Source organism: Heptranchias perlo, chromosome 1 (genome assembly GCF_035084215.1).
Source record: "Heptranchias perlo isolate sHepPer1 chromosome 1, sHepPer1.hap1, whole genome shotgun sequence".
NCBI classification, from domain to species: Eukaryota; Metazoa; Chordata; class Chondrichthyes; order Hexanchiformes; family Hexanchidae; genus Heptranchias; species Heptranchias perlo.
Window position 1 is genome coordinate 16,389,746 of NC_090325.1, and position 144,179 is coordinate 16,533,924.

Here is a 144,179-nt window from a genome sequence, read left to right on the forward strand (position 1 = left end):
TGTTGGACGATCCTTGACTGCTTTCTCACTCATTTGCTGTGGTGAGCCACAAATCGGTGTAGTCCCATCTGCAGATCCTCTTGCTGGAAAGCAAGCTTTATCTCTGCATTGCTGTGCGCTTTGGGACAGCCTGAGGTTGTGAAAGGTGATGTGCAATGCAAGTTCTTTCTACGTATTGAATCCTTTTAAAGAAGGAAGGAAGAAGTTGCATTTATATGGTACCTTTCACAACCTGAGGATATCCTAAAGTGCTTTATAATCAATGAAATACTTTGGAAGTGCAGGTCACTGTGTAAGGAAACAAGGCAGCCAATTTGCACGCAGCACAATCCCACAAACAGTAATGTGATAACCAGATTATCTGTTTTAGTGATGTCGGTTGAGGGGTAAATATTGTCCTGAACTCTGGGAGAACTTCTTTGTTCCTTTTATGGAATCTTTTACTTCTACCGGAAAGGGCCTCGTTTTAATGTCTCATCTGCGGCACCTCCGACAGTGCAGCACTCCGTCGGTACTGCAGTGGGAGTTTCAGCGGAGATTATGTGCTGAAGTCTCTACAGTGGGCATTGAATCCCCAACCTTCTGACTGGGAGATGAGAGTGCTACCACTGAGCCTCAGCCAACACCCTAGTTTACAATTATTGGTGTTTCAGTAATGTATTTAAGCTTGTACTTACTTGCACAGTAACATGAGAAGGTTGACTGGGGGCATAAAGAAGGAAATGTGCAGTGCAATGAAAAAGCTTTTTAAATATTTGACCTGCGAATTTGGTGCTTGTCTGACAGAAGTATGAAGAACGTTGCAGTTACACCCTGCACCCTCCCCAATGCATTTTGAAGATTACTCCGGAATTATTAGTAACATTAGCTAATACTAGCGTTGCAAAATGATAAGACCATATGGAGCAGTAGGCCATTCGGCCCCTCGAGCCTGCTCCGCCATTCAATGAGATCATGGCTGATCTGATTTTTACCTCAACTCCACTTTCCCGCTCTTTCCCCATATCCTTTGACTCCCTTGCTGATCAAAAATTTGTCTAACTCAGCCTTGAATGTATTCAATGACTCAGCCTCCACAGCTTTTTGGGGTAAAGAATTCCAAAGATTCACAACCCTCTGGGAGAAAAAATTCCTCCTCATTTCCGTCTTAAACGGGTGACCCCTTATTCTGAGACTATGCCCCCTAGTTTTAGATTCACCCATGATGGGTAACATCCTCTCAGCATCTACCCTATCGAGTCCCCTCAGAATCTTGTATGTTTCAATAAGATCTCCTCTCATTCTTCTAAACTCCAATGAGTATAGACCCAACCTGTTCAATCTTTCCTCATAAGACAACCCTTCCATACCCGGAATCAACCTAGTGAACCTTCTTGAGAACATTAAAAGTTGGTGGTGGTAGTACCATTAACTATCTGCTGGTGGAACTGTCGAGAGCATTAACTTCTGCCAGCTCAATAGCACCACCAGCAGATATGTTTTGATATTGCATGTTTTTGTAAAAATTTAAATATCCACTTTATATCACGGTTAATGTAGCGATTTCTAATTTATTTATGAAATGTATTACCTTTCCCTGTCAATTACATTGTTAGTCTTTGCCATAGTCCTCAACAACAACACAGCTGTAGCCTACGGCCTTCCCTCTAGGCCCTAAGCTCTGGAATTCCCTAAACCTCTCGGCCACTACCTCCCTCTCCACCTTTAAAACACTCCTTAAAACCTACCTCTTTGACCAAGCTTTTGGTCACTGTCCTAATATCTCTTTATGTGGCTCGGTGTTAAATTTTGTTTGATAACGCTCCTGTGAAATGCCTTGGCACATTTTACTTGGTTAAAGGCGCTATATAAATGCAAGTTGTTGTTGAAGAAGTTTCCCTTCTCGGTCCATTTTGCACGGGTCTAACCCACTCCGAGTTTCCTGTTGTCATCGGTCATAATGAGGTTGATCTGATGCTCAGCGCAGACTGCCTGTACCAACGTGACATGCTGTGCCTCATCGCAGCAGCCTACAAGTGGGTTTGTCCTACAGTACAACAGTGACTACACTTCAAAAGTACTTCATTGGCTGAAAAGCGTCTTGGGACATCCTGAGGTTGTGAAAGGTGCTATATAAATGCAAGATCCTTCGAGCACAGCATCAGAGAGACAGCAACAGAAGCCATTGTGGATGTACGAAGTTTTCAGCGATGCCCCCTCCCCCCTCCTCCTCATTCACTAATTGGGCGCTCAGCTGCAGTGCTGTTTAAGGGTGGGGTGGAATGACACCAGAGTTCGTAGAATTTACAGCACAGAAACAGGCCATTCAGCACAACTGCGAGCCTCCTCCCACCCTACTTCATCTAACCCTATCAGCATATCCTCTGTTCTTTCTCCCTCATGTACTTATCTAGCTTCCCCATAAATGTATTTATGTCCATCACTTCAACTACTCCATGTGGTAGCGAGTGCTACGTTCTCACCATTCTCTGAGTAAAGACATTTTTCCTGAATTCCTCATTGGATTCATTAATGACTATCTTATATCTATGACCCCTAGTTTTGGGCTCCCCTACAAGTTCTGAGTCACTGCTAATATTTTATTGCATTTTCACCTTTTAAAACTATATTTTCAAATTTTGCTCACTGTACATGATTAAACTATTCATAAAGTTCAAGGAATAAATTGAATATGGGAGGAGCTAGCAGTGAAAGAGGGAAATCAAATTGTATGTCCTTTATTTTAACCGACAGGAAGGATTTGCTCTTTTTCTGAGTCCATTCTTTTGACAATGTACAAGGTTACTTACCGTGTGGTCAACAGAATTGTGTTTTCTTCAAATAAACTTCTATTGTATCAAAAGAGAAATAAAAACCTCATTGGAGTATATGTGTGTCCTGTGTTGATCTTATATTGTAAATGTTTTAGGGAGTTCTGGGGCTGGTTCAGTTTGAGGAACAGATAGGAGCACCCGCCCCTGAAACCTCGTTATCACACAGGCCATTAGTGACATGTTTATGAACATACAAAATTGACAGGCTGGAAAAGATTATCAGGACCATCAAGCCTGCCCCACACTAATGGTGGCTGGAGCATCAATGACTAAACACTTCCTCCCTTCCACCCCACAGAGTAAAAACCAAGGGCCAAAAAAACAGAGAAAAAACCCAGGGCCAATAAGGGAAAAAATACTCTGGAAAATTCCTCTCTGCCCCCCCACACTGTGCGATCGAAACCAGTCCAGGGGATCGCATGGACCAAGTGTTATCTGTAAAACCACTTCTATATGATGCAATATCTGCCTCTGTCAGGAATCGGTCCAGCTCCCTCAGAGGACTGGCGGACAGCTAATGTGATTCCTATATTTAAAAAGGGAGATAGAACAAGTCCAGGGAACTGTAGACCAGTTAGCTTAACGTCGGTGGTAGGAAAGATAATGGCATCTTTACTCAAAGGTGTAACAGAAAGACATATAGAAAACGAAAATGTAATAAAGAATAGTCAGCACGGATTTCAAAAGGGGAACTCATGCTTGACCAACCTTATCGAATTCTTTGAAGAAGTAACAGAAAGGGTAGACAAGGGTGATGCAGCAGATGTAATATAGTTGGATTTTCAAAAGGCCTTCGATAAGGTACCGCATTATAGACTCACTGCAGCAGGTGATCAAGAAGGCCAACGGAATGTTGGCTTTTATTGCTAGGGGGATAGAATATAAAAACAGGGAGGTATTGCTGCAGTTATATAAGGTATTGGTGAGACCGCACCTGGAATACTGCATACAGTTTTGGTCTCCATACTTAAGAAAAGACATACTTGCTCTCGAGGCAGTACAAAGAAGGTTCACTCGGCTAATCCCAGGGATGAGGGGTTTGACATATGAGGAGAGGTTGAGTACATTGGGACTCTACTCATTGGAGTTCAGAAGAATGAGAGGCGATCTTATTGAAACATATAAGATTGTGAAGGGGCTTGATCGGGTGGATGTGGTAAGGATGTTCCCAAGGATGGGTGAAACTAGAACTAGGGGGCATAATCTTAGAATAAGGGGCTGCTCTTTCAAAACTGAGATGAGGAGAAACTTCTTCACTCAGAGAGTAGTAGGTCTGTGGAATTTGCTGCCCCAGGAAGCTGTGGAAGCTACATCATTAAATAAATTTAAAACAGAAATAGACAGTTTCCTAGAAGTAAAGGGAATTAGGGGTTACGGGGAGCGGGCAGGAAATTGGACATGAAGCTGAGTTCGGATCGGCCAAGGCCCTGTGGGTGGCGGAGCGGGCCCAGGGGCTGAGTGGCCGGGTCCTGTTCCTACTTCTTGTGTTCTTTAGGTTTGAGGTTAGGATCAGATCAGCCATGATCTTATTGAATGGCGGAGCAAGCTCAAGGGGCCGATTGGCCTACTCCTGCTCCTATTTCTTATGTTCTTATGTTCTAAGATCAGAGCTTGTGGAGTCAGGGGACAGGTAGCAGAATAGATAGCAAGTTGGCTACAAAACAGAAAACAGAGAGTAGGGGATAAGGGTAGCTACTCAGACTGGCAAAGGGTGGGAAGTGATATTCCACAGGGATCGGCGCTGGGACCACTGTTGTTCACAATTTACATCAATGATCAAGATTCAGAAATCAGAAGTACAATTTCAAAATTTGGGGCCTACACCAAATTGGGGGGTGTAGTTAATACAAAGGAAGGATGGTTCAAAATGCAAGAGGACGTTAATAAACTTGCAGAATGAACATTTAATGGCAAATAAATTTTGATGTAGATAAGTGTGAGGTGGTGCATTTTAGTAGGAAGAATAAAGAGGCCACATACTGCTTGGATAATAAGAATCTAAACATATTGAAGAGCAAAGGGATCTGGGGGTACAGGTACACAAATTTCTAAAAGTAGTGACGCAGGTTAATAAGGCCATAAAAAAGGCAAATCAAGCACTCGGGTTCATTTCCAGAGAGATAGAATTGAAAAGCAAAGATGTTATGTTAAACTTGTATAGAATCTTGGTTAGACCACACTTGGAGTATTGTGCACAGTTCTGGTCTCCATATTATAGAAAGGATATAGAGGCATTGTAGAGGGTGCAAAGAAGATTCATAAGGATGATACCAGGACTGAGAGAATATCTTTATCAGGAAAGGCTGAACAGGTTGGGACTGTTTTCTCTAGAAAAGAGAAGGCTGAGGGGTGATCTGAAAGAGGACTTTAAGATAATGGAAGAGTTTGATAGGGTAGACGTAGAGAAAATATTTCCACGTGTGGGGGAGTCTAAAACTAGAGGTCGAAATATAAAATAGTCGCTAATAAATCCAAAAAGAGTTCAGGAGAAACTTCTTTACTCAAAGAGTGGTTAGAATGTGGAGCACGCTTCCAGAAGGAATAGTTGATGCAAATAGCATGGATGCATTTAAGGTGATGCTAGATAAGCACACAAGGGAGAAAGGAATAGAAGGATATGCAGATAGAGTTAGATGAAGTAGGGAGGGAGGAGGCTCGAATGGAGCATAAATGCCGGCATAGACCAGTTGGGCCGAATGCCCTGTTTCTGTGCTGTAGTTTCGAAGTAACTCGTTATAACTCGAAGGCTTGCGGATTCAGCACAGAGCACACCAGCTGGAAACACATTCCAGAGGCTCACTACTCTCTGGGAAAAGAAGAACTGGCTAGCATCCCGTCCATTCCCACTTTAACATAGTTTAAACTGTTGCTTAATATCAATGCCAGGGAGAAACCTACTTGACCTCGTCCTCACCAATCTACCTGTCGCAGATGCATCTGTCCATGACAGTATTGGTAGGAGTGACCACTGCACAGTCCTTGTGGAGACGATGTCCTGTCTTCACACTGAGGACACCATCCAATATGTTGTGTGGCACTACCACCGTGATAAATGGGATAGATTCAGAATGGATCTAGCAGCTCAAAACTGGGCATCCATGAGGCGCTGTGGGCCATCAGCAGCAGCAGAATTATATTCCAGCACAATCTGTAACCTCATGGCCCGGCATATTCCTCACTCTACCATTACCAACAAGCCAGGGGATCAACCCTGGTTCAATGAGAAGTGTAGAAGAGCATGCCAGGAGCAGCACCAGGCGTACCTAAAAATGAGGTGCCAACCTGGTGAAGCTACAACTCAGGACTACATGCATGCTAAACAGCGGAAGCAACATGCTATAGACAGAGCTAAGCGATTCCACAACCAATGGATCAAATTGAAGCTCTGCAGTCCTGCCACATCCAGTCGTGAATGATGGTGGACAATTAAACAACTAACGGGAGGAGGAGGCTCTGTGAACATCCCCATTCTCAATGATGGCAGAGTCCAGCACGTGAGTGCAAAAGACAAGGCTGAAGCGTTTGCAACCATCTTCAGCCAGAAGTGCCGAGTGGATGATTCATCTCGACCTCCTCCCGAGATCCCCACCATCACAGAAGCCAGTCTTTAGCCAATTCGATTTGCTCCACTTGATCTCAAGAAATGGCTGAGTGCCCGGATACAACAAAGACTAAGGGCCCCGACAACATCCCGGCTGTAGTGCTGAAGACTTGTGCTCCAGAACAAGCCATAACTCTAGCCAAACTGTTCCAGTACAGCTACAACACAGGCATCTACCCAACAATGTGGAAAATTGCCCAGGTATGTCTTGTCCACAAAAAGCAGGACAAATCCAATCCGGCCAATTACCGCCCCATCAGTCTACTCCCAATCATCAGCAAAGTGATGGAAGGTGTTGTCGACAGTGCTATCAAGCGGCACTTACTCACCAATAACCTTCTCACTGATGCTTACTTTGGGTTCAGCCAGGACCACTCGGCTCCAGACCTCATTACAGCCTTGGTCCAAACATGGACAAAAGAGCTGAATTCCAGAGGCAAGTGAGAGTGACTGCCCTTGACATCAAGGCAGCATTTGACCGAGTGTGGCACCAAGGAGCCCTTGTAAAATTGAAGTCAATGGGAATCAGGGGGAAAACTCTCCAGTGGCTGGAAGCATACCTAGCACAAAGGAAGATGGTAGTGGTTGTTGGAGGCCAATCATCTCAGCCGTAGGACATTGGTGCAGGAGTTCCTCAAGGCAGTGTCCTAGGCCCAACCATCTTCAGCTGCTTCATCAATGACATTCTCTCCATCATAAAATCAGAAATGGGGATGTTCGCTGATGATTGCACAGTGTTCAGTTCCATTCGCAATCCCTCAGATAATGAAACAGTTGGTGCCCGCATGCAGCAAGATCTGGACAACATCCAGGCTTGGGCTGATAATTGGCAAGTAACATTTGCACCAGACAAGTGCCAGGCAATGACCATCTCCAACAAGAGAGAGTCTAACCACCTCCCCATGACATTCAACCGCATTACTATTGCTGAATCCCCCACATCAACATCCTGGGGGGTCACCATTGACCAGAAACTTAACTGGACCAGCCATATAAATACTGCAGCTACAAGAGCAGGTCAGAGGCTGGGTATTCTGCAGCGAGTGACTCACCTCCTGACTCCCCAAAGCCTTTCCACCATCTACAAGGCATAAGTCAGGAGTGTGATAGAATTCTCTCCACTTGCCTGGATGAGTGTAGCTCCAACAACACTCAAGAAGCTCAACACCATCCAGGACAAAGCAGCTCGCTTGATTGGCACCCCATCCACCACCCTAAACATTCACTCCCTTCACCACTGGCACACCATAGCTGCTGTGTGTACCATCTACAGGATGTACTGCAGCAACTCGCCATGGCTTCTTCGACAGCCAAACCTGTGACCTCTGCCACCTAGAAGGACAAAGGCAGCAGGCACATGGGAGCAACACCACCTGCACGTTCCCCTCCAAGTAACACACCATCCCGACTTGGAAATATATCGCCGTTCCTTCGTCATCGCTGGGTCAAAATGCTGGAATTCCCTATCTAACAGAACTGTGGGAGAACCTTCACCACACTGACTGCAGCGGTTCAAGAAGGCGGCTCACCACCACCTTCTCAAGGGCAATTAGGGATGGGCAATAAATGCTGGCCTTGCCAGTGACGCATACATCCCATGAATGAATTTTAAAAAAATACACTCTAAAAGTATAAATATACAATAAAAATTGTTTGCATCTGCCGTGACCTTTTTTGTCACACTTCAGATGACAGACTTTAGCGACACACATCAAGTGATGCACTTTGATATCATACTTAGCTGATTGGATCAAATTATGCATTCATTAAACAGGGACAATTCAGAATTCCAACTCTGAGCTGTGAGGAAAATCAAACAACACAAGCTGAACAAATCAAAACTCTCAAATTCATTTTTCAATATCCTTTCAGCTGCCATTTCTTCTTCAGCAACTGAAATTTCTAATGTAAGATTTTTTTTGCAAAATAAAGACATAAAAGAAATTACATATTTAGTGGTAACATGAACAAATTTGCCCATAAAATTGTCTGTTGTGTTTTCGAGTACCTTCATCAAGGCTTTTATTCTAAGGCCTGGGCTTCTCTGAAAAGACTGGGATTGGAGTAGATATTCTTCCCAAACTTAGCACTCTTGTCAGTTGAAGAGAGGCAACAAGCTGTGCCTGCATTTCCCAAGATGACACAGTCTGAACAGGTACAATGTGCAGAAACTCCCAGCATTCGTAAGCATAATCGTTCAGTGCAGCATCTTCCTCAGGCTACAAGAAAGTAGAAAGAAAGAACTTGCATTTATATAGCGCCTTTCATGACCTCAGAATGTCCCAAAGTGCTTTACAGCCAATGAAGTACTTTTGAAGTGTTGTCACTGTTGTAATGTTGGAAACGCGGCGGCCAATTTGTGCACAGCAAGATCCCACAAACAACAATGAGATAATGACCAGATAATCTGTTTTAATTGGTTGAGGGATAAATATTGGCCAAGACACCTGGAGAACTTGGCTGCTCTTCTTTGAATAGTGCCCTGGAATCTTTTACGTCCACCTGAAAGGGCAGAAGGAGCCTTGGTTTAACATCTAAGGTGCAGCAAGCAGTTAGGAAGGCAAATGGTATGTTGGCCTTCATTGCAAGAGGATTTGAGTACAGGAGCAGGGATGTCTTACTGCAGTTATACAGGGCTTTGGTGAGACCACATCTGGAGTATTGTGTACAGTTTTGGTCTCCTTATCTGAGGAAGGATGTTCTTACCATGGAGGGAATGCAACAAAGGTTTACCAGACTGATCCCTGGGATGGCAGGACTGACGTATGAGGAGAGATTGGGTCGACTAGGCCTATATTCACTAGAGTTTTGAAGAATGAGAGGTGATCTCATCGAAACATATAAAATTCTAACAGGACTAGACAGACTAGATGCAGGGAAGATGTTCCCGATGGCTGGGGAGTCCAGAACCAGGGGTCACAGTCTCAGGATATGGGGTATGCCATTTAGAACCGAGATGAGGAGAAATTTCTTCAATCAGAGGGTCGTGAACCTGTGAAATTCTCGACCACAGAAGGCAGTGGAAGCCAAGTCATTAGATGTATTCAAGAAGGAGATAGATATATTTCTTAATGCTAAAGGGATCAAGGGATATGGGGAAAAAGCAGGAACAGGGTACTGAGTTAGACAATCAGCCATGATCATTTCGAATGGCGGAGCAGGCCCGAAGGGCCGAATGGCCTACCCTTGCTCCTATTTTCCATGTTTCTATCTCATCCAAAAGACGGCACTTCTGACAGTGCAGCACTCCCTCAGAACTGTAGTGAAGTGTCAGCCTGGATTTTGCAGAGAGTCTCTTGACACCACTGTGCCAGCCAATGAGTTGCACTGTGTCGGCCAATGAGTTGGCAGGACTCAAACAAAATCTGTTTACTCAGCAAACTACAAATCAAAAATGTCTATTTACTCAACAACAAAGCCTATTTAAACAGCACACTACAGCAAACAGTCTACAGAGTCTATTTAAAAAGCGTTTCTACGAAATAAAGCAAACAGAACTTATGACCGAAACTACAGCAACTTCTCCCGATAAAAGCAGGATAATTTCTCCAGCAAAATGCAGTGAGTGGAGGATAGTTACATAAAATCAATCCCAGTCACTCATAGCAGTGCAGTCTCCAGGTTTAATTACCCAATTATCTCCATTCTGGTTGGCAATAGTAGTGTCACTATATACAGCCTAGATTTTGTATTCAAGTCCCTCGAGTGGGGCTTGAACCTACAACCTTCTGACTCAGAAGTGAGAGTGTTACCAACTGAGCCATAACTGACACTTAATTACAACCCTAATTGAGTTTGTTTTTGCAAATGATTTCAAAACAAATTGGAGCGTAAACCTTAGAACCTCATTGAGGTAAAATTTCCACATGTGTCAGATACAAAATAAAATTCCCTGATATCTCCCCCTCCAAGAAACAATATTTATTTTTGTCCTCGCCAAAGCTAAGTTTGAAATATTTTTGTGCCATTTTGAAATGTTTTGTTTCTTACAACCTGAACATTTGGTATTTTTGTGAAGTCACTGCATTGTCCTGTCACCGATTATGTCATTACTCGTTAGTTTAAAACATCGGGTAAAGTACTACCCCCAACATCTTTCTAGGACAACAGTGGGCCTGCACAATCCCAATTTTAATTCTTTGTAGCAATTATGGAATATTAAGTGCAGGAGCATAGCGGGAAAGAATGATAAACATTTTAAACGGAGGGAAGTTTTAATTTTATTGTGGAACACAGAAGGCCGAGAGTGCAGAAAACAACTTAGGCTGAAAGGAGTAGATGAGGTAAATGAAGAAGTTATGTGGTTTAAGGGGAGAAGAACAAGGAGCCAGCGTTACAATTTTTAGCCCATAAGTCCAACAAGCCCTTTTTGAGAGTTCCATAGTTTTGAGGTTAGAAACATGAAGAAGTAAGCCGTTCAGCCCTTCGAGCATGTTCCACCACTCAATTAGATCTGTACCTCAACTCCACTTATCCGTCTTTGATCCATACCCCTTGATACCCTTACCTAGGAAAAATCTATCATTCTCAATCTTGAAGGCTCCAATTGTCCCAGCATCCACAGCCTTTTGGGGGAGAGAATTCCAAAAGTCTACTACGCTTTGTGTAAAAAAAGTTCTTCCTGGCTTCGCTCCTGAATGGATTGGCTCTAATTTCGTTCTTGATTTCACCACCAGTAGGGTTGCCAACACTAGCTGAAGGTTTCATCACATGACCTCCTGCCCCCACCCAGTCAAACAGCCTTTTTTTCCCCATCTCCACTATTTTTATAGCTAATATACAGGGCGGAGGCACTGGCCACAATCTTCCAATTCTCCTTAGATATAGGAATGGTGCCAGAGGACTGGAGAATTGCAAATGTTACACCCTTGTTAAAAAAAGGGAAGAGGGATAAACCGGGTAACAATAGGCCAGTCAACCTAACATCGGTGGTGGGGAAACTTTTAGAGATAATAATCCAGGTGAAAATTAATTGTCACTTGGAAAAAATGGGTTAATCAGTGACAGCCAGGACGGATTTGTTAAAGGCAAATTGTGATTGACTAATTTGATTGAGTTCTTTGATGAAGTAACAGAGAGGGTTGATGGGGGTAGTGAGGTTGATGTTGTGTATATGGACTTTCAAAAGGCATTTGAAAAAGTACCGCATAATAGATTTGTTAGCAAAATCGAAGCCCATGGGATTAAAGGGGCAGTGGCAGCGTGGATACGAAATTGGCTAAGGGACAGAAAGCAGAGAGTAGTGGTGAACAGTTATTTTTCATACTGGAGGGAAGTATACAGGGCTCGGTATTAGGACCACTACTCTTTTTGATATATATTAGTGACCTAGATTTGGATATACAGGGCATAATTGCAAAGTTTGCAGATGACACGAAACTCGGAAATGTAGTAAACAGTGAGGAGGATAATAACAGACTTCAGGAGGACATAGACAGACTGGTGAAATGGGCAGACACATGGCAGATGAAATTTAATGCAGAGAAATGTGAAGTGATGCATTTTGGTAGGAAGAATGAGGAGAGGCAATATAAACTAAATGGTACAATTTTAAAGGTGGTGCAGGAACATAGAAACCTGGGGCATTACATACAGAAATCTTTGAAGGTGGCAGGACAAATTGAGAAGGCTGTTAAAAAAGCATCCTGGGCTTTATAAATAGAGGCATAGAGTACAAAAGCAAGGGAGTTATGCTAAATCTATATAAATCGCTGGTTAGGCCTCAGCTGAAGTATTGTGTCCAATTCTGGACACCACACTTTAGGAAGGATATGAAGGCCTTAGATTAGGTGCAGAGGAGATTTACTAGAATGGTACTAGGGATGAGGGACTTCAGCTATGTGGAGAGACTGGATAAGCTGAGATTGTTCTCCTTACAGCAGAGAAGGTTAAGGGGAGATTTAATGGAAGCGTTCAAAATTATGAAGGATATTGATAGAGTAAATAAGGAGAAACTGTTTCCACTGGCAGAAGGGTCGGTAATTAAAGGATGCAGATTTAAGATAATTGGCAAAAGAACTAGAGGGGAGATGAGGAGAAATTTTTTTACTCAGCGAGTTGTTGTGATCTGGAATGCACTGCCTGAAAGGGTGATGGTAGCAGATTCAATAAGAGCTTTCAAAAGGTGATTGGATAAATACTTGAAGGGGAGAAAATTGCAGGGCTATTGGTAAAAAGCGGGGTAGTAGGACTAATTGAATACCTTTTTCACAGAGTCGGCACAGGCACGATGGGTCGAATGGTCTCCTTCTGTGCTGTACGATTCTACAATAACTGAAAGTGTTCAAAGAAAATGAAAAAAAATAACACATTTGTTTTAATGCCCCTATGATTTTTCTCCTGGGTGTTGCTCACTGCAGTGTCCGGGGGATTGATCTTTAATTCCTCGAGACTCCAGGACAATCCTAGAGGGTTGACAACCCTACCCATCAGAGGAAATAGTTTCTCTATATCTACCCTATCGAATCCTTTAATCGTTTTAAACACCTCAATCAGATCACCCTTTAATCTTCTGTACTCAAGGAAATACAAACCAAATTTATGTAACCCTTCCTCATAATTTAGTCTCCTACTTAGGTTAGAGAAGGAGATGGTGCAATGATTGATTACTGCACATTACAATCTTTTGAGACCGTGGCCAGTTTATGGCAGGACCACGTTGTGTTCATTTGGAAAAACACAAGATATCAGTCCAATGCTACTGTAAAACAGATTTAGTCTCCACATTACACAGATTTCCTGAGTACTTCAGACAAGGCACCACTGAGTCAAATGTCAAATGTCAAGACAGTTAAGTTACTGCTGACCTGACTGAAGTCACCTGAACATTTTACTTGAAATCATTAACAGCTGCCAGAGGGAGGTGACCTTGATCCCTGTCCTTTGAAGAAAGGCTGGATTCAAATTCCTTGTGTTGTAATAGACCCATTGCACCAACCCACCATAGAGCTGTTAAGCCCTCCAGGATCGTCCTGGAGTCTCCAAGAATTAAAGATTAATCTCTAGGATTCTGCTGCGAGCAAACCGGGGGAGAAAAAAATCATAGGCGCATTACAAAAAAAGTGTTCTAAAAACTTTTCTTTGAACACTTTCGTTTATTAGTTATAAAAATACTGGGAGATGAGAAAAAGGCTGTTTGACCGAGTGGGGCGGTTTAAGGTGGGAGGTCATGTGATGAAAACTCCAGGAATCTGTCCAACCAGAGTTGGCAAACCCTAACATACGTGCACGTACAATGTATTTTAGAAAGAATCGTAGAAAAATAGTTAGACATGTCTCATTTTTTTTCTATCGCAGTTTGTTTATATTTTTAGTTATATTTTCAAATGGCCTTTTAAACATTATATGTTGTAATTACAGCTGCCACTTTTATCCAGAGGTGAGGGGGGGTTGCATTTAAAACAACTGTTGTTTGTGCATATGCACAAGATTTAACCTGCCTTTTTGTTTTTTCCCTTTAAAGATGCTGTGCAATTGCAGCATTTTATCTCTGATTTTCATCATCTGCAGTTGCTTTTGCTGCTGGTCACCCAGCTCAATGAAAACTACATCTCCCAGAATCCCACCCCAAACGCGAAGCCCGCCCAGGTACCCAATCAGCTGCCTGTAAATAAAATAACTTTAAAAAAAAATTTTTTTTAAAAAAGAAACGAATTTAAAAAAAAAAACAGCGAAGGTTCCAATTTAATCACCGAAGCTTTGTATGACTGGGTTGTAGCCCTCGCCTGCGGTTATCAGTGAGCCGGGCTCAGGCGGGGTGCTGGGACGGCTGTAAGAGCGGGTCCTGGTGGGTTGTCATTGGTGAGTGACCCCGGTGCGGGAGGAGAGGAGATGGCGCATCGCGGGCTTCTGAGGCGGCTGCTCCGTGAGTATTTACCGCACCGCACAGCACAGCACATCGCATCGCCCGAAATGGGCTCCCCTTCTCTCTCATGAACACATTCACTTTGGACTTTGTTGCCGTTTAACCGACGACCTCAGCTACAGGCCGTCGCAGGCTGACCTTTGACCCCCATGGGGGGGGGAGGGGGGAAGACAGCAAGCTGAGCTCACAAAATGAGCTTGTGTTTTACATTCAGTGTTTGACATTAGCTCTGCACGTTGGCAGAGTCAAATGCACCCCGATTTCTTCTCCCCTACTATCAGCCATTAACTCTCTTCCCCCCACCCCCCTCCCATACGTCTTAGATTTTATTTTTGCAAAGTTTTAGCTTTATGTAGGGTTTCTAATGAGTCACTTTAAACAAAAGTACAGAGAGATGGATGTTATGCACGGGTGAGCAGCATTAAGTGCAGGAAAATGTTTGGATTGAGGGTACTTGAGTCAAAGTGTCTGCAAGCGCTACACTATATGGGTCATTTTCACAAAGTGTGGCTTCCCAGAGTTAGGTAATCGGCAATTATATCGTGGCAAATTCTTTCATACATTTTTGTTTGTGGTGAATTTCTGTTAAGTGGATTTACACCTCAGTTTTAGCATTGCTGCGATGTTCCAGCTTTGCAGTGATGCTAAAGATAGAGTGTAACCAGGATCAATGGAAGATCCAGTTGTTTTCCAAGCTCAACTGTGGGAACTCCCCCGTAATAATACCTGAGACCCAAACTGCACTCCGGGAAGGGCGAAGTAGAGCATAGCAAGAGAGAAAAAATACTAAGACGATCACTCCCCAATTGCTTGTTTTTCCTGAATACAGTGTTAAACACATTTTACAAAGCTAGCTGAACTATTTTATGCACATATATTGTGATATCTTGTTATAAAACAGAAAATGCTGGAGAAGCACAGTAAGTCAGGCAGCACCTGTGGAGAAAGAAACAGAGTCGATGACCTTTTGTCAGATATCTTGTCAGATATCAACACTAACGAATCACTACCAATTCAGCTTGGGTTTTGGAGGTGCTGGGATGAATGCCCGCCACACCCAAAGCAAGCTCTTGAGCGATTCAGTTCAAGTGCGATGGATGGAGTATGAATGCACTGATCCTCGCTGTAGCTCCTGTAGTGTCTGACTTCAGGTCTGGAAGAAGAAAAGTAATTTTGCTCTATAATTTACATTGAAACTGCTCTTGTTCAAATAATTGAGAAGTTAATGTGGTCACACCTGTTTTTTAAACTGAATTGAGTAACAACAGTTTGCAACCATAAAAGTGTAACTAATCCTCCAGAAGGCACACCCATTGCTGAAATATTTTTAAAATTTGTTTTAAATAAAAAGAGTTGAAATGTTCCCTGAAGCAAGTGATTGGCAAGCCATTAAGTGAGAGGGCACAAATTTAAGATAATCACAAAGAATTGAAGAGGAGATTTGAAAAATACCCTTTACATACGTGGTGGTTAGAATGTGGAATTTTCTGCCAGAAATTTGTTGTTAAAACAGACTCCATAAGTACTTTCAAAAGGAATTAGATTGTTCTTTGAAAAAGAGGAATATTAAAGGATATGTGTATCTCCATCTCATTTCTGTCTGAGCTGCAACTCTCCCCACTTCTCTCTCCCACACCTCTATTTGCTCCATTACCCCTCTCTACATCTTATTTTCTCATTGCTTATTCCCCATTATTTCTCTGTCCCATTTTTCTTCCCAATTACATTTTATCCTTTTTCTCTCCATCTTCTTAATTTTCCCTCTCCATCTATGCTCATTTCTTCCATTTTATTTTCCTTTCCCCACCCACGACTGACTCTTCCCCATGCTGACTCTCCTGCTCTATTTTGCGTTCTTTCTGTTCCTTCTTTGTTGATTTGAACCTCTTGTATCGCAGGTGTGAGCCATGTATCACCAGTTTCAGGAAGTGAATGGTACTGGTGCTACTGCTAGCGAAGTTCGCACTTTCAGGAGTGAGATTAGAAAACATTTCTACGCACAAAGGGTGGTAGAAGTTTGGAACTCTCTTCCGCAAAGCTCAATTGCTAAATTTAAATCTGAGATAGATAGCTTTTTGGCAACCAAAGGTATTAAGGGATATCGGCCAAAGGCAGGTATATGGAGTTAGATCACAGATCAGCCATGATCTTATCAAATGGCGGAGCAGGCACGAGGGGCTGAATGGCCTACTCCTGTTCCTATGATTGACCGCTTCAGGCTGTCTACGCTGGGACTGTAGCAGGGTGTAACCAAGATCAGCTTTACAGGAATTGCAATCTGGCAAAGAAATATCTATCTAGGTGCTGAGTCTTGCCAGGGTAGTGTTCAAAAGCCTCCAGTTACCCTCTGATATTTCACCTAAGTTGTAAGCCTAGACAGTGAATGTCAAAAGGCTGTTCCGCTGGGACTGAGTTGGGGGCAAGTGTATCATAGCTGAGCCTGATTCTGCCCATACACATACACTTTCCAGCAGGAATCATTGGGTAGTGACCAGGAGGGGAACACTTTCCCATTTAAACCCTCCTCTTGAGTGTCCCTGATCTTGGGAACAATTGTAATTCCTCCAGTTACCCCCAGCTGAGATTGGCTAGCTCATCGTAGACTGGGGGTGGAGAGAAGGGACAGAGAGGTGGCAGTTACTGAAGTGGGTTCTTCCTGCTTGATATAATTTTGATCTCTATGGCTAGGTTTCACCCTGGCCAGTATCTTTGCAAACTGATGCATTGGGAAGGCTTCTTGATGAATGAAAGGTATTGTGTTTGAGTCATCGAGTCATAGAAGTTTACAACATGGAAACAGGCCCTTCGGCCCAACATGTCCATGTCGCCCAGTTTATACCACTAAGCTAGTCCCAATTGCCTGCACTTGGCCCATATCCCTCTATACCCATCTTACCCATGTAACTGTCCAAATGCTTTTTAAAAGACAAAACTGTACCCGCCTCCACTACTGCCTCTGGCAACTCGTTCCAGACACTCACCACCCTTTGAGTGAAAAAATTGCCCCTCTGGACCCTTTTGTATCTCTCCCCTCTCACCTTAAATCTATGTCCCCTCGTTATAGACTCCCCTACCTTTGGGAAAAGATTTTGACTATCTACCTTATCTATGCCCCTCATTTGGACGTGCATTTTTAAAACAAAACCAAAAAATTTGGAATTAAAATTCGTTTTAAATACTCGAGGGAAGAGCTAGCCCAGACACATTGGCCAAATGTGCTGTAAGCCTCTATGGATTACTCTCTCAAGTACTTTTCCCCCCCTATCTTAACTTGTTTCTCCCCCAATCTTAACATGTTTTTTTGTTTGCATTTTTCTTTGCTTCTCTTTATTAGATTGATGCTTGTTAACTTTAGTCTCAGATTATTTTTTTTAAAAAGTAGGAAGCTGATGATTTCTCCTCAGAAATCCAAAGTCCAGTGCTTACGCTCCCATGAGCTTGTTAGGCTTCTGTGGATTAATCTTTACTGTATTTAACATTGCCTTGTCCATGGACCTTAGACCGGTGGAATTTTTAACTCCTGACCAGTACACCTGCACAGTCTTTTACTGCTGTTCTATTAGATTTTTTTCCCCAGAGTGTATAATTCTGTTTGCATTTGACATGGGCTGAGGAGTGAGAGCCATGTATAAAAGTAAAGCTTTTAGCTGATAGAGTGCCCTGCATCTTTATTTAGGTCTGATTATGTTTTCACTGGAGATGAAGATAAAAGCACAAAATAATTACAGATGAGGGAGGCCATTCATCCATCCAGAATAACTCTAAAATTCCTCCATTGCAGCATCATCCAATTGCTTCTTGATTTCAAAGGTTTTACCTCTGCTACTCTCTAGACAGCTAATTCTATGTATGATCACTCTGTGAGTGAAGAATTTCCTGATATCAGTTTGAATTTTCCCTTTTACTAGTTTAAACCAATGATCCTTTTTCTTACCCTCAATTTAATTTGAAGTTGTTTGCTAGAATTACCTTTTTCATTCCTTAACTATTTTATATACTTCTATAAGATAACCTTTTAGCCTTTCTTCCTAACTCAGACCTCTAACCTTGCGGCTCTTTTCTGCTGCTCCTCCAGCTGCTTTGATTGTAATATGATGAACTTCTTGACCTGTTAGTCAAATTGATTGGAATAAGTGGAGAATGGAGCCTGTGATGTTTACTGTTTTTTGAGGTTTCTGATGTGACATTTGCTGGCCTTCATGGGATTGAAATTCCTTCTGTCGATAATTTTATCGATATCCTGACAATCCCGTTTGGTACTTGAAAAATTATTGACAGGATAAATTTCAACCCCTTCCCTGTGTGACTTCAGTAATTGTAAACTGCAGATAGATTTACCAAACCAAAATGAGTACGAAACAAATGTTTTGGAAACTCCAGCACAGACTTTGGAAGGATTTGATAAAGATTTTAAAAAAGCATTATTTGTTGAAGTTACAGTAAGACCTGTACAAACGGTTACTCCCCAAAAACGGCACTTATTGACAATCCCAAATAACTTACATTGTAATAGATAAAAGCTGCACCTTGAAACCAAGGACGCTTGCAAATTACAAACTACGGACAGCCTTCAATGCACCAAGTCCATTTACAACTTAAAACGTGGGATACGCAGGCCAGTGTGAGGCAGCAGTCGGTGATAGAAACGGCTTTTGTGGAATGGAGATCTCTTTACCCAGCATCCATACCGGCAGAGAAACCGCTCTATCACTAGGATTGAATGCTTGCACAGCTCAATAGAGCGGTTTCTCTGCCGCTATGGAAGAAGAAACAACTCCCCATTCCATAAAAGCCGGGGATCTGCCGTTCGCAAGGGGATGGGCTCTGAGACCGGTTTTGAAATCGGGGGGGGGGGGGGGATTGCTTGAGTTGGAAGAGGGAGGCTGGGGGGAGAGGGAGACTGGAGAATGGGTGCTGGGGGGAGAGGGAGACTGGGGAATGGGTGCTTCGGGGAAATGGGGGCTCGAGGGAGAGATGGAGACCAGGGCCTCAGTTGGGGGGGGGGGAATGGAGAGAATGGTTTTCCCCTCTTCCCCTGCACACTGGTGACCTCCTGGTTCTTGGAACTTCTCACACAACTGCGCTGGCACGCAAACACAAAGATAGGGTAAATCTAATAACATTTGAAGAAGTCCTGTGGTCCGGACACCATGAGGGTTTTCTAAAGCTTTGTTGGCGTGTTGTAGATATAGAGTAAGTACAGACGAAGGAGGCTATTCAGCCCATCCTTCCATTCAAACCTATGGCTTAGCATCAGTACACCTCAATCACTGGAATTCATGATGCTTTTCTATTGCAGAAATGGTTCTAGGAACAGGAGTAGGCCATTTAGCCCCTTGAGCCTGTTCTGCCATTCAATAAGATCATGGCTGATCTGTAACTCCATATGCCTACCGTAGCCTCATATCCCTTAATACCTTTGGTTAACAAAAATCTATCAATCTCAGATTTAAAATGAACAATTGAGCTAGTATCAACTGCCATTTGCAGAAGAGTGTTCCAAACTTCTACCATCCTTTGCGTGTAAAAATGTTTCCCAACTTCACTCCTGAAAGTCCTGGCTCTAATTTCTGGGCTATGTCCCTTAGTCCTAGGCTCCTCAACCAGCGGAAATAGTTTCTCTCTATCGACCCTATCAGTTCCCCTTAATATCTTGAAAACTTCGATCAAATCATCCCATAATCTTCTAAATTCCTGGGAGTACAATCCTAGTTTGTGTAATTTCTCCTCGTAAATTAACCCTTGGAGTCCAGGTATCATTCTATACCATTATACGCTGCACTCCCTCCAAGGCCAGTAGATCCTTTCTAAGGTACGGTGCCCAGAACTGCACACAGTACTCCAGGTGTGGTCTAACCAGGGCTTTGTCTGGATGTAGTGTTGGCTCCTGGTTCCACTGTTTACTACAACAACAACTTGCATTTATATCGCGCCTTTAAAGTAGTAAAACATTCCAAGGCGCTTCACCGGAGCGTTATCAGACAAAATTTGACACCAAGCTGCATAAGGAGATATAAGGACAGATGACCAAAAGCTCGTTCAAAGAAGTAGGTATTAAGGAGTGTCTTAAAGGAGGAGAGAGAGGCGGAGAGATTTAGGGAGGGAATTCCAGAACTTGGGGCCTAGGCAGCTGAAGGCTCGGCTGCCAATGGTAGTTTGCATAGCAACAATGACATAGTCCACCTCCTTGCTAATGGGAGAAAAACACAAACTATGTGTTGCCAATTATTGTGTGGTTGGCAAATGGAAAAAAAATTGTTACAGTAGTGCCCTTTTGATAAGCCTTTGGTCAACAACATGGTCCTTTATGGTGTACACAAAACAGTTTAGTTATATATATATAAATTTGAAATTGGGACCAGCTATTTCCACATCTTTTGCCTCTTATTTTAGCTCCCTCGCACTATTGAGCTCAGCAGCTCCTCCAAGCCAATTCTCTGGTGATGGTGTTAGAACCTGCGATATCATCCCCCTCGCCAATAATCTGTGCTCCTCTCCTACAGACACTGATCTGTGCTAGGGTATTGTTCCACAGGCACCAAGTGGCCTCTGACGGTGCACTCAATCCACGTTTGAGCCTTGATCATGAGTATTGGCAGGTTATTTGACAATTTAGGGGCGTAACAGTTGAGCCTGATCCTGTGCTTGCCTACTGTTCATACATACATGGTTCAGCTAACTCAGCACAGATTGTGACTTTAACCCGGGACTCTTTGATGCGTGGCTGAGTAGCACAGTAAGTAGTGTATTTATTCACTAAGCCATCAGCTGAACTGTAAGGCAATGTATGACTTGGTGCTCCTTTTAATAACCTTCTTGAGGTGCTCATGAAACATTTTTAACAATCGTGTGACTTCACTGCATAATGTATATAAAATTCTGACAAAAAGAAAACCACTCCATATCTGAGCCATTTTTGTTTTGCTTGTAATTTTCCTCCATCGATTTGGCCCCTTCTCTCCTGTCTTGAGGAAACCAACTCCTTGCTAGGGTACTTCTCAAACAATGGCCACCTTGACAGTATGTGTCGGCAGACTATTGGACTGTGGAGAGTAATGCAGCCAAGCCCTGAGTTGTCCTTGTCCTACATCCACTCACACGCAACACCCCTCCACTGGAGACCCTGGGTATCGTTCCAGAGTGGGAACCCTGAATGATTTTTCGCCTCCCTAACCCTTTAGGTTGAGGTGAACTCTAATAGTCCCACTGCCAAGGATGAGATTAACAAACTCAGTACAGGTTGGGAATTGAACCGGGGACCTTCCCGATCTCTGTGGCTCTGCTATTCATTGGGAAAACTATACCCCAGTTCATGTGTGTTTGGTTCTCTCTCTCTCTCGCTCCGCAACTTCTCCAAGCCGATTCCTTGGTGCTGAATATATATTTTATATTCTGTTTCTGAAGAGGTATTGATACTCTGACTCCTGATACATGTTGTACATTCAGTGTTTAAGAACTGTTCTGATCCAGGCTCACTAAAAGTTTGACCTTAATACACGGCGCTTTCCTCTGATACCAATTGTAGTCCACAGCGCCAACTCTTTTAAAAAAAATTTCTTGTGCACAATATCTGAAAATTGTTTTTTTTCTGATTGAACAGTTCTGCTTACCCAACACCAGCTGCTAGTGGCATGGAAAACTCATTGACAGCCTTTTGACATTAGACAATAATTCTGTGCAGGTGAAATGGTATGAAATGAATTTGCTGCTGCAAACTAGATATTGAAGAAGAATTGTAATTTTGTATTTGGACCTCAATATGAAAACCAATACTACTTCCATAACCTATTTTGATCCCTTACCTCTCGGTCAGTAAACGGGAATTAAATGAGATTTAGGTTCAAGAAACACAGTGACTGGTGCTTTATTACTGTAGGATTTTTAAAATTTGGTATTTCATGTTTGCAAATATTGCTGTGATAACCCGTACAATTCTTAAGATGTCTTTTCCTGGATAATAATGAAAGTTCTGTCAATTCATCCAGTACTATCAGGTTTATCAATATAGCAAAAATCACTTTTTGGCCCAGTAAGCTTTAATATTGGACTTATGTTTAAGAAAGAGAAGGATAAGCCATGTAACTATACACCAGTTAGTCTAACTCTTTCCCTATCAAAACCCCATATAATTTTAAAAAAACCTCTATTAAATCTCCTCTTAGCCATCTCTACTCCAGTGGAAATAATCCCAGTATCTCCAGGTCTCTCATAACTACAGATTGTCATCCCTGGTAACAACCTAGTAAATCTACGCTGCACGCTTTCCATGGCTTAAATGCCCTTTCCAATAGGGCATGCTCAAAACTGTTGAGTGTGTCCCCACAATTGACGATAATAGGGGAATGTTTCCTCAGTTGCAAGTGGTCATCAATTTAAAATTGTCAGAGAGTGAGGAGAAAGGTTAGAAGAATCTTTTTTATGCAAGAGAGTTGTTAGAATGCTTTGCTACAGGGATTGGTTAAGGCAGAGATCATTGCATCTTTTTAAGGGAAAATTGGAAAAATATTTGAAGCAGAAGATGATGCAGTCCCATGGGTGGAGGGCAGGACAGTGGGATCAGTTTTGGATTGGTGTAGCAAGAGCTGGCCTCCTTCTGTGCTGTAAACATCTATGAAAAGAAAGAAATTGCATTTATATAGCGCCTTTCTCGACCCAAAGTGCTTCAAAGCCAATGAAGTACTCTTGAAGTGTAGTCACTGTTGTAATATAGGAAACGCGGCAGCCAATTTGTACACAGAAAGGTCCCACGAACAGCATTGTGATAATGACCAGATAATCTGTTTTTTTTAGTGATGTTGGTTTAGGGATAAATATTGGTCAGGACACCAGGGAGAACTCCCCTGCTCTACTTAGAATAGTTTTACATCCACCTGAGAGGGCAGTCGGGACCTCGGTGTAATGTCTCATCTGAAAGATGGCACCTCTGACAGTGCAGCACTCCCTCTGAGTGTTAGCCTGGATTTTGTGCTCGAGTCTCTAGAGTGGGATTTGAACCCACGACCTTCTGACTCGGAGGCGAGAGTGGTTCCAACTGAGTCATGGCTGACACGGCCTCTTCCTGTCATGGTGCAAAGTAGCATCATGCTCCAAATGCATGGAACAAGCTCAATGTCAAATTTCCAGACAAAGCTACCTTTCACACGTGCAATACTCAAAAGCTTGCCACTGTAGCAAAAGGCACCCATGCTTGCACAGAACAGCAGATTTTCATTTTGGGACCTTTAATAGTACAATCACGGGAGTGATCTGTAGTTTAAAACGGGCTGTTCAGGTTTGAAACGGCAAAATGTGAAGTTGTGAGTCGACCATAGCCTGCAAATTTCAAGTACCTAATATTATCCTTTACTAAAATCATAGTAACAACACTGTACATACTCCATTTTCTTTGACTTCACCTTTGGTAGCTTTACCCCAGCTTCTGTGTTTTCAACAAAAAAAAAGCTGTGAATGCTATAAATAAAACAGAGAATGCTGGAAATGCACCAGCAGGCTGGTCAGGTCTTCAGCAACAGAAGCCGAGTTAATATTTTGGGTTAATGTGTACACCCTTCATTGGGTCCAAGAACTAAAAGATAAGTATTTTAGTAAGGTTGGAGAAATAGAGAACAGAACACCCCCTCTCTTTTCCCCCCCCCCCCCCCCACTTCCCCCTTTTCCAACCTGACTAAAGTGCCTCCTTTTAATTTTTAGTTCAGTACACACTCAAAAATGTTAACCTCTTCTCTTCGCAGGTGTGTATTTCCAGCATTTTTCTGTTTTTATTCCTGCATTTTCAGTGATTTTCTTTGGATGGGGGGAATAATTAAAGGTTTTCCTTGGGCAGCCTCCTTGTTTCTGTTCTCAACCATCTCTTCCAGGCTTGTTAGTCCACCCAGTAACTGCTTCCCTCGCTCCCTGGGTTTACTTGGATCTGTTCCCCAGTTACTCGAGTTTCTCAGCTCAAAAATGTATTAACAAGTGAATCCAATATCTATAAACCTAATGGACTCCTGCAGTACTTTTCGTGCTGTGCTGGTTCCAAACTACCCATTTTATAGTGTATAGTCCATGATCTGTCTTACTTTTATTTTGACCCTCATCTGGTCTCCCTGCAGCTTCATGTTCACTCCATCAGCAGTGCAGCGCCAGCAGTGACAACCAGCACAATGACCGTAGACCCTAGTCCGTGGTGTTTGACATGACTGCATACTCTGTGACCAGGTGAATAGACAGTTTAGAGTTAACTGTTTCACGTAGAAGGATTGTGGATGCAGATAGTGCCAGCATATTACACAAAATGTTTTTTTTTCTTTGGCAGAAAGAAGTAATTGAGGGACGTAAGAGAGAGAGTATAGTTGGTATTTTTTGAACTTTGTGACCAGTTAGTTGGACTGCAATGGTCTCTTCTGCTCCTGTACATTCCTATGTTCCTAGTCCCCTGTCTTGCTGTTTTATTGGTTTACTTTCCTCACCCCCTATTTTACCAATAAAAGACTTTCCCCTTTTCTTCTTGAGGCACTGACTCCTGCTGGGATATTTCGCATGAATGTCCAATTAGCTTTTTGTTTACAAGCTGTACAGTGGTAGTTAATAGAATCATCGAATATTACAGCATAGAAGCAATCCATTGGACCATCAAGACTGCATGTGTTATTCTCCATATGAGCTACCAAGTCTAATCCCACTTTGCTATTCACTCCCTAAATCCTTTAATAGTCTTTTTCAAGCAGTTATCTAATTCCCTTTCAAAAGAATTGATAGACTCTGCTTCAACAGCATCTTGTGCAGAGAATTCCACATCCTAAGCTCTCTGTTTCAAACATCCCTTTTAGTTATTTTTGTGACTCTTAAGTTTGTGCCCTCTCATTAACATCTCATTGACCAATGGAAACAATCTTTCAATATTTACCTCATAGCCCTTCATAATATTGACAATCATTTTCAGTCACTCCTTAGTCTTTTCCACTCTAGTGGGGAAAAAAAACCCCTAACTTATGAAGTCTCCCTTCATAAATGTTAACCACTCACTTCCAGTAACATCCTAGCGAATCTATGCTGTACCTTTTCCTTTGTTTTTATATCCTTTCTATAGTGGAGTGGCCAAAACTGCACACAATCCTCCAACTATGGCCTTGAGCTCTTGCATAACTTCAGCAATATGTCATTGCTTTTGTATTCTATTGTACAGATATAAAAGCAAGAATTCTGTTTGCCTTTTGTATGGCTTTATCTGCTTGTGATGCCATATTTAATGACCTGTGCTCCTCTGGGATATTTAAAATCTTGAGTCTAAGCACATCTGCATATATGCATTTTGCTGGAGGGGGTCATTGGCCTATTATAGCGCCCCAACTGCTGCCCTGGTAGAGATGAGTTAACTCAGCACAGACTCGTGATCAACCTTGTACTTTCCTGGTCTGCATGGATCAGTTGCACATGAGGCAGTGCATTTACTATCTGAGCTATTGGGAGAGTTTCAGCAGAGACTGTATTGACCTTGGGACCCTTTGGTCTAACTTAGTGCTATATTTCCTATTGCATTTACTTATAAAGCTACCGCGGGAGTATTTGGTAAATGTATTTTAATGCAAATGAATCCAAAATCCATCCAAATTAGTTTAAAGTATTGGTGCTCATAATGGCCCAGAATTTACTGGCAAAATAACAGTGAGTTTAATGCGCACACTGTGATTAGCGTGCAAATAACCCAGCAATTTGTGGCAAAGAAGAGATACCCCTTGAGTTGCGAATTGCCACAAATTGCTGGACGATTTGCGGTGCTCTGGCGTTACCCTCGCGAAAAGGGGCGCTCGCCATCAACCACCCCGTGAGTTTCAAGAAATTGCTGCGTTGTGCTGTTAAAACTAAGGAAAATTCTATGCGTGAGCTCCGCATTAGGAAGCTATGTCTTAATATCTGTGTAGGTGAAAGTGGTAATAGACTTACCACAGCTGCTAAAATGCTGGAGCATCTCACTCGCCAGACTCCAGTGTTTTTTAAAGCTCACTATACTTTACGGTATGAGAAGTGAAATGAGAGTTGCCGCAGAAAGTTAGGGCCGGTACTTATCAATGAAAAAACCCTTTTAATGACGAGATTTATATTCCTGCAATGCCACTCAACCTCACCGGCCAAGAAATGGAACAATTGAAATCGTGGAGTCTCATTCCTGCAGGTAGTAAATTGTTCCTAGATGTTTCTAAAATTTAATTTTTTTTTACTTTTCCTATCTGTCTCTTTTTTCTTTCTCTCTCTTAATTCAGCCTTTCTTTCCCTCTCTTTATTTCTCCTTCTGTATCTAATTTGATTCTAATTCACCCAATTTCCTTCCCCGTCGCTCCTCTGTTCCGTTCTCTATCCTTAAATCTCATTGGTCAAGGAGCTAAACGGTTAATCCTGTCGTTCACCAAGGACCCAGATGCCCTGTTGACCCCTTGGTGCTGTTATCAGCTCGCATTTCCAGCAATTTGTGGTGCAAAAATTTCTCGATGAAGGGTGAGGAAAAAAAATCTTACAAGCGGGGCACACTCCAGCAAATTCTGGACCAATATCACTTGGTAGTTGTATGTGGCTCATTTCCCCTGTAACCCTCAGCAGACTTGAGCATGTACTTCTGGGCCGCCATTCACTCTGTCCAGCTGTGAGATGTTGATCAAGCTGGAATTCAGTTCTCTTCCTCTTGATGTCCAGCAAAAGGAGTCTAGGGCATGCTTTTAGAAGGCAGGATGAGGCCACCTTTCAGATAGAAAGTCAAGAGTCTATTAGAACCCAATTGTTAAAAACAATTTTCTCTCTTTGTGATGGAATACATTATTGGCAACTGATTAAAGACGGGAACTCATTGTGTGGGGAATGGTGGGTGCAGATAATGGGCAGCATGTTGCAGTATCCCTAAGCTTGGCCTAACATCAATACATAGTAACTTGAAACAATCAAGAGTAGATTTATGAAGGGTAAAATTCTACTTTGACTGCTTTGAGGATGTTGCTAATAAGGTAGATAGTGGAGCTCCCTATGAAATAGTTTTTTTAGACTTTTGAAGCCTTTGGATAAAGTTCCGCATGAAAAACTTCTAATTAAAATGAAAACCGTGGGAATCCATTGTAAAACTTGGCACTGGATAAAAGTCGATTTTAAAAATAGGAAACGGAGCGTGCTAGTGAGAGAGATAATGCACAGTCAGAGGCGATGTTGGGTGGAGTACCGCAGGGTTCAGTGCTTGTTAAGCCTCTGTTCTTTCTAATCTGCATAAATGACCTTCATGCTGAAACCAATTGTAGGCTTGTCAAATTCGCAACACTAAATGCGGAAATGGAGGCTGCAGGTAATAATTTGCAGAAGGATTTAGCAGTTATGCAACTGACAGACCACTGACAAACATAAAATGTATTGTATAAACTTGAGCTCATCCAAAACTTTGCTGCCCGTATCCTAACTCGCACCAAGTCCCGTTCTCCCATCACCCCTGTGCTCGCTGACCTACATTGGCTCCTGGTCCAGCAACGCCTCAATTTTCAAACCCTCCACAGCCTCGCCCCTCCTATCTATGTCCTCCTCCAGTCCGACAACACTCCGAGATCTCTCTGTTTCTCCAATTCTTGCCTCTTGCGCATCCCCGATTTTAAACGCTCCACCATTGGTGGGCCTGCCTTCAGCTGCCTAGGCCCGAAGCTCTGGAATTTCCGTCCTAAACCTCTCCTCTCTACCTTTTCTTTTAGGACACTCCTTAAAACCTACCTCTTTGACCAAGTTTTGGTCACCTGTCCTAATATTTCCTTATGTGGCTCAGTGTCAAATTTTGTTTGATAATTGCTCCTGTGAAGCACGTTGGGATGTATTACTACGTTAAAGGTGCTATATAAATGCAAGTTGATGCTGTTGTTGATAAAATGTACCCAACCATAAGTATACAATGAATGGAATAGGGTTAGCTAAGGAAGAAAAGGGTCTGGGAATAATAGTAGGCACATTGTTGTTAATGTCTAGACAATGTGACAAAACAATTTTTTAAAAAAAAGCTAGTCGAACAGTGGATACAAGTCTACAGAGGTTATGCTAAGGTTCCACCACCTGTTGTATTATGCCCACTTTTGGCCACTGCTAAAGGGAGAGGGCACAGAGAAGAGCAGCAAGAATGACACCAAGTGGATGAACTATGAGGAAAGACTGAAAAAGCTTAAACTGTACGGTCTAAAGAGAAGGAGGTTGTGGAGAGGAACCACATTAAGGTGCATTAAGTGTTAAATTTGTGTTGATAAAGTGAACCTAGAATGTTATGTCAAGGTAAGTTAAGCCAGTAGGACCAGAAATTTGCATTTAAATAAAGTAAATTTTAAGACTAATATTAGAAAGGTTTTCTTTATTCGAAACGTATGACCTTTTGAGTAATATGGCAGGTAGGAGAACAGTGACAAACGTTAATGATCAAAACGCAGTAAGGTTGTAAACTGAGAGCTGGTGTACTAGAGGGTTAGGCTTCAGTAGGCTGAATTACCTTTTTCTCAAGCTTGGCTACTCTTGGGATTGTGGCTCTTGACAGAAAGTTAGTAACACTAGTTTAAACGTATCACTCTGTAAATTACTAATTCTCCTCAGGATGTAGGAAATGGAGTTAAAAGTAGCTTTTAAAAGCTTAGTGAATGCTTTACCTCCCTACGTTTACATCGACAAATTCATTTACCTTTCACATTTCTTGTGCAAAGTTTATGAAGGTAGGACATTGAAGCATGGCACGTGTTGGTGGCCCATAGCAGTCTTACTCTCTTTGCACCCTGCACGTTACTTCAGTTCAGCTGTTTATTTTATGTTAATAATGGAAATGTGCACTTATGCCTGTGGGAGATTATTTGTTTGGATGATGTCTGCATGGTGTATTAAAATTTTGTAGCTCATTTCTTTGGTATGTTAATTGTTAAATTTCTTTCATCATTCTATCTTGTTAATATGGGCAAAATATATAAAGATATATGTTCCTTCAAGCGAGAGCTGGACCTGTCTCTGGCTGAGGCAGAGATCACCTCATACAAAAGGTAGGTACTGCATAGAATTATCAGGGCCAGAGTGATCACCTGGACTAGTTTTAATCGCCTGGGGCGGGGGGGAGTGACGGGACGTGATGGGATTTGATGGAGAGAAATTTCCCAGATCTTTTTCTCCACAAATTAGCCTGGGTTTTTAAGCTGGTTTTTCGCCTCTCCCAGGAAGTCACATGATTTCATATGGGGTGGGGAGTGTATATATTATGATACACAAGGTATCACATTTGTGTAGGACAGACTGGATGGACCAGAGGATCTTTTCCTGTCCATCATTGTTCCTATGTGAATTATCACTTTGCCTTTGGTCCTCCCTTGAGTCGGTACAGCATGTAACAAATCAGTGCAAATGCGGACTTGTGTTGCTAACTTTGGTCTTTTGTTAGTTGCAGTGGAGCGGAGCGGAGTGAGACACTGCTACGCCAGCTCAAGGCAAAACCTCTACATAGACAAGGCAACAAAGGTCATTTGCCAGGGTTTTACTGGGAAGCAGGTGCGTCTTGTTGGCATTCTGTCTGTCTACGAACAGTGTTTAACTTGTCAAAAATGATTTTTCTTTGTAATTTTAATTTTGACATGTAGCATGCAAACTTGCATCGTCTTTGAACCCTTAGCCCAGAGTATTGGTGTTTTAACAATGACAGGCTCCCATAGGCTCAGTACAAATCAATTCCTTTCATTCCAAATTTACCTCAATTCAGAAAACTTCATGGAAAAGAAAGACTTGCATTTATATAGCGCCTTTCATGACCTTAGTACACTCCAAAGCACTTCACAGCCAATGAAGTATTTTTGAAGTTTAGTCACTTTGTAATATAGGGAAACGTGGCAGCCGTTAATATGGGCAAAGGTTCCATAAACAGCAATGAGATAAATGATCATTCGCTGCTCACGACGCAGCCTCTGCTTCATTGGGGAGACCAAACGCAGATTGGGTGATCGTTTTGCTGAACACCTCCACTCAGTCCGCAAGCGTGACCCTGAGCTTCCGGTTGTTTGCCATTTTAATTCTCCATCCCACTCCCACTCTGACCTCTCTGTCCTTGGACTTCAACACTGTTGCTCAACGGAAGCTCGAGGAACAGGAACTTATCTTTCGATTAAGCACTTTACAACCTTCCGGACTCAATTGATTTCAGTAACTTCAGATCATAACCACTGCTCCCATTTTTTCGGACAGCAGGTGCTGGTAATGGTTACCATTTACAGCTCCTCTGGTCCCATCTTCTATTTCTTTACTTGTCCCATTACCACCCTCCTTGCCTTGCACCATCATCCCTTTTGTCATTTAATCACTCCTCACAGTTACGAGGTACTTGCTACTTGCATGGATGAGAGCAAGGACTGTAGGGAGGATGGGCAAACTGACCATGGCACTGTGGTACAGGAGGCCATTCACGTGGGGGGAGTGAAAAGGAATGCGGTAGTGGTGGGAGACAGTATAGTCAGGGGGATATATACTTTTCTGTGCAGCCGCGACCGAGAGTCCCGAAGGCTGTGCTTCCTTCCCCTTTGCCAGGGTTAAGGACATCTCCTCGTGGCTGTAAAGAATTTGGAGCATGAGGGGGAGGATCCAGTTGTCGTGGTCCAACGACATAGGTAGAACTGGAAATTAAGTTCTGCTACGACAGTTTGAGGAGCTAGGGCATAAATTAATAAGCAGAAGCTCAAAGGTAATAATCTCTGGATTACTACCTGAGCCATGTACAAATTGGCATAGGGACAAACAGATCAGAGAGTTAAATACATGGCTCAAAGGGTGGTGAGGGAGGAAAGGGTTTCGATTCATGGGCCACTAGCATCAGTACTGGGGAAAAAGGGAGCCTTTTGGATGGGACGGGCTCCACTTAAACTGGGCTGGGACCAGGGTCCTGGCGAATCAAAAAACTAGGGCTGAAGATAGGGCTTTAAACTAAAAAGGGGGAGGGAGGGGAAATTTAGAAATATAATGAGAAAAGATAAGACAATAGAACAGTGTAGTGACTTGGGTAAAGATAAGCAGAGTGTGGCAGGAAGGGAGAGATTGTTTACCAATAATAGTGTAACAACAAGAAAGGTCCAAGCAGGAAAAAATGGTAAAAAGTCAAAATTAAAGACTCTTTATCTGAATGCATGGGGCATTCGTAACAAGATAGATGAATTAATTGCACAAATAGGTCAAATCTATTTATCACTAACAGCCATTACAGAGACATGGTTGCAAAATGACCAAGGTTGGGAACTAAATATTCCAGGGTACATGACATTTAGAAAAGACAGGCAGAATGGAAAAGGAGGGGCTGTGGCCCTAATAATAAAGGATGACATAAGTAACAACAAGTGGCAGAAAACACTGGTGGGAGTAGTTTGTAGACCCCCTATTAGTAACTATACCGTTAGACAGAGTATTAATCATGAAATGATAGGAGCTTGTAACAAAGGTAATGCAATAATCATGGGGGACTTTAATCTGCATATAGAGTGGGCAATTCAAATTGGCAAAGGTAGTTTGGAAGACTAGTTCATGGAATGTATTTGAGACGGTTTCCTAGAGCAATGCGTCACGGAACCAACCAGGGAACAGGTTAATTTAGCTCTTGTATTGTGGAATGAGATAGGTTAATTAGTAATCTCACAGTAAAAGAACCTTTGGGGAAGAGCAATCATAACGTGATAGAATTTCACATTGAGTTTGAAAGTAACGTACTTAAGCCAGATACTAGAGTCTTAAATGTAAATAAATCCAATTACATAGGTATGAAGGGCGAGTTGTCAAAGGTAGATTGGGAAATTAAATTAAAGGGTTTGACAGTTGAAAAGCAATGGCAAACATTTAATGAAATATTTCAATATTCTCAACAAATATACATTCCATTGAGAAATAAAAACTCCACGGGAAGCGTGATTCCCCCGTGGCTAACTAAAGAAGTTAGGATAGTATTAGATTGAAAGAAGAGGCCCATAATGTTGCCAAGAAGAATAATAAGCCTGGGGATTGGGAGAGATTTAGAAACCTACAAGGACGACCAAAAAATTGATAAGGGAGAAAATAGAATAACAGAGTAAACTAGCAAGAAATATAAAAACAGATTGTAAGAGCTTCTACAAGTATGTAAAAAGGAAGATTGTAGCAAAAGTAAACTTTGGTCCCTTAGAGGCTGAGACAGGAGAAATTATAATGGGGAATCAAGAATGGGCAGATGCATTAAAGAAATATTTTGTATCTGTCTTCACAGTAGAAGACACTAAAAGCATACCAAAAATAATGGGAAACCAAGGTGTAAATGAGTGAAGAACTTAAAACAATTAATATCACTAGAGAAAAAGCACTACACAAACTAATGAGACTAAAAGCCGACAAATCCCCTGGACCTGATGGCCTACATCCAAGGGTTCTAAAAGAGGTGGCTGCGGAGATGCATTGGTTATGATCTTCCAAAATTCTGTAGATTCTGGAACAGTCCCAGTGGATTGGAAGGTAGCCAATGTTACCCCACTATTCAAGAAGGGAGGGAGAGAGAAAACAGGGAACTACAGGCCAGTTAGCCTGACATCAGTCGTCGGGAAAATGCTGGAATCCATTATTAAAGAAGTGGTAACAGGGCACTTAGAAAATCATAATATGATTAGGCAGAGTCAACATGGTTTTATATAAGGGAAATTGTGTTTGACAAACCTATTAGAATTTTTTGAGGATGTAATAAGCAGGGCAGATAAAGGAGAACCAGTGGATGTAATATATTTGGATTTTCAAAAGGCATTCGATAAGGTGCCACATAAAAGGTGGTTACACAAGATAAGGAGTCATGGGATTGGGGTTAATATATTTGCATGGATAGAGGATCGGTTAAGGGACAGAAAAGAGAGTAGGGATAAATGGGTCATTCTTAGGTTGGCAGGCTGTAACTAGTGGGATGCCGCAAGGATTGGTGCTTGGGCCTCAGCTATTTACAATCTGTATTAATGACTTGGATGAAGGGACTGAGTGTAATGTATCCAAGTTTGCTGACGATAGAAAGCTAGGTGGGAAAGTAAGCTGTGAGGAGGACAAAAAGAGTCTGCAAATCAGTAAGGCAAATGGCATGTTGGCCTTTATTTCAAGGGGGTTGGAGTACAAAGTGGGAGAGGGTCCCGGTGGAGAGAAATCTAAAATGCTAAAGAGAAAAGACAAGGAAGCAGTGCAGGAAAGTGATTGGGGTAAGGATAACCAGATTGTGTCAGGAAGGGACAGAGCGCACTAACAAATAGGATCCGGGTAAGAAAAAATGGTAATAAGACAAATAGGGCCATAGTCCAAAAAAATGTTAAGCTGTCTAAAAATGTTAAAAAGACAAATCTAAAGGCGCTGTATCTGAATGCACGGAGCATTTGTAATAAGGTAGACGAATTAACAGCGCAGATAGATGTAAACGGATACGATATAATTTGCGATCGCGGAGACATGGCTGCAGGGTGATCAAGGCTAGGAGCTGAACATCCAAGGGTATTCGGTATTTAGGAAGGACCGGCAAAAAGGAGAAGGAGGTGCGGTGGCATTGTTAGTAAAGGATGAAATCAGAGCAATAGCGAGAAAGGATATTGGCTCAGAAAATCAAGATGTAGAATCAGCCTGGATGGAGTTAAAAAGCACCAAGGGGCAGAAAACACTGGTGAGAGTTGTCTCTAGGCAATCAAACAGTAGTGGTAATGTAGGGGACGGCATCAAACAGGAAATTAGAGATGCATGTAACAAGGGTGCTACAGTAATCATTAGTGACTTTAATCTACAAAAAGACTGGCCAAATCAAATCAGCAATAATACTGTGGAGGATGAATTCCTGGAGTGCGTATGAGATGGTTTTTTAGACCAGTACGTTGAAGAGCCAACCAGGAAACAGACTATCCTAGATTGGGTATTGTGCAATGGGAAGGGGTTAATTAATAATCTTGTTGTGCGGGGTCCTTTAGGGAAGAGTGACCTTAACGTGATAGAATTCTTCATTCAGATGGAATTTGAAGTCGTCCAATCCGAAACTAGGGTCCTAAATCTAAACAAAGGAAACTACGAAGGTACGAGGAGTGAGTTGGCTATGATAGATTGGAGAGCTTCATTAAAAGACAATGATGGTGGATAGGCAATGGCTAATATTTAAGGAATGAATGCATGAATTGCAACAGTTATACATTCCTTTCTGGCGCAAAAACACAAAAGGAAAAGCGGCCAACCATGGCTAAGAAAAGAAATTAAGGATAGTATTAGATCCAAAGAGGAGTCGCATAAAGTTGCCAGTAAAAGTAGCAAGCCTGAGGATTAGGAGCAGTTTAGAATTCAGCAAAAAAGGACCAAGAGATTGATTAAGAGGGGAAAAATAGAGTATGAGAGTAAACTTGCAAGGAACATAAAAGTGAATTGTAAAAGCTTCTGCAAGTATGTAAAAAGAAAGATTAGTGAAGACAAATATAGGTCCCTTACAGCCAGAAACGGGAGAATTTATAATGGGGAACGAGAAAATGGCAGAGCAATTAAACAAATACTTCAGTTCTGTCTTCACAGAAAAGGACACAAATAACTTCCCAGAAATGCTAGGGAACCAAGGGTCTAGTGAGAAGGAGGAATTAAAGGAAATTAGTATTAGTAAAATAATAGTGCTGGAGAAATTAATGGGACTGAAAGCCGATAAATCCCCAGGGCCTGATAATCTGCATCACAGAGTACTAAAAGAGGTAGCCATGGAAATAGTGGATGTATTAGTTGTCATCTTCCAAAATTCTATAGATTATGGAAGAGTTCCTGCAGATTGGAGGGTGGCAAATGTAACCCCACTATTTTTTTTTAAAAAAGGAGGGAGAGAGAAAACAGGGAACTACAGACCGGTTAGCCTAACATCAGTAGTAGGGAAAATGCTAGAGTCAATTATAAAGGATGTGATAACAGGACACTTAGAAAATATCAACAGGATTAGACAAAGTCAACATGGATTTATGAAAGGGAAATTGTGTTTGACAAACCTACTGGAGTTTTTTGAGGATGTAACTGGTAGAATAGATAAGGGAGAACCAGTGGATGTGGTGTATTTGGATTTTCAGAAGGCCTTTGATAAAGTCTCACATGAGAGGTTAGTGTGAAAAATTGAAGCACATGGGATTGGGGTTAATATACTGGCATGGATTGAAAATTGTTTAACAGACAGGAAATGGAGATTAGGAATAAATGGATCTTTTTCGGGGTGATAGGCGGTGACTAGTGGGGTACCGCAGGGATCGGTGCTTGGGACCCAGCTGTTCACAATATATATCAATGATTTGGATGAGGGAACCAAATGTAATATTTCCAAGTTTGCTGACAACACAAAACTAGGTGGGATTGTGAGTTGTGAGGAGGATGCAAAGAGGTTTCAACGCTATTTAGACAAGTTGAGTGAGTGGGCAAATACATGGCAGATGCAGAATAATGTGGATAAATGTGAAGTTATCCACTTCGGAAGGAAAAGCAGAAGGGCAGAGTATTATTTAAATTGTGATAGATTGGGAAATGTTGATGTACAAAAGGACCTGGGTATCCTTGTACACCAGTCACTGAAAGCAAACATGCAGATGCAGCAAGCAGTTAGGAAGGCAAATGGTATGTTGGCCTTCATTGCAAGAGGATTTGATTACAGGAGCAAGGATGTCTTACTGCAGTTATACAGGGCCTCGATGAGACCACACCTGGAGTATTGTGTGCAGTTTTGGTCTCCTTACCTAGGAAAGGATATACTTGCCACAGAGGAAGTGCAGCGAAGGTTCACCAGACTGATTCCTGGGATGGCAGGACTGTCGTATGAGGAGAGATTGGGTCGACTAGGTCTGTATTCACTTAAGTTTGGAAGAATGAGAGGGGATCTCATTGAAACGTATAAAATTCCGATAGGGCTAGACAGACTGGATGCAGGGAGGATGTTTCCCCTGGCTGGGGGAGTCTAGAACGAGGGGTCACAGTCTCAGGATACGGGGTAGAACATTTAGGACTGAGATGAGGAGAAATTTCTTCACACAGTGGGTGAACCTGTGGAATTCTCTACCACAGAAGGATGTGGAGGCCAAGTCACTGAATATATTTAAGATGGAGCTAGATAGATTTCTAGACACAAAAGGCATCAAGGGGTATGGGCAGAGAGCGGGAATATGGTATTGAGTTAGAGGATCAGCCATGATCATATTAAATGGCGGAGCAGGCTCGAAGGGCCGAATGGCCTACTCCTGCTCCTATTTTCCATGTTTCTATGTCTTTGAGTAAGGAAGTCTTACTACAGTTGTACAGGGCATTGGTGAGACCTTACCTGGAGTACTGTGTACAATTTTGGTCTCCTTATCTAAGGAAGGATATACTTACCTTAGAGGCATTGCAATGAAGGTTCACTAGATTAATTCCTGGGTTGAGAGGGTTGGCCTATGAGGAGATGTTGTTGAGTAGAATAGGCCTATACTCTCTGGAGTTTAGAAGAATGAGAGGTGATCTAATTGAAACATATAAGATTATGAGCGTGCTTCATAGGGCAGATGCTGAGAGATTGCTTCCCTTGGCTAGAGAGTCTAGAACTAGAGGGCCTAGTCGCAGAATAAGGGGTCGGCCATTCAAGGCTGAGAGGAGGAGGAATTTCTTCACGCAGAGGGTTGTGAATCTTTGGAATTCTCTACCCCAGAGGGCTGTGGATGCTGAGTCGTTGAATATATTCAAAGCTGAGATGGATAGATTTTTGGACTCTAGGGGGAATCAAGGGATATGGGGATTTGGCCAGTTGAGGTCGAAGATCAGCCATGATCTGATTTAATAGCGGAGCAGGCTCGAAGGGCCGTATGGCCTACTCCTGCTCCTATTTCTTATGTTCCTATGCCCTCCACCCAATCACAGACCTTCCCTTTTGTTCTTTCCTCCCCTCCCCTCCCCTTCTCTTTTCCACCCCCCCTCCCCCACCATTTCCCTTGCTCTGTACTTGCTTAAAAACTGTTAAATATTCAACTACTTCCAGTTCTGATGAAAGCTCATTGGGCTCAATTTTAAACTTGAATGTTGGGGGCGGGGGGCTGTGAAAATTGCAGAAATGCAGAGCTGGTTCGGAAGCCGGCTCCAACCCACCAACTTCCAAGTTCCCCACGGACGCACCTGTGTGCGCGCGCGGGCGTCCCAAATCCGGAAGTGCCGCCGGTAATTAAAGCCGGTGGGATGATAGTTAAAGGACCAAATGTACCTCATTCAGGTACTTAAGGCACTTTACTTGTGACATATTAGGTAGTTGGAACGATTTTTATCCTACCTGGGCGGCTTTCCCACGGCATGAAGGGCCGGATCAGGCAAAAAGAAACAAAATAAATTAAATAACAAACCATTGCACAAAGTTAAAACACAAAATGCACCTACCTTTCCACCCTGCTCCAATGTCTCCCTCTCCGATCTTCCACCCCCCCCCCCCCCCCCCCGTCTCCCTCTCCGATCTTCCACTCTCCCCCCCCCCCCCCCCCCCCGATCTTCCGTTCCTGCACCGGATGAAGTCTTGCTCTCTCTTTCTCTTTTCCACCCCCCCCCCCACAACTGGCATTGCAGCTCCTGCTGGCTGACTGCCGGGCACAAAACCGGAAAGAACTTCAATCACCGTCAATTACATTGCGATCGTGTTGGAAATGGTAACTTTTTTTTTAATTAGGGTTTGCCACATGCACCTTCACCCCCCCACTGCCAACCCGCCACCATTTCAAAATTGAGCTTGTTAACTCTTTCTTTCTCCACACTTGCTGCCTGACTTGCTGAGTATTTCCAGCATTTTCTGTTTTTATTTCAAATGACCAGACAATCTGTTTTCGTGATGTTGGTTGAGGAATAAATATTGGTCAGGACACGGCGGATCTTCCCTGCTTTTCTGCCAGTAATGTCATGGGATCTTTTACGTGCGCCTGAGAGTGCATATAAGGCACCGGTTTAATGTCTCATCTGAAAGATGACACTTTTGACACTGGCAATTGATTAAAGACAGGAACTCACTGTGTGGGTAATGGTGGGTGCAGATAATATGGTTCGGCTTTTTGCAGAATCCCGAAGCTTGGCACTCGAGCAAGATGTTGATTGGCCTGTCATCAATAACAAGCCTCTACATAGCAATAACTTGAAACAGTCACAGTAGATCTATGAAGGCTAAATCCTACCTGATGAACCTCGACTCAGCACTGCACTGGAGTGTCAGCTTAGATTACGTGCTCAAGTACCTGGAGTGGGGCTTAGAGTCATAGAGTTATACAGCACGGATAGAGGCCCTTCGGCCCATCGTGTCCACGCCGGCCATCAGCCCTGTCTACTCTAATCCCATATTCCAGCATTTGGTCCGTAGCCTTGTATGCTATGGCATTTCAAGTGCTCATCCAAATGCTTCTTGAATGTTGTGAGGGTTCCTGCCTCCACAACCCTTTCAGGCAGTGAGTTCCAGACTCCAACCACCCTCTGGGTGAAAAAGTTTTTTCTCAAATCCCCTCTAAACCTCCCGCCTTTCACCTTGAATCTATGCCCCCTTGTTATAGAACCCTCAACGAAGGGAAAAAGCTCCTTAGTATCCATCCTATCTGTGCCCCTCATAATTTTGTACACCTCAATCATGTCCCCCCTCAGCCTCCTCTGCTCCAAGGAAAACAAACCCAATCTTCCCAGTCTCTCTTCATAGCTGAAGCACTCCAGCCCTGGTAACATCCTGGTGAATCTCCTCTGCACCCTCTCCAAAGCGATCACATCCTTCCTGTAGTGTGGCGACCAGAACTGCACACAGTACTCCAGCTGTGGCCTAACCAGTGTTTTATACAGCTCCATCATAACCTCCTTGCTCTTATATTCTATGCCTCGGCTAATAAAGGCAAGTATCCCATATGCCTTCTTTACCACCTTATCTACCTGTTCCGCCGCCTTCAGGGATCTGTGAACTTGCACACCAAGATCCCTCTGACCCTCTGTCTTGCCTAGGGTCCTCCCATTCATTGTGTATTCCCTTGCCTTGTTCGTCCCTCCAAAGTGCATCACCTCGCACTTTTCCGGGTTAAATTCCATTTGCCACTGTTCCGCCCATCTGACCAACCCATCTATATTGAACCCACGACCTTCTGATTCCAAGGAGAGAGAGCTACCACTGAGCCAAGGCTGACACATTTTTCTGTCTGTCAACCATACAAGTTCTACTGGAAACTTCTAGGATGTTTAGGCTTTTGAATGCTCTTCTCCCTACAGGGAGAGAGAATTTTTTTCAATAAATGTGACACAATACTGTCGAGAAACTGCAGGATTTTGAGTTGTAGTGGAACCAGCCAGATGGGCATAGTGACACCTTTAACCTTTCATTTGCTTTTTTTTTTGTCAGTTATCTGCTTGCTAAGATGAGAGGTGGGGAATGGCACACTTTGCATTTTGAGATTTCAGTGTCCGTATCAAGCTCTCCCAGGTCAGGTTAGATGCAATGCTGTTCTGCACCACTGGTGTGCATCACCCTCAACCTCCTGCACCCGTGTAACGTTTTTCCATTTCCCACTCCAGGCATTCTATGCCTTCTAGGAACATAGGAACAGGAGTAGGCCATTTAGCCCCTCGAGCCTGTTCTGCCATTCATTGAGATCAGGGCTGATCTGTGGCCTAACTCCATATACCCGCCTTAGCCCCACATCCCTAATATCTTTGGTTAACAAAAAATCTATCAATCTCAGATTTAAAATTAACAATTGAGCTAGCATCAACTGCTGTTTGCGGAAGAAAGTTCCAAACTTCTATCACCCTTTGCGTGTAGAAGAGTTTCCTAACTTCATTCTTGAAAGTCCTGGCTCTAATTTTTAGGCTATGTCCCCTTGTCCTCGGCTCCCCAACCAGCGGAAATAGCTTTTCTCCATCTACCCTATCAGTTCCCCTCTAACTTGAAAACTTTGATCAAATCACCCCTTAATCTTCTAAATTCCAGGGAATAGAACCCTAATTTGTGTAATCTCTCCTTGTAAATTAACCCTTGGAGTCCAAGTATCATTGTAGTAAATCTATGCTGCACTCCCTCCAAGGCCAATATATCCTTCCTCAGGTGTGGTTCCCAGAACTGAACACAGTACTCTATGTGTGGTCTAACCAGGGCTTTGTATAGCTGTAACATAACTTCTACCCCCTTGTATTCTAGTCCTCTAGATATAAAGGCCAGCGTTCCATTAGCATTTATGGTTATTTTCTGTACTTGTCCATGACATTTTAATGATCAATGTACATGGACCCCTAAGTCTCTTTGGACCTCCACTGTTTTGAGCTTTTCACCATTTATATTTTTGTTATGCTGTGTTTTTAAAAAAAAAAGTCAATATTTAGATATTGAAACAATTGTCCCTTTTGGTATTAAATCAAAGATTTTCAAGACTTGTATGTCATGGGCAGTTGTATCCCATATATTTTTTCATGTCATCTGTGCCCACTGCCTCTCTGAGTAGAGTTAAGAACATAAGAAATAGGAGCAGGAGTAGGCCATCGGGCCTCTCGCGCCTGCTCCGCCATTCATTAAGATCGTGGCTGATCTTCTACCTCAACTCCACTTTCCTGCCCGATCCCCTAGTTCCAGACTCTCCAGCCAGGGGGAACAGCCTCTCAGCATTTACCCTCTCTAGCTCTCTCAGAATCTTATGTTTCAATGAGATCACCTCTCATTCTTCTAAACTCCAGAGAATATAGGCCCATTCTACTCAATCTCTCCTTATAGGACATGATCCCAGGAATCAATCTAGTGAACCTTCGCTGCACTCCCTCTAAGTCAAGTATCTCCTTCCTTAGGTAAGGAGACCAAAACTGGACACAGTTCTCCAGGTGTGGCCTCACCAGAGCCCTATATAATTGCAGCAAGACCTCCTTACTCTTATACTCCAACTCCCTTGTGATAAAGGCTAACATACTATTTGCCTTCCTAATTGCTTTCTGTACCTGCATGTTAACTTTCTGTGATTCGTGTACAAGGACACCCAAGTCCCTTTTAATTTTTAAAAAATAATTTGCTTTTCTATTCTTCCCACCAAAGTGGATAATTTCACATTTCCCCACATGATATTCCATCTGCCATCACCTCGCCCACTCACTTAACCTGTCTATATCTCTTTGCGACCTCCTCACAGCTTACTTTCCCACCTGGGTTTGTATTGTGAGCAAACTTGGATACATTACACTTGGTCCCCTCGTCTAAGTCATTGATATATATTGTAAACAGCTGAGGCCCAAGCACTGATCCTTGCAGCACTCCACTAGTTGCAACCTGCCAACCTGAAAATGACCCGTTTATTCCACACACTCACCACTCTCTGTATAAAGTAATGAAATGTAAAATGCCCTTGTACCTTCCCTCTTCCCCACTTGAGCCTGTGTCCCCTGATTTTAAGAGTTTGTGGCAAACTCCATTTTTATACAGCAGGCAGTTCCTTCTGTAATAAGCTGTGCAAATACTTTTACTACGGCAAGTTGCTCTTTTGTACCTTGTTGCCGAGTAAGTTGATGGAACGCAGGTGAAGGAAATGGATTTCAGTGTAAAAACCTTTCTTGTAAACCTCTGCAAAAAAGGTTTTAGATCAAAGTATAAAAGAGATTCAATAAAATGGAAAACCATTTCATTTAGACTCTGTGTATGTTAAATCTGCTAGATGATAAATCATTCATGGGATTTCTCTGCTCAGCTTAGTTACTAACTTTGCACAGATTGCCTTTAAGATATTAAGTTCAGTTATATTTTTGTTATACTGAGTTTAAAAAAAGTTATTGGATTAGAACACCTGAACAGAGCTTTTAATAAAATTCAAATAGCGTTCTCACGTAGTTGGATTGTAAATGTTCTCTATAAATGCAATGTGAGCTGTTTATTCCTCAGCCTTTAATGTCAGTCGTTTTTTATGTGTTCCGATGCTGCATTCATACCACCTTAAAAATTGGCTGGTTAACAGGCTTTTTTTCTCGCTATCTGGTTTGAGCAATACTTTGGAATTAAATTGCTTTTGCTGTGCTCATTGGTTGATTTTTTTAAATTTGAAGTTCTGTTGAAACTTTATTTTAGATCCTAGTCGCTGTTATGATACTCTTGCACAAATACTGCGTTCAGCACTCCCTACAGTTAGTACATGTACTTGTATTGGACTGGCAGCTCTGAGAGGTTGTGTGTCCACTGTGAACCAGTATAGCGAGAGCTATAAGCTTTAGCCTGCTTTCATTTATTGGCTTCACGGTACCTTTGAATGGGACTTTATTGCACGTGCTTTTTGTGTATTTTGTTTACAATGTCTCTTTTGTCGCAGTATTTCCTAAGCCTCGCCTATGTTGGAAAGCTCTGAAAAACATGTTTTAAATATTTAAGTAGAAAAGTGCATTCAAGTTCCCAGCTTTGATTGCTTCCCCCTCCCCCAGTCTGTTCTGAATTAGTTGATATCAGCCCAGGGGGCAGTTGGTATCCGAGAATTTACCTCCGCTTGGGTTAGAGGAGGGGTGAAATCGGACAGGATTTCCACACCTGATTGCTCTCCAGTGGCCCATGCTGGGAAATGCATGTGTGTGAATAACAGGTCAGAACAGGATCGAGCTTGGCTGAAATCACTCCCACCCAGCTGGTCGAGTAATGCACAGATACTTAATCTTTGGGCTTACAGATGAATAAAGTCATTTGGAGAGAGTACCAGAGGAAAGAAAATAAGACTTTTTTTAAAAAAAAAGCACAGCTTTGGATTACTGATTGATTATTTGTTTGAAATGTTGAGTTAACAACTTTTTTTCCCCCCCCCTTATTTTTTGTATATTCCAGGGAACGTTCCACAGCCAGCAGGCTTTAGAGTATGGCACTAATTTAGTAGGAGGAGTCTCACCGGGGAAAGGGGGTAAAAGCCACTTGAATTTGCCAGTCTTCAACACAGTTAAAGAGGTAAATGCGCACATCAAGGTGGAAATGCAGTCAGTTTAATGCTTTCAACAGTGACTTCTCGCCGAAGAGAATCATTTCCTGTTTTAATAGACTTAACAAACAAATCATGTATAGATGTAAAAGAGTCAATAGACATTAGTAACGTGTAGCAAATTTCTCCTAGCAACTTGATTTCTGCAATTTAAGCGTGACGAGGCTTGCAAGATATTTTTGGGTGACACACAAAACTTGACAAGTCCTGAGTTTTCTAACAACTTCAGAATCAGTCTTGAACTGCTTTGAAATACATCTGTCATTGTCGCGTTGCCTCATCCAACTCAAAAATGACCATGTAGTGTTTACTGACCAATGACACAGCACTGCAAATTTTTTTTAACTTCAGCCATACCTGCTTTACAGAGTTGCTGATCCCACCATCAAAATGGCTACCACAGTAATTGAAGCCATTTTGCTGTTGACAGCAGCAACTGTTTACATAAGAACATAAGAAATAGGAGCAGGAGTAGGCCAATCGGCCCCTCGAGCCTGCTCCGCCATTCAATAAGATCATGGCTGATCTGATCCTAACCTCAAATCTAAATTCATGTCCAATTTCCTGCCTGCTCCCCGTAACCCCTAATTCCCTTTACTTCTAGGAAACTGTCTATTTCTGTTTTAAATTTATTTAATGATGTAGCTTCCACAGCTTCCCGGGGCAGCAAATTCCACAGACCGACTACCCTCTGAGTGAAGAAGTTTCTCCTCATCTCAGTTTTGAAAGAGCAGCCCCTTATTCTAAGATTATACCCCCTAGTTCTAGTTTCACCCATCCTTGGGAACATCCACCCGATCAAGTCCCTTCACAATCTTATATGTTTCAATAAGATCGCCTCTCATTCTTCTGAACTCCAATGAGTAGAGTCCCAATCTACTCAACCTCTCCTCATATGTCCACCCCCTCATCCCCGGGATTAACCGAGTGAACCTTCTTTGTACTGCCTCGAGAGCAAGTATGTCTTTTCTTAAGTATGGACACCAAAACTGTATGCAGTATTCCAGGTGCGGTCTCACCAATACCTTATATAACTGCAGCAATACCTCCCCTGTTTTTATATTCTATCCCCCTAGCAATAAAAGCTAACATTCCGTTGGCCTTCTTGATCACCTGCATACTAACTTTTTGATTTTCTTGCACTAGGACCCCCAGATCCCTTCGTACTGCAGTACTTTCCAGTTTCTCGCCTTTAAGATAATAACTTGCTCTCTGATTTTTCCTGCCAAAGTGCATAACCTCACATTTTCCAATATTGTATTGCATCTGCCAAATCTCCGCCCACTCACCCAGCCTGTCTATATCCCCCTGTAGGTTTTTTATGTCCTCCTCACTCTCCACTTTCCCTCCCATCTTTGTATCATCTGCAAACTTTGACATGTTACACTCGGTCCCCTCCTCCAAATCGTTAATATAGATTGTAAAGAGTTGGGGACCCAGCACCGACCCCTGCGGAACACCATCGGCTACTGGTTGCCAGTCCGAGAATGAACCATTTATCCTAACTCTCTGCTTCCTGTTAGATAACCAATCCTCCACCCATGCCAGAATATTACCCCCAATCCAGTGATTCTTTATCTTGAGCAATAATCTTTTATGTGGCACCTTGTCGAATGCCTTCTGGAAGTCCAAATACACTACGTCCACTGGTTCCCCTTTATCCACCCTGTACGTTATGTCCTCAAAGAACTCAAGCAAATTTGTCAGACATGACTTCCCCTTCGTAAAGCCATGCTGACTTTGTCCTATTAAATTATGTTTATCCAAATGTTCTGCTACTGTCTCCTTAATAATAGACTCCAAATGTTACCCACCACAGATGTTAGGCTAACTGGTCTATAATTTCCAGCCTTCTGCCTACTATCCTTTTTAAATAAGGGTGTTACATTATTTGCTGGGACCTTTGTCGAGTCCAGAGAATTTTGGAAAATTATTACCAAAGCATCCACAATCCCTACTGCCACTTCCCTCAAGACCCTAGGATGTAAGCCATCAGGTCCAGGGGATTTATCCGCCTTGAGTCCCATTAATTTACTGAGTACTAATTCCTTAGTGATTTTAATCGTATTTAGCTCCTCCCCCCCTAAAGCCCCCTGTTTGTCCAGTGTTGGGATATTCTTAGTGTCCTCTACCGTAAAGACTGAAACAAAATATTTGTTCAGCATTTTTGCCATCTCCATGTTTCCCACCATTAATTTCCCGGTCTCATCCTCTAAGGGTCCTACGTTTGCCTTAGCCACCCTTTTTCTTTTTATATAACTGTAGAAACTCTTGCTATCTGTTTTTATATATGTTTTGCTAATTTATTTTCATAATCTATCTTCCCTTTCTTAATCAATCCTTTGGTTACTTTTTGCTGTCTTTTGAAGACTTCCCAATCTTCTATCCTCCCACTAAGTTTGGCTACCTTATATGTCCTTGTTTTTAGTCGGATACTATCCTTAATTTCTTTACTTAGCCACGGATGGCTGTCGTTTCTTTTACACCCTTTTTTCCTCAGTGGAATATATTTTTTTTGAAAGTTGTAAAATATCTCCTTGAATGAACACCACTGCTCATGTACCGTCTTACCCTTTAATCTATTTTCCCAGTCCACTTTAATCAATTCCGCTCTCATACCATCATAGTCTCCTTTATTCAAGCTCAGTACGCTTGTTTGAGACCCAACCTTCTCACCCTCTAATTGGATATGGAATGTAATCATGTTATGGTCACTCATTCCAAGGGGATCCTTAACTAGGACATTATTAATTAATCCTGGCTCATGACACAGGACCAGGTCCAAGGTTGCTTGCCCCCTTGTAGGATCAGTTATATACTGCTCAAGAAATCCATCCCTAATACGCTCAATAAACTCTTCCTCAAGGCTGCCCTGCCCAATTTGATTTGTCCAGTTAATATGATAGTTAAAATCCCCCATAATTATAGCTGTTCCCTTATTACATGCCCCGACTATTTCCTGATTAATACTTCTTCCAGCAGAGTTGCAACTATTAGGAGGCCTATATACTACGCCCACGAGTGTTTTTTTCCCCTTATTCCTTATCTCTACCCAAACTGTTTCATTATCCTGATCCTTTGTCCCAATATCATTTCTCTGTATTACAGTGATTCCTTCCTTTATTAACATAGCCATCCCACCTCCCCTTCCTTCCTGCCTGTCCTTCCTGATTGTTAAATACCCTGGCATATTTAATTCCCAGTCGTTGTCACTCTGCAGCCATGTTTCTGTAATGGCCACAAGATCATACCTATACATAGTTATTTGTGCCGTTAACTCGTCCATTTTGTTCCGAATGCTACGTGCATTCAGATAAAGAACTTTCAAATATGTTTTGTGACACTTAGTTCCTGCTTTTTCCTTTTTTAACACTTTACCTTTTACTCCATACCTTCTGTCGCTTCCTGACACGCTTTCCTCTGTCTCCCTGCTCAGGTTCCCAACCCCCTGCCACAGCTTTGATGCTGGGTTAATCGCCTTACGCCTTCTAGTTTTTATTTTATCTGTCGTGCCTAAGGTACACTTTCTTTCCGCTGCTCTACACTTTTCCCTCTCACTTGTTCTTGAACAACTGTTTGTACTATTTGTATTGTAGATTTCCCCTGGGTCTTCCCCTCTCTTGCTGCTCTCAATTTTATTCCCTTCTGACTCCCCACTCAGGTTCCCATCCCCCTGCCACTCTAGTTTAAACCTTCCCCAACAGCACTAGCAAACACCCCCGCGAGGACATTGGTCCCGGTCCTGCTCGGGTGTAACCCGTCACGCTTGTACAGGTCCCACCTTCCCCAGAACCGGTCCCAATGTCCCAGGAATCTAAATCCCTCCCTCCTACACCATCCCTGCAGCCACGCATTCATCCTGTCTATTCTCCTGTTCCTATACTCACTAGCACGTGGCACCGGTAGTAATCCTGAGATCACTACCTTTGAAGTCCTGTTTTTTAATTTATCTCCTAACTCCTTAAATTCACCTTGCAGGACCTCATCCCTTTTTTAACCTATGTCGTTGGTACCAATATGGACCATGATTACTGGCTGTTCACCCTCCCCCTCCAGAATGCCCTGCAGCCGCTCCGTGACATCCTTGACCCTCGCACCAGGGAGGCAACATACCATCCTGGAGTCACGTTTGCGGCCACAGAAACGCCTATCTGTTCCCCTTACAATTGAATCCCCTATCACTATAGCCCTGCCACTTTTCTTCCTCCCCTCCTGTGCAGCAGAGCCACCAGTGGTGCCCCGAACCTGGCTCTTGCTGCATTCCCCTGATAAGCCATCTCCCCCAACAGTATCTAAAGCAGAATATCTGTTTGAGAGGGAGATGGCCCCAGGGGACTCCTGCTCTACCTGCCTAGTCCTTTTACTCTGCCTGGCGGTCACCCATTACCTTTTTGCCTGCGGTGTGACCACCTCACTGAACGTGCTATCCACGATAGTCTCAGCATCGCAGATGCTCCATAGTGAATTCCCGCAGCTCCAGCTTCGAAATACGGTTGGCCAGTAGCTGCAGCTGGACACACTTCCTGCACACATGGTCGCCAGGGAAACTGGTAGTGTCCATGACTTCCCACATAGTGCAGGAGGAGCATATCACGGGTGTGAGCTGTGCTGCCATGACTTCCCTTAGACTCTCAGACTCTCCTCCCGCTCTCGGTCTCTCCTTTTATACTGTGCTCACCTCTCGGACTCTCCTGTTGCACAGTAGTTTTTAAAAATTGTGGATCATTTTGTACTGAAATATTATAGAGGCTTTTTTTTTGTTTATGTTCTCCACTATAACCCCATTGCATCCCGTGTATGTTTCCCAATTGAAGGCATTGGCTGCCTAACACTTCTTCAGTCAGTTGAAGTGATACCTACTAGAGCGACTACGACTGGTTTCTACCTTCCATTTTCTCTCGAGGCTCCCTTTATGGAGTCATAGAATGATACAGCACAGCACAGAAGGAGGCCATTTGGCCCATTGTGTCCGTGCCGGCTGAGAAACGAGCCACCCAGCCTAATCCCACTTTCCCGCATTTGGTCCGTTGCCCTGCAGATCACGGCTCTTCAGGTGCACATCCAGGTATTTTTTAAATGAGTTGAGGGTTTCTGCTTCTAGCACCCTGTCAAGCAGTGAGTTCCAGACCCCCACCATCCTTTGGATGAAAAAAATTTCCTCATTTCCGCTCTAATCCTTCTACCAATCACTTTAAATCTATGCCCCCTGGTTATTGACCCCTCCGCTAAGGGAAATAGGTCCTTCCTATCACTCTATCTAGGCCCTCATAATTTTGTATACCTCAATCAAATCACCCCTCAGCCTCCTCTGTTCCAAGGAAAACAACCTCAGCCTATCCAATCTGTCATCATAGCTAAAATTCTCCAGTCCTGGCAACATCCTTGTTAATCTCCTCTGGACCCACTCTAGTCCAATTACATCCTTCCTGTAATGTGGTGACCAGAACTGTGCGCAGTACTCAAGTTGTGGCCGAACTAGTGTTTTATACAGATCCAGCATAACGTCCCTGCTTTCATATTCTATGCCTTGGCTAATGAAGGAAAGCATTCTATATGCCTTCTTAACCACCTTATCTACCTGTCCTGCTACCTTCAGGGATCTGTGGACATGCACTCCAAGGTCCCTCACTTTCTCTACACCTCTCAGTATCCTCCCATTTATTGTGTATTCCCTTGCCTTGTTTGCTCTCCCCATTACCTCACACTTCTCCGGATTGAACTCCATTTGTCACTTTTCTGCCCATCTGACCAGTCCATTGATATTTTCCTGCAGTCTACAGCTTTCCTCCTAACGATCAACCACACGGCCTATCTTTGTGTCATCCGCAAATTTCTTAATCATGCCCCCTACGTTTAAGTCCAAATCATTAATGTATACCACAAAAAGCAAAAGACCTCGTACCGAGCCCTGCGGCACCCCACTGGAAACAGCCTTCCAGTCGCAAAAACACCCGTCGACCATTACCCTTTGCTTCCTGCCACTGAGCCAATTTTGGATCCAATTTGCCACATTCCCTTGGATCCCATGGGCCTTCACTTTTTTGATCAATCTGCCATGTGGGACCTTGTCAAAAGCCTTGCTAAAATCCATGTGGACTACATCAATTGCGCTACCCTCATCGATCCTCCTTGTCGTCACCTCGAAAAATTCAATCAAGTTAGTCAGACACGACCTCCCCTTAACAAATCCGTGCTGACTGTCCTTGATTAGTCCGCGCCTTTCTAAGTGACGGTTTATCCTATCCCTCAGAACTGATTCCAATAATTTGCCCACCACCGAGGTTAGGCTGACTGGCCTGTAATTACTCGGTCTGTCCTTCACTCCCTTTTTAAACAACGGTACGACGTTAGCAGTCCTCCAATCCTCCGGCACTACGCCTGTATCCAGTGAAGTTTGGAAAATGATTGTTAAAGCCTCCGCTGTTTCCTGCCTGGCTTCTTTTAACAGCCTGGGATACATTTCATACGGCCCTGGTGATTTATCCACTTTCAAAGATGCTAATCCCCTTAATACTTCCTCTCTCACTAGGTTTATCCCATCCAATATTTTACACTCCTCCTCTTTAACTTCAAACACTGCATCATCCCTCTCCTTTGTGAAGACCGATGCAAAGTATTCATTAAGAACCATACCCACATCTTCCACCTCCGTACATAGTTTACCTTTTTGGTCTAATCGGCCCAACTCTTTCCTTAGTTATCCTCTTGCTCTTAATGTATTTATAAAACATCTTTGGGTTTTCTTTGATTTTACCTGCTAATAATTTTTCATGCCCTCTCTTTGCTTTCCTAATTTCCTTTTTAACTTCACCTCTGCACTTTGTATACTCCTCTAAGCTTTCCGTAGTATTGAGTTCCCGGTGTGTCTCATAGGCTTTCTTTTTCTGCCTTATCTTACCCTGAATGCTTCTTGACATCCAGGAGGCTCTAGATTTGGCAGCCCCTCCCTTTTTCTTTGTGGGAACATGTTTACCCTGAACCCCTTAAATCAACCCTTTGAATGTCTCCCACTGCTCTGACACTGATTTACCTTCAAGTAGCTGTTTCCAGTTTACTTCTGCTAAATCACTTCTCAGTTTAGTAAAATTGGCCTTTCCTGAATTGAAAACTTTAACTCTTGCTCTGTCTTTGTCCTTTTCCATAACTATGCTAAAACTAACTGTATTATGATCACTACCACCAAAATGCTCTCCCACTGCTGCTTCTTCCACCTGCCCCTCTTCATTTCCTGGAACTAAATCCAGAACTGCCCCCCCCCCCCCCCCCTCCCCGCCCCCCACCTCTTGTTGGGCTTGTTATATACTGGCCAAAAAAGTTCTCCTGTATGCAATTTAAGAATTCTACGCCTCCTGTACCATTCACACTGTTTGTATCCCAGTTAATATTTGGGTAGTTGAAATCCCCTACTATTACTGCCCTATTTATGCATTTCTCAGAAATTTGCCTACATATTTGCTCCTCTATCTCCCTCTGACTGTTTGGGGGTCTATAGTATGCTCCCAGCAGTGTGACTGCCCCTTTTTTGTTCTTTAGCTCAACCCATAAGGCTTCATTTGATGCTCCTTCTAAAATATCATCCCTCCTCACAACTCTAACTGTTTCCTTAACCAGCAGGAGTAGGCCACATGGCCCCTCGAGCCTGGTCTGCCATTCGGTCAGATCATGGTTGATCTTCGACCTCAACTCCACTTACCTGCCCAATCCCCATATCCCTTGATTCCCCTGGAGTCCAGAAATGTGACTATCTCAGCCTTGAATATATTCAATGACTCAGCAACCACAGGGTTAGAGAATTCCAAAGATTCACAACCCTCTGAGTGAAGAAATTCCCCCTCGTTTCAGTCTTAAATGGCCGACCCCTTATCCTGCGACTATGTCCCTTAGTTCTTGACTCTCCAGCCATGGGAAACAACCTCTCAGCATCTACCCTGTCAAGCCCCCTCATAATCTCATATGTTTCAATGAGATCACCTCTCATTCTTCTAAACTCCAGAGAGTATAGGCTCGTTCTACTCAACCTCTCTTCATTGGACAATCCTCTCATCCCACAAATTAATCTAGTGAACCTTCGCTGCACCGTCTCTAAGACAAATATTCGATAAGGAGACCAAAACTGTACACCGTACTCCAGGTGAGGTCTCGCCAAAGCCCTGTACAATTGTAGTAAGAATTCCTTAATTTTGTACTCTAATCCCCTTGCAATAAAGGCCAAAATTTGCTTTCTGAATTGCTTGCTGTACCCGCATGCTAGCTTTTTATGTTTCTTGTATGAGGACACCTAAGGGTCTCTGAAAACCAACATTTAATAGTTTCTCACCATTTAAAAAAAATTCTGTTTTTCTATTCTTCCTACCAAAATGAATAACCTCACATTTCCCCACATTATATTCCATCTGCCACCTTTTTGCCCATTCACTTAACCTGTCTATATCCCTTCGCAGACTCTGTGTGTCCTCCTCACAGCTTACTTTCCCACCTAGCTTTGTATCGTCAGCAAACTTGGATACATTACACTGGGTTCCTTCATCTAAGTCATTGATATAGATCGTAAATAGCTGAGGCTCAAGCACCGATCCTTGCAGCACCCCACTAGTTACAGACTGCAAGCCTGAAAATGACCCGTTTATCCCTACTCTATTTTCTGTCCGTTCACCTATCCTCTATCCATGCTAATATGTTACCCCCAACCCCGTGAGCCTTTATCTTGTGTAACAACCTTTTATGTGGCACCTTATCAAAAGCCTTTTGAAAATTCAAATATACGTTATTCACTGGTTCCCCTTTATCTACACTGCTTGTTACATCCTCAAAAAACTCTAATAGGTTTGTCAAACATGATTTCCCTTATATAAAACCATGTTGACTCTGCCTAATCATATTATGATTTTCTAAGTGCCCTGTTACCACTTTTTTAATAATGGATTCCAGCATTTTCCCCGACGACTGGTGTCAGGCTAACTTGCCTGTAGTTCCTTGTTTTCTCTCTTCCCTCCTTTCTTGAATAGCCAGGTCACATTTGCTACCTTCCAATCTGCTGGGACTGTTCTAGAATGTAGGGAATTTTGGAAGATCACTACCAATGCATCCATTATCTCTGCAGCCACCTCCTTTAAAACCCTTGGATGTAGGCTATCAGGTCCAGGGGATTTATCAGCTTTTAGTCCCATTAGTTTCTCAAGTACTTTTTCTCTACTGATATTAATTACTTTAAGTTCCTCACTCTCATTTAGACCCTTGGTTCCCCACTATTTCCAGTATCTTTTTTGTTTGTTCTACTGTGAAGACAGATACAAAATATTTGATTAACGCATCTGCCATTTCTTGATTTCTCATTATAATTTCTCCTGTCTCAGCCTCTTAGGGACCAGCGTTTACTTTTGCTACTCACTTTTTTACATACTTGTAGAAGCTCTCACAATCTGTTTTTATATTTCTTGCTAGTTTACTTTCATATTCTATTTTCTCTCCATCAATTTTTTGGTTGTCCTTTGCTGGTTTCTAAAACTCTCCCAATCCTGACTTATTCTTCTTCTTGGCAACATTATAGGCCTCTTCTTTTAATCTAATACTATCCTTAACTTCTTTAGTTAGCCATGGATGGATCACTTTTCTCGTGGAGTTTTTATTTCTCAATGGAATGTATATTTGTTGAGAATATTGAAATATTTCTTTAAATGTTTGCCATTGCTTTTCAACCGTCATACCTTGAATTTGTTTTCCGAATCTAGCTTTGCCAACTCACTCCTCATACCTGTGTAATTGGCTTTATTTAAGTTTAAGACCCTAGTTTCTGACTTAAGTACGTCACTCTCAAACTCAATGTGAAATTCTATCATATGATCACTCTTCCCCAGAGGATCTCTTACTGTGAGATTACTAATTAACCCTGTCTCATTACTTAATACAAGATCTAAATTAGCCTGTTTCCTGGTTGCTTCCATGACTTATTGCTCTAGAAACCATCTCAAATGCATGCCATGAACTCTTCCTCCAAACTACCGTTGCCAATTTGATTTGCCCAGTCTATATGAAGAGGCACCCTCTTCTTTTGTGAAGACGGATGCAAAGTACTAATTCAGTTCCTCAGTTATGCCCTTTGCCTTCACAAGATGATTTTCTTCTTTGTCTCTAATTGGCCCCACCATCCCTGTAACTATCCTTTTACATGTTTATTAAAGATTTTTGGGTTCTCTTTTATTTTACCCGCTAATCTTTTCTCATATTCTCTCTGCCGTTATATCCTTTTCAATTTTCCCCTGCTCTCTCTCTCTCTCTCTCTCTCCTGTCTGGTTTTCCACTGTATCCTGTTCCTGATGTGTCATAAACCTCCTTTTTCTGTTTTATTTTCACCTCTTTCTTTTGTCATCGAGGGAACTCTAGCTTTGGATGTACCACATCCACTGCACTACCTTCTTGAACCCTCCCTTGTTGCTTCATCAAAGAACTCAGTTAGTTAGTTTTGATTTGCCTTTAACAGATCCATGCTGGCTGTCCCTTATTAACCTATGCTTCTCCAAGTGAGAATTAATTTTGTCCTTGACAGTGGTCTCAAGCGGTTTTCCCATCACTGACGTCAGACTAACTGGCCTGTAGTTACCAAGTTTATCCCTCTCCCCTTTTTTGAGTAAGGGTGTAACATTTGCAATCCTCCAGTCCTCTGTTGCAGCATATTTAATCAGAACAGAACGGGCTAATGACCCCAACTGTCTGAAGCCCTGCAAAGAATAAACTCCTCCAATGTCTGTACTTTTAGGCCAAAGAAAGCACAGGAGCTGATGCATCTGTTATCTACGTCCCTCCCCCATTTGCTGCTGCTGCCATCCTTGAAGCGATTGACGCTGAGTTGCCGCTGGTGGTCTGCATTACAGAAGGAATTCCTCAACAGGATATGGTACGGGTGAAACATCGACTACTTCGTCAGAACAAGACTCGCCTTATTGGCCCCAACTGTCCGGGAGTAATAAATGTAAGTGTCATTGGATGTGATTTTTGTTGGTTTGCCCTGGTTTTCTCCTCTTAAGACCCTGACTCCTGTTAGGGTATGGTTCCACCGTACTCTGACACCCTGCCAGAGTTGACATTCTACATGTACGAATTGTAGACAGTGACTGTTGGCAGGCTATTAGACCACAAGTGCATCACAGTCAAACTGGACGTTGTCCTCCTCTGACTTACGACACAAAACCTTTCCAGCAGGAATCATTGCATAACAGTCGAGAACAGAAACCTGCTGATTTTACTGTCCATTTTGAGCCACTGCCGAATACTGATATATGAGCTAAATGATTGGGTGGGGATGGTAAGTAGCCAAGCAGTTATGAGTTCATATTCCACTGTGGCAAGTTGTAAAATTGAATTCAATAAATCTGATCGTTTGTGTGCTAGTACTAGAAAAAATGACCATGAATGCTGCTGGATTCTCCTTAAAACACAACAAGCTGACTAACGTCCTTCAGGGATGAAAACTTGGCACCCTTATCCAGTCTAACCTACACATGACTCCAGTCCCACACTAGGTGGTTGATGCTTAATGCCCTGAGAGCAACTAAGGATGGGCAGTAAATGCTGCCTTGGCAACGTTGCCCAGATCCCAAGAAAAAACAAATGTAGCACTGTAACAAGCTGATACAGGCCGAGGAGCCGGTGGTCAAGTAGACATGCAGAACAGATCTTGGAACGAGTGAGCTTTATTCACCCATGTGGGGTCTTCACTTTCAGTGATGGACGAAGCAGTGATAGGTATTACTTCCCAGCCTGTGTCTTATCCCTCTCAGTTCCTTCCTCTCTCAACTGAACCATTTCCCAGCCTTTTATTCTTACAGGCCGGAAGTTGTTCCTGATTAAAGGCAGTTAAGGTCAACAAAGCTACACTGCCTTTTATATAACTTCTTAAAGTGGTGTCCCTATCTCGGATACAGAGCTTTCACCATCCTATGGCTTACATATCGTTACTCTCACCACCAACGCCCGCCAACAAAGACCCAGGAGCTTAAGCGATGACGCAAGGCACGACATTCGAGAGAGAGCATCCGTATTCCTGTGTGCTGACCCGGCTCTTGGCTCAATTGAAATAAAGGCATGTGGTTGGAGGGACAAAAACCAACGTGTAATCCGGCATTCTTTGCCTTATTTGCCCACATCCACTTAAGGGGGCCTGATCCGATACCAGCTAGAAGATTCTCCCTAATAAATAGTACCTTCGTGCCTCCACCACCCCTTCGATGTATCTTGTGGACCTTCCATTTGCATCGGCAGTCTGCACCACTGCTATCTGCAAGTCCACAAATCTGCCTTGGCAAGAAGCTCCTTTAGAAATGTCATAATTAAAGTTGCGATCTTCTCTCCATCCAGAAGGGGGAAGCATCCGGATTTGCTGATATAACAGTTTATGATTCTGTCTGCAGCATCGTCAAATGAGGCGCTGCTTTCAGTTGTCTTCCTGTCTAAACCTCAAGGTAGCTTCTGCTGAATCTTTACAAATACTGCTCCACACAGGTAGTTGAGTTTGCCACTTGTACCCTCATAATGCCTCTTTATCAGCAGCTTCATCTTGAGGTAAGGCTCCAATTTCTGAAGCTTTAGTGCGCCAATACCATTTGCCCCATCCACCTTCATTGCCTCATTTCTTCTGAATGGTAGGGTGTCTGCATAGTCAGGGCAGTAAAAGCCTGAGAAAGTTTCTGATAATGTCCTTCAACTGTTGCAGTCCCATACTGCTCCTTATTCCAACAGCAGGCCATAACATGCAGCTATGGGGTGCTTACAAGGCATTGGTAAGTTCCTCCTACGGCACTCACGCTATCAGTAACAACCGATGCAAGCTTTGTTTCACATTCCTGTCTTTTTGCTTCATGTGGTTTGCGCTTTAGTGGTTTTAAAATTTGCTGCACCTCCCACCACCTCTCCTCTTTGGATAACTCCTTTAAGCCGCTTGCAGGTCTCTGTGCAAGCAATTCTACAGAAATTCCTGCTGCTGAATTTCTTCCTTAATGCTCTGATGTCTCAGGCAAGGCTGGCATTGTTGCCACATTAGACCAACGAAACAGTTTCACTACTGGCTTCAGCTCGATTTCCCCAAACAGCTCTGAGTGAAAAACAAGTACAGTACATGATTACTGATCTGAACAGTAGGGCCAAGAACAATGGAAATATTCTGGATATTTATTTTTGTTTCACTTTTTCAATGACATGGGTCCGTATGGATGATAAGTCAAGAAAAGTGGAGGTAATTGGCTAATAAGAACATAAGAAATAGGAGCAGGAGTAGGCCAATCGGCCCCTCGAGCCTGCTCCGCCATTCAATAAGATCATGGCTGATCTGATCCTAACCTCAAATCTAAACTCATGTCCAATTTCCTGCCCGCTCCCCGTAACCCCTAATTCCCTTTACTTCGAGGAAACTGTCTATTTCCGTTTTAAATTTATTTAATGATGTAGCTTCCACAGCTTCCTGGGGCAGCAAATTCCACAGACCTACTACCCTCTGAGTGAAGAAGTTTCTCCTCATCTCAGTTTTGAAAGATTATGCCCCCTCGTTCTAGTTTCACCCATCCTTGGGAACATCTTTACTGCATCCACCCGATCAAGCCCCTTCACAATCTTATATGTTTCAATAAGATCGCCTCTCGTTCTTTTGAACTCCAATGAGTAGAGTCCCAATCTACTCAACCTCTCCTCATATGTCCGCCCCCTCATCCCCGGGATTAACCGAGTGAACCTTCTTTGTACTGCCTCGAGAGCAAGTATATCTTTTCTTAAGTATGGAGACCAAAACTGTATGCAGTATTCCAGGTGCGGTCTCACCAATACCTTATATAACTGCAGCAATACCTCCCTGTTTTTATATTCTATCCCCCTAGCAATAAAAGCCAACATTCCGTTGGCCTTCTTGATCACCTGCTGCACCTGCATATTAACTTTTTGATTTTCTTGCACTAGGACCCCCAGATCCCTTCGTACTGCAGTACTTTCCAGTTTCTCGCCGTTAAGATAATAACTTGCTCTCTGATTTTTCCTGCCAAAGTTCATAACCTCACATTTTCCAATATTGTATTGCATCTGCCAAATTTCCGCCCACTCACCCAGCCTGTCTATATCCCCTTGTAGGTTTTTTATGTCCTCCTCACTCTCTACTTTCCCTCCCATCTTTGTATCATCTGCAAACTTTGATATGTTACACTCTGTCCCCTCCTCCAAATCGTTATAGATTGTAAAGAGTTGGGGACCCAGCACCGACCCCTGCGGAACACCACTGGCTACAGGTTGCCAGTCCGAGAATGAACCATTTATCCCAACTCTCTGCTTCCTGTTAGATAACTAATCCTCCACCCATGCCAGAATATTACCCCCAATCCAGTGATTCTTTATCTTGAGCAATAATCTTTTATGTGGCACCTTGTCGAATGCCTTCTGGAAGTCTAAATACACTACGTCCACTGGTTCCCCTTTATCCACCCTGCACGTTATGTCCTCAAAGAACTCAAGCAAATTTGTCAGACATGACTTCCCCTTCATAAATCCATGCTGACTTTGTCATATTAAATTATGTTTATCCAAATGTCTCCTTAATAATAGACTCCAAAATGTTACCCACCACAGATGTTAGGCTAACTGGTCTATAATTTCCAGCCTTCTGCCTACTACCCTTTTTAAAAAAGGGTGTTACATTAGCAGTTTTCCAATCTGCCGGGACCTTTGTCGAGTCCAGAGAATTTTGGAAAATTATTACCAAAGCATCCACAATCCCTACTGCCACTTCCCTCAAGACCCTAAGATGTAAGCCATCAGGTCCAGGGGATTTATCTGCCTTGAGTCCCATTAATTTACTGAGCACCAATTCCTTAGTGATTTTAATCGTATTTAGCTCCTCCCCCCCCCCCCCCCCCCCCCCCCCCCCCCCCCAGAGCCCCCTGTTTGTCCAGTGATGGGATATTCTTAGTGTCCTCTACCGTAAAGACTGAAACAAAATATTTGTTCGGCATTTTTGCCATCTCCATGTTTCCCACCATTTCCCACCATTAATTTCCCGGTCTCATCCTCTAAGGGACCTACATTTGCCTTAGCCACCCTCTTTCTTTTCCTTTCGTAGACACTGGCATTCCTGGACCTTTTCAGCCTCTGTGCCTTTTCCACATGCATCCTCAAACTGCACCATGAATTCTTTGGTAAGAACATTTTCAGGCACCTCACAGAGTTATTGTTACAATGGGTTGGCCACCATATTTGCATCATAATCCTCCAGATTGGGAGACCCTTCACGATCATACACAACTTTCAGCTGGTCAACTTTTGATATGGTACCTGACACCCTATAAATGCCAACACACTTCATGCCATAAATTCTCCATGTAGTCAGTGCACTCTCAAAAAAAAACTGCTGGCAGCTGGATCCCATCATATAGCCTAGTCCTCAGCAGCCTCAACCAATGGACCACCAAAGATAGGCCTGAGGGAAGGAGGAGTATCTACCTGGACTGCTTCCTGGTCTGGAGCAGGCTTCTTTTTCTTCTCTTTCCATTGCTTAACAACCTCTGTTGCTGTTATAGCTTTGGACTTTTTCTCCTTGTGTTTTTCCTCTTTGTGCTTTTCTCCCATTGGCTTCTCCTTGCCCTTAAATTCTTTTTTTTCTTTCTTGGAGAAACTAGGATTTTTGAAGACATGGACACCCTTTGGCCTTTTCACTTTTGATGGGCTTCGCTTCATCTTAGATGGCCGCAAACCCCTCAGTTCTTTTTTCTTTTTAAATTTGCCTTTTGTCTCCTGGTTCTCTGTCACTTTCACTGAGTTTGGATATTCTCAATGACCTCCTTAAGCATCTTACTCCACTGGGTTCAGTCTCCGTTTTCTCCTCCGCCTGCTCGACTTCCTGGGGTGCTTCTTCCTCAAGTCTTCTCCGGTGCCTGTTGCCTCGGGGATGCTCTTGTGCCATTGAGGAGAACCTTGACTGTAAATTCCCCAACTACTTCGGTGAAATTTGTCTTTTTTTTTCAAGGCTTTGCCTAGGCGGAGAGCTTGATGTCTATGGAACTATTCGAAGAATCTTCCTCAAATTTTGATGCTGTTCCCTAAGAAGGCTTCTTGGGCTCTAGGAGATCCCGGTCTGCAACTTCCTCCTTTGCCGAGCAATTCTCCATTACCTCAACTTTTTTTCTGCTCACGTGATTTTCCCCATTAATGTTCACTGGTCAACCCGAATCCTTCTTGCTTGATCCGTCGATGCAGTTTTCCTCTTCGATTTTGTGATTGTTCCTCTTGGGCCCTGCAGCTATCTCGCCATTCATCAACTGCGTTTCCTCCACCTTCTCGGGTGCTTGCTTTATCATATCATAGTACGTATGGCACAAGAGGAGTTCATTCAGCCCATCGTGTAGGTTCTTTGAAAGAGCTATCCAATTAGCCCCATTCCCCTGCTCTCTTCCCCATAGCCCTGTAATTTTTTTCCCTTCAAGTACATATCCAATTCCCCTTTGAAAGTTACTATTGAATCTGTTTCCACAACCCTTTCGGGCAGTGCATTCAAAATCATAATTCGCTGTGTAAAAAATGTTTCCTCATCTCGCCCCTGGCTCTTTTGCCGATCACCTTATATCTGTGTTCTGTGGTTACTGACCCTCCTGCTACCGGAAACGGTTTCTCCTTATTTACTCTGTCAAAACCATTGATGATTTTGAACACCTCTGTCAAATCTCCCTTTAACCTTCTCTGTTCGAAGGAGAACAACCCCAAGTGCTAGAACTATATAGAATCATCATAATGGGGGACTTCAACTATCCTAGTGTAGACTGGGAGAGTAATAGTGCAAAGGGCAAAGAGGGGGAGGAATTTCTGTAGTGTGTTCAGGAGAACTTTCTTGATCAGTATGTTTCCGGCCCAGTGAGGAAGGAGGCATTGCTGGATCTAGTTCTGGATAATGAAATGGCTCAAGTGGAGCAAGTGTCAGTGAGGGAACATTTAGGGAACAGTGATCGTAGCATGGTACAGCACAGAGGAGGCCATTCGGCCCATCGTGCCTGCGCTGGCTCTTTGAAAGAGCTATCTAATTAGTCCCACTCCCCTGTACCTTCTCCACAGTCCTGTAATTTTTTTCCCTTCATGTATTTATCCAATTCCCTTTTGAAAGTTGTAAACAATTTTACAACACCAAGTTATAGTCCAGCAATTTTATTTTAAATTCACAAGCTTTCGGAGGCTTCCTCCTTCCTCAGGTGAACGTTGTTGGAAATTAAATCCTCTTTTGAAAGTTGCTATTGAGTCTGTCACCGCCACCGTTTCAGGCAGTGCATTCCAAATCATAACAATTCGCTGCGAAAAAAAATGTTTCCTCATGTCGCCTCTGGTTCTTTTGCCAATCACCTTAAATCTGTATCGTCTAGTTACCTTCTGCCACTGGAAACAGTTTCTCCTTATTTACTCTATCAAAACTGTTCATGATTTTGAACACCTCTATCAGATCCCCTCTTAACTTCTCTGATCTAAGGAGTACAACCCCAGCTTCTGTAGTCTCTCCACATAACTGAAATCCCTCATCCCTGGTACCATCTAGTAAATCTCTTCTGCACCCTCTCTAAGGCCTTAAGAACATAAGAAACATAAGGGGGGTTGAAAGGTCAGCTCGGGGTCAAATAGGATGCTGAAGTTGCGAACAGAATGGTTCAGCCTCAGACAGTGGCCAGGGAGGGGGATGGACTTGGTTGCCAAGGAATGGAGTTTGTGGTAAGGACAGAAGACAGTGGCTTCGGCCTTCCCAATATTTAATTGGAGTAAATTTCTGCCCATCCAATACTGGATGTCGGACAACCCTTTTTCCCACTTCTCCCACAAAGTTTCAATTAATTATGGAAAAGGACAAGGAGCAATCTGGAGTAAAAATGCTTAAATGGAGCAGGGCCAATTTCAGTGGGATGAGAACAGATCTGGCCCGGGGAAATTGGAATCAAAGATTGGCAGGCAAAACTATAATCGAACAATGGGCGGCCTTTAAAGAGGAGATGGAGTCTAGATACGTTCCCACAAGGGGGAAAGGTAGGGGGACCAAAACCAGCGCTCCATGGATGACGAAAGAGATAGAGATAGAGATTAAGATGAAGCAGAAAAGGGGGCATATGACCGATGTCAAGTTGATAATGCAAATGAGAACAAGGCTGAATATAGAACGTACAGAGGAGACATGAAAAAGGAAATAAGAGGGGCAAATAGAGCGTATGAGAGTAGACTGGTGGCTTACATAAAAGGGAATCCAAAAGTCTCCGATAGGCAAATAAGTAGTAAACGGTTAGAAAGTGGAGAGGTGGGGCTGAATAGGTACCAGAAAGGAGTTATCCGCATGGAGGCAGAGGGCATGGCTGAGGCACTAAATGAGTACATTGCATCTGTCTTTACCAAGGAGGAAGATGCTGCCAAAGTCACAGTAAAAGAGGAGGTAATTGAGAAACTGGATGGGCTAAAAATTGATAAAGAGGAGGTACTAGAAAGTACGCCTGGACTTAAAGTAGATAAGTCAACTGGTCCGGATAGGATGAATCCCAGGTTGCTGAGGGAAATAAGGGTAGAAATTGCAGAGGTAAAGAATCGTAGAATGGTTACAGCATGGAAGGGGGCCATTTGGCCAGTCGAGTCCGTGCCGCTCTCTGCAAGAGCAATCCAGCTAGTCCCATTCTCCTGCCCTATCTCCATGGCCCTGCAAATTTTTTTCCCTTCAAGTATTTCAATTCCCTTTTGAAAGCCATGATTGAATCTGCCTCCACCACCCCCTCAGGCAGTGCATTCCAGATCCTAACCACTCGCTGTGTAAAAAAGTTTTTCTTCATTTCGCCTTTGGTTCTTTTGCCAAACACCATAAATCTATGTCCTCTGGTTTTTGACCCTTCTGCCAATGGGAACAGTATCTCTCTATCTACTCTGTCTGGACCCTTCATGATTTTGAATACTTCTATCAAATCTCCTCTCAACCTTCTCTGCTCTAAGGAGAACAACCCCTGCTTCTCCAGTCTATCCACATAACTGAAGTCCCTCAATCCCTGGAACTATTCTAGTAAATCTCTTCTGCACCCTCTAAAAGGCCTTCACATCGTTCCTAAAGTGCGGTACCCAGAATTGGACACAATACTCCAGTTGTGGCGGAACCAGTGTTGTACAACGGTTCGTCAAAACCTCCTTGCTTTTGTACTTGATGCCTCTATTTATAAAGCCCAGGACTCCGTATGCTTTTTTAACCACTTTCTCAACCTGCCCTGCCACTTTCAACAATTTGTGCACATATTCCTCCAGATCTCTCTGTTCCTGCACCCCTTTTAGAATTGTACCCTTTAGTTTATATTGCCTCTCCTCGTTCTTCCTACCAAAATGTATCACTTCACACTTTTCTGCGTTAAATTTAATCTGCCACGTGTCCGCCCATTCCACCAGCCTGTCTATGTCCTCTTGAAGTCTGTCACTATCCTCCTCACTGTTCACTACCCTTCCAAGGTTTGTGTCATCTGCAAATTTTAAAATTGTGCCCTGTACACCCAAGTCCAAGGCATTAACTTATATCAAGAAAAGCAATGGTCCTAGTACCGACCCCTGGGGAACACCACTGTATACCTCCCCCTAGTCCGAAAAACAACCGTTCACCACTACTCTGTTTCCTGTCACTTAGCCAATTTTGTATCCATGCTGCCACTGCCCCTTTTATTCCATGGGCTTCAACTTTGATGACAAGCCTATTATGTGGCACTTTATCAAACGCCTTTTGGAAGTCTCCATACACCACATCAACCACATTTGGGAGTGCAGCTAGAGCCAAGTCTAAAGCACCATGGATGGCTGTACGGGGGGGAGGAGAAGGGTTCAGAGAGGGATAGTGATAAGGGATTCAATAATTAGGGGAATCGACAGGCGTTTCTGCGGCCGCAGACATGATTCCAGGATGGTATATTGCCTCTTTGGAGCCAGGGTCAAGGATGTCACTGAATGGCTGCAGAACATTCTGAGGCGGAGGGTGAACAGCCAGAAGTTGTGGTCCATATCGGTACCAATGACATAGGTAGAAACAGGGATGAGATCCTGCAGGCAGATTTTAAGGGGCTACGAAAGGAATTAATAAGCAGGACCTCAAAGGTAGTAATCTCCAGATTACTCCAGTGCCACGTGCTAGTGAGCATAGAAATAGGAAGATGGAACAGATGAATACATGGCTGGAGAGATGGAGGAGGAGGGAAGGCTTTAGATTCCTGGGCCATTGGGACCGGTTCTGGGGGAGGTGGGACCTGTACAAGCCGGATGGGTTCACCTCAATAGGGCCGGGACCAATATCCTTGCGGGGAGGTTTGCTAGTGCTGTTGCGGGGACGGTTCAAACTAGCTCGGCAGGGGGATGGGAACCTGAATGTAGATTCAGATGGGAGAAAAGCAGAACTGGAAATGGAAGGCAGAAGAAACAAAGGTTAGAAAATAAACTGCAAAGGAGATTGACAGTGCTTAAAGATATATACCTCAATCCAAGGAGTATAGTGAATACGACAGATGAGCTGAGGGCACAGATAGACAGGTGGAAGTATCATATCTTAGCTATTACAGAAACATGGCTTAAAGAGGGGCAGGAATGTCAGCTCAACGTTCCTGGTTACAGGGTTTTCAAACGAGATAAAGAGAGGGATTAAAAAAAGGAGGGATGGGTGGCAGTTTTGGTTAAAGAAACAATTACAGTTGTGAGGAGGGATGATATGTTGGAAGGATTATCAAATGAGGCCATATGGGTTGAGCTAAGGAACAAAAAAGGGGCAGTCACATTACTGGGAGTGTACTGTAGACCCCCAAACAGTCAGAGGGAGATGGAAGAGCAAATATGTAGGCAAATTTCTGAGAAGTGCAAAAACAATAGGGCAGTAATAGTAGGGGATTACAACTACCCCAATACTAACTGGGATACAAACAGTGTAAAGGATATAGAGGGCACAGAATTCTTCAATTGCATTTAGGAGAACTTTTCCAGCCAGTACGTAGCAAGCCCAATAAGAGTGGGAGGGGTGCAGGTCTGGATTTCGTTTTAGGAAGTTAAGCTGGGCAGGTGGAAGGAGTAGCAGTGGGAGAGTATTTTAGTGGTAGTGATCATAATTCAGTTAGATTTAATATAGTTATGGAGAAGGACAAAGCTAGAACAGGAGTTCTCAATTGGGGAAAGGCCAGTTTTATTAAGCTGAGAAGTGATTTAGCAAAAATGGACCGGAAACAGCTACTTGAAGGTAGCTACTTGTCAGAGCAGTGGGAGGCAAGGGTTCAGAGTGAACATGTTCCCACAAAGAAAAAGGGTGGGACTGCCAAATCTAGAGCCTCCTGGATGTCAAAGAGCATACAGGGTAAGATAAGGGAAAAAAGGAAAGCTTATGTCAGACACTGAGAACTCAATACTACAGAAAGCATAGAGGAGTATAGAAATTGCAGGGGTGAAATTAAAAAGGAAATTAGGAAAGCAAAGAGAGGGCATGAAAATATATTGGCAAGTAAAATCAAGGAAAACCCAAAGATGTTTTATAAATACAGAAAGAGCAAGAGGATAACTAAGCAAAGAGTAGGGCCAGTCAAGACCAGAAAGGAATCCTATGTGTGGAGGCAGAAGATGTTGGTTTGGTTCTTAATGAATGCTTTGCGTCTGTCTTCACAAAAGAGAGGGACGATGCAGAGATTGTAGTTGAGGAGGAGGACTGTGAAATATTGGATGGGATAAACATGGTGAGAGAGGAAGTATTAAGGAGATTAGCATCTTTGAAAGTAGATAAATCACCAGGCCCGGATGAAATGTATCCCAGGCTGTTAAAAGAAGCAAGGGAGGAAATTGCACAGGCTCTAACCATCATTTTCTGATCCTCCCTGGCTACAGGCGTGGTGCCGGAGGATTGGAGGACTGCTAATGTTGTATCGTTGTTTAAAAAGGGAGAGAGGGATAGACTGAGTAATTATAGGCCAGTCAGTCTAACCTCGGTGGTGGGCAAATTATTGGAATCAATTCTGAAGGACAGGATAAACTGTCACTTAGAAAGGCACGGATTAATCAAGGACAGTCAGCATGGATTTGTTAAGGGAAGGTTGTGTCTGACTAACTTCATTTGAATTTTTTGACGAGGTAACAAGGAGAGTCGATAAGGGTAGTGTGTTTGATGTAGTCTACGTGGATTTTAGCAAGGCTTTTGACAAGGTCTCATGTGGCAGACTGGTCAAAAAGTACAAGCCCATGGGATCCAAGGGAAAGTGGCAAGTTGGATCCAAAATTGGCTCAGTGGCAGGAAGCAAAGGGTAATGGTTGACAGGTGTTTTTGTGACTGGAAGTCTGTTTCCAGTGGAGTCCCGCAAGGCTCAGTACTAGGTCCCTTGCTTTTTGTGGTATATATTAATGATTTAGACTTGAATGTAGAGGACATGATTAAGAAGTTTGCAGATGATACAAAAATTGGCCGTGTGGTTGATAGTGAGGAGGAAAGCTGTAGACTGCAAGAAGATATCAATGGACTGGTCAGGTGAGCAGAAAAGTGGCAATGAAATTCAATCTGGAGAAGTGTGAGGAAATGCATTTGGGGAGGGCAAACAAGGCAAGGGAATACACAATAATTGGTAGGATACTGCGAGGTGCAGAGGAAGTGAGGGACCTTGGAGTGCATGTTCACAGATCCCAGAAGGTAGCAGGACAGGTAGATAAGGTGGTTAAGAAGGCAAACAGGAGACTTTCCTGTATTAGCCGAGGCATAGAATATAAGAGCAGGGAGATTATGCTCGAACATTTTAAAACACTAGTTTGGCCTCAGCTTGAATACTGTGTGTGGTTCTGATCACCACATTACAGGAAGGATGTAATTGCACTAGAGAGGGTACAGAGGAGATTTATGAGGATGTTGCCAGAACTGGAGAATTTTAGCTATGAGGAAAGATTGGATAGGCTGGGATTGTTTTCTTTGGAACAGAGGAGGCTGAGGAGTGATTCAATTGAGTTTTACAAAATTATGAGGGGCCTGGATAGGGTGGAGCTATTTCCCTCAGCAGAGAGGTCAATAACCAGTGGGCATAGATTTAAAGTGATTGGTAGAAGGATTAGAGTGGAGCTGAGGAAAAATTATTTCACCCAGAGGGTGGTAGGGATCTGGAACTCACTGCTGGAAAGGGTGGTAGAGGCAGAAACCTTCATCACATTTTAAAAAGTACCTGGATAGGCACCAGAAGTGCCGTAACCGACAGGGCGACGGACCAAGTGCTGAAAAGTACGATTAGGCTGGGTGGCTCATTTTCCGGCGGCGCGGACTCGATGGGCCGAATGGACACCTTCTGGGCCGTAAATTTTGAATGATTGCCCTCACCCGACCCTCCCTGTTACCTCATCAAAAAACTCAATCAAGTTAGTTAAACACAATTTGCCTTTAACAAATCCATACTGGGTTTGCTTAATTAATCCACACTTGTCTAAGTGACTGTTAATTTTGTCCCGGATTATCGTTTCTAAAAGGTTCCCCACTACCGAGGTTAAACTGATTGGCCTATAGTTGAGGGGTTTATCCTTGCACCTTTTTGAACAAGGTTGTAACATTTGCAATTCTCCAGTCCTCTGACGCCACCCCCGTATCTAAGGATGATTGGAAGATCATGGCCAGTACCTCCGCAATTTCCACCCTTACTTCCCCCAGCAACCTAGGATGCATCCCATCCGGACCAGTTGACTTATCTACTTTAAGTACATCTAGCCTTTCTACTACCTCCTCTTTATCAATTTTTCGTCCATCCAGTAACTCAACTACCTCTTCTTTTACTGTGACTTTGGCAGCATCTTCTTCCTTGGTAAAGACAGATGCATGCCCTCTGCCTCCAAGCGTAGATCTCCTGTTACTACCCGTTTACTGTTTACATGCCTATGGAAAACTTTCGGATTCCCTTTTATGTTAGCCGCTAGTCTATTCTCGTACTCTCTCTTTTCCCCTCTTATTTCCTTTTTTGCTTCCCTACTGAACTTTCTATATTCAACCTGGTGCTGGCCATAATCTTCCAATCCTTCTCCTTCTTTAGATATTGGGGTAGTGCCAGAGAAATGGAGAATTGCAAATGTTATACCCTTGTTCAAAAAAGGGTGTAAGGATAAACCCAGCAACTATAGGCCAGTCAGTTTAACCTCGGTAGTGGGGAAACTTTTAGAAACGATAATCCGGGACAAAATTAACAGTCACTTGGACAAGCGTGGATTAATAAAGGAAAGCCAGCAAGGATTTGTTAAAGGCAAATTGGGTTTAATTAATTTGATTGAGTTTTTTGATGAGGTAACAGAGAAGGTTGATGAGGGTGATGTGGTGTATATGGACTTTCAAAAGGCATTTGATAAAGTGCCGCATAATAGGCTTGCCATCAAGATTGAAGCCCATGGAATAAAAGAGGGCAGTAGCAGCATCGATACAAAATTGGCTAAGTAACAGGAAGCAGAGAGTAGTGGTGAACAGTTGTTTTTCAGACTAGAGGGAGGTATACAGTCGTGTTCCCCAGGGGTCGGTACTTGGACCACTGTTTTTCTTGATATTTATTAATGACTTGGTCTTGGGTGTACAGGGCACAATTTCCAAATTTGCAGATGATACGAAACTTGGAAGTGTAGTGAACAGTGAGGAGGATAGTGATAGAATTCAAGAGGGTATAGACAGGCTGGTGAAATGGGTGGACACGTGGCAGATGAAATTTAACATAGAAAAATGCGAGGTGATACATTTCGGTAGGAACAACAAGGCGAGGCAATATAAACTAGAGGGCACAATTCTAAAAGGGGTACAGGAACAGAGAGATCTGGAGGTATATTTACACAAATCGTTGAAAGTGGCAGGGCAGGTTGAGAAAGCGGTTAAAAAAGCATACAGGATCCTGGGCTTCATAAATAGAGGCATAGAGTACAAAAGCAAGGAAGTCATGATGAACACTGGTTCGACCACAACTGGAGTATTGTGTCCAGTTCTGGGCACTGCACTCTAGGAAAGATTTGAAGGCCTTAGAGAGGGTGCAGAGGAGATTTACTGGAATGATTCCAGGGATGAGGGACTTTAGTTACTTGGATAGACTGGAGAAGCTGGGGTTATTCTCCTTGGAACAGAGAAGGTTGAGAGCAGATTTGATCGAGGTATTCAAAATCATGAAGGGTCCAGACAGAATAGATAAAGAGAAACTTTTCTCATTGGCCATTGGGTCAAGAACCAGAGGATATTGATTTAAGGTGATTGGCAAAAGAACCAAAGGTGACATGAGGAAAAACTTTTTTATACAGTGAGTGGTTAGGATCTGGAATGCACTGCCCGAGGGGGTGGTGGAGGCAGGTTCAATCATGGCCTTCAAAAGGGAACTGGATAAGTACTTGAAAAAATTTTCAGGGCTACGGGGATAGGGCAAGGAAGTGGGACTAGCTGGATTGCTCTTGCATAGAGATGGCACTGACTCGATGGGTCGAATGGCCTCCTTCTGTGCTATAACCTTTCTATGATTCTATGATTTTCCTTTTTTGGCATGTTAGCCTGAATTAATTTGCTGAAAGTTTTATTTTCGTGCCTCCTCTTTGTATTTTGTTTATTTGATTGTTATATGTAGACTGTGACGTGCCTTATTCCCATGAATTCATTTGTTCTCTTTAAGCCCGGAGAGTGTAAAATTGGAATCATGCCTGGACACATCCATATGAATGGAAGAATTGGTGAGTCCTGGATACAGTTTGACTTCTATATCTTAAGGACTTTTGGCACTGTAATGTATGAAGAACAACATTTTTACAACAACAATTTGTATGTATATTTAATGTAGAAAAATGTCCCATTGCACTTCACAAGAGTTGTGAGAGAAACAGGTGCCAAGCTGAAGGAGAGATTGAAAAGGTATCATGGTATCATAGTAGGTGTAGCACAGGAGGAGGTCATTTGGCCCATCGTGCCGATGCTGGCTCTTTGAAAGTGCTATCCGATTAGTCCCACTCCCCTGCTCTTTGGTCAACGAGGCCTTAAAGGAATAGAGGGAAATGGAGAGGCAGTTAGGATTTGGGATGGAATGCCAACAAGTCAGACACAGGCATGGCTGCCAAACAGTGGGGAGAAGGGAAAGGAGATCCACAAGTGGTTGGAGTCAGAATAACAGAAATTTATTGAGGGCATGTTGTAGGGTTGGAGGAGGTAATGAGGATCGGGAGGGGTGAGGATATGGAGTGTTCTGAAGACCAGTGCAAGAATTCTACATTTGGGGTATGGCAAAACTGGAAGCTGAAATAGGTTAGTGAGGACGGGGTGGGGGGGCGATGTTAAGCAGAACAGGATATGAATGGCGTTTTGGACATTTTCTATTAAGATGTTCTCTCCACATATTCATGTCTCTTGACTGGTTATTCTGTCTGAGTTCTTTTGCCCAGTTTTCTTCTCTGCTCTCCTGAAGGCTCTCGACTCCTGTAGAACATGGTTTCACAGACACTAGCAATCCTCTGATATCTGGGCATTTTTCATCTCTAAGTCTATTATTTGTCAGGAGGCTGTTCAATGCGAAGGGCATGGCAACTGAGTTCTATCCTGCCAACACCTGACATCCACTCATGGGCACTTTCCAGCGGAGGTCACTGGATAGCAGTTAGGAGAAGAATTCCGTGCTAATTTTGGTTTAGCATTCAATCTCTCCATTAAGTCTCAAATGTAAAAAAAAAAGAATCCCTATTGCAGTTTGCCACAGTTCCACCAGTCTATCTAGTGATTGCCAGATGGGTAAGGTACAAAGGTTCGATTCTTAATCCTTGTCGAATTAAAACATTTCAGTCCAGGCAGTAATTGTGGTGCTACAGTTCATCTCCGTGCCCTGGATTGGGGAGGGGGGGAAAAAAGATCAGTCAGGGTTTCTGCTCTGATTGCGATCCAGTGATTCACTTGAAATGCCATAGCATACAAGGCTACGGACCAAATGCTGGAATATGGGATTAGAGTAGACAGGGCTTGATGGCCGGCGCGGACACGATGGGCCGAAGGGCCTCAATCCGTGCTGTATAACTCTATGACTCTATGACTCTATGTCTGTGGACTTCAGCCGAGGGCAGGATTGGGTTCTGCTCGAGATGCCTTCCAGAGTTCATTAGCCTACAACACATTCTGCCTAGGCTCCGTCGTAAAGAAAGAACACTTGGCTGAGGTCCATGGAGCTGTATCCCAACAAGAGCCAGCACATTCAGAAGAGGAAAGGAGAATTTCGGCTTAGAGTTTACCTTTAAATAAAGGCCTTGGCAGTGAACCAGCATAATTCAAAGTATACACTCAGAATTTTTTTTATTCGTTCATGGGATGTGGGTGTCGCTGGCAAGGCCAGCATTTATTGCCCATCCCTAATTGCTCTTGAGAAGGTGGTGGTGAGCCGCCGCCTTGAACCGCTGCAGTCCACGTGGTGAAAGTTCTCCCACAGTGCTGTTCGGAGGGGAGTTCCAGGATTTTTACCCAGCGACGATGAAAGACTGGTGATATATTTCCAATTCGGGATGGTGTGTGACTTGGAGGGGAACATGCAGGTGGTGGTGTTCGCATGTGCCTGCTGCCCTTGTCCTTCTAGGTGGTAGAGGTTGCGGATTTGGGAGGTGCTATCAAAGAAGCCTTGGCGAGTTGCTGCAGTGCATCCTGTGGATGGTATACACTGCAGCCACAGTGCGCAAGTGGTGAAGGGAGTGAATGTTTAGGGTGGTGAATGGAGTGCCAATCAAGCGGCTGCTTTGTCCTGGATGGTGTTGAGCTTCTTGAGCGTTGTTGGAGCTGCATTTATCTAGGCAAGTGGAGAGTATTCCATCACACTCCTGACTTGTGTCTTGTAGATGGTGGAAAGGCTTTGGGGAGTCGGGAGGTGAGTCATTCGCTGCAGAATACCCAGCCTCTGACCTGCTCTTGCAGCCACGGTATTTATGTGGCTAGTCCAGTTAAGTTTCTGGTCAGTGGTGACCCCCAGGATGTTGATGGTGGGGGATTTGGTGATTGTAATGCCATTGAATGTCATGGGGAGGTGGTTAGACTCTCTCTTGTAGATACAACTGAGTGACTTGCGAGGACACTTCAAAGAGCAGCTAAGAGTCAACCACATTGGTGTGGGACTGGAGCCACGTATAGGCCAGACTGTTTATTGAGCCATAGCAAATTGCTTAAGAATTTTGGCTTAGAGTTTATCTTTAAATAAAGGCCTTGGCAGTGAACCAGCATAATTCAAAGTATACACTCAGAATTTTTTTTATTCGTTCATGGGATGTGGGTGTCGCTGGCAAGGCCAGCATTTATTGCCCTTGAGAAGGTGGTGGTGAGCCGCAGCCTTAAGGATCAACAAGGTCATCTATGTGCGGAACCACAAGAGATGGGTGAGATCCTGATGAATATTTCACATCGGTATTTACGGTTGAGAAAGGCATGGATGTTAGGGAACTTGGGGAAATAAATAGTGATGTCTTGAGGAGTGTACATATTACAGAGAGGGAGGTGCTGGAAGTCTTAACGCGCATCAAGGTAGATAAATCTCCGGGACCTGATGAAATGTATCCCAGGACGTTATGGGAGGTTAGGGAGGAAATTGCGGGTCCCCTAGCAGAGGTATTTGAATCATCGACAGCTACAGGTGAGGTGCCTGAAGATTGGAGGGTAGCAAATGTTGTACCTTTGTTTAAGAAGGGCGGCAGGGAAAAGCCTGGGAACCACAGACCGGTGAGCCTGACATCTGTAGTCGGTAAGTTGTTAGAGGGAATTCTGAGAGACAGGATCTACAGGCATTTGGAGAGGCAGGGACTGATTAGGAACAGTCAGCATGGTTTTGTGAGTGGAAAATCATGTCTCACGAATTTGATTGAGTTTTTTGAAGGGGTAACCAAGAAGATAGATGAGGGCTGTGCAGTAGACGTGGTCGACATGGACTTCAGCAAAGCCTTTGACAAGGTACCGCATGGTAGGTTGTTACATAAGGTTAAATCTCACGGGATCCAAGGTGAGGTAGCCAATTGGATACAAAATTGGCTTGACGACAGAAGACAGAGGGTGGTTGTAGAGGGTTGTTTTTCAAACTGGAGGCCTGTGACCAGCGGTGTGCCTCAGGGATCGGTGCTGGGTCCGCTGTTATTTGTTATTTATATTAATGATTTGGATGAGAATTTAGGAGGCATGGTTAGTAAGTTTGCAGATGACACCAAGATTGGTGGCATTGTGGACAGTGAAGAAGGTTATCCAGGATTGCAACGGGATCTTGATAAATTGGGCCAGTGGGCCGATGAATGGCAGATGGAGTTTAATTTAGATAAATGTGAGGTGATGCATTTTGGGAGATCGAATCGGGCCAGGACCTACTCTGTTAATGGTAGGGTGTTGGGGAGAGTTATAGAACAAAGAGATCTAGGAGTACAGGTTCATAGCTCCTTGAAAGTGGAGTCACAGGTGGATAGGGTGGTGAAGAAGGCATTCAGCATGCTTGGTTTCATTGGTCAGAACATTGAATACAGGAGTTGGGATGTCTTGTTGAAGTTGTACAAGACATTAGTAAGGCCACACTTGGAATATTGTGTACAGTTCTGGTCACCCTATTATAGAAAGGATATTATTAAACTAGAAAGAGTGCAGAAAAGATTTACTAGGATGCTCCCGGGACTTGATGGTTTGACTTATAGGGAGAGGTTGGATAGACTGAGACTTTTTTCCCTGGAGAGTAGGAGGTTAAGGGGTGATCTTATCGAAGTCTATAAAATAATGAGGGGCATAGATAAAGTCGATAGTCAAAATCTTTTCCCAAAGGTAGGGGAGGGGGCATAGATTTAAGGTGAGAGGGGAGAGATACAAAAGGGTGCAGAGGGGCAATTTTTTCACTCAAAGGGTGGTGAGTGTCTGGAACGAGCTGCCAGAGGCAGTAGTAGAGGCGGGTACAATTTTGTCTTTTAAAAAGCATTTGGACAGTTACATGGATATAGAGGGATATGGGCCAAGTGCAGGCAATTGGGACTAGCTTAGTGGTATAAACTGGGCGACATGGACATGTTGGGCCGAAGGGCCTGTTTCCATGTTGTAAACTTCTATGATTCTATGCAATAGGGAACATAATGGGGATGTTGCATGATGAATCAGAAGAGTTTCGCCATTGGAGTTATACTGAGCTGGACCACTGTAACTAGCAAACTATCTATTTGAGGTTTTTCCATGTTTTCAACAAACATATGTATTTGTTTTCAGGTATTGTATCAAGATCTGGTACACTAACATATGAGGCTGTTCACCAGACGACACAGGTTGGCCTGGGCCAGTCTCTTTGTGTTGGTAAGTCCTGTTCTATACCAGGTTTGGACCTGTCTTGCATGCCATTCGTTTTTATCCTGTATTGCTACAAATGCAGCTGTGCCAAAAAGCTGTATGGAAACAATACAATCATTACCACGCTCTTGTGCATTTCTCACCACTGTGCGTACAGCATGTGTCTTGATCCAGGTTATACTGTAACATTATGACTTACTGCTCCTATCTGCCTTTCTCTTTTTTTTTCTAGCTGGTTTAGAAAAACAAGCAGGTCATTCTGGGCTTAGCGAGTCCCACAGCTTTCCACTCGGATTGCCGCCAGCAACACGAAACCTAAGTTTCACAAACCAGCAATGCAAACAATGCCACTGATGACAGTATAAAAATAGCTTCTGCCACTTTTGTTCTCTCCCTCTCTTTTTTTCCACACTCTTTTCTGAGCCTTTCTTGCCCCTTGACATCCAGCATTCACCACTGTAAAGGTAATGTGAGGTGCACTTAATTAAGTAATCAGAAGTCACATTTTCTCTCAGAATCGTGACAGTATTTCAGAGTTTGCAGCCTTAAAAAGGTGGTCTAAGTGAGAATTTGACAGTGTCTATTTTGGCTGCGATTTCCATAGAACTGTAAGTTGCAGTTATTCAATGTAACTGTTCAAGCATATAGTAAATGAAAAGATAATCCAAAACCTGATCAGATCCATTTTAAGTTCTTATTTTGACTTAATTGTTCCTGCATTTATCTGTCTATCCATAACTTGGGTGCTGGTTCTCATCCATCTTCATTAAGTGTGGAAGGGGAAATCCAGAGATTTTCAATTCCCAAAAAGACCCACCCGAATGCTGTGGCAATTAGGGAGCGTGCACATTAGAGTGCCAAAGACTTGATTGTAGATTCCCAAAAAGATCCATGAGTATGGCTGATTGCTGTGCCAGTTAGTGAGCAAGCACACTACAGGGTGCTGAGGAATGATCATTAATGCTCCACTCTCCTCGGCAAGATAATCTACTTCCCCACAGCTCATCTCACCGTTGACAAAAATTAATTCATCTTGCGATTGGCAGATTTGAGTGCCAACCGGAACCTTTCATTATTGTGTGCCATGATTAAAGAAAAAAAATCTGTGTCCTGTAGCCATTAAATCTGGACAGTGAGTGCAGAATATTAAAGAAAGGGATGGATTTTATTGACAACTTGGGAAAGAATTAAATCTGGAGATTGCTCCTATAATATAAAAATGTTTGATTTGTTCATTTTTTAAAAAAAAACTCAATTGTGCCTTTTACAACCTCAGGACGTCCCAAAGCGCTTTACAGCCAATGAAGTACTTTTGAGATGCAATCACTATTGGAATGTAGGAAACGTGGCAGCCAATTTGCGCACAGCAAGGTCCCACAAACAGCAATGTGATAATGACCAAATAATCTGTTTTAGTGATGATGGTTTAGGGATAAATATTGTCCAGGACACCAGGGAGAATTCCCCTGCTTTTCTTCGAATAGTGCCACGGGATCTTTTACGTCCAACTGAGAACACAGACAGGGCCTCGGTTTAACATCTCATCCGAAAGACGTCCCCTCCAACGGTGCAGGACGTCCTCAGTACGGCACTGGAGTGTCAGCCGAGATTTTATGTTCAAGTCTCCGGAGTGGAACTTGAATCCACACCCTTCTGACTCCGAGTTGAGAGTGCTACCAACTGAGCCACGGCTGATATGCTTTCTGTTCTTTAAACTAAACATTTTTGTTCAAGAGACAAAACAATTGTTCGCCCTTAAATTGTAGAGATGAAATGCATTGTAATTTTGGTGATTTAAATCCTAGGTATTGGTGGTGATCCTTTCAATGGAACTGACTTCATTGATTGCCTAGATGTCTTCCTGAAGGACCCCAAAACAGAAGGCATCATTCTAATCGGAGAAATTGGAGGCAACGCTGAGGAGAATGCGGCAGACTTCTTGCAACAGCACAATATGGTGTGTACAAGACTTCCACCCTCCTCCCCCGCCACCTTTTATATATAAAAATATATCTTCAGCCATGCATATTGCCCAGCTAAAAGGCCAGTCCCTGCAAGTGCTGCTGTATAACTGGTCGGCGGCTGAGAAATGGTTGGAGCACCTTGGGGTGATTCTCGCTTGCTGCGTGGAAACGCTCGGCAGACAGCAGAGCACTGATTAGTATATTATTGCACGAGTAAGGGCTTATCCTAATGGATCAACGGGGAAATGCACAACAAGGACTCTGATTCGTCCAGCCTAAGCTGGGTTACCCGAGCCATCGGGAGAGCTGAGGTTTTCAAACATTCTGGGGCTTCTGTTAAATATTCATTGGTAGTTGAATAAGCTGCCATTTGCTGAGCTGATTGATGAAACCTTTCCTTGAATCAGCATGGAAATCATATGCAAGAACTGCTATATCAGGTTATATGGTTTCACCATTTTAAGCAGTCGTATTGGATATTTAGCTGCTAAACTGAAGAATCAAAATGCTTTGCAACTCATCCCAGGGCTCTGGAGGTGAATACAGCAGCTGGTGTGGTGCTGCACCATACGGCGCTGAAGGTTCTAGGTTTGATTTGTGCTGCTGATCTTGGCTGGGGTGTTATTGGGGGTCACTGCAGTTGGGCACAGTTCCCCTGAGCTAAGGAGGGACATCGTGGGGTTGGGGAGGGGGGGGGGGGGGTGAAGAGATCAGCCCGGATTCCTACTCCAAATCGCTATCCCGTGACTGTTGTTGGAATCAGTAGCTGTGCACAGGTTAGGGCTCTTCTGAGATGCTGCTCTCCCCAATGTTGGACAATCTGCTGACACTCACTATCAAGGCTCACGCATAAAGAATGGCTAATTGAGGGGAAAACTGGAGGTTTGCCGTAGTTTGTGGTATAGGAGCCAAGACCTTTAGGAGCGAAGGAAAATAAAAAGCACTATTTAAAAGTGTTTTCATTTGTTTGTTCTCGGAACTATCTGCACTCAGTTGTGGAACAGGATTAGAGCTTGTATACGGCATTGCTCTGTGACTAATGTTGCCTGGTTTGACAATGACTAGTGGATCTCTTGTGTTTCTCACAGGGAGCAGTACAGTAGTGCAGCAGTGAGAGTGCACATGCACGGAACGATGAAAGGCTCAAAGGCAGGGAGAGGAATAGTCGCATATGTGTGGAGACCAGAAGAGTAACATTGAGGGGGGGCATAAAGTTGTGCATTAGTGAAGGCCAAGGAGAAGAATAGGAGCGCTCAGAACAGAGAGAAAACAAACGTAAGCTGCTGAAAAGGGGAGTGGGGGCTGTGAAAGTTGGTGCATATGTACTAAGATGTAATGAGTGCCTCAGTTGATGATTTTATTTGTTTTTCAGATTTCTTGAATTTTGTTTATTATAAGTGTTTGTTCTAAAGATATATTATAGGTTGGGTGAGTTAAGGATCTGTTAGTTAACTATCACACTGTTGAATCAGTCAGTGGTCAGAAGAATGGTGCCAATTAACGCTGATACTATGGTGAGTTGTGTTAAAGACCAGCAGTATCCAGCATACGCTGGGGGGATTTCTAAGCCTTGGCTGGCGCCAACCGATGTGTAAGCTCTAGTTAGTTGGCTGTGTCCCTACAAAGGAGAGAGCCTGCATTCATTATCATACCAACAGCAATTCTGCCCATATGGATGGCTTTGCAGCTTAATTTGGAGACCCTTAATCATAATGGGTTTTCAAGTCTGCCAGATATCTGCTCGACCAAGAAAAAATTGAAAAGCATAATGTTTTTTGTGCCATATTTGAAGTGTGAATTGCTCTGAATGCAAGACAACAACAACTTGCATTTTATATAGTGCCTTTAACATAGTAAAATGTTCCTGACGCTCCTGTGAAGCGCATATCAAAAAAAATTTGACAAAAGCTTGGTCAAAGAGGTAGGTTTAAAGGAGGAGAGAGAGGTAGCGAGGCGGAGAGGTTTAGGAAGGAAATTCCAGAGCTTGGGGCCTAGGCGGCTGAAGGTACGGCCGCCAATGGTGGAGCGATTAAAATCGGGGAAGCACAAAAAGCCAGAATTGGAGGAGTGCAGAGATCCCAGAGGGTTGTAGGGCTGGAGGAGGTTACCGAGATAGGGAGGGGTGAGGCCATGGAGGGATTTGAAAACAAGGATGAGAATTTTAAAATCGATGCATTGCTGGACCGGGAGCCAATTTAGGTTAGAAGTGTGAAATGCACTGTACGCAAGACTTTTAATCATATTGATGGTTGCTGTGGATCAATTAATTGCATGCAGCAAGACCTGGACAACATCCAGGCTTGGGCTCATAAGTGGCAAGTAACATTCGCGCCAGATAAGTGCCAGGCAATGACCATCTCCAACAAGAGAGAATCTAACCACCTCCCCATGACATTCAACGGCATTACCATCGCCGAATCCCCCACCATCAACATCCTGGGGGGTCACCATTGACCAGAAACTTAACTGGACCAGCCATATAAATACTGTGGCTACAAGAGCAGGCCAGAGGCTGGGTATTCTGCGGCAAGTGACTCACCTCCTGACTCCCCAAAGCCTTTCCACTATCTGCAAGGCACAAGTCAGGAGTGTGTTGGAATACTCTCCGCTTGCTTGGATGAGTGCAGCTCCAACAACACTTGAGAAGCTCGACACCATCCAAGATAAAGCAGCCCGCTTGATTGGCACCCCATCCACCACCTTAAACATTCACTCCCTTCACCACCGGCGCACAGTGGCTGCAGTGAGTACCATCCACAGGATGCACTGCAGCAACTCGCCAAGGCTTCGACAGCACCTCCCAAACCCGCGACCTCTACCACCTAGAAGGACAAGAGCAGCAGGCACATGGGAACAACACCACCTGCACGTTCCCCTCCAAATCACACACCATCCCGACTTGGAAATATATTGCCGTTCCTTCATCGTCGCTGGGTCAAAATCCTGGAACTCCCTTCCTAACAGCACTGTGGGAGAACCGTCACCACACGGACTGCAGCGGTTCAAGAAGTCGGCTCACCGCCACCTTCTCAAGGGCAATTAGGGATGGGCAATAAATGCTGGCCTCGCCAGCGACGCCCACATCCCATGAACGAATAATAAAAAAAATTGATTGTATTAGCACAACCTCCACCCCCCCAGTAGTTAAAGAACAACCGGGAACTGAATTTCAACACAGCAGTACTGTTTTCAGTTTCTCAGCATGTTCCTGGGCTTTCTGCCAGGCATCAGTGTATATGCATAATCATTTGAACGAGAACTGCATGTATAAATCATTGTGCTAACACTTTCGCAAGGTGACCTGGGTTCGATTTTGTTCCCTTTTTAGATGCACATAATTTTAATATACATCTATTATATTAAAGATCTACAAAAATCTATTTGTTTCCTCATTGCAGGGCTTGTGTTATTGGATGATGCAGAGCCCTTGGTGACCTATATTCTCAAAATGCTCACTAAGGGAGTTTTTAAAATGTTTAAAATGTGCATTATTAATTTTAAATCAGTTTCGCATGGGAGCAATGTACTTCAGGTGTTGATTTGTGGCATTTTGATTGTTGAGTTGTTGATGCTGGCTCGAGGAAGGGGAGGTTCTTCTCACCTACTTCTCCCCAGTGCCTGTAAATCATTCTTCCTCATTCTTTGAAGTTTATCCTGCACATCCCAATCTGTCACCCTCCTACCTCGCAGTTTATCCCAGAGTTTGAATGCATGAGATTTATTATGCTATGTAAAAGATTGTTCCTCGCCATTTGGCTGTTTGCCTGGTGAGCTGCTCAATCACAGAAGTACCGAGATTGTGCTACTTGTGTGATGTGGGAATTGAGGGGAAATTGTGGAGCTCTTGCAAACCTGTCCCAATTAAAGCTATGAAATGGGTCTGGTGCTGTGATATCTCCTTCCCTACCTTATAACGAAGCACACTATCCTAAGATTAGCTACGATAACGTTCATGGTTGAGTAGTCTGTTAATGTTCACGTCTGGACCGATGAAAAATGGTTACTTGGACTACGAGTTTCAGCATGATTAGGAACCTTGAGGAAACACGTGAAAATAGTCTTGAGGATACAGAGAATTCAGCTTTTTTTTTAGAAAGATGTGGACACCTGAATGTTATTTCCTTTGGTTATACATTTTACAGGTAGAAACTTGTGAGGATAGAAGTGTTTGCTCAATCTCTGGCATTGGATGAAAGAGCGGAAGGTCAGTTAGATGTGTTCTCAAGGACATCAGTGTTGAGGATTCTCATATCCCAACAAGGAGCCTGATTAAATCAGGCTAAATTCACAGTCATTTGAAATTGAAACACAGGTTAAAAGCACATCACGGTGTCCATAGATTTTGTTGAGCCAATGCAGGTTGCTGTAATGAAAATTACTTAGCTGAAAATGGGGCAACTGTATCATTTATTTCTTTGACTTTTTATTAAAGAAAAACATTCTTTCCTCCCTATTTACCATGTATAACCCCTTCATCAAATCTCCTTTAACTTTCTCTGTACTATTCAAAAGAGCCCCAATTAGTGTCTCCTTGTACACCAGTCACTGAAAGCGAGCATTCAGGTGCAGCAAGCAGTTAGGAAGGCGAATGGTATGTTGGCGTTCATTGCAAGAGGATTTGAGTACAGGAGCAGGGATGTCTTCCTGCAGTTGTACAGGGCCTTGGTGAGACCACATCTGGAGTATTGTGTGTAGTTTTGGTCTCTTTATCTGAGGAAGGATGTCCTTGCCATGGAGGGAGTGCAACGAAGGTTTACCAGACTGATTCCTGGGATGGCAGGACTGATGTATGAGGAGAGATTGGGTCGACTAGGCCATATTCACTAGAGTTTAGAAGAATGAGAGGTGATCGCATCGAAACATATAAAATTCTAACAGGACTAGACAGACTAGATGCAGGGAGGATGTTCCCGATGGATGGGGAATCCAGAAACGGGGTCACAGTCTCAGGATATGGGATATGCCATTTAGAACAGAGATGAGGAGAAATTTCTTCAGAGTGTGGTGAACCTGTGGAATTCTCTACCACAGAAGGCAGTGGAGGCCAAGTCATTAAATATATTCAAGAAAGAGATAGATATATTTCTTAATGCTAAAGGGATCAAGGGATATGGGGAAAAATCGGAACCAGGGTACTGAGTTAGACAATCAGCCATGATCATTTTGAATAGTGGAGCAGGCCCGAAGGGCCGAATGGCCTACTCTTGCTCCTATTTTCTATGATTCTATGATTTAATGTCGTAAGATGTCCCAAGCCGCATCATAGGGAGTTATCAAACAAAGCTTAACACCGAGCCACATGGGATATTAGGATGTGACCAAAAGCTTTCTCAAAGAGGTAGGTTTTAAGGAGTGTCTTAAAGGAGGGTAGAAAGACGGAGAGGTTTAGGGAAGGAATGCCAGAGCTTAGGACCTAGACAGCTGAAGGTACGACCGACAATGGAGGAGCGATCGGGTATATGTAAGAGGCCAGAACTGGAGAAGTGCATAAATTTCGGAGGGTTGTAGGGCTGGGAGAGGTTACAGAGATAGGGAGGGGCGAGGCCATGGAGGGATTTGAAAACCAGGATGAGAATTTTAAAATCGAGGCGTTCCTGGACGGAGCCAATGTAGGTCAGCAAGCACAGAGGTGATGGGTGAAAGGGACTTGGTGAGAGTCAGGATATGGGCAACATCAAAAGCTTCTTGTGCCCCTCAACAGCTAATTTCCTAAAATAGGCCTTCAAAAACTACACGTTTTACCTGTAGCTGAACCAATGATTTATATAGATTTAACATTGCCTCCTTGCTTTTGTACTCTGTGCGTCTATTTATAAAATCTAGGCTCCCATGTGATTTTTAACAGCGTTATCAACTTGCCCTCTCATTTTTAAGAGTATATTAGAACATAAGAACGTAAGAAATAGGAGTAGGCCATCCGGCCCCTCAAGCCTGCTCCGCCATTCAACAAGATTATGGCTGATCTTCTACCTCAATGCCATTTTCCTGCACCATCCCCATATCTCTTGATGCCTTTAATGTCTAGAAATCTATCAATCTCTATTTTGAATGTACTCAATGACTGAGCTCTGGGGTAGAGCATTCCAAAGATTAACTTTGGAACCCCCTGAGTGAAGAAATTTCTCCTCATTTTAGTCCTAAATGGCCTACCTCTTATTCCGAGACGGTGACCCCTGGTTCTAGACTCCCCAGCCAGGGGAAACATCCTCCTTGCACCTACCCTGTCAAGCCCTGTTAAAAAAAAACTCTAGAGAATACAGGCCTAGTCTACTCAATCTCTCCTCATAAGAAGTAAAGGGAATTAGGGGTTATGGGGAGCGGGCAGGAAATTGGACATGAAGCTGAGTTCGGATCGGTCAATGCCCTGTGGGTGGCGGAAAGGGCCCAGGGGCTGTGCGGCCGGGTCCTGCTCCTACTTCTTGTGTTCTTTAGATTTGTGGTTGGGATCAGATCAGCCATGATCTTATTGAATGGTGGAGCAGGCTCGAGGGGCCGATTGGCCTACTCCTGCTCCAATTTCTTATGTTCTTATGTTCTTAAGACAATCCCGCAATCCCAGGAATCAGTCTGGTGAACCTTCGTTGCACTCCCTCTATGGTAAGTATATCTTTTCTTAGGTAAGGAGACCAAAATTATACACAATACTCCAGGTGCGGTCTCACCAAGGCCCTATATAATTGCAGTAAGACATCTTTACTCCTGTACTCAAATCCTTTTGAAATAAAGGCCAACATACCATTTGCCTTCCTAATTGCTTGCTGCACCTGCATGTTAGCTTTCAGTGACTCATGTACAAGGACACCCAGGCACCTTTGAACATCAACATTTCCCAATCTCTCACCGTTTTTAAAAAAAAACTCTGCATTTCTGTTTTTCCTACCAAAGTGGATAACTTCACATTTTTCCACATTATATTCCATCTGTATTGTTTTGCCCACTCACTTAGCCTGTCTGTATCCCCTTGAAGCCTCTTTGCATCCTCCTCACAACTCATATTCCCACCTAGTTTTGTCATCTGCAAACTTGGAAATATTACATTTGGTCCCCGTATCCAAATCATTGATATAGATTGTGAATAGCTGGGGCCCAAGCACCGATCCCTGCGGTGCCCCACTAGTCACAGTCTGCCAACCTGAAAAAGACCCATTTATTCCTATTCTCTGTTAACCAATTTTCAGTCCATGTCAGTATATTACCCTCAATTTCTTGTGCTCTAACTTGGTTCACCAACCTCCTGTGTGGGACCTTATCGAAAGCCTTCTGAAAATCCAAATACACCACATCCATTGGTTTCCCCTTATCTGTTCTACTAGTTATATCCTCAAAGAACTCTAATAGGTTTATCAAACGTGATTTCCATTTCATAAATCCATGTTGACTCTGCCAAATCCTATTATTATTTTCTAAGTATCCTGTTATCACATCCTTTAGAATAGATTCTAGCATTTTCCCTACTTATGATGTCAGGCTAACTGGTCTGTAGTTCCCTATTTTCTCTCTCCCTCCTTTCTTAAATAGTGGAGTTACATTTGCTATCCTCCAATCTGCAGGAACCATTCCTGAATCTATCGAATTTTGGATTATAACAAGCAATGCATCAACTATCTCTATAGCCACCTCTTCCAAAACCCTGGGATGTAGATCATCAGGTCCTTGGGATTTATCGGCTTTCAGTTCCATTAATTTCTCTAGTATTTTTTTACTAATACTAATTTCTTTCAGTTCCTCATTCTCGCCAGACCTTGGTTCTCTAGTATTTCTGGGCGTTTTTTTGTGTTTTCTTCCGTGAAGACAGACACAAAGTATTTGTTTAATTTCTCTGCCATTTCCTTATTCCCCATTAGAAATTCTCCCACCTCTGTCTGTAAGGGACCCACATTTGCCTTCGCCGGTCTTTTCCTTTTTACGTACCTTTTGACGCTTTTACAGTCCGTTTTTATGTTTCTCGCTAGTTTACTCTCATTCTGTTTTCCCTTTCTTTATCAATTTCTTGGTCCTCCTTTGCTGAATTCTAAAATGCTCCCAATCCTCAGGCTTCACTGCTTTTTTTGGCAACTTTTTATGCCTCTTCTTTTGAATTAATACTATCTTTAATTTCTCTTGTTAGCCACAGTTGGACCACTTTTCCTGTTAGGTTTTTGTGCCTTAAAGGAATATATATTTGTTGCAAATTATGTATTAATTCTTTAAATGCTAGCCACTGCCAGTCTACCGTCATACCTTTTAATGTAGTTCCCCAATCAACCACAGCCAACTTGCGCCTCATACCTTTGTAGTTTCCTTATATTCCCTCCATTGTTGCTGTTGTTGTGACTTGCCAGGGTACAGTTTCACAGGTGGTTTCCCTTCGGTGCCTTGCTCAAGTACCCATTATTCATGTGTGAACATAGACAGTGGGAGAGTGTTTAACCACAGGGAGAGGAAGAGAATTGCAGCTCAGCCAGATCCTGCCCTTACCCAGCAGGATTATTGGACAACTATTAAAGGTGGGAATGCAGGCTGATTTTATTTCTTACCCAGAGATAATGAGTCCAATTGTCAAACCTGTGCCACCATCCAAATGAGGTCGGATAAGTCAGCATAAACTGGGTATTGAACCTGGGACCTCCCTGGTCTGTGTGGCTCATCTACCCACCAGCTTATACTAACTGAGGCATTAGGGACGCTCACAAATCAATGTTCTTTCTGTATTGACCAGATTCAAGTCCTGCATTTGTGGTGCGATTTTACAAAAATCTTATTTCATGCAGATTTTCTTGTATTAAGTAATTTGTATTCTGGAGAGGGACAGAAGGACTGCTATTTCAATTTGAATTTTAGCTGGCTTTTTTTTCATTCTCCATCCCAAACTGTGCTTTGACAGGGACATTACTGGTGCCTGCTTCTCTTTTTTTTTTCTTGAAGTATTCTGTGCACAGAAGTGCTGTGCAGTGGGTGGCGAAGGTTTGATGCTGATTACACTAAAAATCGTTGTTGGCACGAGGGCCAGATGGTAGCTCTGACTGTAACATTAATCTCGGCTACTGCTGTTTCTCTCTATAGACTTGAATTTGAATATAGTCCAAAGGAACAAGATTTTGCTTTCCTTTTCTGCCTGACAGCTGTTGCAGGGCTCAAGAAGATTAGTTTAAGGCATTGTCAACACAGCGGTGGTGCATGTTAGGGATGCTCTAAAGGAGGTTCAGGTTTGACGTGCTCATCAGGGGAATTTTGTTCTTAGTAGGTTTGTTGAAATTTCCTAATGATTTCTGTGTACATAGGGTTACCAAGTTTTGTAATGGTCATAGTTTTTTTTTTAAGACCTGAACATCTTAAGAGGCTAGCAACTAGAGTCTGGACACCTGTTCCTAATTGCCAGAGGATATTGAAGTACAGTTTAGGTACAGCTATGACTCTAGTGACTGAGATTTCCCTCCCCTGCTAGACTCTGTGCATATTTTTGGGGTTTCTTCACAGATTCAGTCAAGACCAGTGTCTTGTTGTCTGGTGGGAGATCGAAAGAGCAAATGCCAATATGTGTTGGTAAAGACTGGAAGTGGATACACAATAATGAATATAAATGAGCGATATTCTTTATTGTTAGTGAATTGGCAATAAATCAACAGTGCCCTCTGTGCTTTTCCTTTACATATAACCTACTTTTTGGAACATTTAATAACCTTCTCTGACAGAGTGTGTGTGTGTGTGGTGGGGGGGGGGTTGCTAATCTGTGACCTTCACTCTCTTTTGTTCATACTAAAATTGGCTATACTTCACAGTGTATTTTTACTGTTTCACTTGGGAATTAGTCATGCTCCTGTTAAAAGGGGAAAGAAACACTAGAACATGCTGTAAGTTTTAACTGTTTACAGCACAAGAGTTTCTTTCTGGTGCACATGATACAAGAGATAAGGTATAACCCGACCTTCCTCTTTCCTTCTGAGAAGGGGGCATTAAATTTTAGATGGAAAGTACCTCCTTTAAGGACCCGTAATGTGATTGCTCATTACTTGTAAACTTGCATTATTGAGGAGAGTAGGAGTTCCCTCACCAGCACCTGTATGATTTTGACTTTCATGCCATCAAACTCCCCTGCTGCCACCAAAAGCTGAGTTAAGAGGTGAAGAGCCTTGCTGTACTGCTCCAACCTCTCACCACCCCGAGCTGAGTTTCCCTCCCATCCTCTTCAATATTGCCTGCCTCTGCTCTTGCCTCCTTCTCCTTTGGCCACCAAAACCCTAGTCCATGCCATCATCACCTAGAGGCTCAACTTCACAAATGATGAGACTTGACTGTGTCCCTCTGCCCAAACCCCCCCCCCAAACAAGTTACAACTCATTCAAAACACCGCAGCCACTGAGCTCCCCTACACACTGTCTCACGTTCCCATTGCCCCTCCTCTCAAAGCTCCAGTGCCTCCCAGTGGCCATTGCAAAATTCTCATCCGTGTTCTTGCATCCTTTCATGGCCTTGGCTCACCCTACCTCATAGATCTCCTCCTTTATTGCACTTCTTGGGGTTTTACGTACGTTGTAGAGTAATAGTAAAAGAATAACTGGCATTTGTTAACTTCCAGTGATTACCCTATGAGGGTTCATGCTGTGACTGCAAAATATATTTATTAAAATCTCTAATTTGGTCATAATTTACTTTAACAAGCAGAAGAAAGTAATTTTTTTTAAACCATCTGTTTGTCAGTGTTTAATGATCATTATGTTACTTATTCTTGCAGGGGCCCAATGCTAAGCCAGTGGTGTCGTTCATTGCTGGTCTTACTGCACCACCAGGCCGGAGAATGGGGCACGCTGGTGCCATCATCGCTGGAGGTAAAGGTGGAGCCAAGGAAAAGATTGCTGCCCTTCAGCACGCTGGTGTGGTAATCAGTATGTCTCCTGCCAAGCTGGGTAGCACCATACAGAAGGTAAATATTAGTTTCAATTCTAGAGTTTACAGAGAGTGCAAGACTTTGAACACTGCTTGTGTTTTAACATCTGTAAGATCCTCAGTATGAATTCAGGTCATGGTGTGAACATCTCCCTCTCCTCTTCCACCCCACTCAAAGTACATCTGTCTTCGTCTTATCAATCTTTTGCTATCTCACACAACGTCCTAATTGAAATTAATTTAATTGTTCTTGATCCAGACCTCAGCACTGATTTTCGTTTATCTGACTGTGATGTTCTGCCGTATTCACCACATTGTCATGAGTTAAAACGATGCGTTACTCTGGGGGAGTGGAGGGGGCAAGTTCTCTTCCCACAGGAAGTACATATATATATTCTCTGAGAGGAAATATTTCTGCTTATTCAAATTCACAGGTGCCCTCATGGATACCTGTTGAGTTAAGCCTTGTATTTGGAGAATATCCATTCATTGTATTTACACAATTCTCCATTGAGCTGACCAAGCCTCAGCATGTTTCCTGCCATTTGAACGCAGATTTTAGTGCTCAAATGTACGCCAAGGCTCTCCATACTGGTGCTGGCTTTCCAGAAAATACGTAGTGTCCTCCACCCCCTCTTTAATGTGCAACAGAAGATATGCAGAATTCTCATTTCTGCTATTCTTTAGCTGCTTTCATTAAAAACAAAGCACAGTGGAGCCCACATAGAAGTATTGAAAATAGGACCATGCCTTCTGGTACTGTCTGTATTCTGGCTTTAATTTATTTCATGAAACTGCTCTAATTATTTTTTAAAAGAGTCAATTTAACAAAAAAACAATTCAGAGACTCGTTGTCCTTTGACTCTCCTAAACATAGTGCCTGCCTGATGTGCTCGTCTCACTGCTTTGCTTTTCTTATCCAGCTGTTGCCCATCTTGCCTAGCCACAGCATGCCTTTTACACAGCGTGGCCTCTCTCTCTGTTGTGTCACTCTCGTTGGCATGTTTCTTGTTCTCTCAGGACAGCTCTGCACGTGAATGTGCTCTGCGTGTCGCTTTGCACTCCAGGCTGCTGCTTCACTCTGGAAGGCAGCCTGGCATACCGTGCTCTGTGATCCGCGCTGTCAGGCAGTTTGACACATTACTCTGCTGCACTGATCCAAGACGCAAATATAAATGGAGTTCCCTGAGATTATTCAAATGAAGACCGATGTTGATTTAACAAAGAATAATACAGCTGCTGATTTAAAAGCAAAATTAAAGTGAGGTATTCAGGGTGCAAAATTTTGCATATTTGCTGCTGCATTGTTTGGTAATTTTAAGGAATGTCATTTCAGGGGAAATGGTATCGATACTATTTTTCTGACCCTCAGAGTCCACCGCCTTTCAAACTGCATGTCTTTTCAGTTTGTAAAGCTGCTTTTCTCCCCCTGAGTTTTTAATGTGTATTATAAATTGGAATTCAAGAAATGCATGGAGCCCTCGAGCATTCTCCAACCAAGGAAGCCTTGGAGTTCAGTTCCCAGTCTGTACTGACTTAGCTGCAGTAGGGGCACTACAACTGGCCTTGGGCCAAGATCAACCAGGGTTCAGGCTCCTGATCATGACCCAGTAAATCCTGAAGTGTGTGTAGATTGGGCTTAACTGTACCTTCCCATAGTTGAGTAACCTACCAGCAGTTCCTGCCACCTAAGCAAGATATTGGCTCAGCTCTTCTCACACAGGACTAGTAGACACTCAGCTGAATGAAACCACGCATATAATAACGGGTATTGTGCGTCTAACCAACCTGGCCTGCCTGCCGCTCTTGTCCAATATTACCCGTCCTGACATCAGGCAACAGGTCTGCTCCTTAAGATGCAAGACGTGCCACATCTACTCTTGTTTAAAGATCCACCATCTTAGCTTAAGGCACCAGGTCTGGACAGTTCCTCTAAGGAACCCATGAACAAGCTTCAAACATAGCCAGTTACTATTTAGTGACTGATCCATCAGTTAAGGCCCCGTCCCCCGACCTTCTACACCATTTGTGGGTAAAACTCAATTGCTTCAGATGTGGGAGGATCAGGTGTGCTGCAAATGACTATAAATTGGGCCTTCGTGACGACTTCCCCATTGCTGCTGTGGGCAGTTAGAAGATGTAGGCCATGTACAATTGTACTTGCACAATGTCCTTCACTCAGTTATTGAATGGTTTGAACACTTAAACTCACATGCTTGGCTTGACTTGAAATGCAATCGCAATCGCAATAAATAGGTTCGAAAAAGTTTGAAGATGGAAGAGTGATGCACATTGTTTAAATCCTCTTCCCCTCTTGCACTATAAAGCACAAACCTCTGTGACCTTGACTTGTGGGGAGTTAAAGCTGTGAGCCTCGGCCCTCGTATCCTGTAACTGAGCCGCAGATCTCATTAAAACCTAAGAACACAAGAAATTTTAGCATTGGAAAAGGCCACTAACCTCTAGTTATGTGTTTTTATTTTCAGACTGTGACCACCTCAGAGGTTCAGATTTGCTACTTATGTAAAAAAAATCTGTCCTCGTATTTGATGCACGCAATTAGTGAAATAGCCATTTTGTTAACACTTTTGTGGCTTCTGCATGTGGTACACATGCGTATTCTGCTCCTTCTCCAGGTGTCAGCCGTAGCTCAGTGGGTAATGCTCTCGCCTCTGAGTCGGAAGGTTGTGGGTTCAAGTCCCACTCGAGACTGGAGCACAAAATCTAAGTTCACACTGCAGTGCAGTACTAGGGTGTGCTGCACTGTTGGAGGTGCCGTCTTTCGGATGAGACATTAAACCGAGGCCCTGCTTGCCCTCTCAGGTGGACGTAAAAGATCCTGTTGCATTATTTTGAAGAAGAGCTGGGGAGTTCTCCCCAGTGTTCTGGCCAATATTTATCCCTCAACCAACAGTTTTAGTGATCTGGTCATCATCACATTGCAGTTTGTGGGACCTTGCTGTGCGCAAATTGGCTGCCGCGTTTCCTACATTACAACACACTTCAAAGGTGTCTTTAGGACATCCCGAGGTCGTGGAAGGAGTTATATAAATGCAAGTCTTTCTTTTTCTTCACAATCCAACATCGGTTTTTAAATCGGTATGTTGTATATTTTAAAATGAACATCTTTAAGGATAGCAGCGTATAGATTATGCAGTTGCTGCATTTATACAGAATTGTGTTTGTCGTCTTCCTGCATTCAATGCTGTACGAAAATTTTTCCATAAACTTTGACTCTTCAGACTGGCTTTCCTCAATAAACCCAGTCAGAGGCTGTGGGTACGGTAATCCACAGGCCTGGTCAAATAATCCAGAGAATGTCAGTTCAAATCCCACCAGTTTGAGAATTTGAATTCAGTTTTTTTTTTAAAAACTCTATAAATAAAAAGCTGGTATCAGTAAAAGTAACCATAAAGCTTGTTGCATTGTTATAAAACCCCAGCTGCTTCACTAATATCCTTTAGGGAAGGAATCATGCCGTTGCCTGATCTGGCCAACGTGCCTCCAGTCGCACACCAATATGGTGGACTCTTAATTGCCCTCTGAAGTGGCCAAGTAAGCCACTCGGCTGTATGAAGGCTGCTGGGGATGGGCAATAAATGCTGGCCTTGCCAGCGACGCTCATATCCTGAGAATGCATTTTTTAAAAAACAAGACCTGCAAGAGTGAGTTGGAACATTCCGGAAGAATTTCCCCACAGCCTGATAACATGGAAGCCAATTCATCGTATAATCCTGAAGGCACAGCATAAAGTACTTTTAACATATATGGTGTTAGACCTGCAATAACTTTAGTGAATACTCAGTGCAACCCAAAAATTGAGGTGCTTTAGTTTTGGGAGGGGGCAGGTTCCTTTTTAATAATTTCTTGTGGAAAATTAGTGTTAATTTAAAAGCAAAGCACAAGCTTCAAGTGTCTAGTTGGCCAAAATTGACAACCACCTGCCTTTATGGTGCTCTGCAGTGCATCAGATCCCAGTATTGCTGTTTCATCTTTTGAGTTATTTTCCCTCTTTTATTTTCCCCTTTTATTCTTTGCTGCCAACCTATCCTGAACTCCCTTACGAAGGTATGGCTCCATAGGTGCCAACTGCCTTCCGGTGCCTCGCCCAAAATGGCCACTCTTCACTGTGAGCCTTGATGGGGAGTGTTGGCTGGCTTATCCAGTCGTGGAGAACGTTACAACGAGCCCGATGCCATGCTCACTTGGTGCCCGCACTTGCCCATTTTCAGTAGGTGTGGGCTGATGTTTTAACCCAACTCCCAGGGAAGCTGTGGCCAATTATAACACCCCATGTGCCGCCCTGGTCGAGATCAGCTAACTCGGCATAGAATTGTACCTGGGATCTTTTTGGTCTGTGTGATCAGAAAACAGAGTTTTAACTTGTTCAGTCACTGTAAATAAGTAGCCCTGATAATGATGGTAAAAGCAAAATTCTGTGGATGCTGGAAATCTGAAATTAAAACAGAAAATGCTGGAGAAGCGCAGCAAGTGAGGCAGCATCTGTGGAGAAAGAAACAGAGTTAACGTTTCAAGTCGAAGTCCCTTCATCAGAACTGGAAGATGCTAAGAGTTAAAATTTTTGAGCAACTACAGAGCCAGGGAAAGTGGAGGGAGGGAGGAGAGGAAAGAACAAAAGGGAAGGTGTGTGATAGGGTAGAGGGCACGAGTGATTAAATGACAAAAGGGATGATGGTGCAAGGCAAGGAAGGTGGTAATGGGACAGGTTAAGAAACAAAAGATTGATCGGGGTAGCTGTAAATGGCAGCAGCAGAACCATTACCAGCGCTAGCTGACCGAAAAAATGGGAGCAGTGGTTATGGTCTGAAGTTATTGAAATCATTGTTGAGTCCGGAAGGTTGTAAAGTGCCTAAACGAAAGATGAGGTGGTGTTCCTCGAGCTTACATTGAGCTTCATTGGAACAGTGTAAGAGGCTGAGGACAGAGAGGTCAGAGCTGGAGTGGGAAGGGGAATTAAAATAGCAAGCGACTGGCAGGTCAGGGTCACGCTTGCGGACAGAGTGGAGGTGTTCGGCAAAATGATCACCCAATCTGCATTTGGTGTTCCTAATGTAGAGGAGACCGCATTGTGAGCAGCGAATACAGTATACTAAATTGAAAGAATTCACCTGGAAGGAGTGTTTGGGGCCCTGGACGGTGGGAAGGGAGGAGGTGAAGGGGCAAGTGTTGCAACTCCTGTGCTTACACAGGAAGGTGCCGTGGGGAGGATGGAAGAGTGGACCAGGATGTCATGGAGGGAGCGGTCCCTTCGGAATGCTAAAAGGGGAGGGGAAGATGTGTTTGGTGATAGCATCGCGCTGGAGGTGGCGGAGATGGCAGAGATCGCGGGGGCATTTGCTAGTTCTGTTGGGGAGGGTTTAAACTAGTATGGCAGGGGGAGGGGGACCAAAGGGCAGGTACAGATAGGACAAATTCAGACCAGGAAACGGGAAATGGAAAAGCAGTTAGTGACGTGGATAGCGACTCAGAAAGGCAAAAGAAGCAAAGGTTAAATAGTGTTCAGCACAGGAATTTGACAGGGTTAAAGGGTATATACTTCAATGCAAGGAGTATTACAAACAAACCAGATGAGCTAAGGGCACAGATAGACACATGGCTGCATGATATCATTGCTATAATGGAAACCTGGCTTAAAGAGGGGGATAATTGGCAGCTCAATATCCCTGGATATAGAGTTTTTAGGCAGGATAGAGTGAGTGATAAAAAAGGAGGAGGGGTAGCATTATTGGTTAAAGAATCAATTACAGTTGTGAGAAGGGATGATATGCTAAATGGATCATTAATCGAGGCCATTTGGGTTGAGCTAAGAAATAAAAAAGTCACACTACTAGGAGTGTACTATAGACCCCCAAATAGCGAAAGGGAGATAGACGAACAAAAATGTAGGCAAATTTCTGAGTGCAAAAATAAGAGGGCAATAATAGTAGGGGACTTCAACTACCCTAACATCAACTGGGATTCAAACAGTGTGAGCGGCACAGAGGGCGCAAAATTCTTGATCAGTGTCCAGGAGAACTTTTTTAGCCAGTATGTGACAAGCCCAACAAGAGGGGATGCAATTCTAGATTTAGTCCTGGGAAATGAAGATGGGCAAGTGGGTGAAGTGACAGTGGGTGACCATATTGGGGATAGTGACCACAATTCAGTTAGTTTTAGCAGTATTATGGAAAAGGACAGAGTTAAATCAGGAGTAAATGTTTTAAATTGGGGGAAGGCAAATTTTACAGAACTAAGGTGATTTGGTGGAAGTGGACTGGACACAACTACTTGAGGAGAAATCAGTGGCAAGCCAGTGGGAGGCACTAAAAAGTGAAATTCTACGGGTACAATGCAGACACGTCCCCTCAAAGAAAAAGGGTGGCACTGCCAAACCTCGAGCCCCCTGGTTGTCTAGAAGTATACGGGGCAAGATAAAGCAGAAAAAGAAAGCTTATGACTGTCACAGAAAATTAAATACTGCAGAAAGCCTAGAGGAGTATAGAAAGTACAGAGATGATGGAAATAAGGAAAGCAAAGAGAGGCCATGAAAAAATATTAGCTCGTAAGATTAAAGAAAACCCAAAGATGTTTTATCAGTACATTAAGAACAAGAGGATAGCTGAGGAAAAAGTGGGACCCGTCAGGGATGATAAGGGTAACTTGTGCATAGAAGCAGAGGATGTGGGTAGGGTTTTAAATGAATATTTGATCTCCGCATTCACAAAGGAAAGGGATGATCCGGACGTAGTAAAGAGGAGAGGTGTGAAATATTGGATAAGGCAAACATAGCAAGAGAGGAAGTACTAGAGGGACTGGAATCCTTGAAAGTTGATAAGTCACCAGGGCCGGATGGATTGTTTCCTAGGCTATTGAAGGAAGCCAGGGAGGAAATAGCGGATGCTCTGAGGATCATTTTCCAATCCTCACTAGATACAGGGGAGGTACTGGAGGACTGGAAGACTGCAAACGTAATACCATTGTTTAAAAAGGGTACGAGGGAAAGGCCGAACAATTATAGGCCAATCAGACTTACCTCAGTGGTGGGCAAACTATTAGAATCAATACTGAGAGATAGGATAAACTGTCATTTGGAAAGGCATGGTTTAATCAGGGATAGTCAGCATGGATTTGTTCAGGGAAGGTCATGCCTTACAAATCTGATTTAAATTCTTTGAGGAAGTGACAAGGAGGATTGATGAGGGCAGTACAGTGGATGATGTCTACATGGATTTTAGTAAGGCATTTGACCAGGTCCCACGTGGCAGACTGGTCAGAAAGGTAAAAGCCCATGGGATACAGGGAAATGTGGCGAATTGGATCCAAAATTGGCTCAGTAACAGGAAACAAAGGGTAAAAGTCGATGGATTTCCTTGCAAATGGAAATCCGTTTCCAGTGGTGTGCCACAGGGCTCAGTGTTGGGTCCCTTTGCTGTTTGTGGTGTATAATAATAATTTGGACTTGAATGTAGGGGGCATGATTGGCTGGGACAGCCATAGCATTAGGGGCTTGGATGGAGAGAAATTTGTTGAGTGTATTCAGGAGGAATTTCTCATTCAGTATGTGGATGGCCCGACTAGAGAGGGGGCAAAACTTGACCTCCTCTTGGGAAATAAGGAAGGGCAGGTGACAGAAGTGTTAGTGAGGGATCACTTTGGGACCAGTGATCATAATTCCATTAGTTTTAAGATAGCTATGGAGAAGGATAGGTCTGGCCCAAAAGTTAAAATTCTAAATTGGGGAAAGGCCAATTTTGATGGTATTAGACAGGAACTTTCAGAAGTTGATTGGGAGAGTCTGTTGGCAGGCAAAGGGACGTCTGGTAAGTGGGAGGCTTTCAAAAGTGTGTTAACCAGGGTTCAGTGTAAGCACATTCCTTATAAAGTGAAGGGCAAGGCTGGTAGAAGTAGGGAACCTTGGATGACTCGGGAGATTGAGGCACTAGTCAAAAATAAGAAGGAGGCATATGACATGCATAGGCAGCTGGGATCAAGTGGATCCCTTGAAGAGTATAGAGATTGCCGGAGTAGAGTTAAGAGAGAAATCAGGAGGGCAAAAAGGGGATATGAGATTGCTTTGGCAGATCAGGCAAAGGTGAATCCAAAGAGCTTCTACAAATACATAAAGGGCAAAAGGGTAACTAGGGAGAGAGTAGGGCCTCTTAAGGATCAACAAGGTCATCTAAGTGCGGAACCACAAGAGATGGGTGAGATCCTGAATGAATATTTCACATCGGTATTTACGGTTGAGAAAGGCATGGATGTTAAGGAACTTGGGGAAATAAATAGTGATGTCTTGAGGAGTGTACATATTACAGAGAGGGAGGTGCTGGAAGTCTTAACGCGCATCAAGGTAGATAAATCTCCGGGACCTGATGAAATGTATCCCAGGACGTTATGGGAGGTAAGGGAGGAAATTGCGGGTCCCCTAGCAGAGATATTTGAATCATCCACCGCTACAGGTGAGGTGCCTGAAGATTGGAGGGTAGCAAATGTTGTTCCATTGTTTAAGAAGGGCGGTAGGGAAAAGCCTGGGAACTACAGACCAGTGAGCCTGACATCTGTAGTGGGTAAGTTGTTAGAGGGTGTTCTGAGGGACAGAATCTACAGGCATTTGGAGAGGCAGGGACTAATTAGGAACAGTCAGCATGGTTTTGTGAGAGGAAAATCATGTCTCACGAATTTGATTGAGTTTTTTGAAGGGGTAACCAAGAAGATAGATGAGGGCTGTGCAGTAGACGTGGTCTACATGGACTTCAGCAAAGCATTTGACAAGGTACCGCATGGTAGGTTGTTACATAAGGTTAAATCTCATGGGATCCAAGGTGAGGTAGCCAATTGGATACAAAATTGGCTTGACGACAGAAGACAGAGGGTGGTTTTCGAGGGTTGTTTTTCAAACTGGATGCCTGTGTCCAGCGGTGTGCCTCAGGGATCGGTGCTGGGTCCGCTGTTATTTGTTATTTATATTAATGATTTGGATGAGAATTTAGGAGGCATGGTTAGTAAGTTTGCAGATGACACCAAGATTGGTGGCATTGTGGACAGTGAAGAAGGTTATCTAGGATTGCAACGGGATCTTGATAAATTGGGCCAGTGGGCCGATGAATGGCAGATGGAGTTTAATTTAGATAAATGTGAGGTGATGCATTTTGGTAGATCGAATCGGGCCAGGACCTACTCCGTTAATGGTAGGGCGTTGGGGAGAGTTATAGAACAAAGAGATCTAGGAGTACAGATTCATAGCTCCTTGAAAGTGGAGTCACAGGTGGATAGGGTGGTGAAGAAGGCATTCAGCATGCTTGGTTTCATTGGTCAGAACATTGAATGCAGGAGTTGGGATGTCTTGTTGAAGTTGTACAGGGCATTGGTGAGGCCACACTTGGAGTACTGTGTACAGTTCTGGTCACCCTATTATAGAAAGGATATTATTAAACTAGAAAGAGTGCAGAAAAGATTTACTAGGATGCTACCGGGACTTGATGGTTTGACTTACAGGGAGAGGTTAGACAGACTGGGACTTTATTCCCTGGAGAGTAGGAGGTTAAGGGGTGATCTTATAGAAGTCTATAAAATAATGAGGGGCATAGATAAGGTCGATAGTCAAAATCTTTTCCCAAAGGTAGGGGAGTCTATAACGAGGGGGCACAGATTTAAGGTGAGAGGGGAGAGATACAAAAGGATCCAGAGGGGCAATTTTTTCACTCAAAGGGTGGTGAGTGTCTGGAACGAGCTGCCAGAGGCAGTAGTAGAGGCGGGTACAATTTTGTCTTTTAAAAAGCATTTGGACAGTTACATGGGGAAGATGGGTATCGAGGGATATGGGCCAAGTGCAGGCAATTGGGACTAGCTTAGTGGTATAAACTGGGCGACATGGACATGTTGGGCCGAAGGGCCTGTTTCCATGTTGTAACTTCTATGATTCTATGAAATTTGCAGACGACACAAAAATTAGCCATGTAGTTGATAGTGAAGAGGATAGTTGTAGACTCCAAGAAGATATCAATGGGTTGGTGGAGTGGGTGGAAAAGTGGCAAATGGAGTTCAACCTGGAGAAGTGTGAGGTAATGCACTTGGGGAGGGCAAACAGTAAAAGGGAATACACAGAAAAACGGGAATATATTGAGAGGGGTAGAGGAAATGAGAGACCTTGGCGTGCATGTGCACAGGTCCCTGAAGGTGGCAGTACAGGTAGATAAGGTTGTGAAGCAGAGCATTCTGTGTGCCTTCGTTATTAGCCGAGGTATAGAATACAAAAGCAGGGATGTAATGATGGAACTGTATAAAACGCTGGTAAGGCCACAGCTGGAGTATTGTGTGCAGTTCTGGTCACCACATTACAGGAAGGACGTAATTGCTGTGGAGAGAGTGCAGAGAAGATTTACAAGAATGTTGCCAGGGCTTGAAAATTGCAGCTACGAGGAGAGATTGGATAGGCTGGGGTTGTTTTCCTTGGAGCAGAGGAGGCTGAGGGGGTGACTTGATTGAGGTGTACAAAATTATGAGGGGCCCAGATAGAGTAGACAGGAAGTACCTGTTTCCCCTAGCGGAGAGTTCAAGAACTAGAGGACATGGATTTAAGCTGTTTGACGGAAGGATTTGAGGGGACATGAGGAAAAACTTTATTACCCAGAGGGTGGTGGGTGTATGGAATTCACTGGCCAAATTGCTGAAAGAGGCAGGGACCCTCAACTCTTTTTTAAAAAGTACCTGGCCCTGCACCTAAAGTGCTGTGAGTTGCAGGGTACGGACTGGGTGCTGGAAGGTGGGATTAGAATGGGCACCTGGTTGTTCTTCGAGCCGGCGCGATGGGCCGAATGGCCCCCTTCTGTGCTGTATCTTTTCTATGGTTCTATGGTTGAATGTGGAGGCTGGTGGGGTGGAAGGTGAGGACAAGGAGGAACCTATCATGGTTCTGGGAGGGAAGGGGAAGGGGTGAGAGCAGAAGTGAGCGGGAAATAGGACGGACACTGTCAATTACAGTGGAGGGAAATCCTCGGTTAGAATAGGAGGACATATTGGAGACATATGAACACCAGTGCGGAAGGTGGTACAGCTGAGAGAAAGAGAAACTGGGAGAAGGGGAATAGAGTCCTTACAGAGCGAGCGGGAGGGGAGGAAGTGTAATCAAGGTAGCTGTGGGAGTCGGTGGGCTTATAATAGATATCGGTTGACAGCCTATCTCCAGAGATGGAGATAGAGAAGTCGAGAAGGGAAGAGTCGAGATGGACCATGTGAAGGTGAGGGAAAGGTGCAAATTGGAAGCAAAGTTGATGAAATTTTCCAGTTCGGGGCGAGAGCAGGAAACTGCACCGATACAGTTATCAATGTACTGGAAAAAGAGGTGAGGGAGGGGACCTGAGTAGGACTGGGACAAGGAATGTTCTACGTAGCCCATAAAAAGGCAGGCATAGTGACATCTTTTATTTGGAGGAAGTGAGTGGAGTCAAAGGAGAAGTTGTTCAACATAAGAACAAGTTCAACCAGGTGGAGGAGGGTGGTGGTGGATGGGGACTGGTTGGGCCTCCATTCAAGGAAGAAGCGGAGGGCCCGCAGGCCGTCCTGATGGGGGATGGAGGTATAGAGGGACTGGATGTCCATGGTAAAAAGGAGACGGTTAGGGCCAGCGAATTGGAAACTGTTAAAGTGGCGGAGGACGTCAGAAGAGTCATAAGAACATAAGAAATAGGAGCAGGAGTAGGCCAATCGGCCCCTCGAGCCTGCTCCGCCATTCATTAAGATCATGGCTGATCTGGTCCTAACCTCAAATCTAAATTCATGTCCAATTTCCTGCCCGCTCCCCGTAACCCCTAATTCCCTTTGCTTCTAGGAAACTGTCTATTTCTGTTTTAAATTTATTTAATGATGTAGCTTCCACAGCTTCCTGGGGCAGCAAATTCCACAGACCTACCACCCTCTGAGTGAAGAAGTTTCTCCTCATCTCAGTTTTGAAAGAGCAGCCCCTTATTCTAAGATTATGCCCCCTAGTTCTAGTTTCACCCATCCTTGGGAACATCCTTACTGCATCCACCCGATCAAGCCCCTTCACAATCTTATATGTTTCAATAAGATCGCCTCTCATTCTTCTGAACTCCAATGAGTAGAGTCCCAATCTACTCAACCTCTCCTCATATGTCCGCCCCCTCATCCCCGGGATTAACCGAGTGAACCTTCTTTGTACTGCCTCAAGAGCAAGTATGTCTTTTCTTAAGTATGGAGACCAAAACTGTATGCAGTATTCTTTGTATCATCTGCAAACTTTGATATGTTACACTCGGTCCCCTCCTCCAAATCGTTAATATAGATTGTAAAGAGTTGGGGACCCAGCACCGACCCCTGCGGAACACCACTGGCTACAGGTTGCCAGTCCGAGAATGTACCATTTATCCCAACTCTCTGCTTCCTGTTAGATAACCAATCCTCCACCCATGCCAGAATATTACCCCCAATCCAGTGATTCTTTATCTTGAGCAATAATCTTTTATGTGGCACCTTGTCGAATGCCTTCTGGAAGTCCAAATACACTACGTCCACTTATATAACTGCAGCAATACCTCCCTGTTTTTATATTCTATCCCCCTAGCAATAAAAGCCAACATTCCGTTGGCCTTCTTGATCACCTGCTGCACCTGCAAACTAACCTTTTGATTTTCTTGCACTAGAACCCCCAGATCCCTTTGTACTGCAGTACTTTCCAGTTTCTCGCCATTAAGATAATAACTTGCTCTCCGATTTTTCCTGCCAAAGTGCATAACCTCACATTTTCTAATATTGTATTGCATCTGCCAAATCTCCGCCCACTCACCCAGCCTGTCTATATCCCCTTGTAGGTTTTTTATGTCCTCCTCACTCTCTACTTTCCCTCCCATCTTTGTATCATCTGCAAACTTTGATATGTTACACTCGGTCCCCTCCTCCAAATCGTTAATATAGATTGTAAAGAGTTGGGGACCCAGCACCGACCCCTGCGGAACACCACTGGCTACAGGTTGCCAGTCCGAGAATGTACCATTTATCCCAACTCTCTGCTTCCTGTTAGATAACCAATCCTCCACCCATGCCAGAATATTACCCCCAATCCAGTGATTCTTTATCTTGAGCAATAATCTTTTATGTGGCACCTTGTCGAATGCCTTCTGGAAGTCCAAATACACTACGTCCACTGGTTCCCCTTTATCCACCCTATACATTATATCCTCAAAGAGTCGCGGATGTAGATTGGACAAGGGGAGAAAAAAGAGTCAAGATAGGAGAAAATAAGTTCCATGGGACAAGAACAGGCTGAAACGATGGGTTTCCCAGGGCAGGCCTGTTTGTGGAAATGATGGTACTAATGTGTGAATGCTTATAAATGCCACTGAGTGGCAGCAAAGCACAGTTTATCCGAGTTTCTTTGCCTTGTATGGTTATGACGAAGGGCAACTGTGTTTTGGACTCACAAGGTTAAGATAAGCATGGACCCTGATAAAATTGCTACCCGATTCCTGCTTCCGTGGGTCAATTGTAGGCACAACAACGATGGCTAGCTGCAGCTACAAACACCATTGTCCTGTACAGTTGTCTTTTCCAATGTGGACTTCTATTTCTCTGACTCCTGAATTGCTTAGAAATAGAAATGGGCGTGTGTCACCATTTGGTAATAAACAGACCATTTTATTCCTGCACTGCTTCTCCACATTTTTGAAAGGAATGTAAAGGACTTGTATTTATATAGCGCCTTTCACAACCTCAAAGTCCCAAAGCACATTACAGCCAGTTAAGTATTTTTGAAGTGTAGTCACTGGTGTAATGTAGGGAAACGCAGCAGCCAATTTGCTCACAGCAAGGTCCCACAAACAGCAATGTGATGATGACCAGATCATCTGTTTTAGTGATGTTGGTTGAGGGATAAATATTGGCCAGAACACTGGGGAGAACACCCCAGCTCTTTTTCAAAATAATGCCACGGGATATTTTACGTCCATCTGAGAGGGCAGTCGGGGCCTCGGTTTAACATTTCATCCGGAAGACAGCACCGCCGACAGTGCAGCACTCCCTCAGTACTGCACCGGAGTGTCAGTCTAGATTATGTGTTTGAGTCTGTGGAATGAGTTATGAACCTATGACCTTCTGAATCGGAGGCTGCTACCGCTAGCTAAGGCTGACGACTTTTTAAAAATCTCGCCTTGAATTTGTCAGCCAAACTGCACTTCTGCTGAGTTCCATTTCCAGCCTTAGTTCAGTGAACAGAACTCTCAGCTCACAGGATATTGCTTATTATAATATAATGTGTTTTCTGGACGATGTAGATGCAGTTTATAAGGGGAGTTCTTTTCAACGCTGTATTTCTGTTCGGGAGAGAGGCTACAATTATGTGTTTTTTTATATATCATGGACATAGTATGGCAGAATGTTCCAATTAATGACAAAATAAAGCATGGAAAAAAAGCTAGCAGAAAAGGAAGAAAAAAGCAGAATGGGCAAGGGGCAATGAATTCTCGGTTTTTATATATTGAGAAATCCAGACCCGCAGTGCAGGGCACCACCAAGGTTGAAAGGGGTAGGAGAGAAGGCACGATAAAGAAATCAAGTTCGCCCCTTTTGCAGATAATATACCAAAAATTGCAATAAAAAAGTCTTTAGGCATTCAGCATAGTACGTTGAATAATAGAGTTCTGTACTGACTTGCTCTCCAAGATAGTTTCTTTTTCTATCTTGCCTGAGAGCATAAGAGTCAAAAGAGAATGTGCCACTGCATCAGGATGAAGGACAGGAAAATATTTCAGTGAATGGACTAGAATTTATTAATGACCAAAGGTAGGCAGCAATAAATTGCTTTGTAAATATCTATCTATCTATCTATCTATTTATCTATATATAACATTTATATATTTATTTTAAATTCTACAATTAAACTGATTGCAGGGAAACCAGGTTAAAGATGGGAAAATATTTTTATTGAAAGAGGGTTTAATTAGTTTGATAAAAGTCTTCCAAATTAAATTTACTGCAGTAGTATTTTTCAGTTCTCGGAAGCTAGTTGTATTATGTGTGTGGGAGAGAGAGTACAGTTATTTCTGAACAATAATGTTTTGGTAACAGCTACAAGCAAAGTGCTTAAGAGCTAAGGATCAGTTCCACAGTTGCTGACACGGCACCTTTCACTGCCTCACCCAAGTGCCTGTTGTTCATTTGTCAGCAAGCCATTCGACCGTGGAGCATCACAACCCAGTTCAGTCCAATCCCCACTCAGCATCCACGCACGAGCACTTCCCAGGAAAGGTTGACGGATAGCGATCAGGAGCAGGGACGCTGTCCAACTTCTCTCTTCCCACACGCCCTTCGCTCTCGCTCTCGCGCTCTCTCTCTCTCACTCACTCTCACTCACACTCACTCACTCGCTCTCTCTCTCGCTCTCTCGCTCTCTCGCTCTCTCGCTCTCTCTCACACACACACACACACACACACCAGGAACACATGCCAGTTGTAGATTAAAAAGGAAAAACCGCAAGTTGCTGGAAATCTAAAATAAAAACAGAAAATGCTGGAAGTGCACAGCAGGTCAGTCAGTATCTCTAAAGAACCCGGGTTGTGGTATTTCGAGTATTTAAAACATTTTCATGGCAATTGCTCTGACTAAGATTAGCCAGTTTACAACAGACAAGGGAACCTCCTGATCCCTTCCATTAATTGGTTTAAAGTTTGCATTAAGAAGTGAGTACTTAGTAAAATGTTTCACTCTTTCATCGCCCATTGTGTGTTTGTACATCAACTTAAAAAAAAATATCACCTCTGGAATTAACACCAGCCTATAACATGAGTAATATTTTCAACCATTGTTTTCCAAAAGCTAGAATAAATATTGTATCTCAATATTTACATAATCTTTTATTTATACTCAGCCTTCCAGCCTTGTATTATAATTTGATCTGCCTTTGGGTTTCCCTTCTCCACTTGCCTTTGGCTAAAAGATAGAGCAAGCAAGCATTCTGCTGAAGGGCCTGCTGTTGTGATACATCCAGCGGCTCAGTTACACTTGCCTGCCTGTTTCTCACCCACCGTGTGGGGAAATGCCCGGCCTTCTCAGCATCTTCCTGCAGCAGCTCAACCAATGCTGAGAGTGCGTCATGCCGAGTTGCTTGGAATTGTGTTCTATCATTGCCAACCTGCTGAGCAGCATATACTCAACTGTAAGGCTTAATGTATTCCTTGGCATTCTGTCTCATTGCTTTGATGAATGTCCTGTATTGGAGAAGTACGTGTATGTTTTTAATTGATTGATTTTATATATATATAAAATCATACCCTCCCCCTATTTTAATTTTCTGTTAATGTAATGAACTTGTGACCAAGCCGGGTCTGCCTTCCTCTAAATCAGCCAGAGCAACCCTGGAAACAAGCCCGTTGTGCCTGTCATTGTTATGGATGGTCAGCCAAACTGGGTCAACAACAACTTGCATTTATATGGCGCCTTTAACCTAGTAAAACGTCCCAAGGCATTTCACAGGAGCGTTATCAAACAAAATTTGACACCAAGCCACATAAGGAGATATTACGACAGGTGACCAGAAGGTTGGTCAAAGAGGTAGGTTTTTAAGGAGAGAGGGGTAGAGAGGCGGAGAGGTCTGGGAGGGAATTCCAGCGGTTAGGGCCTCGGCAGCTGAAGGCACGGCCGGTAATGGTGGAACGAAGGAAATCGGGGATGTGCAAGAGGCCAGCATTGCAGGGTCAGGTTGCAGACGGAATGGAGAGGCGGGGTTAAGAAATGTGCTGCCATATTCTGTTCATCCTGCTCATACTTCAAAATTTTAACAACAGAATGGAATTGCACATCTGTTTTTGAATTGTTGCATTAAAAAGAGGAATCATTTTTGATTGGGGGAAAATAGTAATTAGAGAGACTGGGTGGCACAATGAGTTAAATATTAATCTTTTCAGCCCAAATTCAATAAGAAAAGGGGCCACAGATTCAAATTAATAAAGGGCACATTTAGGACTGATCAGGAAGGTTTCCTTCACACACTATTCAAGGTAAGAAGAATGAGGCGAGGCAATATAAACTAAATGGTAAATTTTAAAGGGGGTGCAGGAACAGAGAAACCTGGGGGTGCACATACATAAAGCTTTGAAGGTGGCAGGACAAGTTGAGAAAGCTGTTAAAAAGCATATGGGATCCTGGGCTTTATTAATAGAGGCATAGAGTACAAAAGCAAGGAAGTAAAGCTAAACCTTTAAAAAAAAAACACTGGTTAGGCCTCAGCTGGAGTATTGTGTTCAATTCTGGGCATCACAAGAGATTTACTAGAATAGTACGAGGGATGAGTGACTTCAGTTATGTGGATAGACTGGAGAAGCTGGAGTTGTTCCCCTTGGAACAGAGAAGGTAAAGGGGAGATTTGATAGAGGTGTTCAAGTTCATGAAGAGTTTTGATAGAGTGAATAAGGAGAAACTGTTTCCAATGGCATAAGGGTCATTAACCAGAGGACATAGATTTAAGGTGATTGGCAAAAGAACCAGAGGAGACGTGAGGAAACATTTTTTTAACGCAGCGAGTTGTGATGATCTGGATTGCACTGCTTGAAAGGGTGGCGGAAGCAGATTCAATAGTAACTTTTAAAAGGGAATTGGATAAATACTTGAAGGGAAAATATTTACAGGGGAATGGGACTAATTGGATAGTCTTTCAAAGAGCCGGCACAGGCACGATGGGCCAAATGGCCTCTTCCTGTGCTACTATGATACTTTGATACTATGAATACATGGAATGGATAGAGTAGTGGAGGCAAAAACCTTGGAATCATTTCACAACCAATTGGATGTTGCAGTGGGAGGACTTTGGGATTACTCTGGTTGGATGAACTGAGATTGGCTGACTGGCCTCCTTTAACTGTAATTATCTTGTGGCCAATCAGAATTCTTTTATTGTGGTTTTTAATGCACTACAGAATGAAGAGGTGTACAGAACACTATTGCTGTAATTTTAATGGAATTTAAAATGCTCCTTTTAAAAACAAAGGGAGTTCGGAATTTGAATCTAGTTTTGATAAACGAGACTGAGCCACTCTGCATTTTTTTTCTTTTACAGGAGTTTGAGAAAAGGAAGCTGCTGTAAATCATCCACAGAAAAGGCTTGGGAAAAAAAGCAGAAGCTTCTCGCACAATCGTCCATCTTATCATTCAGTCGTCTGGATGAAATGACTGAATCTATATTAAAACAGAACAGAGCCATATACATATGTTTGTCTATTTTGTCGGAATCTGTACACTAGATGAAGCTCTCACACAGAAAATAAATAACTTTTAAAAATTAACTTGCGCGTTTATCTTTTGTTGCCATAGAATTTAGTTGATTTGAAGAAAAAAAAATCAGTGTTTTTAGGAACAGGAATAGGTAATGAACCCGAACGGTCCCACTGCTCGATCACACATCAGCCCCTAAACCAGCTTCTCACTATCTCAGTCGTTCCCTTCGTTCCAGAATTGCATATATTTGCTATCGACTGTTGGTACCCTCTACTTCAATCACCTCCCTGATAATTTATTCCACAAACCTATTCCCCTTTGTTGTTACCACAAGATCAAAGTTCGACCCTGCCATCTATTGAACAGTATCCTGTAAAACTGGTGGAAATCATGGTGAATAAGAAGCAGTTTGACAGAAACCTATCCTCCCCCCTCGGTAAGCAGCTGGCCCTCAGTTAGATACACTTTTATTCCCCTCTTTTCTGCCAATTTTCTTAACTGCACTCCCTCCCCACCCTCCCTCCTCCTCCTCTCCCCTCCTCCTCTCCCCCCTCCTCCTCTCTTCCCCCCCCCCCCCCCCCCCCCCAACACCCATTATCAGAAGTAAGTTAAAACCTTACTGGGGTAGAGTTCCATGGAATCTCGTCACCATTCAGTACATGACTCAAGTGGCTATTCTTCGTATGTGATTATGGAGAGTAAGCATCAGTGGGGTATCACAGCTGAGTCCAGTCCTGTCCTAGCTTAATGTCTCGTGCACTTTCAGTTGGGAATGCTGGATGGTAATAGTGAGTGGGGAACCCCGAGCTTATTTTTTTTTTTTCCCCTCCCCATCCTTGGGCTCTGAGATCCGTAGTCACTGGCTTACCGCTGCTGACTGCTGAGATTTGCTATTGCAGCACAGGTCGGTGATCACAATTGGCACCTTTCTGAGCTGTACGGCTCAATTTCCATAACCAGATAAAAGCCATTGAAGAGCCTACTGGCTATCTTTTAAGCTTTAGATGCAGATTAAGGTTGTGGGAGAGTCGTGCTCAACCTTCCCAGTTTGGTTTCTGGTGTGCTGCTGTAATGAGTTTGTTGGGCGGTGTCAAGAGGAGGAAGGCCCCTATCGTTTGTGTTGCTGACGTTTCTTGGGACTCAAGTTTCCGGCCCTAACTACCGTTGAAGATGTGCAGCGTGCTTCCTTTACGCTGTACGGATGCAGAAATTAAACAAGGTGAAAAAACATTCACCCTGCAGACTGCAGATATCTATCTCAAACACTCTGTGCCTTTTAGTAGGCTGTCAAAACATGTTGACACGCAGATTGGTGTCCTAACTACTGTTGTAAACCTAAGTAATTCAGATCACTTGTATTAGCAATGATGCACTTAGGCAAATTTATAACCGTACTTTAGAGGCTACTAAGCAATTAATATTCCGTTATATCACATTGACCTATAGTGACCTGAGCGCAACTGAAATGTTCATGCCAAAGGGCTGTTTGGGTTCAGTAAGAAAGTAAATGAGGGTTAATGAAATTCTTTTTAACAGACTGAGTACTTTCAGCAATTAAGGTTTAATGGATCCCCAACCACTCTAATACACAGGCAATTGCAATTTTCTTCCATTTATCATTGTCCACATTGTAGCCACAGATAATAAATCCCATCTATATGAGTCAACTTAGGATGGTGACCCTGTAAAGACATTATGTGCGTTTGGTGACCCTCTATAGTCACCTGTGTACATGCCTTTATTCCATCACATTTTTATTCTCTTGTGATGTTGATGGGAATCTTCCTGTTTGCCAACACCTTGAAAGTTTTCACTCCGTGAATATTGGCTCCATAAACTTTGTTGCTAGCAGCACAAGAAAATTTTCAAACTTTTGCCTGAAGTTACACAAAGTCTTGCAGATCCAGTCTATCTTCCTTTGCCTTGAGTTTTATGGTATGCCTTTTCTTTAATTAAACTATAAGAAGACACTGGTTGTCCCTGTGTCATGAAATGAAAAATGCAACCAAAGTGCCCCCTTTTTAGAGGGGCATAACTAAAAGAAAACTAAACTGTAAGACAAAGGATACTTATAAAATTAAATAATATTGTCATCTGTGTTCACTATGCCCACCAATCCCTACGGTGCCCATCGGTCACGGAAGGCCTCAAGCATACCGGCGGACGCCATGTGCTCCTTCTCCAGGACCACTTGGGTGTGGACAAGACGGCGGAAGAGAGGCAGGCAGCCAGAGCGACCACCCTCACGGGGCCGCATCCAACCTGGACCTGTGGATGGCCAGCTTACATAAAAACATAAGAAATAGGAGCAGGAGTCGGCCATCCGGCCCCTCGAGCCTGCTCCGCCGTTCAACAAGATCATGGCTGATCTTCTACCTCAACACCATTTTCCTGCACCATCCCCATATCCCTTGATGCCTTTAATATCTAGAAATTCTATCGATCTCTGTTTTGAATGTACTCAATGACTGAGCCTCCACAGCCCTCTGGGGTAGAGAATTCCAAAGATTCACCACCCTCTGAGTGAAGAAATTTCTCCTCACCTCACTCCTAAATGGCCTACCCCTTATTCCGCAACTGTGACCCCTGGTTCTAGACTCCCCAGCCAGGGGAAACATCCTCCCTGCATCTACCCTGTCGAGCCCTGTAAGAATTTTGTATGTTTCAATGAGATCAGTGGCCAGGCCCAGGAGTTTTATGGCATATGTTGAATACTACACTGTGACTAATACTCATTTGACACTGCCTATAGATGGCGAGGTATCAGAATGGGTCATTGTGTCCATTCAGTCTGGGAGCCGGCTATCCTGAAAGGAATTTTCAAGGTTGATTTCTCTTGTGCTCAGGCGCATTCCTCCAGCTCTAGGTCAGGCACAGAATTAACTGGAATCCAATATCCGCCATGGAACTATGTATTGGTGTAGCAATGCTATGCTGACTTGTCTGGGGAGATGATGTTGGGGTCCTTGGGCTCAAACAATCTCCTTGAGCATTAGTCATACAGCTGTTAAACCTCAGGATTCTACAAAAGTTCCATGCAATGGAATTGAACACGATAGACAAAGTATCTAGTTGCTTGACTGATGATTAAGTGGTGATACCATTCACACGGGTGCAAAACTTGGCTTCTATCCACGCAGGTGTCTCTAAATTGGTCCAAATCGTAGACTTGGTATGGATTGGCACTAAGATCACCCATGGGAAACTCCATTACTGAGACGTGGTTGCAGGTTGACCAAGGTTGAGAACTAAATATTCCAGGCTACTTGACTTTTCGAAAAGACAGACAAAATGGAAAAGGAGGTGGGTGGAGGGGGTACTCCTGATAATAAAGGATGACATAAGGACAGTGGTGAGAAAGGATCTTGGCTCAGAAGATCAGGAAATAGATTCAGTATGGGTGGAGATAAGAAATAACAAGGGGCAGAAAACACTGGTGGGAGTATTTTATAGGCCCCCTAACAATAGGTACACTGTTGAACAGAGTATTAATCAAGAAATAAGAGGAGCTTGTAACAAAGGTGATGCAATAATTGTGATGTGGAGATGCCGGTGATGGACTGGGGTTGACAATTGTAAACAATTTTACAACACCAAGTTATAGTCCAACAATTTTTATTTGAAATCTACAAGCTTTCGGAGGCTTCCTCCTTCCTCAGGTAAATGTTCAGGAGCTCCTCGAAGCCTACGCATTTATACATATAGAACAATACATGGTGTTTACAGACTGCCCCTGCAACTGCCCGTTGCCAAGGCAATCACCGTGTTCAGACAGAGAGGTGTCACCTACAGAACCCCCGAATACACATTCAACAAAAAAAACAGAGAGAGGCAGAAACATCCGGAAGGCAGAGAAAGCCAGCAAATGACCCATTATATTAAAAACAGATAGCTTTTGTTCGCTGGTGGGGTAACGTGTAGCGTGACATGAACCCAAGATCCCGGTTGAGGCCGTCCTCATGGGTGCGGAACTTGGCTATCAATTTCTGCTCGACGATTTTGCGTTGTCGTGTGTCTCGAAGGCCGCCTTGGAGAACGCTTACCCGAAGATCGGTGGCTGAATGTCCTTGACTGCTGAAGTGTTCCCCGACTGGGAGGGAACCCTCCTGTCTGGCGATTGTTGCGCGGTGTCCGTTCATCCGTTGTCGCAGTGTCTGCATGGTCTCGCCAATGTACCATGCTCCGGGGCATCCTTTCCTGCAACGTATGAGGTAGACAACGTTGGCCGAGTCACAGGAGTATGAACCATGCACCTGGTGGGTGGTGTCCTCTCGTGTGATGGTGGTATCTGTGTCGATGATCTGGCATGTCTTGCAGAGGTTACCGTGGCAGGGTTGTGTGGTGTCGTGGACACTGTTCTCCTGAAAGCTGGGTAATTTGCTGCGAACGATAGTCTGTTTGAGGTTGGGTGGCTGTTTAAAGGCGAGTAGTGGAGGTGTGGGGAAGGCCATAGCAAGGTGTTCGTCGTCATTGATGACATGTTGAAGGCTGCGGAGAACATGGCGTAGTTTCTCCGCTCCGGGGAAGTACTGGACGACGAAGGGTACTCTGTTGGTTGCGTCCCGTGTTAGCCTTCTGAGGAGGTCTATGCGATTTTTCGTTGTGGCCCGTCGGAACTGTCGATCGATGAGTCGAGCGTCATATCCCGTTCTTACCAGGGCGTCTTTCAGAGTCTGTAGGTGTCCATCCCGTTCCTCCTCGTCTGAGCAGACCCTGTGTATTCGCAGGGCCTGTCCATAGGGGATGGCCTCTTTGACGTGGTTAGGGTGGAAGCTGGAAAAGTGGAGCAATAATTGTGGGAGACTTTAATCTTTATATAGACTGGGCAAATCAAAATGGCAAAAGTAGTTTGGAGGACGAGTTCATGGAATGCATTCGAGACAGTTTCCTAGACCAATACATCATGGAGTCAATCAGGGAACAGGCTATTTTAGATCTTGTTTTGTGTAATGAGACAGAGTTAATTAGTAATCTCATAGTAAGGGATCCTCTGGAGCAGAGTGATCATAATATGATAGAATTTCACATTGAGTTCGAGAGTGATGTACTTAACTAAACTAGAGTCTTAAACTTAAACAAAGCCAATTATATAGGTATGAGGGACGAGCTGGCTAAGGTTGATTGGGAAATTAGATTAAAAGATATGACAGTAGATAAGCAATGGCGAACATTTAAAGAAATATTTCATAATTCTCAATGAATATACATTCCATTGAGGAATTAAAACTGCACGGGAAAAGTGATCCATCTGTGACTAACTAAAGAAGTTAAGGATAGTATTAGATTAAAAGAAGAGGCTTATAACATTGTCAAGAAGAGTAGTAAACCTGAGGATTGGGAGAGTTTTAGAAACCGGTAAAGGAAGACCAAAAAATTGATAAAGAGGGAGAAAATAGAATATGAGAGTAAACTAATAAGAAATATAAAAACAGATTGTAAGAGCTTCTACAAGTATGTAAAAAGGAAGAGATTGGCAAAAGTAAACGTGGGTCTCTTAGAGGCTGAGACAGGAGAAATTATAATGGGGAGGAAGGAAATGGCAGAGACTTTAAACAAATATTTTGTATCTGTCTTCACAGTAGAAGACACAAAAACCATACCAGAAATAATGGGGAAACAAGGGTCTAATGAGAGTGAGGAACTTAAAGTAATTAATATTAGTAAAGAAAAAGTACTGGAGAAATTAATGGGACTAAAAGCCGACAAATCCCCTGGACCTGATGGCCTACATGTAAGGGTTTTAAAAAGAGGTGGCTGCAGTGATAGTGGATGCTTTGGATGTGATCTTCCAAAGTTCCCTAGATTCTAGAACGGTCCCAGTGGATTGGAAGGTAGCAAATGTAACCCCACTATTCAAGAAAGGAGGGAGAGAGAAAACAGGGAACTACAGGCTAGTTAGCCTGACATCAGTAGTCGGAGAAATGCTGGAATCTATTATTAAGGATGTGGTAACAGGGCACTTAGAAAATCATAATATAATTAGGCAAAGGCAACACGGTTTTATGAAAGGGAAATCATGTTTGACAAACCTATTAGAGTTTTTTGAGGATGTAACCAACAGGGTAGATAAAGATAAATAACCAGCGGATGTAGTATATTTGGATTTTCAAAAGGCATTCGATAAGGTGCCACACAAGAGATTGTTACACAAGGTAAGGGCTCATGGGGTTGGGGGTAATATATTAGCATGGATAGAGGATTGGTTAACTGACAGAAAACAGTGAGTAGGAAATAACGGGTCATTTTCAGGTTGGCAGGCTGTAACTAGTGGGGTACCGCAAGGATCAGTGTTTGGGCCCCAGCTATTTACAATCTATATCAATGACTTAGGTGAAGGGACTGAGTGTAATGTATCCAAGTTTGCTGACGATAGGAAGGTAGGTGGGAAAGTAAGCTGTGAGGAGGACGCAAAGAGTCTGCAAAGGGATATAGACAGGTTAAGTGAGTGGGCAAGAAGGCGGCAGATGGAATATAATGTGGGGAAATGTGAGGTTATTCACTTTGGTAGGAAGAATAGAAAAACAGAATATTTTTTAAATGTTGGTATTCAGAGGGATTTGGGTGTCCTTGTACTCAAAACACATAAAGTTAACATGCAGATACAGCAAGAAATTAGGAAAGCAAATGGTGTGTTGGCCTTTATTGCATGGGGGTTGGAGTACAAGAGTAAGGAAGTCTTGCTGCAGTTGTACAGGGCTTTGGTGATACCTCATCTGGAGTACTGTGTACAATTTTCAGGAGCAGGAGTAGGCCATACGGCCCATTGAGCCTGCTCCGCCATTCAATAAGGTCATGGCTGATCTTCAACCTTAACTCCATTTTCCCGCCCGATCCCAATATTCCTTGATTCCCTCAGAGTGAAAAATCTATCAATCTCAGCCTTGAATATACTCAATGACTGAGCATACACAGCCCTCAAGGGTAGAGAATTCCAAATATTCACAAGCCTCTGAGTGAAGAAATTTCTCCTCATCTATGTCCTGAATGGCTGACCCCTTATTCTGAGACTATGCCCCTTAGTTCTAGACTCACCAGCCAAGGGAAACAGCCTCTCAGCATCTACCCTGCCAAGCCCCCTCAGAATCTTATATGTTTCAATGAGATCACTTCTCATTCTTCTAAACTCCAGAGAGTATAGGCCCATCCTACTCAATCTCTCCTCAGAGGACAACCATCTCATCCCACAAATCAATCTAGTGAACCTTTGTTGCCCCGCCTCTAAGGCAAGTATATCCTTCCTTGGATAAGGAGACCAAAACTGTACACAGTACTCCAGGTGTGGCCTCACCAAAGCCCTGTACAATTGCAGCAAGACTTCCTCACTCTTGTACTCCAATCCTCCTGCAATAAAGGCCAACATACCATTTGCCTTCTTTTTTGCTTGCTGTACCTGCATGCAATCATAGATGGTTACAGCACAGAAGGAGGCCATTTGGCCCATCGAGCCCGTGCCGGCTCTTTGTTAGAGCAATCCAGTTAGTCCTATTCCCCCGCTCTTTCCCTGTAGCCCTTCAATTTTTTTTCTCAATCCTTCCACCAATTTACTTTATGCAAATCCTTAATGATTTTGATAGAAATGATTTTGAACAATTTTATCACATCTCCTCTTAACCTTCTTTCCTCTAAGGAGAATGATCCCAGCTTCTCCAGTCCTCCAAGTAACTGAAGTCCCTCATCCCTGGAACCATTCTGGTAAATCTTTTCTGCACCCTCTCGAGGGCTTTCACATCCTTTCTAAAGTGCGATGCCCAGAATTTTTTTTATTCAATGCCAGCTTTTTTTGCCCGTCCCTAATTGCCCTTGAGAAGGTGGTGGTGAGCCGCCTTCTTGAACCGCTGCAGTCCGTGTGGTGACGGTTCTCCCACAGTGCTGTTAGGAAGGGAGTTCCAGGATTTTGACCCAGCAACGATGAAGGAATGGCGATATATTTCCAAGTCGGGATGGTGTGTGACTTGGAGGGGAACTTGCAGGTGGTGGTGCTCCCATGCGCCTGCTGCCCTTATCCTTCTAGGCGGTAGAGGTCACGAGTTTGGGAGGTGCTGTCGAAGAAGCCTTGGCAAGTTGCTGCAGTGCATCTTGTGCAATTGGACACAATATTCCAGTTGTGATCAAAACAGTGTTTTATAAAAGTTCAAATAACTTCCTTGCTTTTATACTCTATGCCTCTATTTATAAAGCCCAGGATCCCGTGAAATCTCATGGCATCAGGTGAAACATGGGCAAGGAAACCTCCTGCTGATTACCACCTACCATCCTCCCTCAGCTGATGAATCAGTCCTCCTCCATGTTGAGCACCACTTGGAGGAAGCACTGAGGGTAGCAAGGGCACAAAATGTACTCTGGGTGGGGGACTTCAATGTCCATCACCAAGAGTGGCTCGGTAGCACCACTACTGACCGAGCTGGCCGAGTCCTGAAGGACATAGCTGCTAGACTGGGCCTGCGGCAGGTGGTGAGCGAACCAACACGAGGGAAAAACTTACTTGACCTCGTCCTCACCAATCTACCTGTCGCAAATGCATCTGTCCATGACAGCATTGGTAGGAGTGACCACCGCACATTCCTCGTGGAGACCAAGTCCCGTCTTCGCACTGAGGACACCATCCAACGTGTTGTGTGGCACTACCACCGTGATAAATGGGATAGATTCAGAACAGATCTAGCAGCTCAAGACTGGGCATCCATGAGGCGCTGTGGGCCATCAGCAGCTGCAGAATTGTATTCCAGCACAATCTGTAACCTCATGGCCCGGCATATTCCTCACTCTACCATTACCAACAAGCCAGGGGATCAACCCTGGTTCAATGAGGAGTGTAGAAGAGCATGCCAGGAGCAGCACCAGGCATACCTAAAAATGAGGTGCCAACCTGGTGAAGCTACAACTCAGAACTACATGCATGCTAAACAGCGGAAGCAACATGCTATAGACAGAGCTAAGCGATTCCACAACCAACGGATCAGATCAAAGCTCTGCAGTCCTGCCACATCCAGTCGTGAATGGTGGTGGACAATTAAACAACTAACGGGAGGAGGAGGCTCTGTAAACATCCCCATCCTCAATGATGGTGGAGTCCAGCTCATGAGTGCAAAAGACAAGGCTGAAGCGTTTGCAACCATCTTCAGCCAGAAGTGCCGAGTGGATGATCCATCTCAGCCTCCTCCCGATATCCCCACCATCACAGAAGCCAGTCTTCGGCCAATTCGATTCACTCCACGTGATATCAAGAAACGGCTGAGTGCACTGGATACAGCAAAGGCTATGGGCCCCGACAACATCCCAGCTGTAGTGCTGAAGACTTGTGCTCCAGAACTAGCTGCGCCTCTAGCCAAGCTGTTCCAGTACAGCTACAACATTGGCATCTACCCGACAATTTGGAAAATTGCCCAGGTATGTCCTGTCCACAAAAAGCAGGACAAATCCAATCTGGCCAATTACCGCCCCATCAGTCTACTCTCAATCATCAGCAAAGTGATGGAAGGTGTTGTCGACAGTGCTATCAAGTGGCACTTACTCACCAATAACCTGCTCACCGATGCTCAGTTTGGGTTCCGCCAGGACCACTCGGCTCCAGACCTCATTACAGCGTTGGTCCAAACATGGACAAAAGAGCTGAATTCCAGAGGTGAGGTGAGAGTGACTGCCCTTGACATCAAGGCAGCATTTGACCGAGTGTGGCGCCAAGGAGCCCAAGTAAAATTGAAGTCAATGGGAATCAGGGGGAAAACTCTCCAGTGGCTGGAGTCATACCTAGCACAAAGGAAGATGGTAGTGGTTGTTGGAGGCCAATCATCTCAGCCCCAGGACATTGCTGCAGGAGTTCCTCAGGGCAGTGTCCTAGGCCCAACCATCTTCAGCTGCTTCATCAATGACCTTCCCTCCATCATAAGGTCAGAAATGGGGATGTTCGCTGATGACTGCACAGTGTTCAGTTCCATTCGCAACCCCTCAAATAATGAAGCAGTCCGAGCCCGCATGCAGCAAGACCTGGACAACATCCAGGCTTGGGCACATTAGTGGCAAGTAACATTCGCGCCAGATAAGTGCCAGGCAATGACCATCTCCAACAAGAGAGAGTCTAACCACCTCCCCCTGACATTCAACGGCATTACCATCACCGAATCCCTCACCATCAACATCCTGGGGGTCACCATTGACCAGAAACTTAACTGGACCAGCCATAGAAATACTGTGGCTACGAGAGCAGGTCAGACGCTGGGTATTCTGCGGCGAGTGACTCACCTCCTGACTCCCCAAAGCCTTTCCACCATCTACAAGGCACAAGTCAGGAGTGTGATGGAATACTCTCCACTTGCTTGGATGAGTGCAGCTTCAACAACACTCAAGAAGCTCGACACCATCCAAGATAAAGCAGCCCGCTTGATTGGCACCCCATCTACCACACTAAACATTCACTCCCTTCACCACCGGCGCACTGTGGTTGAATTGTGTACCATCCACAGGATGCACTGCAGCAACTTGCCAAGGCTTCTTCGACAGCACCTCCCAAACCCACGACCTCTACCACCTAGAAGGACAAGAGCAGCAGGCACATGGGAACAACACCACCTGCACGTTCCCCTCCAAGTCACACACCATCCCGACTTGGAAATATATCGCCGTTCCTTCATTGTCGCTGGGTCAAAATCCTGGAACTCCCTTCCTAACAGCACTGTGGGAGAACCGTCACCACACGGACTGCAGCGGTTCAAGAAGGCGGCTCACCACCACCTTCTCGAGGGCAATTAGGGATGGGCAATAAATGCTGGCCTCGCCAGCGACGCCCACATCCCGTGAACGAATAAAAAAAAAATGCTTTTTTAACCGCTTTCTCAACCTGTCCTGCCACCTTCAAAGATTTGTGCACATATACTACCAGGTCTCTCTTTTTCTGCACCCCTTTTAGAATTGTGCCCTCTAGTTTATATTGCCTCTCCTCATTCTTCCTGCCAAAATGTATCAGTTTGCACTTCTCTGCATTAAATTCCATCTGTTATGGGCCCGCCCATTCCATCATCCTGTCTATGTCCTCTTGAAGTCTGTCACTATCCTCCTCACTGTTTACTACACTTCCAAGTTTTGTGTCATCTGCAAATTTTGAAATTGTGCCCTGTATATCCAAGTCCAAGTCACTAATATATATAAAAAAGCAGTGGTCCCAGCACCAACCCCTGGGGAACACCACTGTGCACCTCCCTCCAGTCCGAAAAACAACTGTTCACCACTACTCTGTTTCCTGTTACTTGGTCAATTCTGTATCCATGCTGACACTGCCCCTTTTATTCCATGGGCTTCAATTTTGATGACAAGCCTATTATGCGGCACTTTATCAAACACCTTTTGAAAGTCCATATACACAATATCAACTGCATTGCCCTCATCAACCCTCTCTGTTACCTCATCAAAAAACTCTATCAAGTTAGTTAAACATGATTTGCCTTTAACAAATCTGTGCTGGCTTTCGTTTATTAATCCACACTTGTCCAAGTGACTATTAATTTTGTCCTGGATTATCGTTTCTAAAAGCTTCCCCGCCACCAAGGTTAAACTGACTGGCCTCTTGTTGCTGGGTTTATCCTTACACCCTTTTTTGAACAAGGGTGTAACATTTGCAATTCTCCAGTCCTCTGGCACCACCCCCGTATCTAAGGATGATTGGAAGATTATGGCCAGCACCTCTGCAATTTCCACCCTTACTTCCCTCAGCAACTTAGGATGCATCCCAACCGGACCGGGTGACTCATCTACTTTAAGTAAAGCTAGCCTTTCTCGTACCTCCTCTTTATCAATTTTTAGCCTATCCAGTTTCTCAACTAGAACCTACGCATGAAGACTGAATTATCATTGGCCCTGCTGCTGTGCAACTGATCTGTTCACCTAAAGCCAGTGGTTCCTGTAAGATTATGATGTATGAGCAATATAAAATAATCAATCCAAATCCAACTTCACATGAGAAGGATTCAAGGCATGAATGTTTATCATTAGCTGAATGTGCATTCTGATGCCTCATTGTCTCTGAAGTGGAGGGTGGTATATTTGAAGAATGTATAAATGTGTGACTTCATTGATAACTCCATACTTTTAAAATAATAACTTTGAGGTGGATCATACCCGTCAATTATAAAACATCAAAAGCGGTAACAGGTTAAATACTAATGGAGCAATTTCATACCAATACATAGAAAGAAGGAAAAGAAAGACTTGCATTTATATAGTGCCTTTCATGACCTCAGGGCGTCCCTAAACGCTTCACAGCCAATGATGTACTTTTGAAGTGTAGTCACTGTTGTAATGTAGGAAACGCGGCAGCCAATTTGCGCACAGCAAGATGCCACAAACAGCAACAAAATAAATGACCAGATCATCTGTTTGAGTGATGTTGGTTGAGGGATAAATGTTGCCAGGATACTGGGAGAACTTCCCCTGCTTTTCTTTGAATAGCACCCCCTTGGGATCTTTTATGAGAGGGCAGACAGGGTCTCGGTTTAACATTTCAGTCGAAAGACGGCACCTCCAACAATGCAGCACTGCTCAGTGCTACATCACTACTACACTACGTCCATGTGTGTAGTTTTATGTTGTAAGAATTTAACAGCGCTCCTGCAAGGATCTTTGCATATCCTCCATTCCCCTGAGCAGATATGCTGTGGTGATGTCATCTGACCCATGGTCCAGAAACGTATTTAATTGTCTCCTAACCAATACACTGTCTGTTTCAATCGCCTTCCCTGGTAACTTATTCCATGACTCTATTACCCTTCCAGTGAAAAAGTTCTGCCTAACTTCCCCTCTTACTCTTAATTTCCTACTTTTTCAAGAATGTTCTGGTATTTAATCAGTTTGCTTTTATCAGCATTGTCAATTCTCCATAATCTCAAAAATGTTAATTTGGTGACCTCACAGCCTCCTCTTTTCCCAACTTCCTTAATGTTTTCTCATAGCTTCACATTGCTGTCTTCATTGCTCACCTCTGAATGATTGCATTAATGCAAATTAATGAATGTTTTAATTAATTATCAAACATTAATGTTTGATAGGTTAGATGTAGAGAATATGTTTTCACTTGTGGAGGAGTCCAAATCTAGGGGTCATAAATACAAGACAGTCACTAATAAATCCAATAAAGAATTCAGAAGAAACTTCTTTGGTGAGAATGTAGAACTCACTACCACATGGAGTGGTTGAAGCGAATAGTATCGATGCATTTAAAGGGAGGCTAGGTAAGTACATGAGGGAGACAGGAAGAGAAGGATGTGTTGACAGGGTTAGAATCATAGAATCATAGAAATGTTACAACATGGAAGGAGGCCATTCGGCCCATCGAGTCCACGCTGGCTCTATGCAAGAGCAATCCAGCTAGTCCTACTCCCGCGCCCTAAGTTAGATGAAGTAAGGTGGGAGGACGCTCGTGTGGAGCATTAACACCGGCATCGACATGCTGGGCCGAATGGAATGTTTCTGTGCTGTAGATTCTATGTAAAAAAGCATAGCAAATAGCCATAATTGCTGATAGTACTTCCCTTTACATCTCCTTTATTATTGACATCAACCCCACCCCCAGAGTACCATACAATAACAACTTGCATTTATATATTGCTTTTTAACATAGAAAAACATTCCAAGGGTAATGTAATATCCTTAAAAAGAGAAAATCAAAGCATGACTAAACTTCATACATAGTTTGCCTCCTCCATTGGCAGTTCTGCTCTATGCACAACTTGGATCGTGTCTCTATGCTTGTGTCTAATCACTCTCACTCACTTGTGCTTGCAGGAAAATAAACAAAGAATTGCCTGAACAATGCTGATGGAAAAGTAGCCTGATTATTTTTCTTTAATTAGGCGTCCTATCTATTCTCTCAGGTGGGGAATAATAGTTTGACACCAAACATATGGAGACAATAGCTAACAAGCCATTTGGGTTGAACTGATACAGACTGCATCAAACACATTCAGATTTATACAAAGAGATTGTTCTTAAATTTGTTCTCGGGATGTGGGTCATGCTGGCAATGCTGCCTCCTTTATTCCCCGTCCCTAATTAGCCTGAGAGGGTGGTGGTGGACCTGCTATTGAACTGCTGCAGTCCTTGTGGGAACAGTGATCCCACGACAGTTGTAAGGAATCTTACAACACCAGGTTATAGTCCAACAATTTTATTTTAAAATCACAAGCTGACGAAGGGGACAATCTCCGAAAGCTTGTGTGATTTTAAAATAAAATTGTTGGACTATAAACCTGGTGTTGTAAGATTCCTTACATTTGTCCACCCCAGTCCATCACCGGCATCTCCACATCATCCCACGACAGTGTTAGATAAGAAATTCAAGGAACCTTGACCTACTGACGATGAAGGAACAGCAAGATATGTTCAAGTCAAAATGGTGTGTGACTTGGAGAGGACCTTGCAGGTGATATAGCTGATTCCTTCTCAGTGACTGAGGGCATGGGTTTGGGTGGTGCTGCTGAAGTAAGTTTGGTGGGTCTCCGCAGTTGTCTCCATCTTATTTTTCATTCTCTCTCCTCCGTTGAAAACCTTGACTCATTTCTGGGGTAGGGTCAATGGGTGCTAGTTTCCCTCTGTACCTTGCTGAAATGGCTATTACTCGTGTGAACCTTGGCAATGAGTGCCAGCAGGCTATTCTTTTGTAGGGGGAATCATAGCTCTGCCAAATCCTGTTCTCATCCAACATTCAAGCATGGATACTTCCAGCAGAGGAGACAAAAAAAATCTGGCTGATTTTTTTCACCCCCCCCCGCCCCCCCGCCCCCCCATATTATGTAATTTTATTCAAAGGAACTACATGTCTATATGTTAAAAATATTTTGTTACAGATGAAACACAATACTTAAAAAAATGACAAAAAAATAGCTACTCCCGACCTGGAGCAGAAACTCGCAACAAGTTCTGTTCACCCATCACCCCTGTGCTCACTGACTTATGTTGGCTCCCGGCCCAGCAACACCTCGATTTTAAAATGCTCACCTTTGTTTTCAACTCCCTCCATGGCCTCACCGCCCCCCCACCACCCCCCATTGCTATAACCTACTCCAGCCCCACAACCCTCTGAGATTTCTGCGCTTCTCGAATTCTGGCCTCTTGCGCATCCCTGATTTTCATCGCTCCACCATTGATGGTCGTGCCTTCAGCTGCCTAGGCCCTAAGCTCTGGAATTCCCTCCCTAAACCTCTCCACCTCTCTACCTCTCTATTCTCCTTTGAGACGCTCCTTAAAACCTACCTCTTTGACTAAGCTTTTGCTCACCTGTTCTAATATCTCCTTATGTGGCTCGGTGTCAAATGTTATTTGCTAACGCTGTTGTGAAGTGTCTTGGGACGTTTTACTACGTTAAAGACGCTATATAAATGCAAGTTATTGTTGTTGATGATCAATTAGCAAAGTTCTCTGACCAAACAACAATTAAGCTCTGAATGACCTGAACTTGTGTTTACTTAACAGCAATTAGACCTTGTTGCCATAAATGGACACAGATGCACCTTAGCAGCAGAATAATACATTGTGCAAAACACGCCAGACTATGTAAAATAACCTACCATCCAACTCAACATGAGCAATGCCACGGGACATTCCCTTATATATAAAAGTCCTGTGTCTAGGGAGTGTCTGTTACACTCCAGGAGACACACGTAAGCCACTTACAAGCATTTGTTCCTTGGGCAGGTGCCCTTTAAATCAAACCATGCAATGTAACAACAGAATCTTTAATTATTCCCACGTACAGTCAGGTCACAAATAATCAGCCACAACAGTTCTTCCCCCAGCTGGATAACTTTTGTTTTATGTGTGTGTGTGTGTGTGTGTGTGTGTTTTTAATATAATGGAAACACTGGAATACTTAAAGAGCAGTGACATTCACTTTTTAAACTTCTAATCAAGAACCCTAACAATGTGCATGAAATTGGATTCAATGTGCATGACAGGAGAGACTTTTCAGTGCTCTGTTCGTGACTGTTTTAATTACACTGAAGCAGTAAACGAATGAACTGAACTCACTCAATGAGGCCCAAATCCCGGCAGTGAAAGTACAGCCTTATATAATTACCGCACACCGCAAGACTTTATGGAGAATTCAACGAACAGTCTTTTTCCATCTTTGCCCCTCCGATCTCACCCCCACCCATCAAAAAGAAGAAACAAATCAAGGATGGAGAATACGGAAAAGAAGATTATTATCATGTTTTATCCTTATTTCTTTAAAGGCTTCCCAACGTGTCTTATTGAAGCATGCATGCGTATATATCCAGTTAATTTCCTTAACGATCCCTTTTGGCACGCTTATGGGATGAAAGCTCTCATTTATTTCTGCGTCCCAAGATTTCACTATCAGCAACTCTCATTGCGCAAATTGTGAGGAAAATTAAGGCAACTTGTGAGGAAAATTAAGACAACTCGTGGCACCCCTCCACCTAAAAAGGAAACGTAATTCTAATAATAATCAATTCATTATACTACAGAGAAGGTTAGTGTGATATACACTGTGAAGCTGTTTAAATTCACAAGAGTGTGGAGGGTGCACATTTTCATTGTAAGTTCAGAGTTGCCATTCAACTCCTGCACTCTATAATTTTGTATTTTGATGGGTTGGGTATTCCCGCAAAAGTGCAAATTTCAGTTGACTTCAAGAACTGTATAACGTGGAGGGAGACTGAAGGCAAGCCATAGGAAATGTGGCTTGAGTGTTATGTAAGGTCCAGCCAAAGGATGAGAAAAAATTCTGTTGATACCACAAAGATGGTAATAGTAGAGTGTTTCATTGCTATATCAATTTTGAGAGCATGAAAGAAAGACTTGCATTTCTATAGCGCCTTTCACAACCTCGGGACACCCCAAAGCGCTTTACAACCATGAAGTACTTTTGAAGTGTAGTCACTGTTGTAATGTAGGAAATGCGGCAGCCAATTTGCGCACAGCAAGGTCCCATAAACAGCAATGTGATAATGACCAGATAATCTGTTTTAGTGATGTTGATTGGGGGATAAATATTGGCCAGGACACCAGGGAGAGCTAGTGAAATAGTGCCATGGGATCTTTTATGGGAGGGCAGATGGGGCATCGGTTTAATGTTTCATTTGAAAGACGGTACCTCCGATAGTGCAGCACTCCCTCAGTACTGTAATGCATATAAAAAGCGTGTAATGAGAAAAGGCCATTCAGTCATGAACTTTATTCTACCCATTTAATCCGCAGAGAGGAAGTTCTGCATGAAGACTTCCTCATCCCCAAAGATTACTCCAAAATATTCACCCACCCTTACATCTCCATCATTAAACCCAGGCTTTCCACAGACTAAATCCCATTCCCCAAGCTGCAGGAGTAAAGAAACACTCTGACCTATTTACTGGATGAGCAATCCAGATGCCTGATCTCATAATCCAGTGAACGTGAGTTCAAATCCCATCGTGACAGTTTGAGAATTTGAATTCAGTTTTTAAAAAATCGACAAATAAAAAGCTGGTATCAGTAAAAGTGACCACGAAGCTGCAGGATTGTCGTAAAAATCCAACTGGTTCACCAAAGCCCTTTAGGGAAGGAAACCTGCCATCCTCACCTGGTCTGGCCTATATGTGTCTGCAGTCCCACACCAACCTGGTTGACTCTGAAGTGACCTCGCAACAGAAGGCCCTCCACCACCTTCTTAAGAGCAACTAGGGATGGGCAATAAATTCCGGCCTTACCGGCGATGCCCACATTCGAGAACAAATTTTTAAAAATTCCTCCAATCCCATTCCCAACCAAATATTTATCGCGTTCCTTTTTGAAGGAGTTAATTGACTTTTGCTGCGAGTCTCATAACCTGCAGCTGAAATGCTCCAAATCTTCCTTGTTGCTTTTCTCTGAATTCCCTCCAATGCATCATATCCTTTTGAAGGTTGAATGTCCAACATTACATACAATGTTCCAAGCATGGTCTCCCAGGTCATAGAGTCATAGAGTCATAGAGTTATACAGCACGGATAGAGGCCCTTCGGCCCATCGTGTCCGCGCCGGCCATCAGCCCTGTCTACTCTAATCCCATATTCCAGCATTTGGTCCGTAGCCTTGTATGCTATGGCATTTCAAGTGCTCATCCAAATGCTTCTTGAATGTTGTGAGGGTTCCTGCCTCCACAACCCTTTCAGACAGTGAGTTCCAGACTCCAACCACCCTCTGGGTGAAAAAGTTCTTTCTAAAATCCCCTCTAAACCTCCCGCCTTTTACCTTGAATCTATGTCCCCTTGTTATAGAACCCTCAACGAAGGGAAAAAGCTCCTTAGTATCCATAGGTGATCTATATAAGATTAGATCAACTTCTTCCTACTTATAATCAAATGGAGTTGAAGTATAACCTAGTATTTGACATTATTGTAGTATGGACTACTGTAAATATGGAAGGGTTTTTAGCAGCAACCCTATCTGAAGGGCCTTGAACTCATTCTGGAATGTCTTGTCCGCCATCTTGATGATTCTACTGTTGGGCATGAAGGGAGACTTCACCCAGAGAGTGGTTGGAATGTGGAACTTGTTACCATATAGAGTAGTTGAGGCAAATAGCACAGATGCATTTAAGGGGAAGCTGGATAAATACACAAGGGAGAAAGGAATAGAAAGATATGCTGATAAGGTTAGATAAAGTAGGGAGGGGGGAGGTACGTGTGGAGCATAAACACCTGCATAAACCAGTTGGGCTGAGTGGCCTGTTTCTATGCTGTATATTCTATGTAACTCTATACAATTATGGGCAATTATAACCGTGACAATATTTTAACAGCTTGTCCTGGAGGTCGTTCAAGTTTCTAGTTTCATGCGCATTTGGCAAGCTAAATAGATTTTATTGGTGCTGGCTTGTGGGTACAAACTCAATGCAACAGTTCTCTCCTGAAGTGCTAGAATTAAAATGTATTGATATTTGCAGTATCACAGAAACATAGAAAATAGGAGCAAGTTTAGGCCATTCGGCCCTTCGGGTCTGTTCCGCCATTCGAAATGATCATGGCTGATCGTCGAACTCAGTACCCTGTTCCCGCTTTTTCCCCATATCCCTTGATCCCTTTCGCATTAAGAACTATATCTATCTCCTTCTTGGATACATCTAATGACTTGGTCTCCACTGCCTTCTGTGGTAGAGAATTCCACAGGTTCACCACCCTCTGAGTGAAGAAATTTCTCCTCATCTCAGTTCTAAATGGCATACGCCGTATCCTGAGACTGTGACTCCTGGTTCTGGACTCCCCAGCCATCGGGAACATCCTCCCTGCATCTAGTCTGTTGAGTCCTGTTAGAATTTTATATGTTTCGATGAGATCACCTCTCATTCTTCTAAACTCTTGTGAATATAGGCCTAGTCGACCCTCATACGTCAGTCCTGCCATCCCAGGAATCAGTCTGGGAAACCTTTGTTGCACTCCCTCCATGGCAAGGACATCCTTCCTCAGATAAGGAGACCAAAACTGCACACAATATTCCAGATGTGGTCTCACCAAGGCCCTGTATAACTGCAGTAAGACCGTAGGGTACGGTAGCATAGTGGTTATGTTACTGGGCTAGTAATCCAGAGGCCTGGACTAAAATCCAGAGTCATGAATTCAAATCCCGCCATGGCAGCTGGTGAATTTAAATTCAATTAATTAATTAAATAAAAATCTGGAATTAAAATACTAGTATCAGTAATGGTGGCCATGAAACTACCGGATTGTCGTAAAAACCCATCTGGTTTACTAATGTCCTTTAGGAAAGGAAACCTGCCGTCCTCACCCGGTTTGGCCGATATGTGACTCCAGACCTACAGCAATGTGGTTGATTCTTAATTGCCCTCTGAAATGGCCTAGAAAGCCACTCAGTTGTAAAATCTCGCTACGAAAAGTCATAATAAGAATAAAACCGGACGGACCACAAGGCACCGGACACGACAATGGCAAAACACCAAGCCCAGTCGACCCTGCAAGGTCCTCCTTACTAACATCTGGGGACTTGTGCCAAAATTGGGAGAGCTGTCCCACAGACGAGTCAAGCAACAGCCTGACAGAGCCATACTCACAGAATCATATCTTTCAGCCAACGTCCCTAACTCTTCCATCACCATCCCTGGGTATGTCCTGTCCCACCGGCAGGACAGACCCACCAGAGGTGGCGGTACAGTGATATACAGTCAGGAGGGAGTGGCCATGGGAGTCCTCAACATTGACTCTGGACCCCATGAAATCTCATGGCATCAGGTCAAACATGGGCAAGGAAACCTCCTGCTGATTACCACCTACCGTCCTCCCTCAGCTGATGAATCAGTCCTCCTCCATGTTGAGCACCACTTGGAGGAAGCATTGAGGGTAGCAAGGGCACAAAATGTACTCTGGGTGGGGGAGTTCAATGTCCATCACCAAGAGTGGCTCGGCAGCACCACCACTGACCGAGCTGGCCGAGTCCTGAAGGACATAGCTGCTAGACTGGGCCTGCGGCAGGTGGTGAGCCAACCAACATGAGGGAAAAACTTACTTGACCTCGTCCTCACCAATCTACCTGTCGCAAATGCATCTGTCCATGACAGTATTGGTGGGAGTGACCACCGCACAGTCCTCGTGGAGACCAAGTCCCGTCTTCGCACTGAGGACACCATCCAACGTGTTGTGTGGCACTACCACCGTGCCACACAAAATGGGATAGATTCAGAATGGATCCAGCAGCTCAAAACTGGGCATCCATGAGGCGCTGTGGGCCATCAGCAGCTGCAGAATTGTATTCCAGCACAATCTGTAACCTCATGGCCCAGCATATTCCTCACTCTACCATTACCAACAAGCCAGGGGATCAACCCTGGTTCAATGAGGAGTGTAGAGGAGCATGCCAGGAGCAGCACCAGGCGTACCTAAAAATGAGGTGCCAACCTGGTGAAGCTACAACTCAGGACTACATGCATGCTAAACAGCGGAAGCAACATGCTATAGACAGAGCTAAGCGATTCCACAACCAACGGATCAGATCAAAGCTCTGCAGTCCTGCCACATCCAGTCGTGAATGGTGGTGGACAATTAAACAACTAATGGGAGGAGGAGGCTCTGCAAACATCCCCATTCTCAATGATGGTGGAGTCCAGCACATGAGTGCAAAAGACAAGGCTGAAGCGTTTGCAACCATCTTCAGCCAGAAGTGCCGAGTGGAATGATCCATCTCAGCCTCCTCCCGATATCCCCACCATCGCGGAAGCCAGTCTTCGGCCAATTCGATTCACTCCACGTGATATCAAGAAACGGCTGAGTGCACTGGATACAGCAAAGGCTATGGGCCCCGACAACATCCCAGCTGTAGTGCTGAAGACTTGTGCTCCAGAACTAGCTGCGCCTCTAGCCAAGCTGTTCCAGTACAGCTACAACACTGGCATCTACCCGACAATTTGGAAAATTGCCCAGGGGTATGTCCTGTCCACAAAAAGCAGGACAAATCCAATCCGGCCAATTACCGCCCCATCAGTCTACTCTCAATCATCAGCAAAGTGATGGAAGGTGTCGTCGACAGTGCTATCAAGCGGCACTTACTCACCAATGACCTGCTCACCGATGCTCAGTTTGGGTTCCGCCAGGACCACTCGGCTCCAGACCTCATTACAGCCTTGGTCCAAACATGGACAAAAGAGCTGAATTCCAGAGGTGAGGTGAGAGTGACTGCCCTTGACATCAAGGCAGCATTTGACCGAGTGTGGCATCAAGGAGCCCTAGTAAAATTGAAGTCAATGGGAATCAGGGGGAAAACTCTCCAGTGGCTGGAGTCATACCTAGCACAAAGGAAGATGGTAGTGGTTGTTGGAGGCCAATCATCTCAGCCCCAGCGCATTGCTGCAGGATTTCCTCAGGGCAGTGTCCTAGGCCCAACCATCTTCAGCTGCTTCATCAATGACCTTCCCTCCATCATAAGGTCAGAAATGGGCATGTTCACTGATGACTGCACAGTGTTCAGTTCCATTCGCAACCCCTCAGATAATGAAGCAGTCCGAGCCTGCATGCAGCAAGACCTGGACAACATCCAGGCTTGGGCTCATAAGTGGCAAGTAACATTCGCGCCAGATAAGTGCCAGGCAATGACCATCTCCAACAAGAGAGAGTCTAACCACCTCCCCTTGACATTCAATGGCATTACCATCGTCGAATCCCCCACCATCAACATCCTGGGGGTCACCATTGACCAGAAACTTAACTGGACCAGCCATATAAATACCGTGGCTATGAGAGCAGGTCAGAGGCTGGGTATTCTGCGGCGAGTGACTCACCTCCTGACTCCCCAAAGCCTTTCCACCATCTACAAGGCACAAGTCAGGAGTGTGATGGAATACTCTCCACTTGCCTGGATGAGTGCAGCTCCAACAACACTCAAGAAGCTTGACACCATCCAAGATAAAGCAGCCCGCTTGATTGGCACCCCATCCACCACCCTAAACATTCACTCCCTTCACCACCGGCGCACTGTGGCTGCAGTGTGCACCATCCACAGGATGCACTGCAGCAACTCGCCAAGGCTTCTTCGACAGCACCTCCCAAACCCGCGACCTCTACCACCTAGAAGGACAAGAGCAGCAGGCGCATGGGAACAACACCACCTGCACGTTCCCCTCCAAGTCACACAGCATCCCGACTTGGAAATATATCGCCGTTCCTTCATTGTTGCTGGGTCAAAATCCTGGAACTCCCTTCCTAACAGCACTGTGGGAGAACCGTCACCACACGGACTGCAGCGGTTCAAGAAGGCGGCTCACCACCACCTTCTCGAGGGCAATTAGGGATGGGCAATAAATGCTGGCCTCGCCAGCGACGCCCACATCCCGTGAACGAATAAAAAAAAAACCCTGCTCCTGTACTTAATTCGTCTTGCAATGAAGGCCAACATACCATTTGCCTTCCGAACTGCTTGCTGCACCTGAATGCTCACTTTCAGCGACTGGTGTAGAAGGATACCCAGGTCTCTTTGCACCTCCCCTTTTCCCAATCTATCACCATTGAGATAATAATCTGCCTTTCCGTTTTTACAACCAAAGTGGATAACCTCACATTTATCCACGTTATACTGCATCTGCCATGTTCTTGCCCACTCACCCAACTTGTCTAAATCACATTGGAGCCTCTTTGCATCCTCCTAAAACAGCTCACATTCCACCCCAGCTTTGAGTCGTCTGCAAACTTGGAAATGTTACATTTAGTTCCCTCATCCAAATCATTGATATATATTGTGAATAGCTGGGTCCCAAGCACTGATCCCTGCGGTACCCCACTAGTCACTGCCTGCCACCTGGAAAAAGACCCGTTTATTCCTACTCTCTGTTTCCTGCCTGTCAACCAATTCTCAGTCCATGCCAGTATATTCCCCCCAATCCCATGTGCTTTAATTTTGCACACTAACCTCTTGTTTGGGACCTTATCAAAAGTCTTCTGAAAATCTAAATACACCACATCCACTGGTTCTCCCCTATCTATTCTAGTAGTTACATCCTCAAAAAATTCCAGTAGATTTGTTAAGCATGATTTCCCTTTCATAAATCCATGCTGACTTTGTCCAATCCCGTTAATGCCCTCCAAGTGTTCTGTTATCACATCTTTTATAATAGACTCTATCATTTTCCCCACTACTGATGTTAGGCTAACTGGTCTGTAATTCCCTGTTTTTTCTCTCCCTCCTTTTTTAAATAGTGGGGTTACATTTACCACCCTCCAATCTGTAGGAATTGTTCCAGAGTCTGTAGAATTTTGGAAGATGATCACCAATGCATCCACTATTTCCAGGGCCACTTCCTTTAATACTCTGGGATGTAGATTATCAGGCCCTGGGGATTTGTCAGTCTTTAGCCCCATTAATTTCCCTAGCACTATTTTTTTACTAATACTGATTTCCTTCAGTTCCTCCCTGTCACTAGACCCTTGGTTCCCTAACATTTCTGGCAGGTTATTTGTGTCCTCCTTTGTGAAGACAGAACCAAAGTATGTGTTTAATTGTTCTGCCATTTCTTTGTTCCCCATTATAATTTCCCCCATTTCTGACTGTAAGGGACCTACATTTGTCTTCACTAATCTTTTTCTCTTGACATATTTATAGAAGCTTTTACAGTCAGTTTTTATGTTCCCTGCTAGTTTACTCTCATACTCATTTTCCCCCTCTTAATCAATCTCTTTGTCCTCCTTTGCTGAATTCTAAGCTGCTCCCAATCCTCAGGCTTGCCGCTTTTTCTGGCAATTTTATATGCCTCCTCCTTGTATCTAATACTATCCCTAATTTCTTTTGTAAGCCACGGTTTAGCCACCTTTCCTGTTTTATTTTTGCACCAAACAGGAATGAATAATTGTTGTAATTCCTGCACACGTTTTTAAAATATTAGCCATTGCCTATCCACCGTCATCCCTTTTAGTAAAGTTCCCCAATCTATCATAGCCAACTCGCACCTCATATTTTCGTAATTTCCTTTATTTAGATTCAGGACCCTAGTTTCAGATTCAACTACTTCACTCTCCATCTTAATGAGGAATTCTATCATGTTATGATCGCTCTTTCCTAAGGGACCCTGCACAACAAGATTGCTAATTAATCCTTTCTCATTGCACAATACCCAGTCTAGGATTGCCTGTTCTCTAGTTGGTTCCTCAACATATTGGTCTAGAAATCCATCACATACACACTCCAGGAATTCCTCCCCCACAGTATTATTGCTAATTTGGTTTGACCAATCTATATGTAGATTAAAGTCACCCATGATTATAATTGTACCCTTCTTGCATGCATCTCTAATTTCCTGTTTAATGCCCTCCCCTACATCTCCACTACTGTTTGGGGGCCTATAGACAACCCCCACCAACATTTTCTGCCTCTTGGTGTTTCTTAGCTCCATCCATACAGATTCCACATTGTGATTTTCCGAGCCAATATCTTTCCTCACTATTGCATTGATTTCCTCCTTTACTAATAACGCTACCCCACCTCCTTTCCCTTTTTGCCTGTCCTTCCTAAATATTGAATACCCCTGGATATTCAGTTCCCATCCTTGGTCACCCTGCAGCCATGTCTCTGTAATCGCAACTATATCATAACCGTTAATATCTATCTGCATTGTGAATTCATCTAGTTTATTGCAAATGTTCCGCACATTATGCAATGATATCTGGATCAGCACAAAAACAAACTAAAGAACAGAAAGAAAGACTTGCATTTATATAGCGCCTTTCGCGACCTCAGGCTGCTCCAAAGCGCTTTACAGGCAATGAAGTACTGTTGAAGTGTAGTCACTATTGTAATGTAGGAAACACGGCAGCCAATTTGCACACAGCAAGATCCCACAAACAGCAATGTGATAATGACCAGATAATCTGTTTTAGTGATGTTGGGAGATGGAAAAATATTGGTCAGGAAACCGGGAGAAATGCCCTGCTCTTCTAAATAATAGTGCCATGGGATCTTTTACATCCAACTGAGAGGGCAGATGGGGTCTCGGTTTAACATCTCACCTGAAAGACAGCGCCTCTGACAGTGCAGCGCTCCCTTAGTATTGCACTGGGCGTGTCAGCCTATATTTTGTGCTGATGTCTCTGGAGCGGGACTTGAACCCAAACCCTAACCTTCTGATTCAGAGGCAAGAACGCCAACACTAAGCCACGGCTGACACCATGAATTATTAAAATATATAACTTTTTAGCATTAAACTGAGGGACGCGGTAGAGATGGAAATTAGCCCTACCTCCTGCATTGTGTAACTCGTAGAAATGAGAAACTGTTGAATAATTCAACCCTGAGTTAGATGATCTCAGTCGGAAGTGGTATTTATATTGGTGTGGGAGAGGAAACATTAGCAGCACTTCCCACTCCTAAATGCTACTCGGTGATCTCTGCTGTAATGGGTGCAGGGGCTGGATTACAGTTGGCTGCGGAGCCCCAGTCAAATGGTTTGCTGATACTTGACGCCCATCCTCACATATGGAGAATGAGCAGTTGGGTCAGGTACAAGGAGGAAGCCCGTGTGTTTGGGATGATAACCTAACTTGGATCAGTGTCTTTAGGGAAGGAGGGGAAGATAATGGAAGAATTATTTTGACTTTGGGTGATAGTGTAAAATGGGCGATATTTTAACTTCCATGGAAATGAAAGTGGGGAGAGATGTATAACGGGTGGCCGAATCGATATCGCCCATTTTACACTGTCATCCAAAGTCAAAATTACCCCCCTTGGAAACTAATCTTCACAGGTAGTACAATTAAAGAATTGCTGGGAGAGGAATCACAAGTGTGTAGTGCAACTAAGATGCTCATTTGAAGGTTGATTCCCAGATCAGGTACTCCCAGTGAGGATCGGTAGCTGCACGGACCATTGGTTGGGAAGGTGTTGGGGGTCACACCCTGATTTTCCACCATTTAAACTAATTGGCAGAAAATCAGAAACTGAAAGTTTGCAATTTCATGAACAGCGCTTCCCGCAAGAGCTACTCTGCACTGGGGCTTCCCGAGCAGGGAATCAACCCTTTGATGCTATAAACAGGAGAGTGATCTGTATTGATTCGCCTTCCTTCCCTGTGAGCAAGTATCATAGTATCATAGTAGGTACAGCACAGGAGGAGGCCATTTGGCCCATCCTGTCTGTGCCAGCTCTTTGAAAGAGCTATCCAATTAATCCCATTCCCCTGCTCTTTCCCCAAAACCCGGTATTTTTTTCCCCTTCAAGTATTTATCTAATTCCCTTTTGAAAATTACTACTGAATCTGCTTCCACCACCCTTTCAGGCAGTGCATTCCATATTACAATTCGCTGCGTAAAAAAATGTTTCCTCATGTCGCCTCTGGCTCTTTTGCCGGTCACCTTAAACCTGTTACCGACCCTTCTGCCACTGGAAACAGTTTCTCCTTATTTACTCTGTCAAAACTGTTCATGATTTTGAACACCTCTATCAAATCTCCCCACAACCTTCTCTGTTCTAAGGAGAACAATCCCAGCTTCTCCAGTCTCTCCACATAACTGAAGTCCCTCATCCCTGGTACCATTCTAGTAAATCTCTTCGGCACCCTCTCTAAGGCCTTGACATCCTTCCTAAAGTTTGGGGCCCAGAATTGAACAAGCATCTCACCTTCACTCAGTATCTCACCTTCACTCCCTCTGACAGCATAGATGAGGATAGCAACTCAATCGCTGTATGGGGAATGACCTTACCTCTTACATCCTTTCTGCAGTATAGAAATCTGTTTTATCATTAGCTCAATACAAACTGGTTTCTATTGAACACTAATTAATATCCTGTTTTGTTAAAATGGATGTGTAGGGGTTATGGTACTGGACTAGCATTCCAGAATTCAACTCGCACCATGGCAAGTTGCAAAACTGAATTTAATAAATTTGGCAATCTGTGGGCTGGCACCAGAAAATTGACCATAAAAGCTGCTGGATTGTTGTAAAAATTAAATTGGTACATTAATCTCCTTCAAAGATAGGAACTGGTCACCCCTCTCTGGTGTCTGGTCAACAAGTGACTCCAGTCCCAAACTATTTGGTTAACTTAATGCCCTGTGACGTGACCTAGCACAATTGTTTCAAGAAAAGGGCCCACCAATTTCTCAGGACAACTACAGATGGGTGATAAATGCACAAGGCACTATTAGTTGCCCATCACTAGTTGCCCTGACAACTGAATGGCTTGCTAGGCACTTCAGAGGTCATTAGGGGGTCAACCGCCTAGTTTGGACGAGAGTCACGTGCCTCTAGCCAAGCTGTTCCAGTACAGCTACAACACTGACATCGACGCAACAAAGTGGAAAATTGGCCAGGGTATGTCCTGTCCACAATAAGCAGAACAAATCCAATCCGGACAATTACTGCCCCATCAGTCTACTCTCAATCATCAGCAAAGTGATGGAAGGTGTCGTCGACAGTGCTATCAAGCGGCACTTACTCACCAATAAACTGCTCACTGATGCTCAATTTGGGTTCCGCCAGGACCACTCAGCTCCAGAACCTTATTACAGCCTTGGTCCAAACATGGACAAAAGAGCTGAATTCCAGAGGTGAGGTGAGAGTGACTGCCCTTGACATCAAGGCAGCATTTGACCGAGTGTGGCACCAAGGAGCCCTAGTAAAATTGAAGTCAATAGGAATCAGGGGGAAAGCTCTACTGTGACTGGAGAAATACCTAGCACAAAGGAAGATGGTAGTGGTTGTTGGAGGTCAATCATCTCAGCCCCGGGGCATTGTTGCAGGAGTTCCTCAGGGCAGTGTCCTTGGCCCAACCACCTCAGCTGCTTCATCAATGACCTTCCCTCCATCATAAGGTCAGAAATGGGGATGTTCGCTGATGATTGCGCAGTGTTCAGTTCCATTCGCAACCCCTCAGATAATGAAGCAGTCAGAGCCTGCATGCGGCCAGACCTGGACAACATCCAGGCTTGGGCTGATAAGTGGCAAGTAACATTCGCACCAGACAAGTGCCAGGCAATGACCATCTCCTACAAGAGAGAGTCCAACCACCTTCCCTTGACATTCAACGGCATTACCATCGCCGAATCTCCCACCATCAACATCCTGGGTGTCACCGTTGACCAGGAACTTAACTGGAGCAGCCACATAAATACTGTGGCTACAAGAGCAGGTCAGAGGCTGGGTATTCTGTGGTGAGTGACTCACCTCCTGACTCCCCAAAGCCTTTCCACCATCTACAAAGCATAAATCAGGAGTGTGATGGAATACTCTCCACTTGCCTGGATGAGTGCAGCTCCAACAACACTCAAGAAGCTCGACACCATCCAGGACAAAGCAGCCCGTTTGATTGACACCCCATCCACTACCTTAAATATTCACTCCCTTGACCACCGGTGCACAGTGGCTGCAGTGTGTACCATCCACAGGATGTACTGCAGCAACTCGCCAAGGCTTCTTCAACAGCACTCCCAAACCCACGATCTCTACCACCTAGAAGGACAAGAGCAGCAGGCATATGGGAACAACACCACCTGCACGTTCCCCTCCAAGTCACACACCATCCTGACTTGGAAATATATCGCCGTTCCTTTATCGTCGCTGGGTCAAAATCCTGGAACTCCCTATCTAACAGCACTGTGGGAGAACCTTCACCACACGGACTGCAGCGGTTCAAAAAGGTGGCTCACCACCACCTTCTCAAGGGCAATTAGAGATGGGCAATAAATGCTGGCCTTGCCAGCGACGCCCACATTCCATGAATGAATAAAAAAGAACGTGTAGGCCAGACTGGGTATGGGTGGCCAGTTACTTGCTCTGAAGTTTATTTGTACTCCAGCTGGGTTTTTGCAATAAGTGACCAGGTTTTTTCAATTTGATTCCACAACTTGCCATGGTAGGGTTTATGTTCACTCCCACTGGGTTGCTGGTCCTGTGCCATAACCACAACATTACCATAGCCATACTGTAATGGTTACCATACTGGACTAGCTTGTGTGTGAAGGGATAAATGGTAATAACCTACCCAGCAATGTCATAGGGACTATAACATGGTATTGAACATATAATCAGCTGGCATAATTACTTCGAATGACATATTGGAGGGCCGAGCATTGATGGGCCAAGTGGCCTTTCCTCATCCTTGACTTTTTAATGTTTTTACTACTTGATTTTATGTATTCGAGTTCCAACTGGTCACACTTAAAAATGTGCAATAAATAATTCAGCTCTCCACGACATAAACTCTCCCATCATGTGACCATGTCAATCTTTGCACTCCTATCTTTCAATTGATTTGAAAGCACAGCCTTTGGAGATGAATTTTAGTCAAAAGGTAATTTTATTTTTAAGGATGCATAACTAATATATCCTCCTGTAAATGTCACATTAAAAGGGTATGAAACAGCTGCACCAATGCGTAAATCAGTGCCCAATTACTTTTCTCTTTTATTATTAATGACCTGGACTTGGGTACACAGGATATAATTTCAAAGTTTGCAGATGACACGAAACTCGGAAATGTAGTAAACAACGTGGAGGACAGTAACAGACTTCAGGAGGACATAGACAGACTGGTGAGATGGACAGACACATGGCAGATGAAATTTAATGCAGAGAAGTGTGAAGTGGTGCATTTTGATAGGAAGAATGAGGAGAAGCAACACAAACTAAATGGTACAATTTTAAAGGGGATGCAGGAACAGAGAGACCCGGGGGTGCATGTACACAAATCTTTGAAGATGGCAGAACAAGTTGAGAAAGCTGTTAAAAAAACATATGGGATCCTGGGCTTTATAAATAGAGGTATAGAGTACAAAAGCAAGTAAGTTATGCTAAACCTTTATAAAACACTGGTTAGGCCTCAGCTGGAGTATTGTGTTCAATTCTGGGCACCACACTTTAGGAAGGATGTCAAGGCCTCAGAGACGGTGCAGAAGAGATTTACTTGAATGGTACCAGGGATGAGGGACTTCAGTTATGGGGAGAGACTGGAGAAGTTGGGTTCTCCTTAGAACAGAGAAGGTTAAGGGAAGATTTGATAGAGGTGTTTAAGATCATGAATGGTTTTGTTAGAGTAAATAAGGAGAAACTGTTTCCATTGGCAGAAGGGTCGGTAACCAGAGGACATAGATTTAAGGTAATTGACAAAAGAGCCAGAGGCGAGATGAGGGAACATTTTTTTACGCAGTGAGTTGATATGATCTGGAATGCACTGCCTGAAAGGGCGATGGAAGCAGATTCAATAGTAACTTTCAAAAGGGAATTAGATAAATACCTGAAGGGAAAAGAATTACAAGGCAATGGGGAAAGAACAGGGGAATGGGACTAATTGGATAGCTCTTTCAAAGAGCTGGCACAGGCTCGATCTGGCCGTTTTTCAGGTGTCTGGCGTGGCCGCCTAAAACAGGCATTAGGCCTTTTCATGTGAACTAATTAGGGGCCTAATGCCTATTTTAAGACCCTTTCTAGAAATTGGGCTGCCCTCAGCGGAATGGGCCTTGGGCCTGGTGCACCGCAAAATTGGTCCTTTCTGCACCTGTTTTATGCCTGTAAAACGGGCGCAACCAGGATCAATTTCTACTTCAAGGTGTTGGAAATTGAATAGCAAGCCAAGCAATATCTGACAGAGAGAGAGAGGTGGGGTTCTTTTGGCGTTGGGTCTGCTCCGCTCGTGGATGTGGCCTAGGGTTAGGGTGAGGGTTAGGGTGAGGGTGAGGGTTAGGGTTAGGGTTAGGGTGAGTGTTAGGGTGAGGGTGAGGGTTAGGGTTAGGGTTAGGGTGAGGGTTAGGGTTAAGGTGAGGGTTAGGGTGAGTGTTAGGGTTAAGGTGAGGGTTAGGGTGAGTGTTAGGGTTAGGGTGAGGGTTAGGGTGAGTGTTAGGGTTAGGGTGAGTGTTAGGGTGAGTGTTAGGGTGAGTGTTAGGGTTAGGGTGAGGGTTAGGGTTAGGGTGAGTGTTAGGGTTAGGGTGAGTGTTAGGGTTAGGGTGAGGGTTAGGGTTAGGGTGAGTGTTAGGGTTAGGGTGAGGGTTAGGGTTAGGGTGAGTGTTAGGGTGAGTGTTAGGGTTAGGGTGAGTGTTAGGGTTAGGGTGAGGGTGAGGGTTAGGGTGAATGTTAGGGTTAGGGTGAGTGTTCGGGTTAGGGTGAGGGTGAGGGTTAGGGTGAATGTTAGGGTTAGGGTGAGTGTTAGGGTTAGGGTGAGTGTTAGGGTTAAGGTGAGGGTTAGGGTTAAGGTGAGGGTTAGGGTGAGTGTTAGGGTTAGGGTGAGTGTTAGGGTTAAGGTGAGGGTTAGGGTGAGGGTTCGGGTTAGGGTGAGTGTTAGGGTTAGGGTTAGGGTTAGGGTGAGTGTTAGGGTTAGGGTGAGTGTTAGGGTGAGTGTTAGGGTTAGGGTGAGTGTTAGGGTTAGGGTGAGTGTTAGGGTTAAGGTGAGGGTTAGGGTGAGGGTGAGGGTTAGGGTGAGTGTTAGGGTTAAGGTGAGGGTTAGGGTGAGGGTGAGGGTTAGGGTGAGTGTTAGGGTTAAGGTGAGGGTTAGGGTGAGGGTGAGGGTTAGGGTGAGTGTTAGGGTTAAGGTGAGGGTTAGGGTTAAGGTGAGGGTTAGGGTGAGGGTGAGGGTTAGGGTGAGTGTTAGGGTTAGGGTGTGTGTTAGGGTTAGGGTGAGGGTTAGGGTTAAGGTGAGGGTTAGGGTGAGGGTGAGGGTTAGGGTGAGTGTTAGGGTTAAGGTGAGGGTTAGGGTTAAGGTGAGGGTTAGGGTGATGGTTAGGGTTAGGGTGAGTGTTAGGGTTAAGGTGAGGGTTAGGGTGAGGGTGAGGGTTAGGGTGAGTGTTAGGGTTAAGGTGAGGGTTAGGGTTAAGGTGAGGGTTAGGGTGAGGGTTAGGGTTAGGGTGAGTGTTAGGGTTAAGGTGAGGGTTAGGGTTAAGGTGAGGGTTAGGGTGAGTGTTAGGGTTAGGGTGAGTGTTAGGGTTAGGGTGAGTGTTAGGGTTAGGGTGAGGGTTAGGGTTAGGGTGAGTGTTAGGGTGAGTGTTAGGGTTAGGGTGAGGGTTAGGGTTAGGGTGAGTGTTAGGGTTAGGGTGAGTGTTAGGGTTAGGGTGAGGGTTAGGGTTAGGGTGAGTGTTAGGGTTAGGGTGAGGGTTAGGGTTAGGGTGAGTGTTAGGGTGAGTGTTAGGGTTAGGGTGAGTGTTAGGGTTAGGGTGAGGGTGAGGGTTAGGGTGAATGTTAGGGTTAGGGTGAGTGTTCGGGTTAGGGTGAGGGTGAGGGTTAGGGTGAATGTTAGGGTTAGGGTGAGTGTTAGGGTTAGGGTGAGTGTTAGGGTTAAGGTGAGGGTTAGGGTTAAGGTGAGGGTTAGGGTGAGTGTTAGGGTTAGGGTGAGTGTTAGGGTTAAGGTGAGGGTTAGGGTGAGGGTTCGGGTTAGGGTGAGTGTTAGGGTTAGGGTTAGGGTTAGGGTGAGTGTTAGGGTTAGGGTGAGTGTTAGGGTGAGTGTTAGGGTTAGGGTGAGTGTTAGGGTTAGGGTGAGTGTTAGGGTTAAGGTGAGGGTTAGGGTGAGGGTGAGGGTTAGGGTGAGTGTTAGGGTTAAGGTGAGGGTTAGGGTGAGGGTGAGGGTTAGGGTGAGTGTTAGGGTTAAGGTGAGGGTTAGGGTGAGGGTGAGGGTTAGGGTGAGTGTTAGGGTTAAGGTGAGGGTTAGGGTTAAGGTGAGGGTTAGGGTGAGGGTGAGGGTTAGGGTGAGTGTTAGGGTTAGGGTGAGTGTTAGGGTTAGGGTGAGGGTTAGGGTTAAGGTGAGGGTTAGGGTGAGGGTGAGGGTTAGGGTGAGTGTTAGGGTTAAGGTGAGGGTTAGGGTTAAGGTGAGGGTTAGGGTGATGGTTAGGGTTAGGGTGAGTGTTAGGGTTAAGGTGAGGGTTAGGGTGAGGGTGAGGGTTAGGGTGAGTGTTAGGGTTAAGGTGAGGGTTAGGGTTAAGGTGAGGGTTAGGGTGAGGGTTAGGGTTAGGGTGAGTGTTAGGGTTAAGGTGAGGGTTAGGGTTAAGGTGAGGGTTAGGGTGAGTGTTAGGGTTAGGGTGAGTGTTAGGGTTAGGGTGAGTGTTAGGGTTAGGGTGAGGGTTAGGGTTAAGGTGAGGGTTAGGGTGAGGGTGAGGGTTAGGGTGATGTTAGGGTTAAGGTGAGGGTTAGGGTTAAGGTGAGGGTTAGGTTGAGGGTTAGGGTTAGGGTGAGTGTTAGGGTTAAGGTGAGGGTTAGGGTGAGGGTGAGTGTTAGGGTGAGGGTTAGGGTTAGGGTGAGTGTTAGGGTTAGGGTGAGTGTTAGGGTTAGGGTGAGTGTTAGGGTTAGGGTGAGGGTTAGGGTTAAGGTGAGGGTTGGGGTGAGGGTGAGTGTTAGGGTGAGTGTTAGGGTTAGGGTGAGGGTTAGGGTGAGGGTGAGGGTTAGGGTGAGTGTTAGGGTTAAGGTGAGGGTTAGGGTTAAGGTGAGGGTTAGGGTGAGGGTTAGGGTTAGGGTGAGTGTTAGGGTTAAGGTGAGGGTTAGGGTGAGGGTGAGGGTTAGGGTGAGTGTTAGGGTTAAGGTGAGGGTTAGGGTGAGGGTGAGGGTTAGGGTGAGGGTTAGGGTTAAGGTGAGGGTTAGGGTTAAGGTGAGGGTTAGGGTGAGGGTTAGGGTGAGGGTTAGGGTTAAGGTGAGGGTTAGGGTGAGGGTGAGGGTTAGGGTGAGTGTTAGGGTTAAGGTGAGGGTTAGGGTTAAGGTGAGCGTTAGGGTGAGGGTTAGGGTTAGGGTGAGTGTTAGGGTTAAGGTGAGGGTTAGGGTGAGGGTGAGGGTTAGGGTGAGTGTTAGGGTTAAGGTGAGGGTTAGGGTGAGGGTGAGGGTTAGGGTGAGGGTTAGGGTTAAGGTGAGGGTTAGGGTGAGGGTGAGGGTTAGGGTGAGTGTTAGGGTTAAGGTGAGGGTTAGGGTGAGGGTGAGGGTTAGGGTGAGGGTTAGGGTTAAGGTGAGGGTTAGGGTGAGGGTGAGGGTTAGGGTGAGTGTTAGGGTTAGGGTGAGGGTTAGGGTGAGGGTGAGGGTTAGGGTGAGTGTTAGGGTTGAGGTGAGGGTTAGGGTGAGGGTGAGGGTTAGGGTGAGGGTTAGGGTTAAGGTGAGGGTTAGGGTGAGGGTGAGGGTTAGGGTGAGTGTTAGGGTTAGGGTGAGGGTTAGGGTGAGGGTGAGGGTTAGGGTGAGTGTTAGGGTTAAGGTGAGGGTTAGGGTGAGGGTGAGGGTTAGGGTGAGTGTTAGGGTTAAGGTGAGGGTTAGGGTGAGGGTGAGGGTTAGGGTGAGTGTTACGGTTAGGGTGAGTGTTAGGGTTAAGGTGAGGGTTAGGGTGAGGGTGAGGGTTAGGGTGAGTGTTAGGGTTAAGGTGAGGGTTAGGGTGAGGGTGAGGGTTAGGGTGAGGGTGAGGGTTAGGATTAAGGTGTGTGTTAGAGTTAGGGTTAGGGTTAGGGTTAGGATAAGGGTGATGGTTAGTCAGTGGCCGCAATCAGAAAGGCAGGCAGAAAAGTATTGTTTTTCTACTTACAATGTGGAGCCAGGAGGAACAGGAGTACTCCTGCCAGTCCTTGTTGGTTGCGGTTGGCCCCTCCTACTGCTGTCCTCCCTCTTCCCCCCCTCTCGGGACTTACCCTGGGGCCACTGCTGTTAAATGTAAGATAGTCACAAAAACATCCAATAGGGAATTCAGGAGAAACTTCTTTACCCAGAGACTGGTAAAAATGTGGAATGCGCTACCCCAAGGAGTCGTTTAGGCAAAGAGCATAGATGCACTTAAGGGAAGCTAGATTAAGACATGAGGGAGAAAGTTATAGAAGGATATGCTGATCGGGTTAGATGAAGAGGGGTGGGAGGAGGCCCCTGTGGAAGGTAAACGCCGGCATGAACTATTTATGCCGAAAGACATCTTTCTGTGCTGTGGACTCGACATAACTCGATGAAAGTGAAGTCTTCCCTCGGGTGAGCTGCCTGTGAAGGTGCTCGGCTACTCGCCCTGAATGTGTGCATGAGGCTCAAGGCCCAATTGCTATTGATCCTCGGGCCTTCGTCTCCACAGCACCAAGTCCCGGTCCGAAAACAGGTCCAGATGCAAACCTTTCCATCATTGTTCTTTTTGACTTGGTCCTTATTTGGTATTTAAGTGGTTGTTTGGAAACATTAGGCTGAAGATAGACAATCAGACATCATTTCACTGTTGTTAAACATTGAATTTCATTTCCCTCACAGCAAGAAATCTTTCCCGGTCTTTTAGTAAATGACTTTACCCTTCTGCCTCCTATCAAATGAAAACATCATTCCATTGTGTTTTCATTGGAAATGTCACGCACTTACGTAAGATGAATACAACGCAGAGCAAGTCTTTAATGACCGAAACTACTTTGTAACAAGATATTTTATCCCAACAGATGCTCAATTGTCATGCTTCAAAGGTTTAATCAACTTTTGTTTACGTATTCGTCTATAATTGAGAATGCTTTAATATTAATATGGAAGTGTTTCACTAATAATATGTACTCAACATTCAAGATAGATGACAGCAAGGGCCCCATGATGTATTTGCATTGTACAAATGTGGATAATTGCTATTTTGCCATCGGTGTCACGCTCTGTGACTTGCATTGAGAACCACCTGACACCTGTAATCTCCGCAAGTCCCTTTTCGTTATATCACACATCCTCTGCTCTGACAGCAAAAGTACTTTCCTCACTTTCAGCTCGGCTCGGTTGGCGCTGTACGTGCCTCTCAGACAGAAGGTTATGGGTTCAAGATACAATCTACAACATGAGCTCAACAGCCAGGCTGACGCTCCATTGCATCTCACTGTTACATAAATGAATCCAGGGTCCTGGCTTCAAGCACCCTTTCTGGCAACGCCTTCAAGTTGTTATGTAGAATTACATAGAATTTACAGCACAGAAACAGGCCCGAGGCCAAAAAGAATCCCTATCTCTCTCTCTCTCTCTCTCCCTCTCTCTCTCTCAGGTCTGCTGTTTATGCTCCACACGAGTCTCCTTCCACTCTATTTGCTTCATCTCACCCTATCAACATATCCTTCTACTCCTTTCTCCCTCATGTACTTATCTAGCTTCTCCTTAAATGCACCTATGATTTAAGGGGAAACTAGATATGTACCTAATGGAGAAAGGAGATGATTGACCACCCCTGTGTAAAAGAATACTTTTTAATGTCTTTCCTAAAATTGCCCTGGACCTGTGCCTCTTGTCTTGATGCTTTGGTGCATCTGAAAGGGCTTAATTTCTCTATCACAGTAAGTGTCTCATGTACTTCTACAAGGATGCAAGCCAGGATTCTGAAGCTGGAGTTTGTAAGATGTTGAATGCTGGTGTATCTGAAGGTGTTTTAACCCGTAACAAAATGATTCCTTGCTCATTCAATATTGGGTTACAATGTAGCTGAAATGAACTTCAAAACTAAATTTTATACCATGTACTCAAATGAGCTGGTCAGCCACTTTGTATCTGATATTCCAACACCCTCGTCACTGCAAGAAATCTTACGGTGACCATCTTGTCCACATTAGTGAGAATAGACCACCCACTACATACATAGAATTTACAGCACAGAAACAGGCCACTCGGCCCAACTGGTCTATGTCGGTGTTTATGCTTCACATGAGCCTCCTCCCACCTTACTTCATTTAAACCTATCAACATATCCTTCTATTCTTTTCTCCCTCATGTACTTATCCAGCTTCCCCTTAAATGCATCTATGCTATTCTCCTCAACTACTCCTTGTGGTAGTGAGTTCCACATTCTAACCACTCTTGGAGTAAAGCAGTTTCTCCTGAACTCCTTATTGGATTTATTAGTGGCCATCTCATATTTATGGCCCCTAGTTCTGGTCTCCCCAACAAGTGGAAACATTGAGTGAAAAAAAAAATTGGACAGAGCCTATTATTGGTTGTGGGTAGCGCGATCCGCTATTACCCCGCGCCCAATGGCCCCTGCTGTGCAGGCGGGGCGAGACTTTCGTCAGACCTGAGGACTTACCTTCAAGCAGCATTCCGAATCAGCGTTGACACGAGGATTCAATGCAATTGGCACTTCCCACCAGCAGGGGGAGCCCCAATCTCGTAAAGGCATTTACCACTGTTGCAAGCTGCCCACCCACAACTCACAGGCCACACACACTGGCAGCTATTCAACCATGATAGGCACATCACCCAGACACACGTGGCGCATATCAGGAAGCAGCAAGTGGCAGTGGCATTTAGCCCCTTGAGCCTGTTCCACCATTCAAAATTATCATGGCTGATCGTCGAACTCAGTACCCTGTTCCCGCTTTTTCCCCATCTCCCTTGATCCCTGGTGGGGGTCCTCCAGGCACTCTATGACATGTTCAGATGGTTGGGGTTCACACTATGCGTTGAGTTGAGCGTTAAGTCCCAAAATGGTGTCTATCACTTTAAATCAGTGTTGTATACTGATTGTTTTCATTTTCTCCTTATTTTACATGTTTCCGGCATTTGGTATTTGCGCACGTGCTAACTCCTATATCAAGATGGCGTCCGGCGCACGTCACAGTGGAAATGTGCGTGCGCAGCCAAGACGCCATCTTGGATGTTGGAGATGCCGTGTAGCGCTGAAACAATGGGCACTACACGGCCCAATTTAGCGCCCACCTTCTCTACATCTACCCTATCAAACCCTTTCATAATCTTAAGGACCTCTATCCAGTCACCTCTCCGACTTCTCTTTTCTAGAGCAGAGATCCCCAGCCTGTTCAGTCGTTCCTGATAGTTGTACCCTCTCAATTCTGGTATCATCCTAGTAAATCTTTTTTGAACTTTCTGCAGTGCTTCTATATCCTTTTTATAATATGGTGACCAGAACTGTGCACAGTACTCCAAGTGTGGTCTAACCAAGGTGCGACATAAATTTAACATAACTTCTCTGCCTCTGAATTCTAGTCCTCTAGAAATGAACCCTAGTTCTTTGTGTGCTCTTTTTATGGATTTGTTAACCTGCGTTGCTATTTTTAATGATTTGTGAATTTGTACCCCTAGATCCCTCTGCTCCTCTACCCAATTTAGACTCTTATTTTCAGGGGCTGGGTGGCCTCCTTATTCCTCCTACCAAAATGTACCACCTCACACTTATCTATATTGAAATTCATTTGCCAATTATACGCCCATTCTGCAAGTTTGTTGACGTTTTCTTCTATTTTGTCGTAGTCTTGCTCAGTGTTAACTACACCCCGCAATTTGGTGTCATCTGTAAGGTTGGTCAAGCATGACCTTCCCTTTTGAAATCCGTGCTGACTGTTCTTTATTATATTTTCAGTTTCTGGATGTTTTTCAATTACATCTTTGAGTAAAAATTCCAATTTCATTCCTACCACCGACGTTAAGCTAACTGGTCTATAGTTCCCTGGATCTCCCCTTTTGAATATAGGAATCACATTAGCTGTCCACCAGTCCTCTGCTATCTCTCCCCTAACTACCTTTAATATGCACGGATGCAATTCATCAGGACCAGAGGTTTTATCCTCTCTAAATTTGTCAAGTTTACCAATTTTCTCTCTTCTTTCTATCTTAACTGGCTTGATATCCTTTTTGATCCATTCTTCTAAAGTCATGTCCACCTTGTTAGTCTCCCTGGTAAAGGCAAAGTAACTATTCAATATCTCTGACTGTTTTCCTTCCAATTGTTTCTCTCCTATCTCCCCTCATGCCCTTTCTGAACTCAGTTTGCCCATGAGACCCACCTCCTGTTCCCTCAACCTTATTCCCACCAAACTGCTGACCACCCAACTTCCCTTCCTGGCCTCCATGATAGCTGATATTGTTAAAGGTTCCCTCTGCTCAGGTACTGACCCCTCCCCTTAAAATCTGTCATCATCACCCTCTCCTCAAAAAACACACCCTTGACCCCTCTGTCCTTGCAATCTACCGCCCCATCTCCAACCTCCCTTTCCTCTCCAAAGTCCTTGAATGTGTTGTCGCCTCCCAAATCCATGCCCATCTCTCCTGCAACTCCATGTTTGAACCCCTTCAATTAGGTTTCTGCCCCTGTCACAGCACTGAAACGGTCCTTATCAAAGTCACAACTGATATCCTCTGTGACTGTGACCATGGTAAACTATCCCTCCTCATCCTTCTTGACCTGTCTGCAGCCTTTGACACAGTTGACCACACCATCCTCCTCCAACGCCTCTCCTGCGTCGTCCAGCTGAATGGGAGTGCCCTCGCCTGGTTTCGGTCCATCTTTCCAATTGTAGCCAGAGAATCACCTGCAATGGCTTCACTTCCCGCTCCCA

The 144,179-nt window shown here is 44.0% G+C and overlaps 1 protein-coding gene and 1 pseudogene across 1 annotated transcript; one reads left to right on the forward strand and one right to left on the reverse strand.

Annotated features, from left to right (window-relative positions):
• Window positions 1–14,169: 14,169 nt before the first annotated feature.
• On the forward strand, window positions 14,170–104,574 carry suclg1 (succinate-CoA ligase GDP/ADP-forming subunit alph). Its single transcript, XM_067981933.1, has 9 exons — window positions 14,170–14,278; window positions 29,679–29,785; window positions 43,053–43,169; window positions 53,954–54,166; window positions 68,817–68,874; window positions 73,382–73,465; window positions 75,265–75,416; window positions 86,135–86,323; window positions 104,349–104,574. The coding sequence occupies exons 1-9, from the start codon at window positions 14,245–14,247 to the stop codon at window positions 104,373–104,375; spliced, it is 981 nt and encodes a 326-aa protein (XP_067838034.1). The 5' UTR covers window positions 14,170–14,244; the 3' UTR covers window positions 104,376–104,574.
• Window positions 55,950–58,902, reverse strand: LOC137307474 (ralA-binding protein 1-A-like; annotated as a pseudogene).
• Window positions 104,575–144,179: the final 39,605 nt, after the last annotated feature.

Bases quoted from the DNA above. Each gene is read 5' to 3' on its own strand.
- suclg1 (XM_067981933.1), top strand. From the start codon at position 14,245: ATGGCGCATCGCGGGCTTCTGAGGCGGCTGCTCC. The intron at 68,875-73,381 runs GTGAGTCCTGGA...ATTTGTTTTCAG, and splicing joins CCATATGAATGGAAGAATTG to GTATTGTATCAAGATCTGGT. The intron at 86,324-104,348 runs GTAAATATTAGT...TTTCTTTTACAG, and splicing joins TGGGTAGCACCATACAGAAG to GAGTTTGAGAAAAGGAAGCT.